General features: G+C 43.8%; 1 protein-coding gene across 3 annotated transcripts; it reads left to right on the top strand.

Annotated features, from left to right (window-relative positions):
* The first annotated feature begins 17002 nt into the window (after nt 1–17002).
* Nucleotides 17003–104474, top strand: LOC133967352 (neuropilin-2-like). 3 transcript variants are annotated; one of them, XM_062402762.1, is made up of 18 exons: nt 17003–18013; nt 30224–30404; nt 42501–42682; nt 52052–52279; nt 54685–54840; nt 54920–55089; nt 58160–58315; nt 66028–66172; nt 69838–70013; nt 70447–70620; nt 71875–72019; nt 82641–82715; nt 83528–83692; nt 88165–88433; nt 88551–88647; nt 90547–90579; nt 100090–100152; nt 101320–104474. In XM_062402762.1, exons 1-18 carry the CDS (start codon nt 17941–17943, stop codon nt 101646–101648), a joined length of 2817 nt encoding a protein of 938 aa, XP_062258746.1. In that variant the 5' UTR covers nt 17003–17940; the 3' UTR covers nt 101649–104474. The 3 variants fall into 3 exon arrangements, with proteins under 3 accessions (XP_062258746.1, XP_062258748.1, XP_062258747.1); XM_062402764.1 differs by lacking the exon at nt 90547–90579; XM_062402763.1 differs by lacking the exons at nt 100090–100152; nt 101320–104474 and adding an exon at nt 93510–94449.
* The last annotated feature ends 21952 nt before the right edge of the window (nt 104475–126426 follow it).

Here is a 126426-nt window from a genome sequence, read left to right as displayed (position 1 = left end):
AAACATTTAGATGGAGCTTTGATTAGTGTTTTACTATTCTGCTGCCATTGGTTTTCTCTCTGTTGGCACATTTATATGAATTTTTTTTATATATCTGTTTTTTTAAAGCCTTCCATCATCACTTATATTGTTTGATCCTTGTTTGCTCTGAGTTTTTATTTCAGTTGAAACCAAACTAACAGGTGTGAACAGTGCCTCAGACAACGGACCGGACCAATGGACCAAAATATGTATTCTCAGTCTGGATCAAACTGAACCAGCCTTTAGACCATTTGCAGTGTGAAGTCCCTTTTTTAGATGGTTCAGGAGTTTGCTTGTGATCTGTGCATCTGATGATATGTTTGAATGACGCTGACGTTCATTTCTGTTCACGAGGACCCAGTTATGTTGTTTTTAGATGTGTGTAGTGCGTTCATACCTGTAGGCTGTCCACCAGACAACTGGGTCTTTTGTTGTTGTGTATTTCCCAGAATGAGGAAACAGTGAAAGTGATCTCACAGAGCAGGAAGGGACAGAGCAGAGGATTAAGAGGCTGACACTCTGTGTGTGTGTCTCTCTCACCCTCTCCCAGATGTTGCATATTGAAACATCAGTTTGAAAATGAATGAGGCTTTGTGTGGAGAAGGTTTCATGGAGATGTAACCTGTGACGTCTGTGCAGAAGGTAACACTTGGAAGTGGTTATCTCTCTGTGCAGATTCAGATGCAGCTAAACAATGATGTGTTGTCATGGAAATTGCTCCTGTCTCCTGTGGTTGTGTGTGTGTGTGTGTGTGTGTGTGTGTGTGTGTGTGTGTTTGTTCATGGAAGCTAATTTTAGGTGAATCCGTTGCTTTGAATTCAGATGCGGACACTGAGAGAAAAGGTCGAACACAGAAAACCAAACCAGAGAGAAAATATGAGAATCACTGAAATCAAAAGCAAAGACAAAGACACAATGCTTTATTACAGTATTATTACTTCTCTTCATTACCTACGACAAGGATGCTATGTTTTCATCTCTGTTTGTTTGTTTATTTGTTTGTTTGTTTGTTTGCAGGATTATGCTAAAACTACTGGATGAATAATCAGGCATGTTTAGTGTTTTATATTCATGAGTCTGTGCAATTTGGTGAAAATCATAGTGTAATCATAGGTAACTAGTGAATTTAAATGTGGTTTCATGAGGGGACAGCTGGGGTTGGGCAGAGGTGGGTGTTCTATTAGTGCCATAGTGTCAATTGCTTTTGTCTAATTGTTAGTTAGCAGGATAACTAAGCTACTGGACTGATCACCACAGAACCTGGTGTCAGGATGTGATATAAATCAGGAAAGAACCCACTGAAATTAGGTGCAGATCCAATTAAGGAATTTTTTCTTCAACATTTTATTTGATTTCCCAGAGAATCATTCATAAATCAAGATGAAACAAAAATCTTACTGAATTTGGGGGCAAATATTTATGAGTGTATGAAATTTGGTGCATCTTACATTTAATGGGATTGCTGTAACATGGTGGGGGCATGTGCTCTGTACTAGCCATATTCTAGTTCTAATGGTTTTCTCATAATTGTTCTTGTTTGTTGAATTGGCTGACATCAGCATCGAGAGGGTCCTGGATCAGGCTTGATGTTTGCAGCTGCAACATTTTATCAAGAGACTTTATTATATCCAAACCTGTTGCATCATTCTGTTGTTGAGTAGCTGCAGATAGTGATCAACTCTTTCACTGAACACTGGTCAGTTTCATATTGAGATAAACCTGAACAAGTCTGATGTCCTACCACTTGTTTCATCCTCCTGTTTTTCTCTGTACTTTAGTTTTGTTTGTACTTTTTGTGTGTTTATTCAGTATCCTCTTTCTCTTTCTATCGTTAACTTTCTCTTTCTTTCCTTGCCAATTCCCCCCCGGGACAAAAGTTAGATAAATCCCTGAGTTCATGAGCAAAGATCTCAGCTGCCTTTTTTAATACATTCATTTATTGGGCTGTAAACTATCAGCGCCGCCCAGTCATCTCTCTCCTGCTGCCTGGATGCACGTGGACGTATGTGAAGCCGGATTCTCTGAGGGAGAGAACAGTGATCTTTGAAACTGAGCTAAAAACGTCTTGTTTTTTCTTGTGCTCTTTTGAACTGACTCTGATTGCTCCTGCTTTCCTTTCCGCTTCCTCCCCTCTGCCTCTGCTGCCTGTCTTTATACACACCACACACACACACACACACACACACACACACACACACACACACACACACATACACACTCATTTGTAAGAAGAGATAAGATAAACCTTTATTCGTCCCTCAACAGGGAAAATTGCAGTGTTACTGCAGCAAAGAGGAGAGAGATAATAGACACATCAGTAAAAAGTAATGAATAAGTAAATATGCAATATAAACACAAGGAAATAAAGTAATATATTCGATCTAAAGGCAATATGTATAGTGTAACTGGAATGCATATATATCTTTATATATAGAGATATATATGAAACTGAAATTGCACACATATATGATTGCACAGTGGAAATAGTTTTCTACCTGAGTAAGATATATAAGGTGCATGTGTTCTACTGGGAGAAGAGCTTGTTGCACAGTCTAAGCTGGAAGAAGGAACTACCTCTAGTCCCCAATGCTGTGATGGTTTCCTGCAGCGGGTGGGACTGGTTTTCCGTCAGAGGCACCAGCTTCGCTCTCATTCTCCTCTGTCCCACCACCTCCTCTGTTTAGATGTGGTTTTTGTGATCTGATCACAAGTGGACAGCTCTGAATGTGTTCGTTCACATCTGGCATTAAATAGTGGCCCTACTATTTAAATGATACAGATGTTATAAACTGACATCTGTATCATTTATTCAAATATTCTGCATGAACTTGCTTTAGGACGTGTAGACGGACAACTTCCAGATGAAATCAAACACGTGCCTCATTGTGCATCGTGCCATGAACACAAACTATCCAGAGTGTAATTTGTGTGTTTCAGATCACGTGTTTCTCTTAATGACTCACACACCCCCTCTCACACACACACATACACACAAGTACGTTCCACCACTGGTTTACTCAACTGCAGTTAATATCATATGGTCGCCCATGTTGCTGCAGCCCTGTAGTTGCCTGGCAATGCCCGAGCTGTGTTCCAGAAATAAACACAACGTTCAGAGAGTGGATGTGGAAAAATGTGTATTTGTTCTAATTCTCATCCATATACGGAACATGTTGAATTAATATTAAAACGTTAAGGATAGGAAATAATGGGAGGGATATTTAGGACTAAATCCAATTGGAAGTTTTTTACAGTGTAATACTGATAAATGTCTTTATGAACATTGACTTTTTGCTTATTTACTTACATTGTGTATATTATGGTCTGCATGGGGCTGTTTGTTTTGAGAGCACAGAAACAGAAAGACAAAGATCTATTCATAAACACATTCAAGTTGTATGTGACTGTTTTAATTGATGCGTTGTGTACATACAGCCTCTGCTCTGCCTGTTTGTGCGTCTGATTCAACACATCAAATCTTACCCATCTACATATGTGTGTGTGTGTGTGGCTGGTAAGTGGGTGTTAATTGATGCAGTCTCTCCTTTTGTCTGTTTAATGGAAAAGCACTTCTCATTAAACTGTCACTCACAAATCTGTGTTCATGTGTGTGTGTGTGCAACAAGAGAAAGAAAGAGAAGGATTGGAGCAGGTCATTATAAGACAGTGTGAAAGGAGGAGAGAGAGGTTGTTAAAGGAGAGCGAGAGAGAGAGAGAGAGAGAGAGAGAGAGAGAGAGAGAGCGAGCGAGAGAGAGAGAGAGAGAGAGAGAGAGAGAGAGAGAGAGCAGAGGTGCAGAGGAACAGGCCATTACAACAATTAGTGTGCCATTTGAAAAGCTTCCCTTCACAGCCGTTTGATATTGAAATGAAACAATGCGTCACCGCAGGAGGCTATTGTGGAAATTAGCCTAACAGTACATTAAATTACACACACACACACACACACACACACACACGGTCCTCATCACCTGTGTGTGTGTGTGGGGGGGGGGGGGGGCTTATTTCCCCCCCTCTCACCCGATTCAGTCATTTCATTGAAATGAATTCAAATTCGATTCAGATTGGGTTATGTTAAATACCTTTCTCCTCACCTCAGGTAAATGTGGTCTAGTCAGTGAAGACAACACTCCTGACAAAACACAAACACTTTCATTTTAGATTAAATCATTCAGCTTTAATTTGTGTGTATTGAAGTTTTCTTGAGGATGAGACTTTTCTTTTTGCCACCAACGCTGCCCAGTGGATCTTCTCTCCATGCACCGGATCTCCAGTATGATGTACTTGGAGATCCAGGACAGGTCTGAACACAGCAGGGGACAAAATATCTGGTGGTTGACAATCGAAGAAGACACAGACGAAGATATCATGATAGTTTCTGGAGATAAGAGCTGATGACGGTGTCGGGGGGGTGCTGTAAACAAAATCACATGATCACCACGGCAGAGTCAAAACCTCACTTCCTGTCTGAGGATTTGATGCTGATGTGAACGCGTCTGTGCAGAGAACCTCCCGCTGTGCTGTGCACGTGTGAAAGGGAACCTCTGGGTCAACTCTGCAGCCAATTCTCCGGATTTCAGCCGCAGGTCATGTCTGAAACTGGCTAAAGATTCTGAGACAGACAGATAGACTCAGTGTGTTAGTGTCTTCTCACCGTGATCGCATGCTTGTGTGTACTTAAGAGCCACAAGCCAATAGTGTTGATGCAGTGGGGCAGCAGCAGGGGGTCGCACCGATCGACCCATTAGCTTTAACAGTTGTGTAGTCATTGTTTTACAAGGAGAAGAGTGGCTCTTTGTGCGACTTCGTTGTGTTGTTAAAACTCCTCCATAGACCAGAAAGTTTGACAAGGTGTTTCTGAAGGTGCAGTGGTGTTTATCTGCACTCGACCTTCTACCCACAGTCACTGGACTGAGTTACGACACTGACTCTCTGGCCACCTGGTCCGGACACTGACTGTCTGCTCGTCCTATTGACTGACTAACTGACCAGCTGAATGACTAAGTGACTACTAAACACTCCTCACAAGGGCACTACTTCACTGACCATTTGTCTTTTGTGTGTTTTATTACGGCACCATAAAACTCCCGGGTGAGAGAGGAACCCTAAAAAGATGGAGCTGTAAATAGAGAAGCTTTCTGTGTGAGTGTGGGTGTGTCGGAGTGTGTGTGTGTGTGTGTGTGTGTGTGTGTGTGAGGGAGACGGGGAGATGCTTCATTAATTCCTTTGTATTTCACCCTGTGCCTTGTTCAGCACTATAAAGATGAGAGAGGCAGATGGAAAAGAAGGAAACATAAAAGACTGAGTTACAGTGGTCTGTTCCATTCTCATACTCTTCCATCTTCGCCTTCCCATCTCCAGCCTCCTTTTGTCTCGTCAATAAATCTGCAAAATGTACCCTTATCTCAGACAGGGGTAAAAAAGAGCTGAGGATTGAAAGTGGGAGAAAGAGGCTCAGAGAATTAACGACGAGTGCTAAGTTTGGTCTTACAATGAAACTGTGTGCACAGGAGTTCTGGTTAACTTCTCTCAAATAATGAATATGAGCCTCAGAACATTTCACACAGACCCAAAACAAGATGGCAGGATAACTCATAACAGGAATCAGAATGCAATATGTGAAGGAAACAAGTTGTCATGTTCAAACGTCGGGAAGGTTTAGGTGAAAGGTGGATCTGATTAGAGCGTGCAGGAGGTGGAATGGAAGGTACTGGTATTTGTTTTGTTTCACAGCACATTAACTACATTGTCGACCCGTGTCACCAGAAGTTCTCCCATCTCGCCGTCTTCCAGGTTTACACATCTTCATCTTCGTCTTCTACAGACTCCTCTTTTTCATCCTGAGATATATCGTTGTTCCTCACACATAAAACAAACATTCAGAAATGACAACATACGGCAAAAACAAAATTTGCATTCAAATATTATTTTCTATTTCCCCCTTTTTCAGCCTCTGGCCTCTGCTCCTTGGTTTTAAAAATATCCCAGATTTTCCACAACATTAGTGTTGATGTCACGTATGTTCTCATCGCTCGGTCACGCTCCCTCTGGCTCGCAGCAATATTCCATGATCCTTGAGTCTTTGACCCAGATCTCAGCTTGATGGATTGATGATCTGACAGGATCACTCATGTTCCCGGTTAGCAACGCAAAGGTGACCTGACACAGCACATGTTACACTCCCACGGTCCGCTATGTGTGTGTGTGTGTCTGTGTGTCTGTGTTAATTTGCACATGCGTGTTTTTCTTTTTCTATGCATTCACAGACAGCTCACGTGTCCTCCTTCATTTGCTCAGTCAAGCTTGTGTGAGAGTTTGTGTGTGTTGTGTGCGTACGTGCGTTTGTGTGTGTCTGTGTGTGTGTGTGTGTGTGTTAGATAGTGAGTGTTCTGGTTGTATATATCTACTTGCTTCCATGTCATCAAGCCATTTAGAGCCACATGACACCATTATATGCACTTTTATATTTGTGGGTGAGTTTGTGTGCATCCCTATATGCTTGTGTGTGTGTGTGTGCGTGTGGGGCCTGTTAGTGTTAACACACTTTGTAGGTCTGGGAAATGACACAGCTGTTGCCCCCCCCCCCCCCTTATCTCTCCCCCCATCTCAGACGCTGTCTATCAGCCAACGCTCCTCAATCAATTAGTGTCTACTAATATCTGTGTGTGTGTGTGTGTGTGTGTGTGTGTGTTTGTGTGTGTGTGTGTGTGTGTGTTGGGGGGGTGGATGTGGTCAACCAATTCATTGAAGCGGCAGCTCCAAATCAAATTTGTGGTCCAGAGTCGAAACTCCTGGCTTCCTGTTCTCATCTTTCCTTGCTCAGCATGCGTGAACACAAACACACACAAACACACACAAACACACACACACACACACACACACACACACACACACACACACACACACACACACACACACACACATACACACGGACATGGACACTGACACAAAAACACAGGAAACATGCTGGATGACGAAATAAATAGACATGTGCATGCACACTTGTGCACTGCAGATTCGCAAAGGTGCGCACACACGCACACACACAAACACACACAAGTGCTCCCTGCACACACACACACACACACACGCACACACACACACACACACACAGTCCCCAGAATCTGGTTATTTCCTCATGGTGGATTATTATGGTAATCTGACGACTCCAGGTGCTATACCTACCAGCTGCAGGAAATAGGATTTTACTGGAAGCAATTCCATCCCTCAATCCATCTGCTCATCCATCCATCCATCCATCCATCCATCCATCCATCCATCCATCCATCCATCCACTGAAAGTCTATTCATCCATCCATCCAGCATATGATTTCTGTTTCTGGATAAAAGTTGACTCTTGCTACACCTTCCATTCATTCACTTTATCGACATTCATCCCTTATTACTCCATCCATCCATCCCTCCTTACCCAGTCAATGATTTCTCTCTTCGGATATTATTTTACTTTTTCCATAACTCCTGCTTTCCACTCATTCCCTTTATCTGCATTCATCAATTATGAATCCATCCATCAATCCAACCTTTGCGTTGGACAGAAAATAGGATTTTCTCCAGAAAGCAGCTTTGTATTCCTTCCTTCCCCTGACTCCTCCTCCTCTCTCTCTGCCTGACTGCCAACGTAGAAGTAACTCCCTCCCTTGCCTCTGGTCCCCAATCCTTGCTTCCTATAAATTGATCTGTAACTATACATTTGTTCGTTGGTAAATTTTAATTCACATAATCTCTAATCCACAGCCATGTCATTTTTTAATTTAGCTTCTGTAGACCAAGCTTTTTAGTGCTTTACTCCTCTGCTTACTTCCCAATTCATTTCAGACCAAACTCACAACTTCCTTTATATTACTTGGACGTTCTCACTCAGAGCCCTTTTGAAAAAGTGCAGGTAAAGACACGTCCCTGGTGAATAACTTTGTTACTCATCATACTCTGCATTAGATTGTTTACCTTTCTGATTGTTGGCAAACTGAGTAAAATGACAGTGGTCCTGTTTTATAAAATGCTCATAATATAATAAACAATGCTGCAGGAGTCGGGTGTGAATGTCTCACTCAAACTCATCTTACCAGTTTGTCATCCATTTCCTGCTTGTAGCAACGTGCCACCACCACCACCACCACCACCACCACCAGCCCCTCCTGCATGGTGGACATGACACTGTCTCATCCTGCCTGCTTCACCCTTCTAAAAATGTCCGTGTTGAGAGGCGACGGCCGAGTCTTTTCTTCATCCCTCTGTTCCGCCGCCCTCCCAGCCCCTGTCTCACTCCTTCCCGCCGTCAATCCGTCCCTCCAATCCCCCCCAATCCAATAAGTATGGTTACATAAAGGTCAGAATATTTTCCATTTCAGTCCCCTATAGGAGACGGAAATGTCACCAGCGCTGTTCACGAGCTTTAGAAAAGCTTTGAAATGAACTGGTGCGAACAGCGCGGCCACAATGACAGAGTCCTGGGTGTGTGTGTGCATATGTGTGTGTGTGTGTGTGTGTGTGTGTAGCTGAATGTCCCACCCCCCTCTTGCTTTCTATCACATTGAGCTCACACATAATCTTTGCAACTAATAGACCCCAGGTAAATGAAACAGCCCTTAAAACTATTGGGATGAATTGTCTTTGTCAAGTTGTGTGTGTTTATGTGTGTGTGTTTTTCTAATTGAGTATTGTTTCCTTTAATTATGAGCAGAGAAACAGTGCGATCACCTCAAGATGTTTACAGTCAACATTAGCATACAGAGGGCGCTGAGGAGGGGGAAGGAAGGAAGGAAGGAAGAAACAAAGGACCAGGGTCTCAGAGGTCACTTTTCCTCCTGTGAGAAGATAGGCTGAGTTGGAAAGGAGGATTTCGAGGGAAAGAAAGCAAAGCGGGGATGAGTGGAGGAAGGAAGAAAAGAAGAAAGGGGAGCGAGGCCGCAAATGTTTTTGTAACACGACACACCCGCTCTGATACAATCCACGTAATCAGCCGTTAAGGGGTGAGAGGCCACGTTATCAGTGTTGGTTTCCTGACCCACCGTCTTATCACGATCGGGGGGGCGCTCCGTCTCTGCATGTGTGTGAGTTGTGTGTCGGTGTCGTCTGTGTTCATGATTAAGCCGTTACTGATAATCCTATCAGCTCGTGTCATCTAAGACAACAAGGGATTCTCCCCACTGCAAAGAAAACCCACTGTTCCTGTGCTCTTGTGCAGCCCCGAGGGATCCACTCCTGGAAGAGCACTCACTCACACTCCCCCCCCGAGGCTGTTGTTATTGATAATGTCATTAGATAGAGAAGGATGTGAAGATGCTCGGCCTCCTGTTGTTGAAATCACCCGTGCGGGGGGGATTCGAAGCTGCCTGTTCGGCCTGTGGTCCGTCAGAATTATTCCTCGTCCTATAGTTTGTGTGCTTGACGTTGTGTTCAAGCGTTTTTATAACTGAATTAACTTTATTACTGTGTGTGGCTTATATCTAGTTTTGAATGATTTACTTAACTGGTGATATTAATTTTTGCCGGCTATTTCCGAGTTGTGTTATCAACCGACACAATTTTCAAGTTTCTTAAAATGTTCCAAATTAAAGCTCTTTAATTCAACTCCATAGAAAGTATAACAGCAACAAAAAGAATGTTGTGCTTTTACTTTGAAGACAAATTGCTCAAGAGAAAGTGATTCTGTGAATGTTGTTGCCCTGATCAGCGCGAGGACCTCGAGGAAGACATGTTCAACTCGCTCTTCTACTGACTGCTACAGCTACAGTTTATTCAGTTTTTATATTTCCATTAAACATGTCAAGTGTCCAAATTGCACCAATCTTGGAAATGCACTTCCTCTGGCAGTTTACAATACAAACGCCAAGTGTGAAGCCGATTAGATGAAGGGACACATACAGATAGACAGATGTTTGTGAAATTAGTAGGTAGGGGTGTGTGTGTGTGTGTGTGTGTGTGTGTGTGTGTGTGTGAGTGAGTGTGTGGTGACCAGTCTGTATTCATAGTGTTACAGTTGAGTAACTTGGCTATAAACGGCTCGGTCTTTTGTTTTTCTTCAACAATACCACCACACATGTCTGTACTGTCTGTAATTGGAAGGTAGTGAATTGTGAAACTCTGTGTGCATGTGCATGTGTGTGTGTGTGTGTGCCGTGAAAGTACAGTTAGTTCCAGCTACTGATTTTCTATTGGCGGAGCCTTAAATAGAGTCGAATGGGGCGACCGATGAACTGATGTGGAGTTAGAATAATAAAAGGGTGAAAAGAAAACAATAGGGGCAGATGAAAGGGGGCAGAGGGCTGGATGGGTGTGTGAAAGGAGGGGTGGAGGGGGGGCACTGTGGCTGCCTCGCCCCACACTGACTGATTGATGGTGCTCAACGCGGTACCTCCGCTGTCCCACCCGAACCACGTCACTGTCAGATGTCAGCTTGAGACCAACGAGGAGGAATAAATCTTAGTGATCACACAGATGCCCGGGCTGACTTGTGTCTTGTACTCGTGTGTAGTATTTTTTTGCTCTGCTAGGATCATAAAACCCATAAATAATTAAAGCTGTGCCCAGTTCCTGAAAGCTCTGTGTTTGTTTGCTGCTCGCCATCTTACGCTAAGCACCCTCGGTTCAGTTAAGGAGGTCACACCCCGGAAATAAACTGCATCTCCCAGAGTGTGTTAAAAAAACAACAACAGCTGAATCAGTTCAGGTCAAGAAACCCTGGAGTGGTGAAGTGGAGAGAATCCATCTATCTGCGTTTGCACCGCAGCTTTTATCCAGAACTTGAATTTGACTCCCATCTCCTCCTTTTGAATGCTCCACATCTCGTCTGGCCACCGACACACGGAGGTGATGAGTGCGGCTCGGCAGTCGCTTCACAATCTTTTCATCGCTTTCACGCAAACTGAAACGATTGTGTCAATGAGGCCTGACATGGTCACAGATACTGAAAAAGATCTTTGTAGAAGGGAAGTGGCAAAACAACCTTAGTGACAGCTTTGCAAGAGTGATGTTCAAAAAGATAAAAACACAGTCATGTTCATTTGTAACTCAACATCTATCTTATCTTAAAGATAACTAACACTTGTAAATGATGAGCCCCGACTCCTTGCAGTCCATTTCCTCACATGGGCTCAGTGGGACATTCTCCAGAGTTTTTAACCAACAAAACAATCTCTGCAGATGTTCTGGCCCAGCTGACTCACACAGTTGCAGCCGCTCCAGATGATATCAGGAGAATATCCAGAGTTCAGTGCATGTCTGAAAGCAGCTTCCATCCTTTGACCTCTCTGCAGCCATGTGTCATTTCAACACAGAGCAACACAAAGCTGTGACTGCTGCAGCTTCTCGATCGTCCAGAGAGGACATCCTCATTTACAACCACAGGGAAGCAACAGAGGCAGGGAAAGGGAAGAATATAGAAGAGAGAGAGAGCAGGAAATGACAAAGTCAGACATAAGGGAGGTATGAAAATGATGAGCCGAGAGAGAGAGAGAGAGAGAGAACACAGGAGGGGAAGACACACAGAGTTAAAGATTTGGAAACGATAGCTAGAAAAGATGGTTCAAATCAATGGTGGAGAGAATAATCAAGTTATTAGAAAGCCAGCAGACAGTTTCTCACTGACTCCGCTCGGCTCTGACAACCCACTGTGATCCCTGCACACTGCCCCTGTGAGTGTGTGTGTGTGTGTGTGAGTGTGTGTGTCTGTGTTGTCAGTGACCGTCTGTGCTCGCGTGTGTGGGTGCAGTTGTGTATATATTTGTCTCCCTCTATCACCTCTGTGTCCTTGCTAATAGCTGAGTGGACTCCCTGCAGTCTCCACAGGCTGTACTGTGATTATCACCACTTAGCTGTGCGCCAACACAGACACACACACACACGCACACATGGACAACGCACTACGCAGACACCGAAACATGCACACATTTGTATACATGCGACGCACACAGGACGACACACATGCATTTCCCCACAGAGAAGCGTACATATGATATAGATAACCAGATAATCTGTGAATGTGAACACGCGTGTGCATGTTCAAACATCTTCAACTCCATGTGTGCATGTTCGCCTCTCTTTACACGTCCGTCTACGTGGGTGTGTGTCTGTGTAAGTGTCCATCTCTGCATGTGTGTAAATCTTCACATGTTCTCTCCATATCGGTACCCCACTATGTGTGTGTCTCTGTGTGTGTGTGTGTTAACTGTTGACACACTAATTTACTGTGGCTTCCCGTAAGACCTGCCCAGTAATATGGCTTATTGACGAGGCCACGGGGAGCGTGTACACGTACGTGCACTGTGTGTTGTTTGTGTTTGCACCACTGAGTGTTTTCTGTGCTGGAGATTACATATCTGCTGCATTACAGATAAATATGGTCGGGCCATGGATGATGTATGCACACATAAATGTTTGCTCTCTGTGAGTGAGAGAGAGTGTGTGTGTGTGTTTGTGAGACACTTTGATAGTTTTATGGGTCATTTTTGTTTGTGTCGAATCTGCATTTTTCTAATGATCAAACGTTTCTGCCTCTGCTGGCGCACAAGATTTATGTTTGCAGGAGAGGAGGAGAGGAGGAGAGGAGGAGAGAAGGAGAGGAGGAGAGGAGGAGAGGAGGAGAGGAGGAGAGGAGTAACGTGATCCATGAACTCGGACCGAGTGCCAACAGGAAATTTCATTTTGGATGGTGGTGAAAAACTGGACAAAATGCAGCCACTGCCGTGTCCCCGGAGTCCGAGGGGTGCCAACAGGTTGACACTACACACACTCACACACAGATTAAAAAAAAACACGACTCCTACACTGAAGAGAGTTTCCAACTATGCACTCAGAGCAACATCTTTTAGCTCTCTGACACACACACCCAACCACACACACACACACACACACACACACACACACACACACACACACCCAACCACACACACACACACACCCTACACACATATGCACAGAAGTGAGGAGAGGATGATGGACACGGAGCTTCTGGTCCCTCTGAGATCACCACATTCTCCATGTGCCATTAACCTCAAAGATGGATGGGGGGAGGGAGGAAAAATCAAGAGAAATCTCAGTGGGCCGGTAACATTTTGGGTTGATTACTCTGGATGTATTAATGTTACTGAGACTCACGACAGACTAAACCAAAACAGTACAAATCTTAAATATAACTGTTTTAAAAAGATAAAAGAGATAAAGCATCTTCACGTGTCAAAGCAACAAGGAAGTCTGTCATTTGCTTTTACACTCCAACATCTGCATCCCACTTTGATTCAGAGGAGAAGAAAAGGAGTAAAATAGAATGGAAATGTTTGCTTTGAAAAAGGGAAGAAACAGGATGAACAAAGAACACAAAAAAAGAAAGACCAATAAATCAAGTTGCACCAAATAGATATCACTTCCAATAATTTGTCTTGGTGAAAATCTCGAAAAATGCCAAATCATACAATCTTAAAGAAAGCGACAACAACATTTGAAATTGGGGTTGTTCCGTGACCCATAATGCATCCCTCCACCAAGTTTCAAGCAAATCCATTCAGTTAGTTTTGTGTAGTCTTGCCTCCTAACAAACAAAAACCTGACTGAAACACAACTTCCTTTGGAGGTGAACAAGGACAGAGATCTTCAAAAAAAGTGCAGGTGGCAAAAACGACACACAAACCAAGAAACAGCTCCAGAATCCCAAACTTAGAACGTGGTAAAATAAATACACTCATTAATAAATAATCAATCAAGTCAAACGGACGAGAACGAGGGGCGGTGGTGGACGTGTCGGCGAGGTGAGGACAGGACCAGTAGAGCTTGTCGACAGACCAGTAGACAAGTTCTTCCCCTGACGCAGAGCAAGGATCAGTTTACCCTCTGCTGGTTTCACAGCTCTGTTGCAACACACACACACACACACACACACACCAGATTTTTTTTTTAAATAAATTGCCTTGGTGTTTTTACTTAGTCTCCATACAGTGACTGAACTCAGTAGTATCAGGTTATTAAAATCCACTCTGGCACACACACACACACACACACACACACACACACACACACACACACACATAGCGGCTTCATGCACTACTTTCAGATTGCACTGTTTCCAAGGTAAATACAAAGGCTGCAAGAAGAGTAGCAACGACGAGGAGAGGGGGGGTGAGAGAGTATTACAGCAATGCAACAACTATATATGGTAAGTTCAAGGTAAACAGGTAATACTATAACTATTTGTTATAAGAACTGAACTGACCTGGACCTAGACTGGCTCTCAGAGCACAAACCTCCACCGAGGCCCAACAGTTTCAAAATCACATTTTAATTCAAAAGATTTATATTTGGATCTGACTCAAATCTTACACACTGATTCATATCAGTCCCATTTTCATCAAGATCCATGAATTATTCTCTAAGAAATAAACAAACGTGTTGAGAGACGCCCTGTCTTGCAATGCTAATGAAAGTGCCAAAGAAACCTGGTTCTGGATCCACAACCAGATTTTATTTCTTCTTCCCAGTGTCATGTCAAACCCCTCCACAGAATTTCATGGAATTTTTTTTTTTGCGTAGTCTGCTAACAAAAAAACAAACAAGAAGAAGAAGTTATGCCCCATCTCGCCATGTTCAAGAAAGTGAAAAGACAATCCTGAATCTGTCCACTTCCATCCAAACTGTATGGGCTCTTCCAGGGGTCCTTCTCCACCCCTCGAAAAAGATTTCAAAATTTTTTTAGTAGTTCTCCAACAAATGCCTATGAAAGTATATCCTTCCTGCATTCTGCATTGTATCTATGATATTATATCACAATGAAAAGTTTTGCTTTTTGACAAGACTGAAGCGGACGGTTGCGTTGATATAAGAACTCTTCAGTGTTTCCCAACCATTGGCCTAAAATGGTTTCTCTCTCCCTGTGATGTCGGCGCTGACTTCTGGGAAACCCGGTCCACTGCTTGGCAAGCAGAAAAGGTGTCATGATGGCATATCCTCATTTCACAACATACTGTGGAGACTTATACCAAAGAATGCGTGAAGGGAAAGTCCAGCCGGCTCGGGTCCATGTGGTGCGTTGGTGTGAGTCTAAAGGATTCATAGAGGTTAGTGCGTAATTTCCCCGTCCATAGTCCTCCTGCGGCCGCGTGCCAATAAAGATATAGGACACTTTTTTTGATCACACTCAGCAAACACTATCACCATGTGAAACAAAAAGTTGAACTAATGTTTAACACTACGTTTCAACTGAAGAAAAGGAAGAAGAAGAACGCAACTCCCTGCTGTGGAATGCAAAAAAAGAAATGTAGAAATTGTCATATTTGATCACAGCCGGGAGAGACACAAGTTGGAGTTAACAAGTTTTCCATCGCCTCTAATAGAAAAAAAACCTCCCAAAGCGTGGCTCTGTCAGCTCGGAGGGAACGTTAGAGCGATATTAGCATGTGATTGCTCGCTGCTCTCATCACCTGACAGATTCCAGTGGGTCGGGGCGGCTTCAGTTACAGCAGAGAGAGACACAGGATGAGGGAGGTGGGAGGGGAGAGAGAGCGACAGGTTACAGAGGTCGTACCACTAGAGGGACACACGGAATGAGAGGGGTGACAGTTAGTACCTCTCTCTCTCTCTCTCTCTTTGACACAAACACACACACACACACAGAAACACACACAAACCTGTCATGGAAAATTAACTTAATACCTTCAGACCTCCCGAGAAGTGAGGAAACGGAGTGTGATGGTGTGTATGTGCCACATGTCACCCGCCTGAACGCAGATCAGTGATTCACCTGTTTACCAGTAATGGAGTGGTTTAAATCCTGAAACCTGCCATGATTGGTGAAAATATGTAACACAATATCGCTGTGTATGTTTGCATCTTCTAAGAAATTCTCACGTCAGAATGCTATAAATATTCGTCACATGAAATAAAAGCCATCTGCCCCTGTGTGATTTTCTTCTCAACCATGAAAGCAATAGAGGTTTAAAGGGGTTTCAGTCCCCGCAAGATAACTGAGTTGTGTCATTATGGCCAGTTTGTGTGTGTATCTGTGTGTCAGCGTGCTCGGGGTGTGTCCTGGGAGGACGACATGAGAGCCAACATTTGGTTAGGTTTTCAGACCACGAGCTTTGGTGTCACTGCGGGGCCCTGAGACACACCTCCCACTGCAGGGAGGGAGTGGGCGGGCAAAAGGGAAAGTGAGTGGTTGTTTGTGTGTGTGCGTGTGTTTGTGTGCGTGTGTGTGTTTGTGTGTGTTTGTCTGTGAGTGTGTATCCACCCAGAAGCTCACTGCAATGATGGCTGCTCTGCATAACATGTAAATCTGTTATTTTAGCAAAAAATGGAGGTTCTAAAAACTTAATTTTCTAAGATTCTAATTGATTATTACTTATTATCATCCTTTCAGTTGAGATGAACACACAAACGCACACGTATTCACCTACACAAACTCAATTACATAAACACTCACACAAACACACACACACAGGGTTCCAGTAGTAAATCTGCACCAGGCCCCTTTTAAAGCTCCCAGCGTATCTCTCTCTCTCGCTCTCTCTCTCTCTCTCTCTTTCTCTCTCTCTCTCTCTCTCTCTCTCTCTCTCTCTCTCTCTCTCTCTCTCTCTCTCACCTCCCTCTGTTCTCTCCACTATCAGAGAGGGGAAAGGATAAATGCAGGAATAAAAGGAGAGAGAGTTGGTAAGGGAATAAATGAGGGAGGGAGAGCCAAGCAGGGAGACATTTGGTAAAAAATCAAAGAAAGGGAGTGAGTGGGGAAAGAGATGTAGATGTGGTAGGAGAGGGTGAGGCAAATAAAGAGAGAGAGAGAGAGAGAGAGAGAGAGAGAGAGAGAAACTAGGGTTAGTGAAACCGCTCTCTAATCAGTGAGGGGCTATATGGAGGCGGGCAGAGGTGCCTACTGTAATCCGATACACGTGCGCGCGCGGCGTGCATGCGCTCCGAGACAGGGGACTGAGTGAGCGGTCCAATACTCTGCCACTAACCAGCGGAGATCGGAGAGGAAGGAGCGGGGAGCGCACTGCCGGAGCTGCTGGTAGAGAGGGGGAGTGAGGGCGAGAGAGAGAGAGGGGAGAGAGACATTCGTTCAGCACAGAGAGAGAAAGAGAGAGAGAGAGAGAAGGAGGGGGGGAGACATAGACGCGTGTTGGAGCAGAGGAGAGCTCAGTTTGGATGAGGAGCAGAGCGGAGAGGCTGCACATTCATTTTCTCCCGATCAGCTTTTACGCACGCACACCGGTGCTGCTGCCGCCTCCTCCGGGACACCTCCGCCTGCGTCCCTGGCGCAAGAGACGGACATTATCCCCACAGGGCAGTCGATGGGACGACATTTTGCGTTTATTTTAATCACAGGTGCTTTTACCAAGTAGACGCGGAATTTGGAGATTGAGCCACAGGAGAAGATCTGGGAATATCGAAACAAACAGGGAAAGAGGCGTGGGACATTTTCTTTCCTCCTTTATTTGCCAAAACTTAGTTTTTCTTCTGATGGTTCCCGGTGACTCCAACAAGTAATTTTTTTTTTTACTTTGTTTGAATTTTGTCATTTCCCTCTCAGCCGTGTCAGGTCTGTGTCCCCACGCGCGTCTTGCCTGAGACACGGACCCGGTGCTGTCGGCTGTGAGCACCGACATGGATTTCGCGACTTTAAAAACGTGTTTACCGGACGAGCTGCGCTGACCTCAGGCCAGTTTCCTCGACAGAAGACGCGGTGCCAAACACACGGACACAGCCTAAACGAGCATTACAGTTTCATCCACTTTGATATTGTTGGAGAGGAGAATCCACGCATTCGTGGAGGAGTTTGGGCACCGGTTGTGTTGCGCACTAGAGAAATAGAAAACTGTGGGAAAGGGAGACTGTTGGTTCACAAACTTCTCACATATTAAAACCATAGAAGAAGATACGAAGTGACTTTTTCTTTCCCACACGTCAGAGGAGAGAAGATGGATTTACTCATATGGCTCTGTGGATGTTTACTGGCTTTTCTTTCGCCTTCAGTCAGAGCAGAAGAAGGAGGTAGGTTTTGACACTTTCCCCGCATGCCCGCCTTAATCCGTGTGACTTGTAGGTGCTAAACGGGAGTTAAACCCGCTCCTTTCCCCAAAAGACAGACACCTCTCACACTCACAGCACCACTTCCAGCCTGGAAGACTCAGCAGAGACGTTTGTTTCCTAGAAGATAATCTAGTTCCCCCTCCAACCAAAATGCATAATGAGCGTAAAAATGACATCCTTGAGAAATAACCATTACAAATGTTCTTATTACATCCGCTACTCTAACATATATTTCCCTTTTAAATTATACAATGTTAAATAATGAACGTAGGGACACTATTATTGTAGCTCCAGGAGAATCTGGAGGGACACCTCATCTCGCTCGATTGGCGTTAACACCAGAGGTGACGAAGTAAAAATAGAAAAAAGTAATAAACTTCTAATGATCGAACTAAATCCTTTAATTGTCCCACCACAGCGAGATTTAATGTATTTGGTGTCACATGTTTCTTTACGATCAAACTTTCTAACAGTGCGATATTTAAGAATCAAGTGTCAGTGTCCCACCCTGCTGCTGCTGGCGTCAGGAAACATCTTTATCATAATCTGTGGATTTTAATCTGCAGCTTGATCAACGACTGATCTCCGGAGAGCTGTTCAATAATGAGAAATCACTATAATGCTCCTGTTATATTCCTACCGAGGGACTAACTACCGCTGTCAGCTGGTGCGTAAGGTTCAGACTCGGGAGTTCGTATCTGACCTCATCGCGCTTGTTTAATCTCAATATGTGTCACTTTATGATTAACTCCCATTCCAGAGTTTTTATTGAAAAGCCTGGCAGCTACTCGTATTTGGTCATGAGGGGCTTGTGGGTCAGTGCGCAGAGCTGGCGGCGGGGAATCGGACCGAGTCCCCGGCTACCGGAGGCTGCAGCGGCTCTCCAGCCTCACCGAGGTCCGATTCCAGCGGCTGCTTGCGGAGGTCTGTCACTCCGCGAGTCCGCGTGAGCGATGCGGGGCAGGCTGTCCGGTGCATTACCACCTATCAGCGGTCCACCTCCGCGCACATGATGTGAGAAACGATCCGCGCTTTGCACTCTATTAACAGTGGCACGACAAAAACGGCAAACGCTCGTCGCTCACCGGATCCAATGCGTCTCCGTGCGTATCCAAACAATCTTTACGCGCAAGGAGGACACTGCTCGAGCTTCATCCGCGCAGCACAGACGCGTTTTTAGTTCGTTCTGTTAAACACTCATGTCTGTGGGCATCCTTACTTCAATTCACTGTTCTGTTACAGGTGGGTATTTATAGGGAACTTTTCACAACCAATCCGATCTGAGAACGTGGACTAGTTTTAACCAAATTGTTAATAAATGACTAATTTTACAGTGGAAATCCCTTTTGGATGAACTTGGGTGACATCCGGATTCATTATAAGTAGTAATAATCTACTCAATCTCACTGCTACTGTTAGTTTTATCATAGAAAAGAGACTGAAGATTTGGCTAAACCCTTTTTTATTACTCCTCAAGGGCCACATTCTGCTCTGAGATACATGTGTGTGTGTGTAAAGGTGCAAAAGGAGGCGACTTGAAAAAGTGCATGTGTGTGGAGAAGCAGTTTTTTTTTGTATTGATGTAAGGCTTATTCTGGAGGTGAGCCGTGGGGCTTTTTGCAGATCTCATGACTTGGATTGAGTGGCCCGTCTGCCAAATGTTGTTTTGAGAGAGAGAGCGAGAGAGAGAGAGAGAGAGAGAGAGAGCGAGAGAAGGAGGGCAGAGTGGAGGCATACACTCTCTGCATCACATTTCACCTTGAATGTGAGAAGATATGAATCCATGGAGCAGATTGGTCTGTGTGGATATTTCCATGTCAACCCGAGACCTGGAAGTCAGAGCAGGCCCGTGTGAACAAAACCCTGTGGAGCCAGATACCACCTGTGAATGTGGAGGTTCTGATAACTGCTGCCTCTGTATATATCATGTATAGAGCCACTACTGAGCCTGGTAGCTTGTCATCTAATCAACAATGTAAAATGAGATTCTTACAATGCAGTGAAATTCACATTGGAAACAGTTTTGCGTGGTGAAACGACAAAGTGTTTAAATGTGGTTTCTGTTCCGTCTCCATTAGTCACCATTGTTTCTCGAGAACAATCTTAATTTAACCTCGAAAAGTATTTCCTCTTCTTATCGTGACATCACCAGTTCCATACAATAATCAAGTAAAGCTATTAGAAATGGGTTACGGTTCGACAACCTGTTGCAATGTTTTTTTTTACTTGACAAAACCAAAAAGATTAACCTTAACTTTACCAGTGGGGTGGGGGGGCCTCGATCAAGCTCTGGTCGACATCTCTCCCTGGTACACTGAGATCTACTGGAACACACACACACACACATGCAGACACACACGTGCTCAGCAGCAGGCTACACACAGGATTGAAGCTTCCTCAGCAGTAAACTTTTAGCAGATGCCTCCGCTTGGGTTGTCTCCGGAGAGACGAGCAAGGAAAGCATCGTCAGACGTAAAAAAAAGGAGGTGTATATATATATATAGCTAGAGACAGGAGGGAGGGATGGAAGCACAGTGGGGAGGAAGTGGAGGGGACAGGCGGAGGGAGAGCTGCAAAGAAGAAGAAGAAGAAGTGAAGCAAACGGAAGAGCGATTTCTCAGCCTCGCTGCTTGATCCTGTTTCTCCATTCTGTTTGATCACAGCTGTGCCTGGAAGGGAGATAAACGGACGTAATTGGCCACTCAAGACCAGCTGTCTGCCTCCATAGTGTCTCCTCTGAAATATGCAGCTTGATGAAAACAGGCTCACGATGCTCGCTGCAGTAGGAAGCCGGCAGTTGGATAAATTGCCCCACAGGTATACACCAAGGGCTGCTTCGAGAGACTGGTTTTTTATTCATGGCTCCCACCAGCCTGGTTTAGAAAGTCTGAAAGTGAAGGGAGGGAATTTCTATTTTGTATTTTGGGTTGAGAAAGTCACCGCCCACTCGTGACACAGGTTTCATCCACTCTGAACGTGCACTTCAGTTATTTGTGCTCCAGGTCATTGTCGTGCATTTAAAGACCTTTTTTTACAAACTTACAAGTGTGAGCGTGATTGGGTTTCTAATGAATTCGTTATTTTTCTGGCCTCAAGCTATTATAGGTACTGGGATGCCCCATGGGGGGGGGGTCAGCGCCTTGTAATAATTAAATGTTGCATTGGACCAGGTCATGATGGCATCAATAAAGCAAACCATCCATGTCCTTTGTTCACAAAAAGAAGAATATTGCCTCACCTCACTACATAATAAACCCACTCTAAAACAAATTGCACAACGTAATCACTTTGTGTCGGGAAAAGAAAAATCAATTATGAGCGTGAAATATTACAGACATTAAATCCTATAAAACATGCATTTAGCTGCGTTTCTTTCTGTCACTGTAATTTGGTGTTTCCATGTGTAATTGCTCAGTGCATATGGAGAAAGAGAAAGAGGGTAAAAATACAGCAGTAAATTAAAAGTCAAACAAACTGTAAAAAAGAGTGAGTGAGTGAATGTTCAATATTAGCAGCAGAGTATATGAGCGGCCTATAAAAAGAAAGGACAATTAGTGAGTCTGGAATCAGCTCAGTCTTGTATGTTTTTCTCTGCATTTCCCCATCATTTCATTCTAAGTTGTTTCAATTCCCATTTGCCCTCCTCTCTCTGATAATCGAGATAGGAAATGATAATCTAAAGTCTGTTTGTGATGCTTCCACGCGACCTGTGAACTCCCGTCCCGGCAGCCGGAGCACCGCGAGAAGCAACAAAAGCAATAAACAGAAGGAAAAATGGAGCAGAGGCGGAGGGCGAGAGGAGAAGAAACAATAAAAGATGGAGGGAGCAAAGAATCTTAAATGAGTTTTGGAGCCCAGAAGAAAGAAAGAGAGGAATGAAACAGAGAGAGAAGGAGGGAGGGCAAGGGTGGAGTAAGAGGAGAGCAGCAGAGTGTGAATGAGCAGTTGAGTGGAGCCACCTGCAGTAGAGCAACCCAGTCGTGTTGCTCTGCTCTATCAGGCTCTGGAGGTCCTCTGGATCAAGTGTAGTTTATTATCAACACACACACACTGGTTTTATACGTCACCATTTTGGAAACATGGTGCAGTTCTCCACAAAGTGTCCCTCAAAATATAAACTCTCCATCTCAAATGAAAACAGTCTTCTCTTACTGTCCCTGATTAGACGGAGATCTCTGTGCAGGAGACAGACGAGTGAGTGTGAGTCTGACAGGCGACACGCCGCCGCCGCCGCAGACTTTCCACACAACTGATTTCTTTTTAATCATCTCGCAGGCAGCAGGTGTTTTCCGGCAGGTTTCTCATGATTGAGGCTCGTTCTCTTTTTTTTTTTTATCTTGTGATTCAGACGGCTGACATCTTCTTCTCTTTACCTTTTTCTTAAAGCACATCTGAATAGAGGGATAATCCAGGAAAATCCAGATTTGATTAGCTATGCAACCTTAAAAAAACAAGGGAATAAATAAATAAATAAATTTGTGCATCAAATGAGAGGACATTGTTTGTTTTTTCAATTAGAACAGTAATGGTGGCCTAACAGCGGGGCCGGTCCACTGATATCAACAACCTACATTAGACAATTAACTCTCTCTCTCTCTCTCTCTCTCTCTCTCTCTCTCTCTCTCTCTCTCTCTCTCTCTCTCTCTCTCTCTCTCTCTCTCTCTCTCTCTCCCCCTCCCCTTCCTTCTCTCGATGTCTCTTACTCGTCTGGTAAAAGGACAATTAGTGGGTCCAGCAGGATGTTCTAATTACAGTTATCATGTCATTAGTAAACTGCTAGTATTCTAGTGTCTTCACTGCCCATTGGTAATGACTGGAGTAATTAGGGAGGATGGGGAGATGTGAGGTGTGTGTGTATGTGTGTGTGTGTGTGTGTGTGTGTGAGAGAGAGAGAGCGAGCAGAACAAACGTCCTCAGAGGAAAGGGGAGATCGTGGAAATCCTTTGAATGAGACTATTTGCCTGTCCACACTTCTCTTAAAACCTGTGTGTGTGTGTGTGTGTGTGTGTGTGTGTGTGTGTGTCTGTACCAGCTAAGCCTTCTGTGTCCTCTGTGGTCCCTCCAGAGCAGTGCCGTGCGAGGCCACACGTTGTTTTCCCTTTTCTCTCTCTCTCTCCCTTCACGCCGAATCACCCTGTTGTTCCTCTCTCTTCATGGCGCCTCACCTCTCCTTTATTGGCGCACTCTGTCTCTTTCTCCACACCTCCCCGTGTCAGTGTTTTCCCTCGCTCCGATTAAGAAACCCCGCTCACCTTCTTCTTGGTCTCACTTTCGCGGCGGTGGGAAATCTCCTTTACTGTTTCACTGCCCTTGTTGTTGTTGTTGTGTTTTCTCGCCCCCGACTCTGTCAATCTATGTTTCCCTCAATCCTGGCTTTCCCAGGCTGACAGAGAATAAAGCTCAATTTATGGAAGTCTAGACAAAAAGACGAATAACTTGCTTTGTGTCTTTAGAACCTTTCTTTCTTTAGAATTGATTGTGACAGTTTTATCCCTGCTTTACAATTATTGCATTCAACATCAATTTTTTTTAGGGGTTCAGTATCTTGCCTAAGAAGACTTTGACATGCAGATGGGGAAGAATGGGATTTGAACCGCCAACTTTCATGTTGGAGGATGACCACTCTACCCTTAGGCCACACTGCTTCTAGGGCATCACATTAGAACTCCTACATATGTTGTTCCAGAGAGAATGGACACACCAGATATTATGATGTTATACTTTTGAAGACTTGTTGAATGTGACAGAGAAACAAACTTGACTTTGAGGCTGTTGGTTGAGAGGATATTGTTTTAATGTACTTTGTAAGAAATCTTTATGGGTCTGATATTAATGAGCACGTTCATTTGGTGCAGATCCAGAATTACAATCTGGATCTAGTGAATTTAAAAGTGGTTTCCTAAGGGAACCGCTGGCGGAGGTATTGGAAGAGCTGAGTTCCACTTTAACCTGAGACTCTTTCTCTCTAGTCATTTCCGAACATCATTCTTTACCTCCTTTCCTTTACACTCTGTTGCTCGTCCTCTCTCTCACACACACACACACACTGTTCTGCTTCAGTTATCTTTTCAGTTGATCCACTGCCGCTCTCTCTGTCAAGGATCTTTCCTTTCTCTCTCCACCTTCCTGCACTCCGTCCCATTATCTCTCTCTCCTTTCTAAATCTCCGCAGGTCACCTCGGGTCTCTGCTCTGGAGCGGAGCAGCTTGCTCTCTTGTCAGTTCTTTTTTCTGTATCACACACTCATCCTTTATTTCAGTCCTCATCTCTCTGCTCTCCAGTTTCCCATCTTTCTTTGTGTTTCTCCGAGCCTTTGTAGTCCTCCGCCATCCCTCTTTTCTCTCTTTTAACGCACACTCCAACAAACACACACCGTTCTCTCTGTAATTTTCCACTGTGGCTTAATGCAGGTCACCTGGAGAAAAGCACAACCCCACCTGTTTGTGTGTGTGCGTGTCTCTCTGTGTGTGTGTGTGAGTTGTATTTTTTGTCCAGTGAGCTGTTCTGAGCTGCTGACTTTCTCTTTTCAGATGATGAGAGACAGATGTTCTGGCGTTGCTCGCTCCCCTTTCGCCCCGCTCTGCCTCCTTCTCCCTTTCTCTCTCTCCCTCTTTCTGTCCATTCCTGAGGGTTGTCGGGTCTCGGTGACTAAAGCGCTCCTTGGTTCTGATCCAAAGAGGACATCTCGGGCTGTTATTTTCAGTGTTTTCTCGGAGTCAAACAAAAGCATTTTAAACTCTAGATGTGTGTGTATTTCCTCCGTTTAAGGTGACGGTGCCTGAAGCTTCTTGTGAGTGCTTCGAGATGCCGGAGCCAAAAAACCATCCTCCTGCAAAACCACCGCAAATTGTAAATATGCGGTGGAGAATTAGCATTAATTTCCCCCTCGGGCTTTGATGCAGATGTTCAGAGTCTATTGATTGGACTGTTGGATTCGGGGACCTGTTTCCTACGAGGTCAAAATGATGTGACTCACTCTGCCGTTTTGAGTATTGAGACCAGTGTTGGTGGATAATGAGCTCTCTGGTTAGCTGGTCAGCTTCCTCACTCTCACACAGGAGCACTAAACGCACCAATGCTCTTCTTACTGGCCCACGCCGATTGAAATGAGCAAGGGTTATGCAAAGTTCCCCCGGATGAGGAAATCGATCAGGATTTAAGAGACAAGTCAGAGTCGGATGGAAAATGAATATGTAAGATAGCTTAGACACAAGGTCAGAGAATTTGCATCTGGGTCTAACAAACAAGGATAGTTCCATTTTGCAAAGCAGCTCCATGCGGAAGAGGTGTAACACTTGTACACGTTTTGATTTCCACCGTATGGGTTGGTTTTGTGTGTGTCTGTGTTGAGGTATGTGCATGTGGGGGGGGGGAAAGTTGCTGAATAGGTGTTATCAGAAGGCAACACCGAACGTGGCGGAGAGACATAAATAATGCAGCGACCGGTCTCATATCCCTGCTTGACTGCTTAGCATCGTTTACTGCTGCTTATCCTGGGTGTGTGTCTCTATGTGGGCATGTGTGTGTGTGTGTGTGTGTGGTCTGAACCCATTGATGCCTCAGCCAGAGGGGGTAAGCGCTGTTCAGCAGTTTGTGTTTGTGCATTTTGTTGTGAATATGTGGTCTAAATACAACCTCTCCCTGAAGATCACACACGCTGATGTGGTTGAGGGAGAAGCTGCGTTGTGTGAAGTCCGGGGTCAAGAGCAGGGAAGGGTTGTCGTCACTGAGCGACACACAAACAGAGACGCAGTAAAGACAATTGTGGTGTTTTAGATGTGTTGTTCTTTTGTTTCATCTCGTGAAAAGTACAAGCTCACTGATTTAAACACAGTCTGTGGTGGAGGGAAGAAAGAACCTCAGCTGAGCCTGGGTATTGTGATTCGGAACTTGAGTCATTCCATGTTATGTTGTTCATACCTATCTTTTATCAAAAGCACCTTTCTTATGCTTTTGAGATACTTTTGGACACTTTGGCTTTTACTGATAGGACAGAATGTAGGTTTACATTTACTACATTTACAACTAAAAGTTCTACTACTGTAGAAGTTATAGTTGTAAGTGTACTTTAACATTGTAGTGCTTCTGCTTTAACTTGAGTACGTGGTCTGAATAATTAAGGTAGGCGGCCACCTACCTATGCAGCTGCTTGAAGCAGGGAATCGTACAACTAGACTAAAGTTAACTCCTCAGATCATATTTTTATAGCTTTTGTCATAATGTAAAGCAGTTGTGAGGACATTTTACTCAAAGTTGATAACTTTAATGCAACATTGCTAAAAAGAATAAGATCAAATGGGGTAAATTATCCTTAAAGGCTTGAGGCAACTGCTACACCTTTATTCTCTCCTTCCTCCTCTTCTCTCAACCCTGCAGTCATCTTCTTTCAGGCCGCTTCAGTTCAGCTTCTTTCCCTCTCTGTCTCTCTTAAGTTTACCTGTTTGATAATTCTTGACATGAATTCAGGCATTTTCCCAACTCAGCATCTCCACTGTTCTCCAACTCGCCCCCTGCTCTTTCTACGCAGCGTTCAGGTCAGGCAGCCGGAGAGTGGAATACAAATGAGCAGCTATAGATTCACTTTTGGATGGATGTTACGTTCAGACAGTTTCTTGGTTTCAGATATAAAGATAGCAGTTAGCTCTTCTACCCAAAAGAAAAACGTTTGGTTTAGTTATTTAAAATAACTAATAATCTGCACCTCAGCATCATATTATTGTGTGTATACATCTATAATTGTGTGTATGTGCACCGATTGAACAAACAATGTCACAATGATGAGTCTAGAGATTAATGAACCCTTGAAGCTGAATAGACACAATACTCCCCCCCCCCCCCCCCACACACACACACAGCATCTGCCTCTCTGTCACACCGACCATATTCATTTGACGCTTGGAGGTGCTGTTGTCATCGGCTGCACGCCAGAGGTGAGAGGAGAGGAGGAGGAGGAAGAGAAGAAGAAGATGAGGGGGAGTCTGCAAAAATAAGAAAAGGGGAAGAAAAGACAAGAGTGATACCTACCCAGACCTACTCATGTATAAAGTTGAAGAGCGATAATAGATAAATGGACAATCATGTTGAATGTAGTCTCAAAAAGAGAGTTGTATCTTGTTTGTTATAATCCAGCCACTGTATATCTGCCAGTTGGCTGTTTGAGTCAGATATAGGCAGAAGTAAAGGAAAGAGTTAAGTAGATAAAGAAAAACCAACCTCCACAGCCTATACCAGAGTCCTGTGCAGGGACTGAATCTTATAAAATCATGTTTTGGCTCTTATGGTTCTCATCCCACCCCGATAACAACCAAGCTGCAGAGCATTGAGTTATTAGTTAGTTCGATCTATCGAACGATCTCTCGTTTCTCCCCCCTTTACGCCTCCTCTCTGCATATCCCAGATTTCTCCGTCGGATACAGTTTGCAAAGCGCTGTGCTAAAAGTGGTGTTTGGCTGATGCTGCTGTGAGATTCCAGAGTGGTTAAGCACTAATCCAGGTGGTGCTGAGATGAAATGCGTCTGGCCGGGTTACATAGGCCCTGTAACTCTATTCCTGTATGACTGAATGTCACCAAGGAGATTGGAAACAGATAGGAGGAGGACTAGTTGGCTCACAGCATGGGGGGGTGGAGACAGATGGAGATAGAGAGATAGAGATATAGAGAGAGATAAATAGAGAGATATAGAGGGGTGATCACTAATTGTTTGCAGACGGGTTGAGGTAGATAACAAGTAAAGCTGACCCGGTGTCTGACTGACCCACACTCCCCTCTTCTCCAGCCGACTCTGGAGTGCATGAGTATCAATCAGTCCACGTGCACGCGTACAGTAGCTGCAGCCACGACGCAACACAATGTGATCGTCAGCGTTTCCTTGTGTATTTGTTTGTCTATTTGAATTTATTGCGAACACTGCGTCTGGTAAAGTGTTTATGCCGTGCGTGCATGAGTGTGTGTGTGTTAATGTTGAATGTGTACAGTGACTCCTTTAGGAGGATAGGTTTACAGTAGCCGCTCTATTAATAACATTCAAACATGTTGTATTCTGCTGAGTAGTTTGACTTGGCTATGTCACCCCACTCAGCACAGTGGCAATAAATAATAAATACGCTGGTGTTTTTTTTGATCAGGTCGGTGTTTGTAGAGGCGCACTGAGTCTGAACTGACACAGGAATGATTGTTCGAATGCAGAACAAATGAAACAAAACGCTGTGAATTGAGTGACAACAGGCAGGAGAGGTCACTGAAAGGTCTGACGAGATGAATCATGGCCTTCCCAGTCACCATACCTCAAACCAGTTCAACGTTAAAGTGAGATCTGGGCGGATACCAGTTGGACAGCTCTTTCCTCCACCACCAACGTTTGGTTTTGATCTCTCCAGTAGATTTTCAGAGAATTGTAGAATCAATACCGAGGTGAACTGAAACTGGTTTTGGCAGCTCACTGGGACCCGGCTCCTCACAGAGATGTCTTCTTACCTTGTTGTGTGTTTCATCCTCTTTCTCTGCTTCCCCAGCGAGCAGCAGACAAACATGCTGCTTTTATTAGAGTGACCATCATGTCCGCCTGCGTGACTCTATATAAAGATGGACGACATGACTGCTCCTTAAAGGTGAAGCCAAAGTGTCTCTTGATGCCCCCTGACGTCTGAAGTAGAAGTCATTAACCCCTTGGGGTTGGATGGGACATTGACATCCCATCTGTCATGTTGGGTATTTCTTATCATAATGATGTTGGTTCTAGTGCTCTTTTGGAAAGTTTGGTTTCAATTAGTGATTTGATGTTTTAAAAACAGGGTGAGATGTCATGATTGACCCATGATTGGTCAAACAGTGGACACTGGTACCAGAGGTTCCTCCCCCACTGCTGTGCACACTGCCTGCTTTCCTATCTTGGATATTTTGGTGCCAGATGTACTGATGTAATCACTGTACCATGCAGACATATCCCCCTGGATATTGTAGTTCTTTCAAAAGTACATTTCAAATAAGTAATTTGTCTACAAGTGCTGAAGGACCAGACATTATATCTTCCAACGTGTTATTTTGTTGATGTTAAATGAGCAAAGTGAAAACCAGTCTCCTCCAGCAGATAGAGGCTGGTGCCTTTATGTTAGAAGTGCTTGGCCTTAACAAAGACGGATGTCATCATATATCCACCAGTGTGGTTTAGGTTAAGGTTTTTTTCCCCCAGATCTTAAACAATGACAGAAGTTCAGCTCATGAAATCGGCTGGATAGTCAATCAAACCGAGCAGACAGCGTGGGGCACAATGGATGCCATAGATGTAATACAGTGGGGTTGTGTGTGTTGTGTCGGGGGGTGTCACAGATACATGTGAGTTACCCGTCCATGTGGGGCTACATCTGCAGCACTGAATGAGTGGCATTGTTGATGACACCACACAGATGTATGAGCTCTGACAAGTGGATCCGCTTGCAGACAGTAACGGTGGCATCTGGTCAGTGCTGTGTGTGTGTGTGTGTGTGTACGTGTGTGTGTGTGTGTGCGTCAGTCTCGGGTCAGAATGGAGTCATTGTACTTCATGATGTTACACTGACCTTGACTCCAAATGCACAGAGACATCTACACACTCACATCTTTGTTTCTCACTTCCTGTCTCTGCAAACACAACTCTTATCTGCATTTTATCTGCCCCCCCCCCCCGTGTCAAATCATGAATAATGAACACATATGTATTAGATTTGATTTTTAATGACTTCATAGAGCGCGTTGACGTCCACCTGGTCAGTCTCGATAAGAAAACAAACGTTGACCCCGTGGATGCTCACGACTTTTATCTGCTGCTGTGAGGGAAGTTATTATAGCTCCATGTTGATATTGGGGGCTTATCTGATTGGTCCTCCTTTTTTTCTGAGTTTTATTCTGCCGGAAAGTTTTCTCTTTGAATGGTCACTTCTTGCCCTTTAGACCCCCCCCCCCCCGCCTGATGTTCTCAACGTCTCCTGTCTCAGTTGTTCCTCATCACATTTTTTAAACACTAATCAATGACCTTATTCAGTTTGTGCATTTTATCACTTTACCCCTATTATGAAGATTTCCATATTTTACCCGAGGTGATGTCGTGGACAAAAGCAAAACAAAAACATGTTTGTGCGTCTGCTGAACTTTCTCAATCATCTAATAACCTCCTCCTTCTCTTTCCCCTCACGCAGCGTCTGAGCCGTGCGGCGGCTTCCTGGACGCCAGCGATGCCGGATACATCACCACACCTGGCTACCCGCTGGAGTACCCCCCCCACCAGAACTGCCGCTGGGTCATCACGGCCCCCGAGCCTTCGCAACGCATTGTCCTCAACTTCAACCCGCACTTTGAGATCGAGAAGCTGGACTGCAGGTAAGGAGACATGTGCTGGAATGCTATGGATCGATTTGAGATGGAAAGACAAGAGATGAATGGAAACAACACAGAAAAATAAAGTATGGATTAAAAGATGTGAAGTTGCTCGGAGGCTGGGTCGAGGAAGTGTTCTTTCACTTCGGTCTCTGCGGAGTTTCTGTCTCCACCAGCTTGTCTCTGCGTGTGTGAGAGTTGTTGGGTGCGTTTGGTGAACTTCAGCCCACTCTCCTCCTGTTTTTCTGGCTTCTGCTATCCCATAATAATCACTCTGGGACCTCCCTCGGTCCCTCGCCTCTAATTATCAACGTCTAATTACAACACACTTAATGTTGCGGGTTGGTTTTCACACTTCAAAACGAATTAAACACAGATTAGAGGATTTGTTGTCCAGCATTGTTTTTGGGTTGTTTGGCTTTTGTTGCATGGTGAGACTGAGAGAGCGGCAGGCGAGGAGGCAGACAGAACAAACACACAGCCACACTTAGGGAAGGTCACACAGGCAACAAGCTGTCAGAAAGTTTAGAACAACACACATCTTAATGATGCACAGCACCATTGAAAACATGGCGATATGATAAGAGAGGGATTTAAAGGAATATCAAAACAACACAAACTATTTAAAAAGAAAAGGATTAAATGCTAACAAATATATGATTAGAGGGATTATGGCGCATGTGCAATGGTTCCTGGCCCAGCTCACATAATCCCCTTTAAACCCAGACTCACAGGTTATGGGCTCAACGTTTAATAACAATAAGTCTGCTTTGATTTTCATTAGCTGCCAGACAGGAATCAAATTGTTGTAACCATGAAACACAGTTATTAGCCACCAGGATGCTTGAATTTGTCCTGTATACAGAGATTTGAAAAACCATATCCTGAATATGACCAATACCAGGATGAGCATCATAACTGGGATACTAGTGAACACTCAAACACACACTCACACAGACACACAAACACACACACACACGTGCAGACTTGTATCTCCCGAAACGTCCCTGTTCCGGTGCTTTCCCATCAAGTTATTAACATTTCAGGCGTATCAATTATAGATCGTCAAATTCCCCCACTCAGATGTACCAATATCAATTCGGACATTTCTTTGTTGGAATCTAAGCATCAATATTTCACGGGTTGGCTGTTTGTTGAAAGGCTGAACCGCTGGAAAGGCCCACTGTGCTTTGCTCTGTTTTCCTTTACATCTGCACTGCATGAGAGGGGGGGGACCTTCTGTCTCCATGTCCTTGTCATGTACACTTTACAGTTCTAATGCATGAATCTGTTTGATGCATTAGATCTCTCTCTCTCTCTCTCTCTCTCTCTCTCTCTCTCTCTCTCTCTCTCTCTCTCTCTCTCTCTCTCTGGCTGCATCCTTCTCCCTCACTCCTCCATGTTTTCTTGTTACATCTATTTAAAGTCCGGTAGGTTCCCAGGGGCACAGAATCTGGTGGAACCTCCAGAAACAACAGGCTCTGATTTATGAATTATGCACATTCAGTATTTGAGCCTTTACACTTATGGTCTCTAACTTTTTCTTAGCTGTTATTCCCGTAAATGACGAGTCACATTTTTTTTAGAGAAGCGATTCTTCAAACTTGTGTGTGTGAGAGTGAGATATTCTCAGTGTTGGTGGCAACATCTCCAGCCTAATAGACTGTTAATTACAAGTTGCCCACAGCACTGAGCTATTTAGGTCTACAGGCGCCCAACGCTCCGAGTGTGTGTGTCTGTGTGTGTGTGTGTGTGTGTGTGTGTGTGTGTGTGTGTGCGAGGGGTATGCTGAAATTGAGCTGTTTGGTTTCAGAGGGCAGAGAGGCCAAAGAGAAGACGCTGACTGAGTGTGTGTGTGTGTGTGTGTGTGTGTGTGTGTTGGGGACGTGGGCGGATGGGGGGGCAGACATACATACAGTATGTGGTCACCCAGTGATTGTCAGCAACAACCCTGACACACATGGTGGTAGGAACGCACACACGTAGACACCAGCGTCTCAGTCTCCGTCTCCTGCTGTCAAATATCGTCTTTCTCTTTTCTGTCTCTAATTGTTGACCCATTCATATTTGGCCCCTGCTAAAATATTAGCAGCTACAGGGTCTATATGAATAGTCATGTCAACCATCTAGAAAATTAACACCTGTGAGATTTTTGCAGAGGTATAAGTATCAGTATATGAAGATGGAACACAAAATGACATGTCCGCTTCAGAGATTCTACATTTTAAAGTGAATATCTATGAAATAATGCAGTTGTAGCTCAAAAACCTCTTTTGTAATCTGTCGCACAACATGTGACTATTATCTGGGCCACTACAGAGGTTTCAATCAACAATCATTTAGAATCATCAAATCGATGTGAAGTGGTCATTAGTTCACGCGCTCATTTTTCAAGCTCCACCCGGGCACACACTCATCTTATTGGGACGAATGATTCATCCATACAATGACTTCTTCTGCTTCCTCTGTGTCTCCGTTCATCTCATCACACAACAGTTTAACACAACAATCATATCAACGCATCAGCTCACACACACACTCTTGCACTCGCACAAACACTGCACCGCCCCTCGGACAAGAGTTGTTTTATTACCGCAGGTCGCTATAGTTGAGGCCATCTAATCTCCTACGGCCCTGATTGGAATTTAAAATGGCAATCTGTAATCTATAATGCATCACATTTTGTCAGGCGCTCCTCTGGCTCTGTGGGCGAAATCGATGGAGAGGTGGTCACACACAGAGAGAGAGAGAGAGAGAGAGAGAGAGAGAGAGGGATGTTTTCATTAAGATTCATATACAGGAGCCATTAAAGTGCAGGGGGACAGCTGAGGGAGGGGGGGGGGGGCGAGGCGGAGGGCGTGTTGATGCCCCCCCGCTAAAATGAGCATCTCTCCACGGCTCATCATTAGTCACCATGACTTCCCTTCGCCCGTCACATGTCACGGCTCCACATCCGTCCATCACTGGAGAGAGAGCTCACTTATCAGCCGTGTCTCCTGGTTTTGTGTGTCTCAAAACCAAGTGATGGACGGACACGGAGATAGAGAGACATCTGTATGGCTATGGTCAAACTGTGTATGAGTGTGTGCTTGGCCTTATGGGACAGATGAAAGGAAGATGTGGGCATATGATATTGTCGTTCATTATTATTGGACTGTGGCTTTGAAGAGATCATTATTGTGTATTAGTATTAGTATTAGTACATTACAGAGCAATGGGCCACAAGATGTTGTCATCATCCTTCCTAATACTGGATCGAGGTGATACTGTGTCTGTCATAATGGTTGTTTACAACGATTAATGCTGATTACGATTCTAAATTGATATTGAGACTTGAACTAGAGTGTAAAGGGTGCAAGCTATTTTAAGGAGCTGTCACAGGAACAGTCACTGATATGAAAAAACAAAAGACAGTGGAGTGACAAAACACAGAGACCGAGACTGATCACAGGAAACAGACTTCAAAGACGACTGACAAGTAAAAAGACGCATTTATTTTGAAGGGCCCAATTTCTCGATTTTTAAAAAATGCTTGTGAATTATCAGCTGCCAATTTAAGTTTGTAAAGTTACATTTTGCCGTTTGGCTTGTCGTATATCCTGTGTACTTTCATTTGTGGTTATTACAGTCTATGTCCCTTTCTCTCCTCACCGAAACTGGAGTAGATAGTAACTTAACCACAGGTTGGTTAGAAAGTTGTTTACCCATTGGCCCACACATCTTTTTTGGTGCAGGACTGTGACACCCAGTCGATGGGAACAGAACTCTAACCATGCAAATGACAAATCTAAGTCCTAAACTCTGCACAGTTCAGTTCTTTGACAGTATCTTTACAGTGCTTTTTGTTGTGTATTTGTATTCACAGAAAAGCAGTGAAGCAATGCTCTTCTCTGATTCAAATCTCTTTTATGCAGAGTCATCTAAAAGAAAGTGATTCTCCATGTGGTGAAATTCTAACATGGTTAAGATCAGAGAACTATGACAGAGTGTGAAGCCTTTAAAGGCTGTGGTTGGTTGTCTACTTCACATTTTCCTCTTAGCTCACTGCCCTGCTCTGTCTCCGAGAGCAAGATCTCTATTTGGACCGTCTGGAAAGAACGTTTGTGTGTGTGTGTCACACACTCACATACACACTCACACACACACTCACACACACACACACACACACACACACACACACACACACACACACACACACACACACACACACACACGGCGGCTCAGGGAAAAGTGCAGCGTCAGGGTCCGTTGAGGGCCGGCTCAAATCATCCTGACAGCTACCTCCTCTCTCTCTCTCTCCTCTCCTCTTTCCTCCTGGCTCTCTCCCACTCCTCACCCTCTCTCGCCTTTACTCCTCTCTTCCAATCCTCACCCCTCCCGCCCCCCCCCCCCCCCACCACCACCACTCCCCAGCGGGCCCCATCTATCATCTTTCATCTGCTCTTGCGGCCTTCCCCCTGTCCCACCCTCTGTTCCCTCCTCCTCCCTTATTCATCACCTCAGCTCTCCCTCCGTCCGTCCTCTTCCTCTCTCTGCTTCTCTCCTTCCCGTCCCTCCTCGCCCTCTTAGCTCCGCAGTGGGCCAATCTCTGACAGCCCAGGCTAAATCATTATTCAGCATTGCATATGAGAATTCACCGGCAGCCAGCCGAATGCCACGCTCTCCTCCCCGTTTGCCCTGTCCCTCTTTAAAATGCACCTATTCTTCTCTCTTTACCATTTATAGACGTTTTCCTCCGCCTCCATCCATCTTCATCTTCTTTTATCCCCAAGTCCGTGTACATCCATCACTTAAATTCCTTTTCTATATGTCTATCACTTTTTCTCATCCCCTCTTCGTTCTCCCTCCTCTCCAGTTCAGGTCAAGTCAGATGCTTTCTGTAACAGCGATGTGAGAAGTCGATCTGAAACGTAAGCTTGCTCAAACAGGTGTAGAAATGCACACACAGGTGCCAGCGTCTCTCTGACCTCTAAAATAAACTGGTATACCGTGGCCATGTGACTGGGGAGGCGGTTTCACGCTGATGTGGCTCACACAATAAGTGGAGTAGAGCAGTGAGTTAAGAAGTGATTTATATGACAGAGAAGCTGCAGTCAACGATAATGGTTTCACTAATGATTTAGACCTTGTCTTTGTATTCTGCCTCAATCAATCACTTAACTTCACGCTATAATCTTCTCTCCTCTCCTCTCCTATCGTCTTCTCTTCTCTTCTATTTTCTCTCCTCTCTTTTCCTCCCCATCACACCTGACTAGCAGGTGAGTGTCCTGTGAGGAGACGACCAAGCGAAGGGCAGCTGGGAAAAGTGATGTGATGTGACACTGGCCCGAGGGCAGGAGGGAGAAAATAAAAGATGGAGGTAGAGATGAGGAGGCTGTATGACAGAGGGCCGAGCAGCATGTGGAGTGACAGTGGATGTTCAGTTACCGGCTGTGGGCATTTAGCAGCTGCTGCATGTTTGAATTAGCATCATAGTGAGTGTAGCGGCAGGGGAGTCATACGTCCAGACAAGCATTTCCTCATTCAAGCCTTCAGCTGAATAAATGTATTGTATAGTAAAAAACATACACCTGAATAAAGCTTATGTTCCCCCATCTGTTCATTTGAAAGTAATACCTCATTTACCAAAATAAGAAGGTATACCCAGTTGTTTAAAACATATTTAGTACTTGCTGAAAATGTGATGGAGTCCTTTCTCATATAAAGTAGTGGAGTTTGACTTCCCCCCCCCCGACGCGTCATGTTCGACCTCACGCACTGACCCTGGTGACACGTTCCCATCACTGCTGATCAGAGCAGGAGCCGAAAAAAACCACTGTCTACTGCAGAGTCATTTGACCCTGGAGTGAATGCAGATTGAATGTGGACAAAAGCCAGGTGTTGGTGGGTGTCAGTGGGTTTTTGACCCGGGGAAGGGGGGGGGGGGGGGGGGGGGTTATGTCAATAGCTGTTGACTGAAAGAAGTTAAGAAGTATTGTCAGAGTTGCTTTTTTTTTTCAACTCGGGGTGTGGATTGTTCTGTTATCCTCAGCTGATTAAAAGATCTGAGTTCACAAGAAATACGAAATTTAGAAAATTGTTTAATGGCCAGGGAGTTTAAGAGCCCCCCCCCCCTCCCTGCTCTCTCTCTTGCTTTTTCTCACACACAGACACACTCATGTTATAATGATAATATCAGTGCTCTGATTTACTGACGCTCCCTGAGGCCCCGAACGTCCGTCTGATCAATGTTTGTAACTGTAATGACAGTAGTCCGTGTGTGTGTGTGTGTGTGTGTGTGTGTGTGTGTGGCCGGGTGGGATGGTTGGCTGTGTTTGTCTGTGAAGGACTGACCCTGATCAATGTGTGTTAAAGCCGTAATGAGGAATCGATTGGTTGTCCTGGAGACTGCTGCTGCACACACACACACACACACTCATACACACACACACACACACACACACACACACACACACACACACACACACACACACCGTCCGGCAGTAATAGGCCTATTACTTGATAACAGTTAAGTCAGTCATCCTCCTCTCTACACTCTTTATTAACTATTCAGTGACAGACTGGCCGTGGCTGATCGGTGTGAATGTTGGTATTTTATCCGATATTAATGTTCTCCTGTATTAATTTAATACAAATGTGAAAGAGGCATTGATAGCAGAGAAATGTGCTTTAGTGAGTACCATTCTACTTTTAAAGTCCTTTATCTCCAGGGACATGTACAGGAAAGGAGAATAAGAAGTAGGAGTAAGTGAGAAAAGACTAGAAACAATCCCTGGTGTGCAGCCTGTCGTGTCTTCAGGGAATTATCAGTGCTGCTGGAAGCATCTTAGTCAGAGGGCTTGGCTGAATCCACCACCTCTATAATTGTTCTTGTCCTGACAGACCAACTTCACTTCCCTGGAAACCACCATAAATACCTTTTATGGGAATTTAGCTTGAATGGCGTTGTGTCATTAGTTGACTGGAGCAGGAGAGTTGGTGCATGTGAAATTTCTTGTAAACGGTTTCAGTTCCTATAAAAATGTTTGTGTGGAGCCACCCAGGATTTCACTTCCCTCACAGCGAGATGTACACGAGATGATGGCATGCTGGGGAAAAGAAAAGCAATTAAACACAGGGAATGGGTTGGAAGTTTAGTATAGATTAAATTCAGTTCAGTTGAAATTATGATTAGTCTTTCCCTGCTCAAGCTACACAAACTTGATCATTGAGAAAGACGACATAACACATCCAAGGAATTCAAATTTGGATGAATTAACAACTTTTGTCCTTTATGTTTAAAGAGACTCTAATCCTCTCTCTCTGTTTTTCACATTGTGCGACATTTTCACACATTACTGTGAGCCTGGCCTGCTGTCAGCTTTCTTTAGTGTGTGTTTGTGTTTCCCTTTGTGTGTGTGTTTGTGTGTCTACACTGCAGACGCTCTGTCTGCGGATCAGGGCACCCCTGATGTTTGAGAGAAATGTGCAGGTGTCAGAAGACAACTCCTCTCTGACCTAAAGTGAGAGAGAACGTGTGAAAGGCAATTAAGAGCCAGGCAGAGAGGAGGAGGAGGAGTGAGTCCGTATCTCAGCCTCTCGCTTGGTTCCCATCAGGAAACTCTTTGGAGAGCCAACAACCCCCAAAGCACACAAACATAAATCTCAAATCATGTCAGTTCTTTGACTTCCACATGTCTGCTAGTCCACAGTTCCACTTTCACAACGCAACACAAACCGTGAATGCTCAATCCTTCTGTACGTCCTCAACCTCCCGGGTTGCAGGCTTTGGAACAACTATTTTATTTTTTCATCATTTCCCCTTCAGGCGAGCGAGGAAAAATAAAAACCCAGTACACAGCTTGTTAACAAGCGTATTTCGGGGAAAAGTGTGGGAGAAACAGGTTCAGGGTTTGTGTACCTCCCTGTGGCAAGCCTCGGCAAATCCCTGATTGGCTGCAGTGAAATGAATTGGGGGAGCGGAGAGAGGGAGACAGATGATGGGATTAAACAGTTTGTTAGGAGCTGTGTTCCTCCTACACAGCGACAGATTGGGAGCCTCCAACCCTCCTATAGATCCATCTGAGTCCATGGCCGCAGGCTCAGTGTAGTTTACGCGAGAGACGGATTGTGTGTGTGTGTTTGTGTTTGTTTGTGCAGGTGTCCTGTGTGTGTGAGTTTGTGCTGACTTAGAACCCGCTGCGGGGCTGTGGGGAGCGATGGAGGGACACCTGTCTCTGTCTGTCTGCGGGGAGGTGTTGGCAGAGCGGGTGCAGTGTCATGTTCTCTCTGTGACGGCATCAACCCTGTGATCGTTGTTGGCCTCGTTTTGTCTTCACCTGACGAACGAGTGCTTTTCTCTCCAAAGTGGATGAAAGCCGCCAGGTCGGGGGTTTTAACAGAGGACGTGTCAGGCTGCACTGACACTGACTCACGAGCCGCGTAACTGTGTAAAGTGCAGCAGCCAAATTTCCTTTTGGCTCTAACCTGCTCTAGGATCAGTCACTTTTAATGCTAACAAGGCCGATCACACTGCCCAGCTGCTGCTGCTAGCCCGTCTCTATGTTTTTTTGTGTTTGCTGATTTGTGATCATAAAATATTAATATGATTGATGTCAGCTTCAGCCCCACTACTATGCTTTAGTTTAAAAATAGCCTTGTGTCCACTCCAGAGTTTTGGCTCCGTACAAGTTTAATTCCTCCTACATACTAACAACTGTGTACTGGTGTAGAGTCATGTGCGTCCTGCTGGACACGGGAACTGTGGCCAATTTCTCAAATAACATCTCATCTCCGACACACGCAGGATGTTTTAATATTGTAAAATAGAGAATTTAACCGCACATTAGCTGTTGGCAAACACAACAGGGTCAGCAACACTTATAATTTGTTGCTTCCTTATGTGACAGGAGCCTGATGAGTAAAACAATCTCTGTGGCTGACTGTCCAAACTAAAACAGAGAGTTTTCAAACTAAAACAGGTCCAGCAGCGTTCCCCAATGAAGAGGTAATAGAATGGATGTAACCTGACTGCCTGCCTGGTTAACAGGTAGCGCTGGGAGCTCTGATCAAATCACAAAATGAAATACAGCAAACACTATGATTAGAGCTGGAAGTGTTTTCAAATTGTTTTAGAATGGATCTGTCTCTCTGTAGCCTGTCTGTCTCTCCTTCTCCCATCAGCACTGCTAATACAACACAGTTTTTAAACCCAAATATTCTCAAATTCAAAAATCCTCTCTCCCCCCAATCTCCTCCTCTGTGTCTCCCACTCACTGGCTCCTGGCCACTGGTTCTGTTCCCGACAGCACATCAGAGAGAGAGAGGGAGAGAGAGAGAGATCGCTAGGAAAAAAAAAGGGAAAAGTGATGAGAAGTGAAACGCTGAGAAATAATTATAGGAGGAGTGAGCCAGGAGGAGGAAGATCTTGTCCGGATACCAAAAAGCTGTTAAACAAAGTTGTCATTTCGCGAAAGGAGGAGGAGGAGGAATCTGTCGCTGGGACGAGGCAGCGTTCTCATGGGAAAATATGACAAGAACTGTGACACGCACACACACACACACACACACACACAGTTGCACGCACACGCTCGCGGTACTGTGACAACGTGGGTCATAATTGTAGTGATAGTTTCCACGCAGAGCCGACAGAAAACACGATGGGAGAGCTGGTGTCGTACAACCCTCATTATGTCGGGAGCGTGCTCACCTGTCAGAGTAAAACACACTGGCTGTTATGAAGACACTAACACACTCATCTGTGAACTTGGCAGCAGTTTGTGAAGCTAGTACTGGGCTCAGTAGTCGTCCAGTACACTCCTGTTTGTCTGCGTTTAACATCGCACAAGACAAGAGGTATCGGATCTGGGCCAAACGTAATTTAATCCCTAACAATCCGATCCTATAGTTATACCAACACTGCAAATAAGATATGTAACACCTGAGGATGGTGGTTGTGTAGAACTTCTTCTTGGCATTGCAAATAAAACACATTTTTCATAAATAATAAAATAATTTCACAATCTCTTAGCTTGTGGTGAGTCTACCATGGATGGTTGGGATCATCATGGCTGATAATCAAAGTGTCTATTCAGAAGATGGATGAGATTTTCACTTGTGTAACCTCACTGTTGAGCTCTATACACTAAAACAAATAGCTGTTCCCCACTTGTCAAACCACTAACTCCAGGGTTCTGACTGGTTTTGTTTGTCTCCCTGACATGAACACAAGCCAATGTGATTTCCTTGTAAGTGAAAAAAAAAACCTGTGTATCATGTGTGTGTGTATTTTGGCTTCTGGGTTCCACATAACTCAGCACGCGTGCGAACAAATAGTGAAAAGATTAACACCCCTTTTATATGTTCATGTATCCTTAATGTGAGTAATACCCCGGGCTTCACTTTTATCACCTCGCGGTACATGATACCTTCATCTGTTGACGCAGCGGGAGGTCTTCTGTCACTCGCTTATTATATATGACGCGTTTTTAGAGACAGAATTAATGTTGCTCTCGAAGCACATTTCTGAATGGAAGAGACACAATCCTCTTGAGTTGTTTTTGCATAATTATTGAATTACTTTAGAGAAATGTAGAAAGCTAAGTATCAGAGCAATTCACAGTTCTGTGACCGGAAGGGATCGATTCAGAGTCCTTCCATAGTTTGATCATTTGCTCCCGAGTTGAAATTGAACTCATTTAACTTGGAATCAAACGTCAGGTCCTCCTTGCTGCTCGAGGAATTTATTCCTAGAAGGCTATTTCAGAGGCAGGCAGGTGGGTCTTTGGTATCCAGACACAGAGGCAACACTCCTGCTGTGGCTCTGGAGATAGGTCCAAACATTTGGGGTCAGAAAACATGAAAGAAACAGGAATAAAAATAGACTGAAGTCTGTTCCTTCCTTTGAAAGAACAAATCAGTCACTGGTTGACTTTTTGTTACTGAGGTTTGATGTTCAGCAATAGTAATACATGTTTAATGACACATATATAGGTAATTAATTTGTATTGTGCATATATATGGACAAGCTACATATATGATCATTTAGATTTGGACTTGCTGAGGTCTATTCCTTCACTGAATGATCATGTTTATCATGAATTAAGGATTATGGATCAACACAGCTTGTTTCTAGGGAACATGGAACCAGGAAATGGCAGAACCATGTTAAATCCATTTTAAAATGTGTGAAGATGTGAATCCCAGGCTGAGTTTCAAACATTGTCGATATAGACTAGAGCAAACATGAAAACTCGAATAATTTGTTCCACATCACAAGTTTGAGGGTTCACACGTAGTTCAAACAGCTCCATTAGATATGGTTCTATTGACTTTGACCCTCTAGTAGAAGAAGTACTCGATTGTCTCGTTTCTACATCTATTTTCTTGCCCAAGTCTTGTCAAGCTGATCTTCATTCAAAGCGATTCACTCTGTTGCTTTACAGATATGATCCATAACTTGTGATTTACTATCAGAATAAAAGGTAGATGATAAGACGTCGTAGTTATGTGTGAGATTGTGAATCGTTTTTCTTCGGCTCTTTTACACTGCTGCACATGTGACACCACTCTTTTCTCATGCAAGCTGAAAGGGAGCATGTCATCTCCCATTCGCAGCAGTGTAATCCATAAACTGGTGTTCTGTGGGCCGTGAAAGCTTATTGCAGCTCGAGTGTATAATCACTCAATTACAGTGCACTTACAGAACTTTACAAAAGAGGGTTTCACTTTCTATGCTGCCTTCTGCAGGTGGTTCCTGTCCTCCTACGCCATCTGTACACTGTCGATGATGATGCTGCCGCAACTCATTTGAATTGTAATGACACCCGTGCCTCTGCTGATAGGAACTCTGCTTTCAGAAGTCCCTGGAGACACTGATAGATGCAAACAATTTGCTCATCGCTTTCCTTTTTGTTGCCAAATCCAGTGCAATGTCTGCCAGATGGAAAAGAAAAGGACTAAAGAAAAAGACGAATCACATCTGAATCAAAACAGCTGGAGAGGATCTAACAATTTTAGATCCTCTCCAGCTGGTGTTGAATTTCAGTCTGATCTATTCGATCGTTCTCGATATGTAGCTTGGAAAGACGTCATTCTTAAACGTTTGTTTTTCTTCTGCAGGTATGACTACGTAGAGATCCACGATGGAAACTCAGAGTCCGCTGACCTACTGGGGAAGCACTGCAGCAACATCGCCCCCGCACCAATCATATCGTCCGGCCCCTCGCTCCACATCAAGTTCGTATCGGACTACGCCCACCAGGGGGCAGGCTTCTCGCTGCGCTACGAAATCTTCAAAACAGGTAAAACGGATGCTACTTGTGCTGTTCTTCATGTTTTCCCTTTATCTTTGAAAATTGTATCATAGTTGAGATACTTGCTGCACAGGTTAACACTGTTAAACAAACATAAGAATATCACATTTCATCTAGTTTCATCTATAAAAGGATTGTAAAGGACCACAAGCAGGATTTTAATCAATGAAGACGGACATTTTGGATTTGAATTTGAATATTTCACAACAAGAGAGGCACTCAAACACAATAGTTCTATTTTCAACCCTCTTCCTTGTTGCTTGTTTATTTGTTTGAAAGTTTTTTAAGCAATATTTCACAAAAACCTTAAACATTCACTGATTTCTAGGGAATATTTGTTGATCCTTGATGAACTAATATCAATGAGTTTAGAAATTTCATGCAACCATTTTTCAGGAATTGAAGAGTGATTTTGCCTTCTTGCAGTGGAGAGTCAGACAGAAACAGGGGGGGGGGGACAAAATGCGACAAAGGTGTACCATCAGAATCGATCCGTGCACGTTGCAGTGATGTAGCACACACTGTAAGCATTCAGCCGCCAGTGGGCTCTGTGCCATTGTTTTCACTCGATGTGATACTCCACTACAGGGTCTGTCTTTTCCACGACTCTCAAGAGGCACATTACCTCCGTAAATGACTCCTACACGTGGACAGATTTTCAAATATGAACGGGGGCTTGATTTTAGCAGTTTCACCTTTCACAAATGGGTTATTAGGAACTGTATTACAAGCTACTCATAGACAAGTCAGCATGCTTCATTAGGTGACCAAGCCCCATTTATCTCCCTGGTGTCACGGGAGACGCCGAGAGAGCGACACGAGACACAGCTGAGGACCCTCGAGAGCCCCTTAGACTGTCCAGGCGAGACATCTCTCCCCTTCATGGCACTTTGTGTGCGTGTAGTTGTGTGTGTGTGTGGCTGACATGGCTCCCCTTCACGCCGCCATGGGTCAGCCAAAGCGAGACCAATTGAGATCAAGGGCGAGGGAGACAGAGGGGCGCACAGTGTTGGCCCCACAGCCATCTTGTCCCGTTCCCCCTGAAAGCATTCCACACATGCCTGCTTAATTGAGTCCTGAGCCCTGTTCCCCAGTGTGAGACACACACACACACACACATAGACACACACACAGGGCTGAGGTTACTAACACAACACGTGCGCTTGTCAGTGTTTCTCACTTGCTGGCACAGGCCTTTTGGGATTTTGTGTGTGTGTGTGTGTGTCCGTCGTTTGCGCTTAACACCCGCTGGACCCTAAAACAACAACAGTGTCAGGCGTTCACATCCTGGTAGTCTGGGATAGAGAGAGGACAGGGAGAGAGTTTTGCTAAATTGATGAATTGATTTTTGTATTTGTGATATTTGAAAACCCACCAAACATCAAATATGAAACTCTGTGAGTCACTTGATATGAAGCATTTCAGTGTGTTTTGTTTCTATAGCTCCCTGTGTTTACACAAACTGAAAGACCTCTGGAATAAAGATGGAACAAATATCCATATTGGAGCAGAATCTCAACCCGTCTATTTTTCTGCTAACATTCTTAAAAAACCTAAATAAGGACTCTATGTGATATTGGTGTATTTCAGTCAGCTTCAGTGTCCAGTGGTTCTGGTGTTTTCATATTTGATGATGCTTTTTCTTTTCTTGTCTCGGCTCCTTTTTTCCCCTTGACTGAATATTTTGGGGGCGGTCCCTGACCCATTCCCGCCTGGGGAATCCCGTTACTTGGGTCTGTGTTTTCGTGAGAAGAGGGATGGTTTCCGTGTGTGTGTGTGTGTTAGCATGCTGGAGGAGACTGCCCCCCACTCACTGGGTGTCCTAATTACTCGACCCCTCAAAGATTAACAGTCTAATCAGTCTGGAAACAAGCGCATATGCAGATAAAAGAAACAATTATTTACCATATATACAATCCTAAAACACAGCAGCATGGATATATATAAACTCCTATATATTTTACGAACATGTATAGATTATAATTAAAAAAAGAATATCAAATACAAATATAAGTATGTATATAATAAATATAGTAAATATAGAATATACTTTGATCCGCCCACACATGAACAAAAACCCATGTGTATGTATAACACCCATCATTATTTGTGGGTTGACCACACAGACAAACAAACAAACAAACAAAAACTAGGCGCTTCACACGCGAAGCACTTGATTCTGTTTACAGCTCTTTTACTATGGATACTGTATTAATATCTCAGCCAATACGAACTCAGCCGCAAGAATATAACGGCCAATCGCATTTGACTGTCTGGGCAGTGAGCCCCCAGCTGTTATTGTGACCCAGAACTCACCAGACACTTGCATGTACGCACACACACACACACACATACACACACATACACACACACACACATAAATGCACTGATGCATGCTGATTGGTTACTCATAATACAGGGGAGCTGGCATGTCTGCACGGAAACATTAACTCACACGCACACATGCATACTTGTCACTTGCGTTTAATTATTTCCCTGGAGACTTTTCTGACTTCTCCTTACCTAAACCTTAAAATAAAAATCTTTACCTCAACTTTGAAGTTTTTCTTACCCTGTGAGGACCGATGGGTAGTGAGTCCCAAAGTGAAAGTGTGTGAACAGATTTGTATTGAGTAACACAGACACACACACACTCCTCAGGCGGTGTAATGTGGAAGTGATTGTGACAATTCTTCTAATAACTGATGTTGTTTACATTCTGCCCAGCGCCTGCAGGCATTTCCTCTCTGCCTCTGTTCCACTGCACATCAAGTCAGTTTATTACACAAGTCCGACCAATCACAGCGCTCGCTCCTCCCTCCTCTGGCTTTCATTGAGCTAAGAGGATCCAGATCTGGCCCTGGCGATGAGTGGAAGGTGCTCAGTGGGAAGACGTGAAGTCACAGATGCTGGATATGATGGACAAATGCACAGTAAACCTGAGCGGGCAGCAGACATGTAATGGACTTCTGCAGAAACATCGTCATTCAAATAGTGCTTTGTTTACATTGTGGTTTATAGGACATTATTTTTCACTCTGCCACCTACTGATGGAGATTTTATGAAAGGCGTTTGTGATTAGTGTACTTCTTTTCCTTCTTGCGTTGAGTTGTTTTCTATACATGTCACTCAAGATGACAGTGTTTTGAGTTATGACAAGCTGAAAATGTTCCAAGGTTTACATTTTATTCAGATGTCAAAGTCAGGGGAGAAATTTGAAAACACAAGTTGATTAAATATTTACATTTTTGTATTTATAAAAAAAGGTAAAAAAAAAAAAAACAGGGCACAGCTGAAGGTCTTCAGATGATTCTCACTCCCTGGAGAGTTCCAATCACTTAATCCTCAGTCGTACTTGGACCCTTCCTCCTTATCCTCTTCCTCTTTTTGCCCTGTACACAAAGACAAACATGTCAGACTGTGATATCAGCTGCAGGGACCATGTTGCATCATTCAGTGTAAAATGATATGAACATATATGAGTTGTATGTGAGCATAGTGCATAGTACATACGTAATTTTCACGGGTTGTCCACTCAGGGAAAAGCTGAAGATGAATCTGTTTCTCCCTCCTTGCATATTCATAGTATCTTTCCTGCTCCTCTTTGGACATTGACTTCCACTGTGGACACACAACAACACAAACACAAGCTTAAGTGCACACAGAATTAAAGTTAGAGGAACAATCAACATTTTATAAGTGTTGTCTTTGACAGTGCTCAACGGCAGAAAGCTTTAATTCTTATATTAAACTCTGGTGAAGTTTGTTTGACACCACGAGTTCCAAACATACGGAGCAAAGACACCTACCCTCTTTCCAATGACTTTGTTAACAGTCGCACATTCAGAGCTTTGGATCTCTGCCACAACGAGTGGCCTCTGTTCCATGCGGAATATCATGAAGGCGTTTGGGGGCATCTTGACATACGGCTGGCTCTCGTCGTGCAGCTTTGTGTAACACCTTTTCTTTCTATGGGGAAACAGCAAAACAGGGAGAGCGTGAATTTCAGCTTTGAGGAAAGAAACAAGGATACTGGTTCATAGATAGATAATATATATAAGACACATGAGGGGATGGTGATTACATTTTGAGTCAGGCTTTGTTGTGGTCAGCCACAGATGATGAATCAGTCAGGTGGACTTACTTTGGCACGTTAATTGCAACGACATCTGAAGCGACAGGAGGAGCTGAACAGTTCGCAGCCCCATAACAGATCTCTCCATTTCTATAAAGACACAATCAGGCAGACTCATTAGATGACAGAAGAAGAGGCTTTGAAGATACAAACAGAGGCTCACAGGTGTGTGTTCGTTTGCATTTATGTGTGAGATACATACATGTATCCTATAGGAGTCAGGTCCGTTCCCTGAGGGAGACTCACAACTGGGACGTTGTTGAACTGGAGACACAAACACAAAGTTTCAGAAACTGCTTGAATGAGCTGCCGTGGACTAAAAACACAGCCTGTACACACTTATACTCAAATCAGGCTTAATAACCCCTGTCATGATGCTAACATTGTCAACCCAACAATGACGATTGATAATCTGTCATAGTTGCTCTGTGGTGTATCCCAGAACTCAGTCCGGATCACTACTCTACATGAACTGGTTCTATATGTAAATAAGAAGTATCGTTCTTATGAATCAATCTTTAAAATGTTAATACCTTACCTGGCTGTGGTTAAAAGAAGCTCCCTGGTAGTGCATGTGGTTTGGCTGCATGAGAGTTGGTGGCTGGTACATGGGAGGAGCCTGTTCAGGGGCAGGCATGACTGGGTTCTGCAGACTGAATGGTGCTGCTCCCACAGGCATGTAGCCGTCTGTCTGAGGCTGCTGGGGGCCAAACATTTCCTCAGCTGGGGCATAATAAGGAGGAAGAGGAGGTAAGCCGGTCTGTGCAGCTTGAAATTCAATGGCAGACACATCTTGCTCCTGGAGGGTGAACGTTGCGCCTCCCAGAGGCAGGTACCACTCGGCCTGAGGTTGCTGGGGGCCGAACCCTCCCTCAGCAGGTGCATCATAGAGAGGAAGAAGAGGAAAGTCGGTCTGTGCAGCATGAAATCCAGGCTCAGGCAGGACTAGCTGCTCCAGGCTGAGCCAGTCTCCTGCAAGAGGCATGTAGCACTCTGTCTCAAGCCGCTGGGGGCCCAAGTCCTCAGCAGGGTTATCATTCGGAGGAAGAGAAGAGTCGATAATGTCAAACGGCAAGGTGTCCATTAGCAAGTCTAAGTCAAAAGGACTGTAGATCATGGCCTCCATCTCCTCTAGGGTCATTGGATTTTGATCCATTTTGAAGATAAAATCGAAAATACAAAATAAAGTAAAAATGTCTAGGTCTGCTCTGCTGGTTTCTCCCTCAGGTGTTCAAGGTAAGGAAGTGAGCAAATATCTACATTTTGTGCAAAATATACATGGTTGAAAATTCTAAAAAGCCTTTGATGTAGATCGAAGTTGCTACATTGTCACAAGATCAAAGCCAAGTGTACAGACTTTAGTGACATCTAGTGGTAGAGTTGCATATTGCAGCTGAATGCCCCTCAACTTTTTATTCCCATTTACATGATTGTATTTTCATATGCATACAATCACAAATGACATGATTTCGTAAAATACATCTATATTTAAACAGATAGAGAACACATATCAGCCTTTATGAGGGATTCAAAATGATAACTGTGTGGTTGATGTAAAGAAAGACAAGAAAACAATGACAGTTATCAGCGATCAAATAATCCTTATTGAGCTACGGTGGCCCTCATGTGTCAAAACGCAGGACGACCTCACCGAGCTGTCTTCTCTCCAGTGATGAGGACTCTATAGAATTAAATATTTACTAATGCTACCTATGTGTTTCATATGTAAACTGTAGTTGATAGATTTCATGTAGAAATATGTGACTGCGCTGTGGTGGTGCTTTATGCTAATGCTGGCTAATGTTAGCAAACACTTCTCTGCCCACTTACTATTGAAGTGTAGTTGTTGCTCCATGAGATCAGTATCCGCGGTCCCATATGTTAAATGAAAATAAAGGAATCATCTAATTGATCTGATGATGATTTTTGCCCCGAGGTTTGACCCAGTTACCCTTGGAAGAAGGTTTGACTGGGTCGGTGGACTGACAGTTGCAACCCACTGAACCCCCCCAACACCGCTCTCACACACACAGACCACTGATTGCTCGTTTATTAAATTTGTATTAATATTGAACATATTGTGTGTCCAAATCGCACTGCACTTCCCATGACCACTAGGAACACGGATTCAGTGTGAATTCGATAAATTGTTGAGTGGGTAGATTTCCCTCATGTACACAGTTGTGTAAGCTTTTAGCAAATTGCAGTTGGGTAGCTAAAGGGCCGATTGTCTTGTGACAACTTAATTTCATGTGTCAGCAGTAATTTGGCTGAATGGGGACTTTATCATTAAGGGAAATCCCTGCTGTGTTTCTGTTGCAAGGGCTGAAAATGTGGCTTCAAACTCCTACAACACTGAGGTGGAATCGGAGGTTTGTAAAGTGTGTGTGTGTTACAGATCGGTGGAGGGAGGTAGGGGAATAATTCTGGATTTGATTCGACAAATTGCCCATTGGCATGAATGACAGGTCTAAGGGAAGAAGACGTTTGCATGCCAGCTCACCAGACACACACCGATACACTCACATGCACACATACATATTCATACGGGAAATACTCACAAGCAAGATGAATGAAAGCGTTTGCATGCAAGCTCATGCCATCGAAATACACACACACACACACACACACAGTCTACCCCCCACCTACAGTGAAACACGTGTTTCTTTCACCCCCGCCAAATTCAAACAGATGGGAAGTGAGCAGAAAAGAAAAGGAAATGAGAAATTGGGATGGGAAAGGGAATGATGGAGTCGTGAAATATGATAAGATGCATGAGAGGTTGGTAAAGAAAGAACAGCTGGAGAGGGAGAGGAGCAAGATATGAAGTGAAGTCGGGGGGTTTACACACAACTTTGAAAAGGAGGGAGAAATGGCTGGAGAGTAATGGTGAGGCACAAAAGAGAAATCAATAAACTGTGTGTACGTGGAACACATCGCAAGCAGTCCGGAATATTTCCAGAAAATTTCAGAAAATGATTTTTGTTTTTGGAAAACATATCAGGAGGGGGTTGAGATGGGCTTTGCTCGGAGGGAGGAGCCACCGGAGACGGGGCGGAGGAGCCGAAAGGAGGGCACGAGTGTTTTTGTGATGTTCATGAACATGAAGTAATGAGAAGGGAATAGAAACGCTGCCGGCGACAGAACTGGTCAGGCATTCCCTCCACACAGACAAACACACACACACACACACACACACACATGCTCATAGTCACACACAACCACGCTATCTAGCAACACACTCCGCAGGGGGGCCAGACGCGAGGGGAACCCCCATGAGAGACAATGTGTGTGAGTGTGTGCGTGTCTACGTCGGAGGTCATGACAGTGAGGGAGAAGGTTATGATAACAAGTAAATCAGATTAGAAAGTGGGACATAAAAACAGACAGGGAGTTACAAGAAAGAGAGATAACCTCTATAATGTCAAACATAGATGTTGTCGGGGAAAAATGGTGTAAAAACTACAATTCAATAGAATCAGGGTGTAGCTGCTAATGCAGGGTGGGTTTACTGAAATTCCAGAAGTAAGAGAAAAGGAAGGGGTGGTGACAGGAAAAGATAAAAATCACTTTCTTCAGATTCCCCTGAAGAAGTTTATTAAATGTATCAGACACTTAGAAGCAGCACAGGTACAAACAACCTGTATTTAATAGTGTGTGAGAGCAGGACTTATTTTTAACGCTTTCACTCAAAACCCTGTGCTCCCTAGGAGAAGAGCTGATGTTGGAGGGCAGGAAATCTGTCCCAGAAGCGATCTCACAGTTTGAGAACAAACTAAACAAATATAACCACAAGCAGGGGTTGATACAAAATCTGAACTAGAAATCAATAAGTCCTGATTTCAAACTGAAACACCACTGGAAAAAAGATTAAAAAGAAAAACATGCCTTTTATGTATCAAGCTACTCTCCATTGAAAACGCCTACTGAAAGTAAGTGTAGGCTGCGGAGTTACCAATGGATGATATCAACTGTATTGATTGAAACTGATGTGTGTCTGTTCCGTCAGTTGCACACACTGAAAAACGCAGCTGAAAGATGTGGACAGGTTGTGTCATGGACGCAAACGCACACATTCTTACTTTGTCTTCATTTACTCATGCAAGCACGCAAGCACAATAGCAGACACCCAAACAGACTGTGGAGAAATGGGTTCTCGTAAGAGGCTCACACTGTGTGCGTGCGTGTGCGTGTGTGTGTGTCTGCTGTGTGGTCATACATGGCTCGCTGGACTGGAATAATGGCACAGTTGGTGCGACCACATTCACTACATAACGTGTGTGAGTATTAGTGAAGAGGGTATTACAGTAATTTAGAAATGAAGATCCCCAGATTACCCCCAGATCACTGTGTGCACATATGTGTGTGCACTAGAGTGTGTGTGTATGTGTACACGTGCGTTTGCATGTATGATATCTAAAGCTCATCATAACAGCCAGACAGCAATCTGTCAACAGTCTGCATCTGTCCTTCTCCATCCAATTTTTTGTGTTTCTCTTACACCATCTATTCTCACCTCTGTCTGTGAATTTATATTAAAGTTTAGAGTTAGGGAGTGAGGCCTTGATTATTGTTATGTTGGGTTACAGCCTCTTGCTCTAAGTATAAAAGCATATGCGCATGGAAACTCAAACTTGGTCTTTCTCTCTCTGTGTTCTTTATTTTTTTTATTTTACTTGCTGTCTCATATTTTTCTGTATCTTTGACTTTACACATTGTGAATTATAAATCACAATAGTTGTTTTATATCAGATATTCTTATTTCCAATCTTTTGTATTGCACACACCAAAGATAAAGTACAACTACCTCTTCATGTCTCAACTTTTCATATTAACTGCATTTAAAGATATAACAAATCTTCATTAAAATGTCTAGGAACAACCTGACCTAGTTGTGTATTGCATTTTTGAAATACACAGTGTGGAGTCAGTTAATCTCTCCTACCCATTGAGCAAAGAAAACTGACATAACATCACATAGTGAGTTTGGAATTCATTTCAAAGCAACCTCCTCTGAAAACCGCCCATCTAAACGTCCAGGATAAAACCATTAGTTTGAGTTATAATGATAGTCGGAGGCGTCTAAGTTATTTTCTACACAAACTGTGTGCTTAGAGTTTTCATTTTTAAGAGTCAAGGTCACAACCCCAAGCTTTTAATTTACATCCTCTATTTGACGTATGTTGTGTTAAATGTGTTGTGTTTCTGCGTTTTCCTCCCAGGTTCAGACTGTTCCCGTAACTTCACCAGCCCCTCGGGTCTCATCGAGTCTCCGGGCTTCCCCGACAAATACCCGCACAACCTGGAGTGCTCCTTCATCATTGTTGTCCCTCCCAGCATGGACGTCACCCTCAGCTTCCTCACCTTTGACCTGGAGAACGACCCCCTGCCGGGCGGAGAGGGGGACTGCAAATACGACTGGCTTGAGGTCTGGGACGGGCTCCCTGGAGGTGAGATGCAGATCTAAAGAGTTGGTGGGAAAATGTGGGTTTTCGTGATGTGAACCTCGATAAAACTGGTGATAGTAAAGATCTTTGTGTGGAAGTTAAACAACAATTCAGCCGTTGCATGAGTCAATACACAGAGCCAAGTGAAAACGGTGCCCCGCCTACATCATTATTGACTGAGGTGGTGCGGCAACTATTTTAGTAGCTGTGCGTTGGTAGATGAAAGCAGAGCTCACGGGCGGGATGTTGGCACCTACTCTGGAGAAACAGCAGAACTTTTCAAGGGGAAAATAGCTGAGAGCAGGGAGAAGAGAGGGGGGGCGAGAGGAGGAATGGTAGAGGGCTCGGGATATTTCTGGTCTCGCTGCTTGGGAGGACTGCATGAGTTTAGATGGACACATCTGAAGGCACAAAGAGCTTGGATCCAGTTTCAAGAAATGGAAGAGGTAGAGAGAAAGAGAAGAGCGTTTGGAAAGGGCAGTGAGAAAGTCCTCCAGTGCTGGGAACACTGGAACAAAGAGAGACGATGCTGAGATGAATAAGTGAAGGCCAGGAGAGTTCTGATCTGCCTCCGAGAAGAGGACTGGAAAAAAGAGAGCGATGGGAAGGTGGTGCTGGAGAAGAGTAAAGAAACAGTCTTGGTCTTCATCATTGTATTTGTTGCATGAGAACAAAAACGCAAGGAAAAGAAAGCCATGGTGCTTTTTCTCTCTATGAATAACTTTACAGTAAATATGTCTTAAGCCTGAGGGGTTTAGAAAGGTCAGGAAAGTGGTTAAAGGACAATGTGAAATAAAGAAGAATAGAGAAAAGCCCTTGTATAAGTTAAAAGCTCAAAATGAAGACGAGGAGAAAGAGAGGATGAAGGGTCCCCTGCTCTGAGTGATGAGAGACAAGGATGGCCGGATGGAAGCAGAGGAAGGAAAGTGAAACGAAGTGGGAGGAGGGTTGAAAGGTGAGGAAATGTACAGACTGAGATGCAGAGGTGAAGGACTTGCGTTGGGGGGGGGGGGGGATGCAGGAAGGGAAACAGGAAGAGAAGACAAGGAGGAAGGAAAGCAGGAAAGAGAAGCAGCGGGTGTGTATCTCGTAGGGTTAAAGGTGTGGGAGGAAGGGTGGAGATGTTGAGAGGAGGGCTGACCTCAAGATCTATTTATTCAAAGGAGAAGGGGAGAAGAGGACCAGACGATAAATGGTGGGAGACGTCAGTTTTGAGTTGATTAGAGAGAGAAACACACAACAAGGAGAGATGGTGGTTGTCTTGTATGAGCCCGTGGTTTAGCCTTCACCTCTTTGTTTGCACACGAGTATGTTTCTGATGTGGCCCGGCTTAAATTGTTGTAATTGAGGGAGTGTAGAGATTCTCAGAGGGCTCCTGGAGAGAGATTACAGATACTGTTGGAACAGAGGAGACATTCTGTAGGAAACCACCCGGATAAAAAACTGTTATATTTTAGGTTCTTTTTTTTTCCTGGTGGAGATATAGATATGGTTTTGGTTAGGCTGTCCACAATGAATGGAAGTTATTAAATGAATGTGAGAGTTAGTGCCTGCACACAGTAAAACCAATTTTAGCTGTAAGGTAAAGATGCTAAATCATAAATCCAAGAAAGTATTACCAACAGCTGTAAATACTTATTAGAAACATTTCTGTGGATTCTTCTCTTCTCTTCTCTTCTCTTCTCTTCTCTTCTCTTCTCTTCTCTTCTCTTCTCTTCTCTTCTCTTCTCAAATATCCACCCATTCAAAATGGGAGGGAACACAAATCAATAACTCTGATAGATTGTCAGCTGCTTGCTTGTCTCCTCCCTGCTCCTCCCTCTCCTCATGTGTGTATGTGGGTGTCAAAGGGGAGTTAGAGAGCTGCAGGATGGATCTATTGTGCTCCCACCCTCACACACACACACACACACACACACACACACAAACACACACACACACACACACACACACACAGCACACACCCTACGGCTCCAAAGCACACTCATCGGTTTGTGGTGACATGTACAAGTTGTGGTATTAGAGATGAAGACAGTATACAGGAATCACTTAAATCCTTGGATTTGCACCCAGACATACACAAGCGCGCACACACACACACACACAGATACACACTGTAAAACATGTCCAGTGCTGAGATAGAGTTGATAGATGGTGATGATAGGGAAGAGAGGTGCTGACATCAGGAGGCGGAGCGATGAGCAAATGTCAGTGGCTCGAAGGAGTGACAGAGCTAATGGAGGAGAACGTAAGTAACACATGATATAGACAGAGGAGAGGATTTAGACATGAAGGGATTGATAGAGTATTGAAATCCCTTCATCCTTATATATGACATGTGCTGTGGAAGTTGCTGGCAGAGTTTGCACAGACTGGAGATAAACAAACCCTTCTTGTTTGCTCGGCAGTGGGCCCTCTGATTGGCCGTTACTGTGGGACCAGGGTGCCTCCCGAGATCCAATCATCTACCGGGATTCTCTCGCTGGCCTTCCACACTGACATGGCCGTGGCCAAAGACGGCTTCTCGGCCCGATACAACATGACGCACAAGGAAGTCAGTGAGAGTAAGTATGAGACTCGACACACTTTGTGTTGTTTTAAAACGTAAAGAGGTAGAATCATTAGAATCCCTTCTCCCTTCAGATTTCCACTGTAGCAACGCCTTCGGTATGGAGTCGGGAAAGATAACAGACGACCAGATCACGGCCTCGTCCAGTTTCTATGATGAGCACTGGCTGCCGCGACAGGCCCGACTCAACTACCACGACAACGGATGGACGCCCAACGAGGACAGCAACAAGGAATACGTTCAGGTAGGTTTTAATACCCAGCTGTACTTTGAAACACGAAGTTGCTGATCAGTGGGAACCAGTTTGACCTTTTACTTTAGTCTTGAACCACCATTAGGCACTGGTATTAACTCAGATGCTCTATGGCCTCATTTTAAACTCTACATTAAAAGATAAAGGCTGAGGAGATCTGTTCACCTTCATTCACCTTACAAGACAAAATTAATTTGAATATCTTTAGGATTAATAAAAGGGGAAAGTAGTTTTTAGTTTCCTAAGATGGAGCAATAGGAAAAAAATATCTGAGATTTCAAAAATAAGTCATGATGTTGCGAGAATAAAGTAGTGATGAAACAATTAACGTTTTGAGAATATTTTCCCTAATTTTACTGATAATTTATATTGTTATAGTATGACTTTATTCTTATAAATGTACAACTTTTTTCTCTATATCTAAGATATTCTTTTCCTAACATCCTGTTGTAGTTTTCTACTTTCCTATCCCGTTAATCTCCTGCTAATCTCCCACATGTAGACTGCTTCCCCTCAGTGGGACGGTCCACGGTCCAAGCTATTAGTAGCTCACTGGCTGGTCTGGCTCTCAGCTGCAGGACTTCAGCCACACTGCAGAAAAAGAACCCGGCCAGATTCAGGTTTTCTTAGCAGGGCCGAGGTCTTCATCCCCTTTGAGGGCTCATACGACACCTGTAAGATATTTGTAGAAATGTTTGGTTAACGGAGAATGAGCCACGAGGGAAACAGTGTTTTACTCACAGAGAACATTGTGTTTGTTGCTTGGCTCCAGGGATGAAAACAGAATTCTGGTTGGAGGCAGCTTCTCTCATTTTGATTCGTGCACGGACAGCCCCTCCTCTGTCACGATCACAGTTAGCTATAGATGTCAAATAAAAGCAATCGTACTGGTTGTCAGAAGACCACTGTACCCAGTATCTGGGCCAGAATAATAAAGACCGGGACTGTGGCCAAGAGGCAGCACCAGGCCAACGAAAGGTCCATCAGTCTCGCACCTCCCTCCTGTCTAACTTCCACTGAGGCCGAAGTAAGACTGTCTCTCTCCAGCACGCCCCAAATCCTGTGAGGAACTTGTAAAACATTAATCATTTATAGGAAGAATTATTTTTTCATGAATGTTATTTTTTCCCGACATTGGGATGGCCCATATAATCATGTGGTGCCAAGGAACAGCCACTGATTCAGATTTGTATTGCTCATGACACGTAAGGACTTTGCATGAAATTGGTTTGACAGTTCTCCGGACATGCAGCTTCTGCCTCTCCTGTCCGACTCTGTGGTCACCGGTGTTGTGGTCTGGTCTCTGCGTTCCACAGAGGCCCTCAGCTGTTCCGCTGCGTTAACACGTAGCAGAGACCAAAGCCCCTGTGTGTTTGTGTGTGTGTGTCTGTGTGTGTGTGTGTGTGTGTGTGCAGCAGCTCCTGTCTTGACAAGCAGCTGTCATAAATGCCAATGTGCCTCACCTTCTTGCATCTTTCACCCAATGGTCTGCCTGTGTGTTTGTGTGTTTATGTGTGTGTGTGTGTGTGTGTGTGTGTGTGTGTGTGTGTGTGTGTGTGTGCATGCCCATGAAGCTTTGGCATGCATGTGTTTCCATGATTGTTGGCTCAGGAGCCACGTGTGGGTTTAACATTTTCTCTCCACGCCACTTTCTCTGTTGTAACTTCTGTTTTTGATCTATTCCATCCTTTTCTATTCGGGCCTGGTCCAGTGAGGTGTGCAGCAGATTGATGGTGTGAGCACTCGTGGCTCCATTATTCTAACAGCTCTGTGATTGATGAGGAACCTTTCCTGGGAAGCCTCACTTTGCATATCTCTCTCTCTCTCTCTCTCTCAATCTCTCTCTCTCTCTCTCTCTCTCCCTCCCTCATTTGTTCTTCAGCTCCTCTTCTTCTTCTTTCTATTCCTCCCTTTCTCACTTACTCCTCTCCCCTCCTTCTCTACTCATCCGTTTCTCTCCTTGGTTCCGGACTATCGATTAGTTGTCTTGGTGGATCTCTGTCTGACCCTAAGCATGTGGCCCTGTGTGTGTGTGTGTGTGTGTGTGTGTGTGTGTGTGTGTGTGTGTGTGTGTGTGTGTGTGTGTGTGTGTGTGTGTTGGATGTAATCTAAAACACCTGTCTCTCTGACAGATAACAAACGCAGCATTTTACCTCCCCTAGTGTTTTGTACTACACCCCATTGGGACACAAACACACACAAACACACACACAAACACCGTGCACACAGACAACAGGCTCTGATTAATCTACAGGTTTCAACAGCCACAACGGAGGAGAATAAATGTTTTAACCCGGAGAAGAACCTTCCTCATTCTCTGCTCTTTATTTGTCTGCAGCATGGATCTGTCTTAAAACCTTGTTTTGTTAAGTGCATGCAATGATCTCCAGTCACAGGGCCAACATGCTAATAATATATCATTCATTTGAGGACTAAAACACATGAAAAGCAAATGCAGTTTAACTTTAAGTTTATTTTAGACTGCAGGTTTTAATGTCATTTCAATCATTAATAGGATCAAATAATATTCCTACGGATGCAAACAAGCTTGAGTTCTCTACAATCATTTATTTACTGTGCACGTTTATTACAACACAGCGACCAGCATGCAAGACACGTAGCATGGCTTCCACAAACTGGATGGGGAGGTGATTATTGCTATTGTATAGGAGGAACTTAAAATGAGCCCCGGGTCATTACTATCGATCTGTGAGGAGAAAGACACAGAGGAGGAGAGAAAGAGGGAGATGAGGAGGAGGAGCGGAAAAAAGGGGTGAAGGTGAGAGGTGGAGGCTGATAGGTCCAGGTGTTTATTTTAGTCTGATTTAACCTTTTGAATGTTTGGTTCATCCTGGGGTTGTGCGACTTAAATCAGAAAGGAAAGGGAATTCTTCTGTGTTTCCCCGATTAATATTCTATTATTGGGATTTCACAGGCTTTTATTTTGAAATGCAATACACAAGTGGACCGATCAGTTTTCACCCTGTTTCTGTTCTTTACTGTTTTCTTTTATGATTTATAAAAAATTGATTAAAACACACTCGCTCTTCTTGGTCTGCAGGTGGATCTCCACACTCTGAAGGTGCTGACCGGCATCGCCACGCAGGGCGCCATTTCGAAGGAAACTGAAAAGGCGTACCACGTCACCACCTTTAAGCTGGAGGTCAGCACCAACGGGGAGGACTGGATGGTCTACAGACATGGCAAGAATCACAAGGTACGTTCAGTGCACATACACGTACGCACATTGCCTTTCCGGGGGCTTGAGGAAGAAGTCAGGCCAATTAAAGAGGGTCTGGAGGCTCTTAGGTGACACGCATGCCTCAACATGTACCCGCATGGAAGTGGCCCAGCGAAATGTGAGATGGAATATATGCAGCAACAGTTGACCACACGCCCGAAATTCAACCGGTGTCTGCAATTACAGCCTTTCCACCGCTCCTCAGCTGGCTTCATTTAATGCTTTACGACCCAGCCAGAGTCGGCACACGTCTCAGAGTGATTCCTTACATCATTGTACACAACTGCATCTCCACCGCAGCCTGCTTTTCACATCCCATCTGGTTTCTGTTACCGGCGCTGGTCAGAGCTCTGCCGAACGCTGACCCGGTTGGACGAGGGTTTCCGAGGCTGTTTGTCCCGGAGGTGTTCAGGCATGATGTGTCATCGCTGCAGTCCAGAGGGTGCAGGCTAGAAAAGAAGCAGACGGTTCTGAGAGTCTTTTAAAATGGTTGCAACTCCAATTAAAGTAAAGGAGCATTCCAGTGGCTGAGGTTGAGGTTTTTTAATTTTTTTCATCCCAGACGTTCTCCCCCTGCTGCAGCGGTCGCATATGTTTGTCCTGCGGTCTAATGCCACGTCTGGCTACGTGCTGTAAACTCTTATTCCTTCGTGCACACGCTCGCAGATGCACATTCTAATACGCCTGTTGCTGCAAGAGGGAAACAGGAGATGCAGGCGAACCATCTGGGGTTCCTCTGTGGACTGCAGATCCCATAAGGCTTATAACCGAGGCCGACTCCCACAGAAATGATTGATGAAACATTGGGAACTGTGGAATGAAGTAGGGAGGATAATTCAGTAGAGGTATGATAGATTTTTTTTTTAATTACGATGGTTAAATTCAATTCGATAGGTGCAGTGTGGAGTGAAGTAGCATTTGTGAGGGTTTCTGACCTGTCTTGTAAATGCATACATACACACATGCACACATGCACACATGCACACACAACCTCGAGCCAATGGCAACTGAAGCCATTTGGCCTCGGGTTACAATAATACGAATGGTTCAGCTCGGGGTTATCAGTTGTTTCTCTTCATCCACGACAGTCTAGTTGGTATATGACGGATTTTAAATCAGATATGTGTTCATAGTCTATATAGGCTTGCAAATGGATCTTTGTGTTAAGGTGCTTCCTCTGCTCTTTGAGTGAAGGATTAAAGAGGAGGAAGAGAGGAGCTAAAAGAAAGACACAAAGAGAAAAACAATGGTGTCACTTCTCAGCTGACACATCTCCGCCAGGCCAGTACGCAGCAACCTTGCCACCTTGGCTCTCTCTATCAGCTGTTGGGGGTTGTGTGCGTGTGTATGTGTGTGTGTTTTATGTTAGAAGGACTCACAAATCACTCAGCGGCTCCAGCCAAGAGGATCTATTGGCAGTGTTTTATAGGTCAGGGGTCTGAAATGCTGTGTCAGCATTCACAAGATAATTCACAGAAATAGTTTTTATAATTGGGAGCAGATGGTGGATCACCAGCAGGGATATGCACGACAGCCTTATATTAAAAGCATATATAATGTATTATATAAATGGTAAATGGACTGTATTTATATAACACTTTTCCAGTCTATTCCACCACTCAAAGAGATCCTCTGAACAATCCACATTTACCCAAATACACACACATTCATACAGCGCTACTATATAACTGCCCTACTATAAACTATAAACTTAATATACTACACCTGCAGAGCCGATTGAGGCAATTTTGGGTTCAGTATCTTGCCCGAGGACACTTCAGCATGCGGACTGGAGAAGCCAGGGATCGAACCACCGACCTTCTGTCTGGTGGACAAACCACCTGTGTAACCACACATGCAGTAGCTCCACTCCACGTGTTGAACCTGCTCTGAACTCTGCATCTATCCGTTCCTCTCTTTTTCCTTTTTCATCCACTCAACCTTTTGCATCCTCCGCTCGTGAACTCTCTCCACATCTTCATTCATCTGACTCTTCATGTCTTTGCTCTCCTGTCCATCTCTCCTGTCAATCACTCATTCTCCCTCCTCCCACACATGGCTAAGAAAGTCATCAGGAAATAGGCAGGTCAAATTTAAACTGTTTAAACAAATAATTTATTTTTGTTGGCGTGTGTGTGCGTGCGTGTGTTATTTATGTGCTTGTCAGTGTAGAAAAATTGCTGAAATATTATTTTATGACCAAGAGGAATTAAAGTAGGAAAAAAGACTTAATGGGATCCATATGGACTGACTGAAAAGACGTAGAAGTATGAGCACAGCATATACGTACCTACCCGTGCTCATACAAACTCACAACATAGTTCTGCGTGTACACATCAATAACACATACTAGACAAATGTTTAAATGTTTGTCACGGATGAGTAGGTCTTAATAAAGCAGCCACACAAACACACACACACACACAGTGGTTTTTAACATCTGGCAGCGAGCCCACGTCCTCCTGATTTGTGTGATCTGTAATGTATTTGATAATGTCATTAAAGGCCTGTGGTGAACCCAGATGGGACATATGGAATACATGTTAACGTGCAGGATTTTTTCAGAGCATGAGAAAGTTATATTCACTGACAGGCTTCACAAATGACACTGTCTCGAGACACATGCACCAGAGTAAGTGGTTGAGTCTTCGCCAACTTTTACTTTCTTTCTCTAACAACTTCTTATCCATGAATAATTCTGCCTTTCTTTATCAGCCTCTCTGCTTTCTTTTATTGTACAGCAGCCGTTTCATACATCCTCTGTTGGCGATCGGGTCATGTCGGATCCATTTCACTGCAAATGTTTTAAAAGAACGAAAAAAATAAATAAAAAGATAATGGCACTATCTGTATTACTCGCGCAGTCTTTTGGCTCAGTGAGTGAAATTGGCTGCGGGCCGGGTTCGGGGAGGTTGCCCACAAGACAAGCAAAAAATGAGCGATTTTCAGTGACCTGAGCCCCCGGGTGGAGAAATGATGTTGTCTCAGTTTGAGCCGCTGTCAGGAGGAGTTTGAGACCTTCTGCTAGTTGTGGTGCATTTAAGCTTGATGTGCCATAAATGTAATTAGGCAGCCCTCCTGAATTGCTGCAGGCGGAACTGTCTGCGGCCATTACAAACCCTGGACCTCAGCCAAGACCAAAACCTCCTATTCCCACCTTAATCTGTGGGAGGGAGGACGGATGGATGGAGAGAGAGAGGAGGATGGCGGAGGGAGGAGGGAGGCGTGGGTGGAAGAAGAGGGCGGCAGATCGCGATGAGACGAAAGTTTAGGAAAGTTTTGGGAAAAAAAACTGTAAAGAAAGAAAGGCAGAAAAACAAAAGCAAAAAGTCAAGCAGTCAAGCATTGAGCTGATGGAGAGAGGAGGAAGTGAGCGGTGCAAAGGGCGGACAAGAGGTGGGAACCGGAGGGAGAGAAGGGAGGTTCATAGGGGAAGAAGTGAGTGAAGGAAGGAGGCAAGAGTAGGGGGGGAAGAAGTGTTCACAGGGGAACCGCCGAGTGAGAGAAAGGGATGGACGGATGAACGAAGTGGAGGAGGAGAGGGAGAATAATGAGAAAAGCAGACAAGGGTGTTGACCAGAAGTCCCTGTGGATAGATCAGAGGTCTCGGCAACGCAGCCTGAAGAGGATGTCAGGAGAGGGGGATAGAAAAGAAAATGACAGAGGAGAGGGAGGGAGGCTGGGAGGTGAAGGGAAGGCAGGAGGCAGGGGGAGGTCAGAGGAGAGGGGGAGGAAAAGAGAGTTTGTGACAAACGAAGAAAGAAAAACTGGGAGTGAAAGAGAGGAAAGGGACAAAGGGGGATATAACTTGGGTGCCATGTGCCGCTTGGTTTGTGAGTCTTGTTCACTACTGTCACACACACACACACACACACACACACACACAGACACACAAACACACACACAGACACACAGATTTAGCTGTCAGAGACACATTACTTGAAATGATGAAATGAAAGGAGATGGCTCTTGTTTTACTATTTTATAACTCTGTCTACACACACACACACACACACACAGACACACACACAACACGCAGCACGGCCATTTGAATAATTTAGCAAGTCTGTGCTGGTCCTTGCTGGCTGACTGACTGTGGCCCTGCAGGCTAACAGCACGACCACACACAGACACACACACAGACACACACACACACACACACACACACACAGACACACACACACCTCACACACCTGTTCTTTCTTTTCCCTTGGGGTGAACATCTCTCTCGCCGTGCTCCTCTTTTCGGTCCTGTAGTTACACGCTAGACCTGGTTAGTCGCTTCCTGTCCACTGCACACTTGTTATTCACTACAGTCTTGTCTAAGCTTGTGTAAACAAAGGAGAAAACATCACTTTCCTTCATGTCTGTGACCTTTGAACTTGAAGAACCTATAATTTGAATAATAAATATTCTTCCTGTGTGAATGAGAATGATAGAGAGAGAGAGAGAGAGAGAGAGAGAGAGAGAGAGAGTGAGAGAGAGAGAGACGAAGGGGGCGACAGCAGATGAGATGTAGCGTCTGTTCACCCTGGTGCCATCTTCCCGTGTCTCTTAACACAGGTGGAACCATCCTGGACAGAACAACACACACACGCACAGACACACACAGACACACATACACTTTAACATGAGCTGGGCTGCAGGTGAAGTCCAGATTGTTGCTGAAGCCTTTAAGACTGACACAGATCAGGTTAAGACCTCAGGGAGGCCACGTATCATCTGTCACCTGCTCACTGTGGATACTCACTGCACAGACACAACATGGGGGGGGGGGGGGGGGCGTTTGTTTGATCTGTTGTAACAGAAGGAAAAATAGTTTTGTTGACACATGCACAAGGAGGCTGCATATTTCTCTCTGACCCGAGGTTAGAGGAGTAGTAAACCCAGCCCGACTCGTTCTAGTACTGGTCCGACTGCAACGCTGAGGTCAGGCAGTTCCCATGCATACATCTGTTGTGTAGATCTATTTTCATTGTATATGTATGTGTGTCGAGATTATACAAATCATTATTATTTCAGCATAACAGAGCAGCAATGTCTTGGATGTGACTGCTGATTAATGAGTAAACTCAATGGGCTGTGGGCTCAGTCAGGTAACGCAGCTTTGGTCTGAAAGAAGCAGAAACAAATGAGAAACAGCTTGACTTTGATGAGGGAACTGCTTGTGTTAAAACATTGTTCATGTGAGCACAGAGAGTAGGAGAGAAGCAAAGAGATTAGGGACATGAACCAGGCAAAATGCATTAAATCCAAACCGAGCGCAAACGTCACTTCCTCACTTTAGAAAAAAGCCTAAGATTATTTGTTTAATTATGATAAGTGGGGGTTTAAGAAGCAGTCATCACTGAGTTAAACAACTCAATCAACTGCTCACAATGATCCACATCTTCCTCCACCTTTCACTGCATGAGGAAACAAACGATGGGTTGAAAAGTCCTGTGACAGGAAGGTGGAGTCTCCGGCTAAAGTCCCACCTCAGAGTAAATGATGCCCCCATGTGCTGTGTAGGAAATAAGCATATTTACATTTTGACAGTGAAGTTAACTCATAGCATTGAGACAGAATATTAAACAGAGTATTTCTTTCGCCCCGTGCTTATGAAGATACTGTTCGTGTGTGGCCGTGTGGGACCACGGAGCAGCAGCTTTAACAGTGAGAGTGTAACAGTACATCAAGCAGCAGCTGAAACAGAGTCTGTTTGGTGACACTAAACAAAGCAGAGGACGGCAGATTTATGTCCATAGAGAATATGTAAACAGTTCTCAGGCGTCCCAGCTACACACACACATACACACAACACAACACTTTGGTGACACTAAACAAAACAGAGGACGGCAGATTTATGTCCATAGAGAATATGTAAACAGTTCTCAGGCTTCCCAGCTACACACACACACACACAACACAACACACACACACACACATATCTATACACGTACACAAATAGAAACAGAACACTGCAATTTAAAAAACGCGTAAAACGGCAGAAACAACATTAGACTTTCACACACTCTTATATAGGCGGCACATACAGTGCTTAAAATATGTGTGTGTGTGTGTGTGTGTTAGTGTGTGTGCGTGAGTGTGTGTGTGCGCATACGTGTGCTCAAGGAATGTCACAGTGTGCACCAAGGGAAATCAGAAAACACCCGCCAGCTCCCAAATCCAGAGAGTGAGACTGCATAATTACACTTTTACCCACAGACACACACACATGCTCACACACACTTGTAATTACACTCCGATACCACAATCCCATTAAGTCTTTCGGGGCCTTTGGGCATTTTCCCATCATTTAACTGGTCACAGTTTCTGGTATTAAGGCTGGTGCGAGGGCACGAGTTCACTGGTTTCTGACTTTGTGTCGACACCCTGGGGGTCACAGGGGTTCGATTCCCCCCTGGCCCAGTGGCCTTCTTGCTTCTGCAAGTCGGAAAACCCCCCTCACCAGTCGCCCCTGACGAGTCCTGTGGTTTAATGGATCGAGAACAAGAGGAAAGTAGTGAACTTACACGCACAGACACACGTACACACCAAAACAAAGCTAACATCTATAAACGAGTACCCAAGCAAGTAATTGCACGGCCTTTTGGCTCCGCTGAACGAGGTCTACTGCTCCCTGTGATAGACACACTGTGTGGGGTGCTCAGCACTGATGTAACATAATAGAAAGAGTGTTAGAGGCACGGAGGGAAAACAGCCTTTGAGGTCCTGTAATGGATTTTTTCCCCCTTAAATTTATAGCAGTATATCATCGTGGCAGGGAGAGAGAGAAGGAGAGAGAGAGAAGGAGTGAGAGAGAGGAAGAGAGAGATGTCGAAGAGAGAGACAGAGCGGAGGGAAGGAAGTGAAATAAATAACAGGGGAAAGAGCAAGAAGCTCCAGCTGCGTTCTCCTGCGGTGAGCCTGACGGAGATGACACTGGTGCTGATAGAGAGAGATATGAAGTCCTGTTGTCAGGAGACAAAAACACTTCTTCTGGCCGTGTGTGCGCTCGCATTCAATTTCCCTTTCATCTGGATTTGTGTGTGTTTTTTTGTGTAGGAAATCATTGTGTGCGAGCGTGTGACTGCACACACAGTGGGGTGAAGCTTGCAGGGCTCTGTGTAAGGTGGTGAAAGGTAGATTGTGGGTCACTGTGTGCGTCTGCGCATGCATATGTATGTGTGTGTGTGTGTGTGCATAAATAAACCTAAACACTCCTAACTGCTGTTGTGCTCAGGCACAGTGTTTACAGTGTGTGTGCACTTGAAGTCCCCTGGCCTCTTGGACTTGTGTTAAATTATTATGCTGTCTGAACTTTCTAAACTGTTGTTAGAGCTCTTCATGTTAATCCTCTTAAATCCCTCCTGTTGTTTTTACATCTCTGTGTAAACGAGGGTTAAATAAACAAGACACCCCGGTTGAGTGAGTCGGCTCCAGAGACGAGAGCCTGGTGGCCGCTCCCCCCCCCCCCCGACACGTCACGTCTGTGGACTCAACACAATCTGACTCCAGCTCCGTATTTAACCTGCAGACATGAGGCTGATAGACTACAGAAACAAAATGATAATGATGTAGGACCCGGTGGTATCGGGGGCGGCTCCTTTGTCGTATCGAGGACGTGTGTTCAATCTCCCTCTGCTCAGGAAAACAGTGAAGTTAATGTCCTCCTCTCCTCTCCTCTCCTGTCTCTCTCTTCATAGGTTTTCCATGCCAACGTGGATGCCACAGAGGTGGTCCTCAATCGGATCCCTCAGCCGGTCCTGGCCCGCTTCGTGCGAGTCCGACCTCAGACCTGGAAGAACGGCATCGCGCTGCGCTTCGAGCTGTACGGCTGTCAGATCACCGGTGAGGAAGATGAAATATCTTTTTTTTTTTACCCTCCTGCCTCCTCGTGGGACTCGTTTCTGTGAAAACACACATGTATTCGTCTTGCCAAGTTTTATACCGGTGATATACTGGCTTCTACAGCAGGTCAGGAGGTCGGTCAGAGCAGAAATAACCTTTCCTGGAGAAGAGGAACACTTGAAAGGGTCTTTTCCACCGTCTTTATTCAAATCATCTAAGTTTGAATAATTCAGTCATTTGTCCACCTATTAATCCATCCAATGCTCCTATTCACACTGCAATTTACTTTCTCCAAACGGTTTCTCTCCCTTCACACACACACACACACACACACACACACACACATACACACGTAAAACACATCACAAGTGCACTCACACTCTTGCCCTCGCTCTTTCATGTACATATCCTCCCTCTATGTCTCCCACTCGCACAACGCACGCTAAAACACATACACACACACACACGCACGCACACACACAAAAAGAAACACTCACAGTCCTAATAGAATAATACTAGAGTGTGATGTGTGGGTGATAACATCAGAGAGTAACAGGCTCTCAGCTTTCATCTGCAGCCCTGGCAAACAAACACGATTTCAACCGGCATAATCAGCTCAATACTATAAATAGATGAAACTTAATTAGACTGTCTCTGTGTGTGTGTGTGTGTGTGTGTGTTTGTGTGTGTGCCTACTTGTACTTGTATCTTTGTGAGGACAACATTAAGAGTGGGAACGTTTTGTCTCCAAAACTTCAAACGGCGGTTCAAGGGTCAGAGGTCGAGGTAACGTTCGGGGTCGGGGTTGAGATTAGGCATTCAGTTGTAATGGGAAATAGGCAATATGTGTCCTCTCAAAGATAGAAGTTTCTATGTGTGTGTTTTGTGTGTTTTTGTGAGTGTGTGTGTCCCAGCTCCTCTGTATCATTATTGAGTTAGAGCCTCTCTCTGCTGCCATCGTGGTGGCCATTGAGAGGGACAGATATGCTCTTATCTAGGAGGGCTATTTCAGCACCCACACAAATCACAATCACACCATAACAATATGATACCGTGTGTGTGTGTGTGTGTGTGTGTGTGTGTGTTTGCGTAAGAGAGGCAGAGTGATATAGCAGGTAAAGTAGACGGACGTGGCATATATCAGGTACCCTAACCTGTGTTCTTTTCCACAAATTGCCCCTTTTTTTTTTTTTTTTTTTTTACCCCATTTTAACACCTGAAATTGCATTATACATCACCCTAGTTCCCTCACTCCTCTCAGCCCGGAGAAGCCATTCAACACATCTTTTTGGCCAACTCCCTTCCCCGGGATATTGCCCATTTCTGCCACCGCGTAATGTCAGCAATCCATCACGAGCCCCGAGGAAAACACTGACTTCCTATGCAAAAACTCCTGACACCTTCCGACTGGTGTGTCCTCTGTTGAAGGGGGGGATAGGCTGAGTCAGTTACTTCAGAGCAAAACAAACACTTTCCCTGAAATATGTTTATTACCTGCAGAGAGAACCTCATGAGGAAAAACATATCTGCTATTAGCCGTGCCGTGTCTTTTCCTTTTCTCCGGGCCCCTGCACTCAGACGTATGGGCGAGCACACACAGTCGCACACTGCCGGTGGGGGGGGGGGGGGGGGGTAATGCCCCACACAGGCCTATAAAGGAGGTCATAAAGCAGTCAGTCGGTGACATGTCATTAACTTAAATCACACTTTTATGTCCCTCGCTCGACTTTTTCCTCACTTCCTGCCGATCCCTCTTCACTGTCGCTCTGGTTTTTCTTCCTCCTCGTTCTGCCTTTTTCCTCCGTCCTTCCATCACCTTTGTGGAAAACCTCCTTTCCCGACCCCCCCCCCCCCCCCCCCCCCTTCCTCAATCGATCCCACCCTTAAATTCTCCCTCTCCCTGCCTCGTTCAGCTCCGCCTCGCCTCCATCCTTTCTTCTCTCCCACTGTAATCTGTTTTTATTCGGCCCTGCGGCACCTATCATTCTTTTATTTTTAGCTCGTTTGTGTGTTTTTTTTCTCACTGGGCTCATGTAGTGTGAACATTTGTATCAAGATCAATGTATAGCGGCCGTATAGAGGCATCGGTGAGTTCTATGTCGGGTCTTTAGTGAGACCCTGTCATCTGGAAAAAGCACATTGTGTGTGTCTGTGTGTGTGAACATGCGTGGGCTGGACATCAGAGTGTGAGTGAGAGAAAGTGTGTTTCAACCTGTGAGAGAGACCTCGACTCTCCAACCACTACGAGCTGGTGGATGCATTGCTTTGTGTAGTTGTGTGTGTCTATGTGTGTGCGTGTGCGTGAGCTTTAAGGGCTCTCCTGCTGTCGTGTCATATCTGGCTATTTCTGTTCCTGCGATCTCCAGAGATGATATTCTCCCACTATCAACTCCCACTGCACTCCTGTGAATAAAACGCCTGCTGGTTTCCAGTAGCCGCTGAAACAACCAACAGATGTGTGTGTGTGTGGGGGGGGGGGGGGAGAACAGTTGAATAAACAAAACAATAACATCATTTTCTTTTGGGCTAATCAGTTCTGAAGCTTGCGTTGGCTCATCTTGCCCTGGCCAATGCTACTGCTGCTGTCGTTGTTGTTGTTGTTGTTGTTGTTGTTTATTCTTCATCCATTATTCACCAAAGTGAGGCCCAGTGCAAACGTCACAACATTAAACTTTCATCTCCTGGAAGACCCGTAGAATGTCACCATCAATCACCGTCACCCTTCACTGTCAGGCCGCTCTCCTCCCCCTCCTCCTCCTCCTCCTCCTCCTCCTCCTCCTCCTCCTCTCTTTATCTTTCACACCCCTTCCTCTCCACGCGCTCTCTTTTCAGTCCGTCTCTGCTTGACCTTTTGCCTCTCTCTTTATCTCCCCCTTGTCCTTAAACTCCTCATCCTCACCATCTATCTCGCTGCTTTATTCCTCCTTCTGTTTCCTTCCCTCACATCCTCATCCCTTCATCTCTCTTCCAGTGCCATACTGTTTGAGTCCTCTCCATTTTTAAATGGGATTGGTCACTCTGTTTGGTTCCCTTTGTGTTTCTTTTTCCCGTCTGGCTTTTTTCATGGCAACACCATATTTGAATTCTTGTTAGACTAAAGCACATTAAACAGTATCACTTTGATCTGCAGCTTGCTTTCATTTAGTTCCTCTGTTTTCAGGCTCAATTCCCTGTGAAGAATCCCCTTCGGTAGCTCAGTTAAAGTTATGCAGCCAGTTTGCAGCGGGAAGGAAAGATAATGAAATGGGTTGATAGAGAGCAGCTCAGAGGGGCTGTGGGGCACAACACAACCCGTGGTGGTTGTTTTTGTCACAACCGCATGTACCAAGATGATATCAAACGGAAATAGCAAATTATTCTTGACCTTAAAGTCAATACCAATCAGGAAGATCTATTTAGAAAACAAAATTTCATTAAACCAGGGTGTAGCTAAATCCAACAGTCAGTAAAGAATAATGATAATAGTAGGTAACAGCCTTCGAATTACCTTAAATCATCTCTATAACCACTTTTAATTCTAATTTCCTGTCAGCTTCTAATTTATATTGACATTTCATTTGACAAACCTCTGATGTAGAATTTATTAAAGAGGATCTTAGAGAAGGAAATGCCCAGTTGAGATGTAAAAATAAACCTATTCTATGTTTCTCTGTGTGCTGTGCTAGATGCTCCCTGCTCAGAGCTACAGGGCATGTTGTCTGGGCTGCTGCCAGACTCCCAGATCTCGGCCTCCTCCATGAGGGACATCCACGGCTCCATGGGTGCAGCCCGACTGGTGGCCAGTCGGTCCGGCTGGTTCCCCAACCCGACACAGCCTATCGCTGGAGAAGAGTGGCTCCAGGTGAGTGATCTTTATCACAGCACGACATGTTAAGATGTTCAATAAGGATCTAAAATATCTTTTGAGAAATTTAAGATGAAGCAATATAAAATGTTTAAAAATGAAAACTATAGATGTTACGCTAAGTAATCACTTAGAACTTAAGATAATTAAATATCCCTAAAGAAGGTTTACAAATAATTATAAAGTTTAATTTTATGTTGATATAAAAGAGCTTAAAAGTTTGAAAATATAATCCAAATATTAAAAAGGAGAGCTTATAGTTTCAAAAGGGAAATAAAGAGTTTCAAAATCAAATTGTGAATAAAATAATATTTGGTTTATTTCTAATTCTTAATGGAAAAGCATAAGACTATATGGGATCTGGTAATTGATCGGCTTCTATTTTGTAAAAAGGCAGCTAACATTAATAACTGTTCTCTCTGTGATGTAGGTGGACCTGGGTGTGCCCAAGATGGTGCGAGGCATTATTACCCAGGGTGCAAGAGGGCTGGAGGGCAGCACCAGTGCCGAGAACAGGGCATTCGTCAGGAAGTACAAACTGGCGCACAGCTTGAACGGCAAAGACTGGACATCCATCACTGACAGCAAGACTGGGTTCGCCAAGGTAAGCACACACACACACACAGACACACACACACACACACACACACACACATACTCTCATCTCTCCGATTGTCACTGTCACTTCTTCCTCATTTGTAGTTTATTTATAGCTGTCTTTCAAAGAAATCCCTCTTCACCCTCTTTCTCTCTCTCTCTCTCTCCCTCTTGTCTCTTTCTCTAACTCAGCCTCGTCATTTTCAATAAAAAAAAGAAAGAAAGAAATCCATTTTATTGCAGCCAAAGCTCTGATAATAATTCAATTTAATTACCTCACTCTTCATTCTCCCTGCCTCTTCCTTTGTGTCCCTCTAACTCCTCTGTACTCTCCCTCTCCGCTTCTTCTCCCTCTCTCCATCCTCTCGTTCGCTCACCCTCTATTTGTCTCTCATGGGTGTTAATTAAAAAATGTCTTTCCTGCATCACCACCCAACACTGCCGGCAGTCTTAACACACAGTGAGACAGGCCACTTTAAACTCTGTTCTCCTTTCTGAGACTCAGTCTTAAAACCCTTTAATAGCACTACTGAGTGCTCTTTCTCCTGCTGCTTAGAATCCCTGCGTCCTCTCATCTGCCGGGCATCCTGGGAAATCCATCATATGTTTTTATATATATATTCCTAGAATGGGGGGAGAGACAGAAGATCCAATTCAATTAATGAAACCAGTATTATAACTTTCACCACCCCAGTTAAATGTGTGGTGCAGTCTAGTCAATTCTCAGCTTGTAATAAATCTTTTTTTGCCAGAGGCTGTTTGCAGGCTGCCTCGAAAAAACTGATTTGGAAATCAAAAGGAAACACGCTCTCTGTTGTTATTTATATGGCACATGTCACACTGCGTCGGGAAACAAAGCTGATTAGTGCCGGTCGGTGACAAGCCTATCATTTTCCTATTGTCTCACAATGAGACTTAAACAGTGGAGAAATGAAATAACTCATCTGTATTGATTTCCTCCGGGTTTCTCTACTGCCTCAGAGAACTCTGCTTGTCTCTGTCACATCCTGACACGGTTCACACAGGTCAACGCTTGTCACTCACAGTTTTGTGTCTCACCCTTTGAAGCTCCCACCTCGCAGGCATCAGTCATTTGCCTTTAGACCGATTTTCCTTGCGGGTTCACGACCTGAGCTCACGTATGTGAAACCTGGAACGAAAACATGCTTCACACTGGAGCAAAGGAATGTTTGACTCTCTACTCTTTCTCTGAAGACTTGTACCATCCACTCTCCTCATGTCTTTAATTCCCTCCTCTTAGATTTTCGAAGGCAACGGCCACTACGACACTCCGGAGGTGCGGAGGTTCGAGGAGATAGTGGCCCAGTTCATCAGAGTGTTTCCGGAGAGGTGGTCGCCCGCTGGGATCGGCATGAGGATGGAGGTCCTCGGCTGTGAACTGCCAGGTAAGGAGCACTCTCTTGCTTATGTGAGATAACAGGAGGTTATACACGTCTCAAATCACTGTGCACACAGATGGACTCACAACTTTGAGCTCGTACAGACAAAGAAACTCACACAGATAAACAGACTAATACACGTAAAACAAATGCTCTATTAAATCACATTACCAACCTACTGTGATCAATATCAATCTTTTCCAAATCAGTATATCAGCATAATTACTGTGATATGTTTACATATGTATATATGAATTGTCACAAACCAAACATTAGTAATTGCAATGTACATTGTAAATCATGCAATTAATCCTCGTCATCTGCCATGAGTGCATGTTTGGTTGTGTGCTTGTGACCACACAATATGTGTGTGTTTTTTATTCTTCATACTTCACTGTGTATCTGTGCACAAATATATGTAGAGTATTTAAATGTGTCTATATGCATATGTGTATATAAAGTACTCACTCTCGTGCATACCACAAAGCAATGGGTTAAGTAATCATGTTGCTCTATAGGAGATTTGGTATGTCTGGACAGGGATTAACATGTCTAGGTCATGGGACTTTTACTAATAGTGCCCAGCTGTGTAGTGGTTCTATATGTTGCTCACAGCCTATTGTGTTAATAACATGTTGTCTAGCTTGTGTTTAGTGAACAGTGATGTGCATGATGGGCTTTGAGTTTGGTTTCTATCATCAATCATGATTCTGTTAGAGAAAATATCATTTTTGTTTTTTCCACTGACACCAGCCGACGTGAAGCAGGCTGGTCTTGTGTGAATTAGGGCCACTTACAGGAAAACAAGATATAATATCATTTTTAGAATAAAGACATCATAATAATAACAAATAAATAAATGAGTAGGATTACAAGAATAATGTAAATAGTCACATATTTAATTTTTATTCTCATTAAATTAAGACTTTATTCAGAATTAGTTTTTCTTCCAAGTGGCCCTAATACTCTCTCTTATATTTAGATTGTATAGAAACATAATTTTCAGAAGAAGAGGTTTCTTATCAAGATGATATTCTTCCTTATTTTAATTTTTGGGTTTTATGTGCGTGTCAGAGCAGAGAATCTAAACTATCAACTCATCGGCGTGAAGCCCTGCTGGCACAACAAAGTAACAGTGAAACATTGACCTTGTTGGTCGAACTCGACGATTGAAGCCAAATCATTTCCCTTTAATGGAGATACATTTTTCATCATATGGCCCATCATGCTGACAGTAACCTCTGTGACTCTGTTATTGAACAGAACAACATCGTTCACATCGTATCTGCAGCCAATCGCAGCGCTGATCAACCTCTCGGCTCTCGGGCTTTGTGATTGTCTGCCGGTCGGCCTCGTCTGTGTCTGTGTGCCAGATGTTCGCCCTCTGGATGTAATCCGTGCATTAGACATGTTCACAGTTCACTCCCGCTTCACATGATCACTGCAGCGACTGCCCCGGCCACCACCCTTAACACCATCGCCGCACACACAGCCACACACGGAGATAATGCTGCATCCCAGTGGCTTAGAGCGGTTTGATTTTGTTCAATTTCACTGTGTCTGGTTTTTAATTGTCTCCACACAAGGGGAAGTGAGGATAACAGTGAAAAACGCATGATCTCACTGGATGTGCAGTCACAATCCGTCTGCTCGAGCTATAACGGCAAACAATAAAAACAGGAGAGCACATTAAACAACTACTGAGCGTGCTGTGCGTAATGTTTGTGTGTAGGTGGGTGTGTGTGTGTGTAGGTGTTGTGTTGAGTTGCAACGGAAGATAAAATATTCAACAGAGTGCATCAGCTTCAGTCCACTGAACAAAGCTGTTTGCACATAAGTCACATGCACACAAAAAACAGGCGGACACGTTTAAATCCTTTAACTACAACATTTACACCAACACACACCCACACACACACACACACACACAGACAATAGATACAAAGTCATTCAGGAAGCAAAACAAATCTCTACACATGAAATCCTACCAGCTTGTTTTTCCCTCCATCTAAAAACTTTCCATTCGTCTCAACAGGCAGTTGCGCCCTGATTATTATTATTTAACTTTTTTTTACCAAGCAGGATATGAGGCTACCCCACATTTACCACGCACCCTTGATCCTCTATAAAACCCTGGAAGTTCCCCTTTTCTCCCCCCCCCCCCATGCGCCTCTAGCTACATCCCCACCTGTCTCAGCACCGCCCACAAACTGAAGGAGGGAATGAATGAAGTGATGAATAAATGAGAAGAGACACTGTGAGGCGATCACATGTTCACCGAAACACACACACACACACAGTGCAGTGGATGAAGCAATCAGAGTGGCTCCCTCTATTATTCAGTGGTTTGTTTCTCTACCTATTTTTCTCGAGACCCAGAGAGAACACGGACGCCTGCTGGTGACCAGAGTCCAGAGACCCTCTTTTCTTTTTATGAATAATAAAAATCAGATGAGACTGTGGAAGAAAATTTTATTTCTCAACAAAAGAAATCTTGATCACAAAGGGTTTATGGATTTTTAGAGCCATAGACGGAAATTATGCTCAAACTACATACCTGGTCCACTACAGGTGGTTGACATGTGGTTAATGACAGGGCTGCACATGTCGGTAGATACCCCGTGGTTTTTGTAATGTGTGATAATATTGGATGGCTTTCAGATTTTTTCCGTCATTGTTAAAAGGGGCACTGAGTAGAGAACCTCTACCAAGAGCCAGCAGTCCACTTGAACTCACTCAGGCTGCAGCACATTGCACACACTTAAAGAAATCAGTCCTATTCGTGTTTCTTATAGTTTACATCCAGATCCAGTTATTATTCCCTGAGAAATTGGTGAAAACTAGAACTGTCAAAAGAAAGTTATAACATTTGTCTGGATCGTCCCCGAAACCGAGTGGCTTCTGTCTTGGCCCATGAGCCGTCCTTCCATCAAGTTTCAATAAAACCAGGTCTGTAGTTTATGTGTAATCCTGCAAAGAGACAGACACACAGCAATGAAAGTGTTTCCTCCTTGTCAGAAGTAATGAAAATATTCTGTTGACTCTTCCCCTGCCGGTGACAGCCATGCTTGTGTTGCATTTTATCAATCCTGTGACTTTAAATTTTGCATTCTGAGAAAAATGCTTGAACCCAAGTTGGCTTCCTGTCAGCTGTTCCCATAAATAACAGACCTGCATCATCTGAAACGACTGGTCGACAGTAATACAGTAGTAACTGGGATAAGAAAACAAGCTTCATCTGGTTTTCTTTCATGTTTGCAAACCAGTGCTGCTGTATTTAGATTTAAGCAGCATTTAGTGTTGCTTAGGCACAATTTATTCATCACTCAAAAGTATATAGAGACAAAAAAAATATGATTCGAAGTCAGTCGGAAAAAAACTTGTATCCCTTCAACACCAGCTTTTACAAACTCGCAGGAAACATTGCTTTTCCATTACCGCTGCTGTATTGTTTTCATATTTCACAATGAAGCGCACTGACCTGGCCTTGGGGCTGTAAAACAATTTCCCCACATGGGAGAGACAATCTCTGCACCCAATTACAATGAAGAAATCACAAAATTACGGATACGGGGGTTCTCAGAGGGGGCACACAATAATATAGTTTAGCATCTCATTACGGCGCCAAACCCTCGGTGCGAAAACAGACACAAATCCAGGGTATTATTGCGGGACTCGTTCTAATCGTTCATGCCAGCTACGGAGGCAACGTGTAATTTGGGTCTCGACTTTTGGATGTGAGCAGAGAGCTGCCGGGCGGCCAGATCGGTTCATGTTTTAAATGACTGAGCTATCAGAACATCTGCTATGCACTCATCTCCCTCGCTCAACACCTAGTGGTTAGCAGGCAGACACACACACAGTATCGACACACACACACACACAAACGCACACACTAGGGCTGCAACTAAGAAATCTTTTTGAGAATCGATTAAACTGTCTATTCTTTTTTATGATTAATTCATTAATTAGATAAAAGGCCAAAAACACATCTTTCGTTTGCGTTAATTCCTTAAGGGGGGGGGGGGGGGGGGGGGGGCAGCAGCATCATGTGAGCTACACAAGACACAGGATTGGCTGGTTTACTGACCCCACCTCAGTGTGTGCCTTGTATTATTACAGACCCGACTAATCGATGAGTAAATTAGTTGCGACCTGTTTGCCATAAAGACAAGGGTCTGTTATCAGTTGTATGTCAGAACACACTTAGTTCCTCGACTCCATTGAAACCTATAGCCACTGATTTCCAACAAAACCACAGTGATTAACCCAGTAGGGGTGCTATGGTTTGAGCACCATATCATGGCTGATGGCTTGTTCCTGATGCCTTTCAATAAAAGATTTGATGTTAGAAGTTGGGGATTCATAAACGAAAAGAAACCTGCGCAGACCAGTTGAGTCAAAGGTCAAAGGTTAGCCTCAACTGGTGTGTGGACATTTCTTCTTTCTTTCTCCGTCTTTTGGTTTTTCTCTCTTCTGTCCTTATCAAGTTTGGAGGTTCGTGCTTTTGTATACTTTTCTATAATTAGACATTGGCCGGTAACTGGGTGAGTGTCCGATCTCCTGAACAACCTGTGGAGATACCAGCTACTGTCAAGGAATCTTTTAGTAGAAAACAAAGGAGGCCTCTTCTGAGAAAAGACAAAGTTGCAAGTGAGAAAGTGAAGAATTCTCTGAATGTGAAGCAGTTTGTTGTTGGGAAATCATCCAGGGTCAAATTTCATGCAGGAAGCAACAAGGAAGTTAATGAGGTTCCATTAATCACATGTCGATGAAGCTGGACACAGAAAAACATCCACACATACACAACTCAAAAACACCTCCATAGTTACAGCGACTCCCTGCAGGGAATATTGTTGTTTAGAGGTCTTGTTCCAGAGGTGTTCTGCTGTTCTAGGTTTCCAGCCAATTGTGTGTGTGTGTGTGTGTGTGTGTGTGTGTGTGGGGGAGTGTGTCCAACATTGCTGATCGCTTTCACGTGTTTGCCGTGGCTCCTGTCCAGGCGCTTCCATGTGATTGGTATCATGTGTCTCTCTTTCTCTCTCTCTCTCTCTCTCTCTCTCTCTCTCTCTCTCTCTCTCTCTCTCTCTCTCCTGCGTAGAGATCAATGTGATTATATAAACACAACATTCACCAACAGTGACAGCAACCAGATTGCAGGATTGTTTTTTTTATTCAATGAATGCATAATACAAATTCATCCTGACAAGTAGTTATAGAGAAAGCCATGAGTGGACAAACAACATTATTAAATCATTATTGTTAATTGGTTAACTTTTGATCAATGCTGCAGCCAAAGCCAGACTAATAGAACCTATAACAAACAGCTGGGTCGCAATAGAGTAGATTGCTGCAAGAAACAAAAAGTTCCCTGCAGCTGCTTCTGTTCTTTAATTTAACAAAGTTACAGATCTGACCCTGAACTTTTATACCAACGGGTACAAACCCATTAGCAGGAACAGAAAACAACGTGAGACAGGGTGGGTGGTGCTGGTGGCTACTGGTCTCTGCCCATTTGACTCAGCTCCCATCGGAGGAATGTAATCACTCCCCTCCGTTTCACATCTCAATAAACACAATAGGCCTGAACATCAAGCACGAGTCATTCTAAACCATATACAATCATGTTGGTTTCACTTCAGAAGGACAGTTCAGTTTATCTTTTCCTTCTGCTTCTCCCTGAGTTATCTCACATTGAAACACTTAGGACTGGGCGAAGGTTCAGTGCTGGTGCCGGAGTGTTTATATGTGTCTGTGTTCAAAAGCGCTTGGGTTTAAATATTTGGGTTTGACTCGCCTTGTCTCTGTCGACGTGCCTGCCCCTTTTTTTCTCTCCTTTATCGGTCATCCATCCATCCATCCATCCATCTTTCCATTATCTCAAGGCACTTTAAATAGTCAGGTCGAGACCGTACAATATTATAGATAAACCCAAAAGTTCCCACAATGAGCAACACTCAAGAAAAGGTCAACTGCACAGTCGTAGATCCACTTTGGTTTTTATTCTACCAGCCATAACTCAACCTGCTGCCCTCCACCCTGGCTTGGACTGCCACACCCTCCTCCCACCACTGAACATTTGAACATTTGAACATTTGCACTACACTGCTACCTTTTTTCTACTGTGTTATCCCGCCTTTAGTATATTCATATTTATATATTTTTATATATTTATCTTGCTCATAGTTCTTATATCATACAATACCTGTTAATACTGTACTATTCCATATATATTTCTTACTGTACATATCTATTTATTCACATTCCACTTTAAATACGCACAATACTCTGCCGTTTTTTGCACTTCTGGTTAGATGCTAAACTGCATTTCGTTGTATAAGTACTTGTACTGTGCAATAAAAATAAAGTTGAATCTAAATCTAAATCTAAATCTAAATACTAAAGATGATTCTTATTTGTTTTAAGTAAATTAACATTCTACAATAATTCATATTATTTGTGTTTTCGTGCTCACGTCTCCTGCTGTTCATTAACGTGGCAAACCACTGGGTTAAGAGACTTTTACATCTTTTCAGTGATGCTCAGAGAAAAATAAGACTTGTGAATTTTTAATACATGACCCAAAATGCAATATCCCTACAGTTAAATATTGCCAAAAAACTACTGATTGGACCCTGGAAGCAGCTAAAAGAAAAATATATCCTTGTTCACATGGCTTTGTGATCCAGAAATTTGTTCCTCTCTTCTCCAGAGAATTTAATGGCCCACTTGCTTAATGGCTCGTGCTTCACTCCAGCGCGTGTCCTTTGTAGATGACTGCGGTTCAATGCCAGCAGCCTCTTTTTTATCATCTGGGTTGTTGTCGTACTCAGTTTGACACTTAAGGCTGTAATTACAATCGCGTACCTTGCAGAGCTTTCTTGCACACTGGACTAATGAGCAATTCACTGTCAGTAGTTTTCCAGACACACAGAGAAAGACTTTGCCTCTTCTGTCTCAGCTGGTGAGCTCGTGGCTCGGCCTTGTAGCTACGCTCTGTAATCGGACGGCCCTTCTAAACCACAGTCATGCGCTTTAGTCATCTGCCTCCAATAGATTATTGCCAGGTTCCATAAACTGGCCTTCCAACGTCTACTGGGCATTAAAACCTGTGGTCCAGTTGCTGCACTTAACCATAAAACCAGATATTAGCTGGTTGTACAATGGGCTAATTAGGCATTTAGTCTGGAATGGGTTTCCTGCTGTAAAGAACTCCTTCTCCCTCCCACTCATCTTCAGAAGAGAGAGCCATAATTAGTCGAAGCACTTTAAGCGACATACAAATCAATCCAGCACTTTGGGTTTTTAGGTACAGTTTGTCTGATTTCCCAGTTTAGGTCCGTGGCAGGATTTCAATCCCAAAGCACTCGTGTTTTCCGCCAGTTCTTCTCATTTGATGTCATAGTTAACATTTTACTTCATGATCTCAGCTTTTTAACGCTAGTATCCAAGTTTCCTTTCACTGGGAACTCGGTCTCTCTCATCCAGCTTTGAGATGCACTGCAGACAGAGAGCGATGCACAAACATGTACTTGTAAAAAGTTTTAGTTAGGAAGATACGATGTGTTTTCAACAGGAATTCTACTTACAGTAAATAAATACCTGCAGTGAAGTGCTTAGCCAGTGGTAACACAGCTAGTCACACTCATTAAATATCAGTGGAGTCCTTGGTACAGTGCACAGTAAAGAGGAGGGAGTCTCCTATATGCACAGTCTGCCACTCGGTCTACCAGTCAATCACATAGTCATTAGGTAAAAGACCCCCCATCACACACACACACACACACACACACACACACAGACCCACCATGTCACCAATAATTTGAGTAGTGATGACGTTCTCTCTCTCTCTCTCTCTCTCTCTCTCTCTCTCTCTCTCTCTCCCTCTCCCCCCCCCCCCCCCCCCACACACACACTCACACTCTCACACACTTTGTCAGTAGTCGTTATTTAGGCTGACAGAGGTAGATTTACAACCAGAGCTCTTTCCATAATTGAACAGTTTTTCGTCTCTCTGTTTCCGCCTCACCCTGCTCAGTCAGCAGATTTACAATAGGTGTGTATGTGCACACGCACTTCTGCACGTGTGTGTGTGTGTGTGTTTGTGTGTTTGACTAAACTAAACACCTCCTGTTTCTCCATTTGAGGTGTATGAGTGTGTGTGTATGTGTGTGTGTGTGTGTGTGTCTGTTGCTGTAACTCAGTGGCGACCCACTGCAGTAAACAGATGTAATGATTATTATATGATTCACGTTCCAGTGTAAATCCCCCCCCCCCCCGCCCGTTCTGAGCAGGCAAATGATATTAAACAATCCTTATAAGGCAATTTGTTGAAATTATTATTACTGACCTTTACCTGCTACAGAGATCCTCCTCGTGGATGGAAAGAGAAGTGGAATGGAGGAGGTGGTGAGGAGGATGAGGAAGAGGGGAGGACAGGCAGAAAGCGAAACTGGATTAGCTAAGTGTAGAGGAGGTGGAGATCGACACTGGAGGCTGACAGGAGCTGTGTGTGGTCACTAATTAGGAAAACGGTGGTGAGAGGTGGAAGGGGTTGGGTCCCCCCCCCCCCATATAGGGGGCTAATTACAGTGGTAAAGGGCACCAAATTAAAACAGCTTAATGTCAGCAGCTGGGAGCTACTTATCCAATGTTAATATCTAAATCTGTGTGTGTCTGTGTGTGTGTGTTTGTGTGTGTGTGTGTGTGTGTGTGTGTGTGTTGAGACAGCAATATGAAGCCACTCTGTTTGGGTTTATATAATAATCCTGCATACCTTCACTGTAAACAGACTGTGTAAACAACTCAATAAAGTTATGGACACACACATACGACACACATTAGAGGAATGGATGAACCAAGACACTTGCAATGAACTCAACGCCATTAGTGAAGGTGAAGAGTTCACGCTAAACACATGACACACGCACACACACAAATACACAGAAGGAGAGAGGGAGGGATAGAGAGAGAGAGAGAAAGAGAGAGGGAGAACGATCAGCGAGTGAGTCATGGAAACATCTTGAACAACCAAACAAGAAGTAAATCCACAATGGTGGTCTCACGTTCACTGAGCGTGGTGGTTAGGACAGATACGAAATGACACCAGACAAGGGGAGAGCGAACGGCTGCATGAAAAGAGAGAAAGAAAGACACACACTCACAACAAAGAGAGAGAGAGAGAGAAAGAAAGAGCTGCGGGCGTACAAAAGCGAGGGACGGGTGGAAATCAAAACACGCCTCTGGGGGAGATGACAGAAAGAGAACGAGAGAAAGAGTTATGGATATGAAAATTGCGGTTGTGGTGAAAAGAGAAACAACACTAGATAGGGTTTCACTTCTATGCCGGAGAGGCATAAGTGTGTGTGTGTGTGTGTGTGTGTGTGTGTGTGTGTGTGTGTGTGTGTGTGTGTGTGTGTGTGTGGAAAGAGTTGGGAGCTCTGTGGTAGCAATGGTGGTTTTGCAGAACAGAACCTGGACAGATTTATTGTGACAAATGCAGGGAGCAGATAGAACGACGGAGGGGATTTACAGAGCAGAGGGCTGGAAGAGAAAAGAGACAGAGAGACCTAAAAGTGAGTGGCAGAGAATCAGAGAGAGGACCAAGTGGCTTCTGGGAATCATTTGGGGAGAGGTCTGTGGTGTCAGGCTTGTGCCACGCAACCCATTCTACTGTTCCCCTCACGTCAATATATACACACTGCGCGTGCCTACACCACTGTATGTGTGTGTTTATGTGTATCAGTGTTTGTGCAAGTGTTTGTGTGTGAGCGTGTGTGTGTGTGTGTGTGTGTGTGTGTGTGTGTGCTGCTTAAGCAGTCAGGGACATTCAAGGAATCTTAACTAACTGTAGAAAACTGCTTATTAAGAGCAGAAGGTCTTGGGGTTACACTGACATATCCCTCTGCTGACGTAGGCGCGTGTGTGTGTGTGTATATGTGTGTGTGAGAGTGTGTGTGTGTGTGCACACCTCTGATTTATCTATCATACACTGGTTGCTGCTGTGCACCAAGGTCAGTTTGAGTGCAGCATCTATCATCGTAGCGTTGAGTTTGTGTGTGCGTGTGTGCGTGTGCCTGTGCCTGTGCGTGTGCGTGTGTGTGTGTGTGCGTGTGTGCGTGTGTGTGTGTGTGTGCGCGTGGGTGTGTGTGTGCACGCCTGTGTACGAGCCTGCCAACCTGCAGTGGATACACTGAGTGGCGAGGCGCAGTGTTGAGCCGAGTGCCAGCTCCCTGCCTCGGCTCACTCTGTCACTGTCTGGCTCGTGACAAACTTCAGCTCTAAACCAGCGTCTGTACAAACATCATTAGTTACTGTGAAATATCTCAATCTCCCTTTGCTCAGAAGTCACGGCTGCTCCGTTAAGATATTACCACATTCAGGCGATAGAAGAAACTGTGAAAGTTGTAAAAGCTGAGTTTAGATCGGATTAGTCTAAGTCCAGTAATGTCTTTGCTTCTACAGTCTATGGTCTGCTTACCAGACCGTGTTGGAATAAGATGAGTTCATGCTAATTGTACTAAATATAGAGGGATGATGATATTTGATCACTATGCTCCATCTTGCCTTGTCATCTCATTCTATTCTATTGTGTTCTAACCCTGATTCTAACCTCTTCTGTCAACAGAGTCCACCACTGTACCTGACACAATGACCCCCACTGTGCCCAGAGTGGAAATGACCACTGCTGCAATGAGATCTGGTAAACACAAGCACACACACACACACACACACACACACACACACACACTCATATCTCCATGACTTCATAAGTCATTACATTGAAAAGCTAAACTTAAAACATGTCTTCACCTTAACATGTGATGATTTATGTTTTGATGTGTGATGCTTCTGTGTCCCCATGAGGAAGAACAAGCCATAATGTCAAAATGCAAACAACTTTAGAAGAGTAATACCTGGACCACACATACAGACTAACACATTTCTTGGAAGTGCACATTCGGATACATTTTCTTCTCATCCACACACACTTACACACACTTACACACACTCTCGAGGTCAAACTCATGATGTCATCGTGCACCTCTGGGCCTCTGGACTTTGAAGTCTGTTGGATTCAAGAGTCCCACAGGAGTCTGTGTTTGAGTGAAAATCAGCTCTCACAGTCAGAGGAGTTTGCCTCCTCACACACACACACATACACACACATACACACACACACACACACACACACATGCTGGGAACATAATTCCACAGCTATAGGTCAGCTCCTGTCAGACAAGCAGCCTCACTGCTGGACAGTAGTTTAAAGGGGCTGTATGTTAGTTTCAAATTTCATTTCTGTAATTGTGAGGAGCTGTCAGTGGAAAGCAACACACAAAGAACCACCAGAGAAACCACACAAACACAGCAGCCTCTTTAATGATCACTGATGTCTTTAACTGGCTGAGGTGCTAAAGGACTTAAAACAAAACAGGCAACTTAAAGTCAAAACCCCTAAACTGTCAAATGTCTTTATTCACAATCTGAGCTTGTCGTTTTCTCGTCCCACAGCCACCACTCCATCGCTGTCGGCCGTCTGTGACTTTGAGCAGAGCTTGTGCGGCTGGTCGGCTGATCCCCAGTCAGGTGTGAGCTGGTCCCTGCACACAGCCGGCAGCAGCTCAACAGGACACGACACACACGAGACCCGGCAGGATCTGGCACTGGGATCAGACAGTGAGTACTGATTGAAGTATTTATATGTGTATATCATACAGTACATCCAGCATCCACATATCGCATTTCCAAATTGCACGATATTCAACACTGCACTTCCATGGTCCCTGAGCAATACACATGCCGATAAGATGAATGAGTCCAAGATATCCCAGGTCAGTTTCTAACAGCATCAAGCAGTGTGATGCACCAACTCAATGGTCCTTACCCACACACAGTGACTGCTTAACTCCCCGACAAGTGTGTTATTATTAACACAACTGTAGCAGTGGGGTCCTAAAGGGCTGCTTGGGAATGGAGTCTGTGACCAGAGCCTGGATCGAGCTAATTAAGAGCCGAGCAGATCCCAGTGCTGCGAGGAACCACTGACAGCAACTATGATGCAAGGATTTCACTCTAATCTGCTCACAGGGTGCACAGCGACTTAATTGGAGTTTTATTTTATTTTTTTATATTAGCTTTAACAGTTTCCCTTCCCCCAACCTAGTTTGTTACTTTATTATCTCCTCCTTTTACTCTTGTCCGGTCTTTTCTCCTTCTTTCTTATTTTTATTCTCAACTTTTCGTCTGTTCTTGGAGTTTTACCTCTCCTCACTTCACTTCACTGTTGTTTCTTCATTCCTGTACTTTGATCACTTTTACTTCATTCCCCTTGTTTGCTGCTTTTCTTTCTTCTTCCTCCTCTATTCTATTCCACATTGTGTTTGCCTCTAATGCCCTGCAGTCGTCTCTCTACTGTCAGTCTTCATCTTCTCATCTCTCCTTGTTCAGAAAGTTCGTACTTTAACAGGTTTTAACATCCTGTCTTTCCCACATCAGTAAATTCTGTATTTTCACGTCCTTGTCCTCCTCCGTCCTCTCTCCCCGTCACCGTGATCGACTCTCTCCCTCCTCATTGACCTCTTGTTTCCTCGGGAGTCGCCTTTTCCACATCTGTCCATCTTTAATAAGACAGCGGAAGGCTGTTTTATCCATTACACACACCTTCCTTTGCACTATGCTCTCTCTCTCTCTCTCTCTCTCTCTCTCTCTCACACACACACACACACACTCTCTTACTGCATTCAACTTACACACCCATAAGGCACACACACGTAGCCCAGAGCGGTCAGATATGTCAGATGATGGCTTTGACAGAAGTGCTGCCTTAGCTCTTAAGCTCTCCCCGAGGCTCCAGACACACACACACACACCTACGCACATCCCTCAAGGTGGGACTGTCCGTGTATTAAACACACATACACACCCACACACACACACACACACACATTTGACCTTGCCCTCCACCAAGGTTTTCTCTGTATCTCTTGATGCCTTCCAGTTTATGGATGACTGAGCAGCTCCTTCATAAACTGTGACATGAGGCGAGGCTCTACTTCTACTGCACCGAGTGTGTGCTGTGTGTGTGTGTGTGTGTGTGTGTGTGTGTACGCGTGGTTGTGTGCATGCCTGCAAACACATTCATACATGCAAGTGCGTGTGTGAGTGTGTGTAATTGACTTAGCAGCGTTCCTGTCTGAGCGTCAGACAGCAACATGACGTTAAGTCTTGTTCTACAGCAACATTAGTGCGGCACCCTGTCAGCTGTCTCCAAATGCAAATCAAATCCCCAGCCCTCATTACTGAAAGCCCCCCCCCCCCCTGTTTCCAGAAGAGAAAATAAAACCCAAACACAGCTCGTAAGTTATTCTTTTGATCTCGGGGAGGGCAGGACTGAGACTCTTTACCCTGTGGAGATTTCCATCGAAGGAAACTCCAGTCTAGTCTGCTTACCAGTTGTTGTTGGGGTTAGTTTAACATTTAAAAGTTAACATTGAATCATGTGAAGCTGGATCAACAGTGTGGTGGTGAATGCTGTCGTCCACCGTGTTGAAGCGTCTCAGAAAGCTTCGTCTCTTTCACCGACTTTCAAGTCAACTTTTAGATGTGAATCCAAATTTGTCACGACACAATCACACAGTCAATATTTGATTTTAAGCAATTTATGTCATGTTTTCTCTGTCTGTGTTCTGATTGTGGGAAGTGACACTTAGCATCTGCATATCATTATCTCCATGGTCATGTGCTAACCATGCCAACATGCATGTGAGTGTATTGTTATCTCTAGCAGTAGCCTGGAGATTTATGATAAATATCCACCTCTGTCTCTTATAGACATTATACTGTATATATATGCAAAAATCTATGCATCCATCCATTATTTATTCTGCTTATACTTTGAGGGTAGCAGGGGGAGCTAAAGTCAATCCCAGCAGCCATTGGACGAGGAATGGGGTAGATCCTGGACAGGTCACCAGCCAATCACAGGGCCAACACACAGATATATACAATACAATATAATGTGTTTATAGCAGCCTAAACACAACCACTCACATAGTCTTGTGCAGTGAACGTAAACAGTCAGACAGGAATTGGTTTTCCATAAATTGTACTTAGGAGAAATGTCACAGCTTTTATCTTATGGACGCATTATTAAGATGTAATTGAAATGAATGCAACATAAAGGCAGCTCAGTTCAACGTGGCTTATTTTTGAAAATTACGGGACCCCGTTTGTTTTGTTTGTGTAGAAGTTAGGAATGAAGACTTTCAGGAATCAGTGTGACACATGCTAAACAAAGACTTTGTTGATTGCATAAAGACACGGTGTTTACCGCTTTAATCAAAATTGGGGAAAATGCACACAAAGAAATGAGGAAAGCGCACATGAATAAAAAACAACAAAAAAGTGAGTTTGTACACGCACACAAACAAACTCTCACAGAATGACTGACAGATAAACCCAGACACTCATGCGGATATAGACATAAACAAAGATGCCTACAAACGAATTAACGCTCACGCAAACAGACTGTAACACACACACACACACACTCGCACACATACACAGACGTACACACACATTCCCTCCCTCCCTCAGAGCCAATTCTACATCCCTGCCTTTCCCTCCCATGGAGAGTTGTTAATTAATTCCCTCCCTTTGTACATTCGCCGAGATCAAACGCGGAGAGACAGAAAAACACTGCAACTTTCTCTAACTGTACTTAATGAGCAACGGTAATTTAGGTCCCAGTTCGCATCGCCTCCCAGTGAAGAACCAGAGCTACCTCAACCCAAATCCATTATTCATCAAGTAGGATGCTCTGCAGAATCTATCCAAGGGTTTCTCTCTCTTCTAGTGCAGGGAGGATAGAAAAATGGATAGATAGATAGATGATAGATAGATAGATGGAAAGACAGATGGAAAGACAGATAGATAGATAGATAGATAGATAGATGATAGATAGATAGATAGATAGATAGATAGATAGATAGATAGATAGATAGATAGATAGATAGGTAGATAGATAGATAGATAGATAGATAGATAGATAGATAGATAGATAGATAGATAGATAGATAGATAGATAGATGGATGGATGGATGGATGGATGGATGGATGGATGGATAGATAGAAAGATAGATAGATTATTCGATTTTTATGCATCTGTTTTGTTTTCTTCCGTTGTTTTCAGTCTCAACCCTTTCTCCATATTTGCTATTTCATCTCGTTTTCCTCTTCTCTTCTCCTCTTCCCTCCATCCCTCCTCTTTTTTCCGCCCTCTCCCCTTATGAGGTGTCACACACAGTGTCTGTCCGTCGATAAAAAGACTATTTGCAGCTCCAGCGAAGCTTTTACTCTCGGGCCTAATAGACAAACTAGACAAACAGCCAAACACAGCAGCAAGCTAATGATTATGGGCCTGTTTGGGGGGTGGGGGGGGGGGGGGGGGGGGTGGGGGGAGACATTATAGTGCTGCCCTTCGTTCTCCCTCAACTCTCTCGCTCTCTCTTTCTCTTTTAAGTTATGATCGCCCACTTTTTTCTCTCACTTCTCTGTACCTCCTTTGCTCTCTGTCCATCTTTCCATCCCTTCTTTAATGTGAGGGTAAGACTTGTTTGCACAAACACACACAGATACACAATACTTGCACAAGCACTGCAACTATATCTCTAATGATGGCTGTGCTGACTAAACAGGGAGAGAGGTGTCAGACATTCAGACTGGTTCTGGGCTTAAGGGGGTTATATGTTTGTGTGAATATACTTCTGATCATTTGTATCCGCGGCCATTAGCGGCCATGATGAAATGGCAGTCGTGTTTGTGGTTGAGCTTCAAACAACAGAGCGATGGTGCTAATGCCCGAAACTCCCAAGAACCACATCCTGCCTTACTACATCATCTTGTTTATCACAGGAGTCGAACTTTTCATCACACAAAACACAAATTGTGATACTTTCTGTATGTGTTTTGGGTCCAGACAAGATATTTGGGTCCCAAACTCTTTATATTCACATATAGAAGGTGTTTAAAGAGATTAAAAGGCCGTTAATTCATGTCTTACAACTGATAACATTGAAATATATTGACGATCTTACAGTAGAAATGCAATAACATGACACTTCCTCTCCGTCTCTTCTTCTCTGTTCCAGATTTTTCAGGGAACTACCTCCACATGGACGCCGGCGCCCACACCCAGCGCAAGCGAGCGCGGCTGCTGAGCCCCGAGGTGGGCCCCGAGCGAGGCCCGCTCTGCCTCCTCTTCTACTACCAACTCCAGGGGGAGGCGCAGGGGAGCCTGAGGGTCCTGCTGAGGGACAACGACCAGGAGGAGACGCTGCTGTGGGCGCTCAAGGGAGACCAGGGGCCACACTGGAGGGAGGGCCGCACCATCCTGCCCCAGAGCCCCAAAGAGTATCAAGTAAGTGTTTTCATGCACTGACTGTAGTGAAAAATGTCTAAAGTATGTATTTTAAATATGAAACGGTGTTCAGAAGCTAAGTTAATATGTCCATGTGTCTCTCCCTCTCTCGTCAAGGTGGTGTTTGAAGGTTTTTTCGATCACTCGACCCGAGGCCACATCAGAATAGACAACATCCACATGAGCAGCAGCATGGAGCTGGAGCAGTGCACACGTAAGTCCCACAGCCCTCCTGTTTACCTGTCCGACGGTTTATTGATACGTCAGCCAGTCTCCCTCCCTCCCTCCATCCCTCCTCCTCCTCCTCTCTGATCCTCTCACTCCTTAACACCAGGCTATTTATGCCCTGTTTTTCACCAGAGACCGGATGAGAGAGAGAGAAGGAGTGGGGGGGAAACTGCCTCTCGTTTACACACTACAAAAAAAAAAGGAAGAAAAAATATATTAAAAAAGAAAGTAGGCCACAAACGGCCTTCGGGCATGGATTCTAATCTATCTTTCATTATATCGGCGTCTCTCTATCTCCTTCAGCCTGTTTTCCCCGACACTTACCCCCCCACACCCTGCAGTTACTTGGTTCCCTGCGTTTTGTCTCTATGTCTCTCTCTCATTCTCTCTCACTTACCTCTCAGTCCTCTCTGGATGATCGAGCAGAGGGAAAAAGGTGTCGTTCTGTGATTAGTTGCTTGACAGACTCTCTCTCTCTCTCTCTCTCTCGCTCTCTCTCTCTCTCTCTCTCTCTCTCTCTCTCTCTCTCTCTCTCTCTCTCTGTTGCACTCACACACACACACGAAATAAGCTGACCACAGAAGAAGAAACCACTGGGTTTCCACTTGTAACCATCATGGTTGTTATTTTGAATTAACGTAAAATTGCAGTTTTAAATCTTTTACATTTCCTTGTCTGAACATCTTTCCGATTCTGTTTCAGTAGCCTAGATATGTAGCGTTAGTGAAAGGGACATGGAGCCAAAATCAATTCTTCCTTAAAGATAGTTTAAATCATTCTAGGTAGTTTCTTATCACGCTGATATCTGATGGAGGGTTTAATTGTTTTGGTAAGTTAGGTTTTAATTAAGCCGACGGGTCAAACCCCATGATTGACAGCTCAAACTGTTTCTGAGTCCTCGCCACCACCTCCATCTTTTCTCAACCGACTCACTGCTACTTTTTATTTCTTGTGCTGCCATCCTCTCTCTTTCTTTAATCTCTTTTTTTTAATCTCCTCGCACTTCATAATAGATGTCACCTCCTCCGGCACATAATAAAACAGCAGTAGATTCCAGCTCCTGCTCCCACGACCCCTTCAACCTAACTCCAGCTTTACTTTCTATTCAGTCTACCTCTCTTCACCCTGCTCCTCACTCTTCTGTCAGCCCATCTTTCATCAGCCCCCCCGTCCTAAAGTTACCTGAGGTGACGACAGAGAGACAATAAGACAGAGAGTCATCACAGGAAAGAAAGGATGATAAGTAACAGACAGAATGAGAGAGAGAGAGAGAGAGAGAGTCATGAACAACACTCCTCTGCCTCTCTTCAAAAACCTGCCAGCCTCCTCTTTTGTCTTCCCAATAACTGTCACCCAGGAAGATTTATGCACCATCAGACTCAACATCCCAGAACTCGACAAATCTTTATCGACACTCTCGACTTACCTTTGAAAAAAAAGTGCACTGTGCTGCAATTTTGGAAATTCATCAGTATTCCAACGCGGTTCAGTTTACACTCGTTACAAATAAACGTTTTACCGCAACGCTTTAATTATAGAATCGTGTCACAGTACACAGAGATTGAGCAAATCCCAGTGATTATATATATTTTACCCTTTAGTTTACATTAACAAATACTCTACTAAGGCCTGGTGCTCAGATCTGATCCTCGTGGTTTAGTAGAGGTCCATTTGAAACTCGTTATTTTACACTGATTCATCTGAACATCTATCACAGCACGAGTCAATATCATAATGGTTCTTTATCGGCTTATGTGCCCTTTACAATCCTTCTCCAAACACAAACTACCTTTGCAGTTCCAGCTGATAATTCGTCCCTTGACCATATCTACCAGTTACTAGCCATCATCAATAACACTCCTTCTTTTTCCTTTCTGTTTTCCAGAGCCTTTCCCTGCCTTAACTCCTGGAATAAACAGTAAGTTCCACTTCTTGCTCCACTTCCTGTTCCACTTGTGTCTTTTCAATGTCTGTGCTTCCTGCCTGTTGCTCAGCTCAGCTCGCAGCACTGCACCAGCCTTGAGTTTCTCTTGTTAGTACATAACACGTTTTCCTCCAATCCTAAATACTACAAACAGCTACAACTATATCTATTCTACTCTTGATATGGTTTCTTATTTATATATATACCCATAAACACATGTAAGCAGGGTGTATACTTTAAAAACAAGAAGAAAACTACAGTGACAACAAAGCAACATGATGGAATGAGTCCTCTGCATTGTTCCAGCATGAGTCCCTGCATGCTGGGCTTGGTTATACACAGTTTGATCTTGTATGGTGTACTGTGCCTAGTCTTTATTTCAACATAAGGCGACGTAGGTGACGTCATCACATGTCGTGACAAAGGAATGAAGGGGAAACCTGTGAGGTCGGGGGTTGAACAGCTCGGAGTGAACCAGGTCCTAGTGTCTGCTCCGATGGTTAAATAACAGGAATGGTCATGAGCGTCTCAGAGTAGAGAGCAGGACACTTACTTCATCTGATTTGTTGTCAGCATGTGGTGTAAACTCTCCCTCTCCGTCACCATATAAGGAGCTTCTCCTCTTCTGTCTCTTTACTGTTTCCTATTCCTTTTTCCTTTCTCTATTTATCTCTATTTTGCAGAACAGGATAGGTTATTGGAGTAGTGAATCTGATTTTATTAAATTTTCCGTTGCTTTTTTGTTTTGGAATATCTTTTATTTTGTCATTTGTGCCCATTTCGATGTCAATAATATTTAATGGTTGTTTAAGGTTGAAATTGAAGCTCAGTTTTTTGACCTTTTAGCTGCATTAATATGGTTACTGCACTTTTTGTATATGGGTGCGGCATATAAAGTTTGCTAAGGTGTGCTTAAAATAGTTTGAAAGTGTATTTGTGTGTATGTGTGTGTCGATGTGTTCCTTTTGTGTAAATGGATGAAAGACACTCAGAGCAGCACTTGGTTTTGTTCACCACACTTCTATTCAATAAGTTTGCTCAATAAGGAGGCTTTGTCTATGAAAGGAAGGTTGAACCTGTTGGGTTTTTGTATCTATAGCATCTACGTATGTATTTGCTTTTGGTGGAAATAAGTGGCTGCAGAAAGATTGTTCATAACACACAGACACACAGAAAAGAGATCAATTTGGCATCAATTTATCTATAGAGAAAATTCACACTTTTATTCTTTGTTAAAAGAAAGACTGATTTCCGAAGTGTGAGAGAGAGAATGGGGAAAGAAAAGTATATTAGTCTAATTCAGTGATTCAAAAAGTCAGACTTTCTTCAAAGCCACACTTTGTTTCTTAAATCTCATTTTAGGAATGGCGGTCTTCCTCCACTTCCCTCCTCTCCTCTCCAGAAAAGCAAAGTGCTTTCTGCAGCCCTGACTATCCTCTGTTTTAATCCACTGGAAGTCTCTCTGTACTCCGAGTGCAGCTTTACAATCAAAGCTCATTTTAAACCCGGACAGAGTTCATCTTTACTTAAAAAAAAGAAAAGACAGACCAAATTAAGCTCCCTGCTTTTCTTTGAGGTCTATATCTCTCTCCCTTCACCTCTCCATCCTCTGTTCTTTCATTCTTCTCCTCTTTCAGTCTCCTTTTCCTCTTTCTTTCTTCCTCACATTCCCTCCCTTCTTTCTCCCTGTCTCCGCGTCCTCCGCAACCTGTCTCTCATCGGGTTTCTTTCACAGTGAGTTGACGGAGTATTGAAGTTTCAGACAAACCCTTTAATGCGGGATTAAAGATATCATGGCAGGATTAGCTCTCTCCCTCCACTCCCCCTCCTACCCGCCCTCTCCCCTCTCTCTTTCCACCACTGCTCTCTGTTTCGCCCCAGTCTCTCTTGCAATAATGCCGCCTCTCTTATCCCTCTGTCTACCCCTGTAATTTTCCCTCCTCTCTTTCTCTCTCCCTCCATCTCTTTTTCCTCGCCACTCGAGTCCCTTCAATGCGATCGCCCCCTGATAAAGCATAGCTGCGTCCCGCTGAATACAACCACTTAACACTCCCCACCCTCTGGTCGGAATCAGCCAGTCACTCCATAATCAAGGCTTTTTGCATTTCCCTGGTCGAATGTGGACGCATGGCATGAGCCTCTGCGTGTCGGTGTGCAGCTACTGCTTGTGACTTTTGCATCAATCAAGAATACTGTGAGTGAAAAGTGCAGTAGAACATGTTTAAAGACAGTAACGTAAATATGGAAGCAGTTTTTTTTCGCTTACTGTTGATACAAGATGTTATTTTAGTTAATGACTCTGATCGGAGCGAGGAGATGAGTTTATTTCACTGCTCCAGTAAGTGATTGCTCTGTAGTTACTGCTGCTAAGCCTGTCAAGCTTTTCAATTCTCGCACATCATTATGTTTTTATAACGAAAGTCAGATTTACCACACAATTTGTATTTTTTATAAGTTTCTCCCTGATTTTAGACAGATTTGCAGGCAGATCTTTTAATTAGGTAAAGGTTAGCCAGCAACAATATGTTTAAAAAATAATTATTTATAAATATATATATATATACACTGCTTACTACTGTATAGGTGCTCAGCTTGTTAGCCAGACATGCTAACTGTTACCATCAAACAGGTAAATACACAGTTGGCTTTAGTGTATTTCTTACATGTTGTTTTGTTTACAAAAGGCAAAGAGATTAAACTCTACCCTCCACACTCAGTGTCACCACAGACCCACACATAATTTACCATGTGCAGAAATGTGAAGCTTGACAGACCCGCTGTGCCTAGTTCTGGTCATGATGTGACAACAGCCGCCCGAGGGAAGGCTTTAGTGACAGTTACACAGTCGACAGCTCTGCTGTGGTCTGCATGCCTGCCTCGCTCGTCCACCTAGCCAACCAGTAATGTGTCCTCCTGCCCTCCAGGGGGTGCCATGTCTGGGATGGAGCCCACAGTAGACTCGGTGGTGGCGCAGCCCGTCCCTGCCTACTGGTACTATGTGCTGGCGGGAGTCGGTGCCATCCTGCTGCTGGTCACTGTGACCGTGGTGGTGATTCTGTGCTGCCACCGGTACCACTGGGCCACCAAGAAGACCAGCAGCAGCGGTCATCACCATTCTGTGATGTACCAGAGCGGCCAACACTCGAATCAGCAAGCTCAACAAAACTGCTACCAGAACCAGAACCTCAGCTATAATCTGATCCACTGCCCCGACCAAAGCCAGCTGTACCCGGGCCCCGGGCCGGGTCCGGACCCCATGCTCACCATCCGACTGGAGAAGGATGACAGCTATGGTTCCCGGTGTTGAGACGACTGGACAGTGGGAATGATTCAGATTTATCGGAGCGCTTTCCTCTAACAAAGTGATGAAAGGGTGTGACCCCTCCCTGAAACGACAATCATCAGCAGTAATCAGTTAATGGCCGCTCTTCGTTGACTTGAAGCTTCACTGAGGAGACACTGGTTCCTGTTGCGTATGACTGGTCTGACTGACGGACCAGGATGTTGCTGAACCTCCTCGTTGGCTGGAACTGGTAGAATAAGAAAAGTGCAACTTCTGATGCTGAACTTTGTGCGTATGGCTCCTTGGGGAGAATGGAGGAACCGACTCTGATGAACAACACAGCGCCAACATTTCTTTTTGCTTCTTCAGCTGCACCACCACCTGAAAAATGAGCTGGACTACGAGCAGAGCAACACAGTGACACTCAGACAGACACACACACACACACAGACTGTGGACAAGACACAGTGTTCACTGTCAAATCCGTAACAGCTTATTTTTCCTCCTCTGCACCGCTCGGGTCTGCAGCTCGGACACTTGCCTGCCTCCAAATACCTTGTCTGACAGTGAAGGGATTTACACACAGGTACAGGGAGAGGGAGAGAGAGAGAGAGAGAGAGAGAGAGAGAGAGAGAGAGAGAGAGGAGGTGGTGTGCGCTGCATCAAAAGAGAAGGCTATTTCTTTGGGACTGAATGAAGCTGCAGTTTATTTGTTCGCTGGCCCTTTGAGGGACTGCGAGTGACACAGATTAAGGGGAGAAAAGGGAGACGGAGAATTAGTGGCGTCTGTCCAGCTGTGACTGATAGACAGCTGCACACATCCAGCGTGTGTGTGTGTGTGTGTGTGTTTGTGTGAGCGGCTTCTTTGGTGTGTGAGCGAGGAGTCGGCCTGCGTTAACGCAAAGAGAAAGATAGGATGAGACAGACACTTACACACTGCATCAAAAACATGCAACACAAACACACATGCAGTACACCTCTATACTCCCCAAGTCCCATGTGTCATCCTGAGTGTGTTTGTCATTACATCCTGATATGCCTTTTCTTTTTTTAAACGTGCTTTAAAAAACGATTTACCTCCTCACCTCCAGAGCGAGGTCGTGCCTCGGGGGCAGATTAAGACGGTGAACGGACTTCACACAGTTTGTTGGATAATCTGATGCCTGTGTGTGTAAATGATCAAATCAAACATCTTAGTATGTCCTGCATACGCTAGACAAACAATAACACAATGATAGATGATGTTGAGTATCTGAAGGCACGAGTTTGTTTTCTATAAAAAGTATTTCAAGTTTCTTTTTGGGCCTGTTGTGGTTTTCCATGTCTCTGCACGTGAGAAAAAGATTTGATTATTGTGCTTGTTCATAACATCTTGAGTGTTATTCTGACAGATCCATACTTTTGAGCCGATTGGTCTGGTAATGCAAAAAAACAACAACTGGTTACCAAATTACCAGTTTTGCTTCTATTCAACAGATCAGACCAAACAGGCTGTGACAAAAGAGAATCTTACTTATGAAGCTTTGATCAGTTAATAACTCGTTCACAGCTCGGTTCTATTATCAATCCCTTTATTCACCACAGTCTGTTAATGAGACCTGGTTCCATTATCAGACAACTCAAGACTTTTCTGATGTGTTTTTATTATTTGGAATCCCGTGTCCTTCAGATGTTTATATGTTGGCATGAGCCATTGAAAGATTTCACTCCAGTGTAACCTGATGCACTTCTGTCACGTTGTTTTACACATGATTTTTGCAATGTTGAGATTAACATTAGCACTTTTCTTCTTAATGTTCATGTATTGAAGGTTGATTGGTTGACTTGATTCTTACGTCATTGAGTATTGTACCAGTGGTGTGAGTTGAACGCCACTGCTTTTTCTTTCTTATCTCAATCACAGTAGATCTACGTGTATTTTTGGATGTGTAATAGTTCAACTATGTTTATTTTTATATTTAATGACAATTGTTGTAAGGCTACAGTTTTGTAGATTGTGCTCACTGAGATGATCTTAACAGGTTTTTTGACTTTTACGTTCGGGGGTCAGATCCTCCAGTTGAAGCCATTTAGCAACAGCAAATGTGTGTTTATCATTTAAAGCATCGTGTTGAATCCATATAGGGCCAGAAAGCAAATCAATATGTAAATGAAAAAAATTATTTATAACCTTTTGTTTTGGATTGAGATGACCTGAAACTTTTATTCCGATCCACGCCTGTGAAATAGTCGGGTTTTTTTTATTTTCCTGACTTCTCAAATCACCATCCTGTGTTTTATGCCACTATCATTTTTCTTCATGCCCCAATCCCACAGCCTTATTTTTTTTTTTTGCTTTTCATATTGTTCAATCCAAACCCATTGTTTCTATCTTCTCAAACCCTCCGTCGCAAATCTCTGTAGTAAAAAACACACGAGAGAGAAAAGGAGAAAGCTAAATCCCTCTGAGGAAAAAAGGGCCCATTAAGCAAGCCCCCTTTTCCCTCCAAACAATGCGTCCAGAGATGGAGGGAGATGAAAGAAGAAGGAGGAAAGAAATGCTTTCTACATACTTTCTAAAGATAGATTTTTTCCCTTTTACTGGGAAGACAAACAGGGAGGCAGGTTGCGAGGGTTGGAGTGATGGAGGGAGAGAATGGAAGGAGGAGGGCAGGTTGTTTCAAACACAAAGGCAGATGAAAGAGGTCTTTTGGCAGAACAGACTGGGTAATGGAGACACACATAACATGCACTGCACACTTATTTTCTACACACACACACACACGTCTAAGTAACAGAAACATGTGTAAGCAGAGAATCTAGATTTCCACTGCTTTGCTCACTGTACAGATTCTCCACATTCACTTACTTCTATTATATTGTGTCTCATTCAATACTCAGCTTTGTACTTTAGTCAACAGGCACTTTACTTCTTTTTGTGCTTGCATATCCATTTCCCCTCCTCCCTGGCACCCCCTCCCTTCCATTTCAATCGACTTGCTTATGATTTACACATTATGTGACTCATTCCAGCAGCCCTCTGCTGTAGCCCAATCAATGTGGGTCTGAAATTTCAAATACACGAATGATATATGACAGTATTTATGTTGTGCTGCCCGTGCACTTTTTCTTTTCCATCCACCCTCTCTCTCGCTCTCTCTCTCTCTCTCTCTCTCTCTCTCTCTGTCTCTCTATCAAACTTTTTGCAAGATTTGGAAAATGTGCTGGCATCTCCTCATGCGGCACTTTTAAATCAAGCCTTGCCTCCCTCCCCTCTTCCTTCCCCATCATAGAATACTTTGAAGCCTTTTAATATTTCTAATTAGTTAATGGAGCTGATTGCCTTCATAAAACCCTGCAGTAAGCATTTCTAGCCCACAGGCCATCGCTCCTTTTTCTCCTTCCTCCTCCTCCTCCTCCTCCTCCTGTTTCCTTGAGAAATATTACATGTGAAAGCACTAACAGGTCCTTGGGCCCCGACTGGCGCTGCATATGGTGCCAAAGAGCCGTCCGTGTCTTTGCCCGAATAAAAGAGCCCCCTTTTTATACTCTCCTCTTTACTAATTGGAGAGTGGAGATGAAATGGGGCTACAGGGAGTTTTAATCTCCTCTCAGATCCACATGATGATTCTTCTCAGGATCCTCGCCTGAGGGCTTCAAGTCGGGATCATTAGAAAGTGGTCGAGCGTCTCTCTTTCTCACTTCGTTTAAAAAATGCTGCTTCTTTCTGCTACCTCTCCGCCTGTGATTGAATGTCTAGTCGAGACCTGCAGTGATTTTCTGTTGACTGTGTATAAGGAGAATTCAGAGGGTCTGCAGTGGGACTGCATGGAGGACGGATGTGTTGCCTTCAGGTTTTACATGTTAAGTATATGACCTCTATACAGTGAGACTCCAGGGATCAGCTCTATGTTGTGGTTCAGCAGGTTTTTAATTAGCTACAGGAGAATCTGCCTGAACAGTAAATTCAGAATAACATTTTTTTGTCTCACTACACAAAACAAGACAAGATCTATTCTTGCAGTAAAACTGTTCATATAACACAACTTGGTTTAATAACATGGTCGTGATCTGCAGGCCGCTCTGGAGTTCTCCTGTTGCATGCTTTGATATGCCTGTCTGTCAGTCAGTCTGTCAGTCTGTTTGTCCTTTTGATCGTCCACGCTGGTAGAGTTGGTACAGAAGTGCGCTGGGTTCGAATCCCATCCAAATTTGTAATTGTCTGTACGTGTGATTGTGAGGGTGAATGGTTGTTTGTCTCTGCATGTCGCGACCTGTGACCTGTCCAGCCTGAACCCCGCCTCTCAGCCCCTGGCGTCCCTCACTAATATAGAGACTTGGTACAGATGAGTGAATGTGTTTGTTCTCGTCTCTCACTGAAATCACGGATCTTATAACTTCGTCCTGAAATGTTTTTTTTTGGGGGGGGGATCTACCTTGATGATGTCATTTTTTTAAATCAATTGAATGAGCTGTTTTGCTGTTTTTTCTTTGATTTCTTGTTCTTATAATGAAGTTTTTTTTTTTTTTTAATTAATCAGAACGATTATTTCTTGTTATAAATGTGTTAAAAGCAAGAAAAGACTGATCATTCTGGAATGTGGCCTCGGCGAGGGATGAGCTTGAGTCTGATTTAATTTAAACTCTATTTTAGTCTCACTCAAAGTAAATAAAACCTGCGTTGAGTTGTTTATCTGCTCAAGCCTCATCCCTGGCCTCAGCCACGTCACTGATAAGTTTAATCTTGTGCACTTTCTCTGCCTGTGTGAAGGAGACGCCTCGACTTAATGATTGTCTTTTTGACTTGCGCTGGATTACACTACTATGCACTTAAAGTAGAAAATAAACAAGTGGAGAGAAACTCTATCAATGGAGGAAATCCTACACACACAATAAAATAAAAAAATAATTCAATAAAAGGAAAATGTGCAACAACCACTTATTGAAAACAAGGGATTGTTGCTTTTTCTTATTGAAATAAAAAAATAGTCAGTTTGTTTTGTTGATCCTATGAAATCATCTTCATTGATTTCAAGGAAATTACCTCATTTTAATCAACGTGCAAATATTTTTAATTTCACATGCAGCAGGCGTCATTTGAAGGTATTAATCTGTTGTGTTATTTACAGTCTGAAGAGTACTGGAAGTCTGTGAAGGCTCTTTAAACACACGGCATAATGCGGTGCTGTTAAAATTGTCTCATAGAAAAATGACCCCACCGCACCGAGGAAATGAGTCCCTTTATCTTTCTTTCATATCTACCAAATTAGTTTCTCACCTCTTATCTTTTGAATATGGTCTCACTTTATAATGTGTTCTGGGTTCCGTTGCCCCTGCTATATAAATGGTTACCAGCTGCCCAGATATTGCTCGGTTCTTTTTTATTTAATTTTTTTACTGGGGGACTGTAATAGCAATTTCCTTGAATAAAACTGAATTGAAGCAGAATTGAGCCTCGCGACCCCTCAAAGCCTTGCACCGCGGCCTCAGAGATATTAAGAGGTGATTTAGCTTTTTGAATTCCATTGACTTGGAATAAAAAAGAAAATGTGTTGTGTGTGTGTGTGTGGGGGGGGGGGAATGTGAAGGTAATAAAGGTGATATTTTTCTATGAAAACAGTTTTCTGTGTGGTCTTGCTTTTCTCTGTGGCGCAGGAGGTGGAGTTGGTTGTTCACTAATCGGATTGCTGATTCCTCCGGTCCATGTGTTGAACCCCCCGAAATTGCCCCCAATATACCATCTGTGTTTGAGTGTGTGTGTGTGTGTGTGTGTGATAGATCAGTGCCGTGTGAATGTGTGTGTAAAGCACTTAAAGTGGTGAAAAGCTCTATACAAACGCAGCTATTCTCTCTCCTTCCCTCTCGCAGCTCATTCTCTTGACTCTTTTCATTTCTAAGCAAATGAAAAAAAGAGCGTTGATGCTTATCACATAATGAAACCTGCCGGCTTTCTGCAGGTGTAGTGTGGCTGAAATGTTTGGTTATTTTCCCCTTGATAGACTGAGCACAGAACAAAATGGCTTATAGGAAATCTTTGGGCCTGATCTCTTTTTATTCGAAAGCTTCAACCAGATCACTCGCTCTTTGAGCCGTTTGTGCAGTTTGATTTCCATCTACAAATGTAGCCTGTGTGCTGACAACAGAAGAGATGGAGAGATGCTATCAGGCGCGTGGACTCGGGGAAAGCTCTGGATTGACTGGATGGTTGAGATTAATCCTGTTGCTCTCTGTCTTTTCAACAGACCCCAGACCCATGGATTTCGGAAAAGATCCTGTTTACAACGGCAAGCACCCAATCAATGGCGGTGAGCTCCTCCTTCTCTTCTCCTCTCCTCTCCTCTAGACTCCTCCCCACCTGAAGCTATACTGGCTGTTGTACAAGTCTCACTCCGAGTGCAGTGAAAATTGCTCTTTAAGCTGAGGCATGCCTATGGCGCTTCGTTTCACTTGTGATTTTGCAGGGAAAAGGCCTGTGGCAACAGTGACAATCTCTGGTGTGTGTGTGTGTATGTGTGTGTGTCTGTGTCTGTGAGCAGAGAGGAGTGACGACTGTGTTATAGAGCATTCAAAAGTGTGGGTCTGTGTGTGTGTGTGTGTGTGTGTTTGTGCATGTGGGCATGATAGTGTGTGCCTCCTCTCCTCCTCTTTCATGTTCCCTGGCAGACAAAGTGAGACAGACAGCTTCCTCCTGGGCACCTAGAAAAACATCTGTCTGTAACAATCACAGTGTACTTCCTGTGTGTGTGTGTATCTGTGTGTAAACTTATGTGTGTGTTTGTGTGTGAGTGTGTGAGTGTGTGTGTGTGTGCCCGCAAGCGCGTGTTACTATCCCTTGTTTCTCCCTACACCCTGACAGGTACAAGAAAAGTACTCAGCCTTTACCTCACTAAACAAGACTGTTAACCGTCTGTTTACTGCTTTCCTGTGTGTGTGTCTGTGTGTGTGTGTGTGTGTGTGTGTGTGTGTGTGTGTGTGTGTGTTTGTGTGTGTGTTCTCCCATAAAGCAGTCTGAAATGCACTACTCAATTGTTGATTGCTTTGTTCATGTGAATACATTCATTAAGTGGATTAACACAACTGCTTACACCGAGAAGATGCACACTCATAACACACGCCAGCGAGGACCTTTGCAGTAATTAATTTGATTAGGCCTTTCAAATTTAATGAAGTCAGGAGCAGTCACAGAGTTAACTGTTCCTGAACACAGCCGCCATGTCACACACATTTTCCCTCTAATACAGCGGAGAGGGAGAAAATGTGACTTTTGTAATAAGACCAAATTCTTATTATTGTGTTTGAAATATTACATAAGAGCAAGAAAACACACACATACTCACTTAAAGGGATTGTTCACCTAAAAATGTTGTTAGCCTAAATCTTAGTTGACTAAATTAGCTTACTATACATGAGCTTGAATGAACATTTCTCATGTATAAACCTGTTTTCTAAAGTTTCCTGTCTTCTCTCTCCAGAATACCTCTTCCCCGGGTGGCCATCCTCCTTCTCCACCCCCTCCTCCTCTGACATGGACCACCCCTCCGTCACCCTGGTGTCGGAGAAGGATAAGGACAACGCCTGGCTGTACACGCTGGACCCCATCCTCCTCACCATCATCGTGATGAGCTCCCTGGGCGTCCTGCTGGGGGCCGTGTGCGCCGGCCTGCTCCTCTACTGCACGTGCTCCTACAGCGGGCTCTCCTCGCGCTCCTCCACCACGCTGGAGAACTACAACTTCGAGCTGTACGACGGCATCAAGCATAAAGTCAAGATCAACCAGCAGAGGTGCTGCTCAGAGGCGTGAAGAGAGGGAGGAGAACTCTGGAGAAAGACGGGGGAAGGACGTGTTCCATGATCCCTGTTTAGTTTGCGGTTCGGACTAAGAAAACACAAAAAAGAAGCACTACCTGCTATTTCAATCCCCAGAGTCCCCTCTCTTGTTACCTCCACTCTCTGATGTCTAAAGGGGTGAGGTTCATCCCCCACCTCCTTGTGTGCCAGGGGGAAACTTGTGATCTTGATTTCCCCTACCCACTAGGAGGCCTCGACCAGGGGAACATCTGACCCCAGTCCTCCTCTACTTACAGCACCATATCTCCTACGCCTGCAGGAGAGAGCCTGCTCGATTCTAAAAAGCCTGTGAATGAATGAAGGAATGAATAAATGAATATGAATGAATATAACCCGCAAGCCACTGGAATCAAGCTGCGAACGGAGAAGGACCAGAGCACCCCGGGACAATCTGGACATTTGACAGATGACAGCAGATTCGGGGGTGAAAGTATTGATGATTTTTACCCCTCGGCCGGAGGGCAACTCAAATTGTGAGCTTCTGAATGTGTCCAATTAAGACTCAATCAAAAAAACGTTGGCAAAGACTTCAGCAGCAGTGGACCGTTTAACATGGGTACTTTGACTGAAATCAACACATATCAAGTGAATGCCTAACCCCCCCATGCCCCCGCCCCCCCCCCCCCTACCTAAAGAAGTATAAAAAGATATCAAAAAACACACAACTCTAATGAATCTAGATTTCTAAAGGTGAAGAAGGAAACGAGGATGAAAAAGGACATTTTCATTTTGTTTTTCATTTTGTTTTCCCCAGAAGTTTTTCTATATATATATATATACATATATATATATATATATGAGTTCTGTCCATTAGCCTGCCGTGCGGCACACGCTCGCTCCGTCGTCTGCCCTCGGCCTGCGCTTCGTGAAACCAGTGGCATAGAAGAGTAACGGTGACTGTTTTGTTTTAGACTTGTGTTTGTTTCGGGAGAAAAAAGGTTAAAGGAAAAAGTCAGCTTCAGTTCGTAGCCGCCCTGTAGAGCTCTTATGTCATTTTTTAGACTTGCTTTATCGTTGTGTTGGACTACATGGTCTTAACTGTTACTTCAGCCCTTTTTCTATTTTGGCACATTTTCCACGACAGATTATGAGTCTTTAAGAAAAGAGAAAAGGTCAAATGAGAAGGAGGACAGTGAATTAGAGGTTTATCTAAATCTAACATGCTGTTTATGGAGTCGTGCTTTAGATTCAGTATTCTAGAGTTTGTCTTTGGTATATATCTATATTTTTTGCTTTCCAGACTGTATGATGCCCAGATGATGGACAGACACTGTGCGAACAAAATGTCAGTGATTGTTTAACTGCAACCTATGGATTGCCAAAGAGCTGTGTACGTGCACAGGGGTCTGAACAAGTGTTAGAAAGAGGCCGGGTGGAAAAACGGACTGATCAATCACCCTGCCTTTTATCCACCTCTCTTAATGTCGCCCCGTGAATGAAGGACGCCCAAAAATGGAAGGAAGGAAGGAAGGAAGGACACAGTGACTAAAGGAGGAGAGTGGAAATTGTACCGTCGACTTTCTTGGACACACAATTGAGCCTTAAGCTAATTACAGTATACGCTGTATCGGAGGACAGCCATTGAGGAGGGCCAGTGCTGCTGGAGAGACTGATGAACAGCAGGAGATCACACACAAACACACACACACACACACACACACACACACACATAAATAAAGACAGTCAGAAAGAAAGAGAGAGAGAGAAAGGAAAATGGGTACATCCAGGATTCATTATCGTTTATACAGTTGCCTGCTGAGGAGAGAGGACCTAAGGAAATATTGAGAGTAAAATATGTTCATAAGTTTCCTTGCAACGTTCTTGTTGTGGCAAATGAAGCAGACTTTTCATAGTCGTGTTTAGTCAACTAAAACTTATTTGTAAAGTTCTCGAAAGATCATGTTTCTAATTAAAAAAGAAAAGTCGATAAGGCCGACTGATTTAAAGTGAAAACTTCTGGCATTATACGTGATTGCTTTGTGCATTGGGCCAGCCGCCCTGATCTGTAGAGTATTTATGTCACATTATCTGTGGCTAGTTGAATTAATGGGAGACTTTTGCATTATGAGCCCTAATGGTCAACACAAAACATGGAGACAAAGAAAAGCAGTATAGGAAAACATGTCCCACTTGTTGTATCTTTGCCTGGAGCCCCACTCTTTCTTTTTATCTTTCTCTCATCTTTCCTCTGTCAAGGGTATGTATGGATACAACCAGGAGGCCTATTGAGATATTGAGAGGAATTTGAAAGGTGGTCAGAGGAGAGATGGAGGGATGGAAACAGGAGAGAGAGAGGGAGAGAGAGAGAGAGAGACAGAAGGTTTTCATGTCCATCTAACTGTGTTTTCATTGGACTTTTTTCCAAGTGCCTTGGAGCTCTCTTATTGTCTCTCTCCATCGCTCTCTCTCTCTCTCACCAGTTGTCTCTCGACTCAACTCTTTTTTAACAGTAAAGGCAGATCAGAGAATACATTATGAGACACACAATCATCTACACAAAGAACACTGCATATATGCACAGCTCCTCTCTCTCTTTCTTTCTCTCTCTCTCTCTCTCTCTCTCTCTCTCGATTTTAACTTAGTATTACCTCTTCTCTCTCGATGGATTCTCACACACTCATACACACACACACACACACACACACACACACACACACTCTACATTAAGACATAATTACGGCACTGGCCAGAAAACTCAAACTGTTGTTTGTAGACTTTGTACAGAAGAATTTCTTTTTTAATGTTATTATTATTATTTAATAAAGGCTAAATAACAAATCATTCGTTTGGTTGTTGGTGTTCATTTCATTTTAAAATTCAAATGTTGTTTAATTTCACCTCATACTGTTAGAGTAGATATTGTCTGAGATGAGAGGTCAAAGTTCATGATTCATGTGCTCACACTGTCTGAAACCACCTGACTGCTCACAGTGCACGTGGGGTCCTACAGTTTAGCTCTGGTCCATTCATTTTGTCTGAGAAGAATAAGTGGACGTTTCTTTGCTAACAAGGCTAACAAGGGCTGCCTTGTTATGTGCCTGACCACAAACTTTCTTTTGGACTTTTCCTCCTTTCTTCCATCTCTCTTCTTTCACCCCCACTTAGCGTCTCACATACAGAACAGTGCTGCAACTTACTCTCTCCGTGTCTCAGAGCTTTTCCACTGCTCGTACGCATTAGAGGACAAAGCACGAAGGATCAAAGATCGTCTTCACTTAATGGAGCCGTGAACACCAGCTTCTAATGAACTCGCACACATGAAAACACACAAACCAAAGTGTCCAGAACCTGCTGGAGATTAATTGGCAGATGGAAGCTGTTGCCTGTTAAATTAATTAATCTTAAATGTGCGACGGTAATGATGGTTCAAAAATGGTAACTTGCTTATTTTGTGTGTATGTGTGTGTGTGTGTGTGTGTGTGTAAACAGTATGACAGCAGCTAATGTGAAATCACAGTAAAAGTGGATTAAGTCATTTTTATTCCAAGACCCAAATAACTGCAGTACAGACGACACCACTTGCCTTAACCTCTGCTCCACTTTACAGTGAGTCCTAATTGGCTGCAACAGTAAAAAGTAAAATGCTAAAGTTTGGTTCTAGCCCTCTAATTAGCTTAGAGTCAGTGATCTCTCAGCATCAGCATTTCTTCACCTCTTTCTTCTTCGTGTTTCTCATCTCTCCTGCCCTCGTTTATTCTCTGCTTCCTCGTCTCAACGTTACACCTCTCCTCAGGAGACTGACCCGGTTCTCACGCTTCCTTTGACACAACAACACCCAGTTATACATGATGGGCGTGCACGCAAGTACAGAGGCATCATTTCTGCACAAGCACGCACACAAACACACACTCACACACATACACACACAAGGCGAAACACACACACATGCACTTCAAGCAGGTCTCTTGTGGTTGGCCTTTGCTGAGACTGTAACCTACTAACACAGATTTTATCTGCTTAGTAGCATAAATCACTGATCATAGAAATACACACACACACACTCACACACACACACACACACAGGGGTGAAGTCATTAATGAAGCACAGATGAGAAACGTTTAGAGTTCCTGATTGCTTCCTGTCTGGTTGACTCTCACTGACTCTCTAATGTTAAGAAAACACAACCAATGTTTAGTAAAGTTATGTTTTCTCAATATCTTGAGTTTATTTATTTAGATTTTATGAGAAACATGAATTAACCATGTTAAGACTTTTGATGAAATGTATGCAGAGTGGGCACTTTGGTATAAGGTTGGTTCTAAAGGAAGAACAAAGATTTGTTAAAATGAGAGGGTGAAGGTCACATTATGGTGGAAATATGAAAGAAAAAGTGGTTATAAGTCACTTACTCAAAAATCTTGAGTGTGACAGCTTTGATCTAATATGTTACTGGTAAAGGTTCAATTCTGAGGTTCAGAATTCTTTGATGACAGATCAGGAAAAGACAATTCCTTAATGAAAATACATTTTTTTCATTTTCTCTTTTCAACTTTTGAATGTTAGATATGGTTGGTGATCATATTCATTTTCTCAGTGTTTACGCAAATGAAGCATTTATTCAATTCAACATTTTAAATTGTTATAAAACATCCAGCAGTCGCACTGGCTCTCTTTCTGACACACACAGACACACACACACAAACACACATACATATACAGGTTTGTGTAGTTATTCCTTTTAGTCCTTTGCATTCACATTCATTAATTGTGGAGAACTTAACCAAACCCCTTTGCCTCATTATGACCGGGCTTTGGACCCCAGGATGTCTACTGGTCCTGACAGAGTCTGTGCTTATACTGGAATCCACACACACACACACACACAAACACAGGCATATGTGGACTCACACACTCACATGGACACACATTCTTTCTTTTCTGAATAACACAGACCCTTCTCGTAGTCAGGAATTAACATTTTTTATTTCATTTAAATTTTGATGAGGTTCAAGTAGCCTGATATCTGTGGAGGCTTTGCAGTCGTTCCCCAGCTGTTCCATCCCTCCTCTCCCAGCCTCCCCTCCAATTATGGCTTTTCCATTCCTGCCTCTATGTCTTCTGGAAAACACACAACCCAAACACACACAGCTTCCACATAAACAGGCAGCCCATTGTAAATGTGGTCAGTCTGGTATTTACTGGAAGGCAGTAATACCCAGCAGCAGTGTCGACAGGGAGGTGAACAAAAACTCTGCTGCACAAAGCTCTTCCAGCTTTACAGGCTTGTCGTTTGTGTATTTGTGTGTCTGTTTGTGTGTGTGTTTGTCCACAATAAACAATTTGCTTTAAATATTTCCATCATTTGGACTAATTGTTCTCTAATTAATAAAAACAACCTAAGGGGACATTGCTGCAAGAAGCTTATTACAACTCGCTGTTACATTTTATTGTTAAGCGACCACTGGGAGTCATGTTACACAGCATCAGTCGTTTCAAGTACACAACATGATCACATTCAAGCGATGAAGCCACAGTTATTATGAGAGGAGGAAAGGAGGATGAGTGTTCACATTCATATGGGTGTATGCTCATTTGTGTCTGAACCCACTGAAGAACGTGTGGTTGTGTCATGTTCCAGCCAAGGAGGAGCCGAATGGAGGCAAACAGAAGCAGTTGAAGACCAAAACTAAACTCAAGAATCAAATCAGAGGTGGAAGTTTGAAATGTGGCCGGTGCAAACATGACTGAACTGAACCAAACTGAACAAGTGACCTGACAAGGAAACAAGGGAAACACACAGACATGAATTACCAACCCCAGCTTTTTGAAGCCCATTTGGAAACATCAAATTTATGCTTCTACTATCAGCTCTGACTGGAACCCTATGTTAAAATTCTCCTCCTCCCCTTAACAATATGGCAGCATTCTTACTTTTAAGAGCTCATGGTGTCATATCACCCAATTGGAGCACTGCTCTACTTGTCATGGATACGTCTCTAAAAGTAAGCCAGAGCTTTCAGCTATCAAGCTCCTCTCCTGTGGAACCATCTCCCAACTTCAGAGGCAAACACCTTCTCTACGTCTTTCTGATAAAAGTTAGTTAAAGCTGGGTCAGGTCTGTCTTGGACCTGCTCCTGCTGCTATAGCTCTAGAATTGTTTGGAGACCCATGACACATGAAGCTTCTCCTTCCTCTTCTCCTTCTTTATCACATTAAAGTCTCATCAGTACATGTAACTGCCTTTACTTCTTCCCCAGAGTCCCTGTGATTTATCATTTGCAGATCCAGGATCAGTGCTGCAGCCACAACAGGGTTAAGGATACAGGATGTCACATCTTGTTAAGCCCTTTGACACAGATAGTCATTTGTGATTATGGGCTTTACAAATAAAATGTGATTGATTGATTTATGATGCATATTGAACTAGTTCCTATTTTCCCCTTCAGTAATTCTTCCACCTCCAGCCCTGCAAATTATTATTTCTGTTCTGAGCAATTTGTTCAATTAGTTGTTGGCCCCTGTTTCCCTTTTATGTTTTTGCTTTCCAGCTAATTCCATCAAATTGATATATTTAAATCATCTGAATATCAGAGAGGACGGGTCTGGAAAGCACTTTCAAAATAAAGAGAAACAAATTTAATTTGCACGCTACGCAGTCTCTTACTGATTCTTATTTTCCCGTTTGTAAAAAAAAGAAAAAGAAAAACATAAAGTAAGCTAAGTGCAAAATGTCTCCTCCTTTACAGACTGTGTAAAATCCATTATGGGTTGTTTTGTTTTTTATCTCCCCCTACTTGGGTGGGCACCAGGGAGAGGGAGTATATAGGGTCTTGGTGGCTTCCAGCACCCGGCTCTCCTTAGGTCCCAAACTCACTGGCTGCATGCTGGTAAATCAAATTACATTTCATCAGACCAAAGCATTTTTTCTCACTGAACCAGTACAAATAAGATTGGTGTAAATCTAATCCCAGTGTAAAGTTGTATTGCTTTATGGTTTCTGAGTTCTATCGGTTTGGCTTTTTGCCAGTTGCTACAAAAACTTTGCCTGAATATTTTGCCAAATTGAAAAGTTACACTAAATCTGAGAAACAACTCAACACCAGTCTGTTTCGTGGAACCTGTTTTTCTTTCCTCCATGACTCCCAGTTCAACTGGTCCCTGCGTCTCCTTTCTTTCCCCTCTCTTCCTTTATGAAACATTTTTATCATCAGTGACTTCTCTGACTGCTTCTTTATTCTTTCACTTTTCATCCCTCTTGATTCATTCGTTAAACTTGTCCTCCGTCGCAGCCGGGACATTCTGTTATGATGAGATCAGTCTTCTCTGTGCAGTAGCCTCTGGCTTATCTTTAATGGCTGCTCAGCCACAAACACTTGTGCTTTTAGAGGTGGTTGTTGACATTAAGACTCTTAAACTATCCGAGGCTGCGGTTTTCCCCTTCAGTGACTGTGAGGAGTGTGTGTGTGTGTGAGTGTGAGTGTGTGTGTGTGTGTGTGTGTGTGTGTGTGTAAGATATGAAGATCCAGCCACAGTTTTAATGTTAGACACTTTATAATAAATGTACAAGAACACATCACACACACTCTCTTCATATGTGGAAACACTTGTAATGCACACACACACACACACACACACACATGCAGACACACACCATACTGTACAGTACACACTGGCATTCCTCCTGCTGACTCCTTGTCCCATAAATAGCAACAATAGTCCTCGACAGGGCCCCAAAGGGAACCACAGAGTCGTCTGCCACGGAGCCAATGCTTTCATCTGTGTAGGTGGCACAGACTGTGTGTAGACGTGTGAGTGTGTGTTTGTGTGCGTGCGTGTGTATTGTAAGTTCTGGCTCTTGCCGTCACCAGAGTGCCCCCAGTGGAAATAACGCCTTCTTTCTCTCTCTTCAAGTAGTAAAGCATTAGTACGTTTGAAACTTAAGACGTTCCTATGACGTGTCTACCGAACAATGCTTCCTTAAAAACCAACAAACTTTGCTTTTGCAAATGCAAAGACAAATTGAATGTGTTATGCACGTTCAAATCATGTCTGCTGGGAATGGGCTGCTGGATTAACCTGTGGTGATGCTGGTTGCAGCTTTCTCTCTGAAACTGTAGAAGTAGTCTCCCCTTACAGACCAGCTCGGTCATCGGATCAATAAATGTGCACCACGACTAATAATGAATTAATTGAGGTTCTTTCAGTCGGCATGATGCTGAGAATCAAGTCACGAGAAACAGTAACCAACTGGGGTCAATCTGCATGGACGCTCACTGGTCCTGGACTGACTGTACTGGTCGTTTTTGTTCTCTTTGCTGCACCATTACAACATTCTCCAGAATAGCAAACTGCCTTCTGGCCCTCTGTGATATGTTGTAGTGAAAAAATGTCGAATAATGAAACCAAAGGAAAAAATAAGTAATGATGCGAGTCAGTTCCTTCATCATGAGGTTTCTAATAATGCCTCGCTTTTCCTCTGTATGTGTGAGTGTGTGTGTGTGTGTGTGTGTGTGTGTGCCCTCTTTACCTCTCCAAGGGATGAAAGTCCACAATCATTAATTTTCTAATAATGTCCCCATGGTTTCACATATGAACAGAGCTCCAATACATCAATCACAGTTTGGAGTCTGTGTATGTGTGTATGTGTGCGTGTGTGTTATTTATTTGTGTAGCTTTCTTGTGTGAATCTGAGGGTATTTTCTGTTTGTGCGTGTGTGTTTCTCCATGTTGTGCGTTCAACCAGCGGCTCAGGGCAGTGTGTGCTTATTGGACTGGTGACAGACTGGTGTATTATTCATCAGCTGATGGAGAGTGACAGATGACTCCCTCTGCAGCTGCATGCGTGTGTATCGACGTGTTTATACTCTAACAAGTAGTAAAGAGAATGTTCTCATGTACCTTTTTGTGTTTGATGTGTTGCAACAAGGGAAACATTTGTATAAATTCAATCAAATCATCAAATCGTCAACATTGTAAGTCGTGATTTGACGGATTCTACCCAGCGTGGATCCACCTGACTACATCCTCCAAGTCCCAGACACATTTATAACACAAGTCCCTCTCTGCAGGTCGCACTCTGCACAACGCTGGTCTGAACCACTCAATCTGCCACAATGGCACAAGAGAGGCATACAAGGGGAAGGTCATCCATTTCCTGCTGAGTTAAGAGGAGGTTGCCAGACCCCGAACACCTTTTGCACAGCGGGATGTGTGTCTGTGTGTGTGTTTGTCAGACACACGGTGCATTCTGTGCGCCTTCAAGTGTGTGTTTTTATGTGTGTTCTCCTGTGTTCTGCTTTAATCTCCTCTCAGCATGAAGCTGAGAGTGGCAGCTGGTGATTTTGAGCAACAACTGTTCCGACCTGAGGAGGCCGACTGTGCAGCTGTAAATAAAAGCTCCTTCTGATTTAAACAGTGGCTCCCAACCAATCTGGCCCAGGTACCCTGTGCCTCGCCTCCTCCGTGGGCAGATGTTTGCAGTAAGAAAGCTTTGATAAACCCACTGCTCACTCCCTGCAGTGAGAGGTCGGTGAACATGCTGGAACATTTAGCAGCTAAACAGCAAAACCATGTCTTTCACGAGCTGGTGGAGAGCAAAGCCGACTTTTGATTCATCACATGAACGACATGATAGATGATATGGTAAATACACTGTGTTTATGAAGCGCTTTCCTGCATAAACTTGCCCTTTCCCTTCTGAAAAAGAGGAGAGGACGACTACTGGCTGATCAGTGATGACAACTGGTGTGTAGTTGAAATACAGGTACTGCTGAGAAGCCGGTGCTGTCCTCAGGTGGGTCCAGAAGGCAACCTGGAGGGGCATGACCTCGAGGGATTTCACAGTCAGGAGCTGCATCTGACCAGTGGCCAGTGTGATGACCTGTTATCTGGGGTCAGTGACAGGACCTGTCACCTGTTGCATGTTGAATGTTGCATGTTGAATGTTGCAAGTCACATCTTTCTAATATTTTCCTCAAATTCAAATATTGGAACTTTGGGTTCAGCGTCTCGCCCAAGGACACTTCGGCTCGGGTCTTCTTCCCAAGCCACAGCTGCCATGATGCTCAGTGTCCACTATGTGTGCAGAGTAAATATTCAACTGTCTGTTCAATTAATTCAGCTTTAAAATGTTGTGTAAGATCGTATGTGACCTGAGGTTTGTGGGTGTTTTGTTCCCGAATTTCATAAAAACTCTTTTGAGAGTTTGAGATAATCGCAGCGATAAGAAACAAATGTAAAGTTATCTTCCACCTACAAGGAAGCAGATATGTCTTCAGTGAACAATTCCTCCTGAAACAGCTCAAGCTTATTGTCGAGCTCTCAACTGTTCACTAAGAGCCGGTGACGCCGGCAGGTCAATGAGAGTATGACAGCACATCAACCCTCTCCGACTCAATCTATCCTCCTGATGTCATGACATAAGACTTTTTGTAGAAAACAGCAGTAGCTTGTTGTCTCTCCCCCCGTGTGCAGCCTTGCTTTGTTTGCAAAGACACACACAGCTGGAGCTCGACACTGTGTTCCTCTGCCCCCCCCTGCTGCTCCTCTGTTCTGTCACACAGCCAACACGTTTTACCAGTCTCAGCAGCCATTAGGCCCCCCCCCCCCCCCGGGCGGCCGCTGCTTGGGCCCGACGTCCTGCGGAAGCTCCTGTGCTCTGCCCTCAAGATAATCTTTTAAGTTACAGGCTTACTCAACAAAATAGAAACACACAAATACAGAAGTACGTCCACAAGTAAGTGATTCCATGTTTAAAATATTCCAAACCCATTGCTCAACTGGGTGGACTTATTCTAAAGCAAGGGCTGGGGACCAACTCAGAAACATAAACAGAATCTCAGAATCTCACAAAAGTAATATGATATTGTTTGTCACAAAAGAAAATAATATAAAACGGTCAACAGAAGCTCATCATTAAATACACAACCAACAAACCAACACTGCCTATAGTCATTTGTGTGCGTTGTATCACTGAGTGTGAGAGGAGAGAGGACTTACTGTCTGACAGAAGTTAGTGTGATATATGTGTCCAATGATTTACTACGGCCCACGCAGGATGTTATCAAAACTCAAAAGGCCCTTGTTGGAGATTCCCCTCCTCTGGTTTAAAGAAATGCTATTGATACTTTATGAAAACACAAATACACACACAGTGTAATAACAATGTGGAGGCTGCAGTCCGAACATGCAGCAGTGGACCAGGAGAGTTGTCGGCTGATTGTGTTGCACCTGACTACAATTAGAGTGAGTGCATCCAACACATGTACCACCTGAGACACACACAGACACACACACACACACACACAGCATTTGGATGGCAGCAATCGTCTGTATGTGTGTTTGTGTGATTATCCCTTAACAAGAACCACAGGTGGGTCTGTGTGTGTGTGTGTTTGTGTGTGTGTGTGTGTGTGTTGGGGGGGGGGGACATACAAACAAAACCTCTTCCCACAGATTATTTTAGTTCTCTTCTTTGCCCGTGAATTCATAAAATATATTATTATTAAATCTAGTTTATATATTTTAACCCATTACACAACTTGTCATGGGGTCAGCCTTCAACATAAAAAATTGAAAAATCTATTTCCAATCAACATTTGAATTGTTTTTCATTTTGTAGACTTCTTACATCCACAATAGTGTGCAGAAACTATTTAAAACAACATATTCATCATATTAACTTATTGCTTTTCTAACCTTATGTTGAAAACCATAGACCTTACTGTATATGCATAGGTAATGTTGTTTTTATTTTGTGGTAGAGTTCATTTATTTTTTACTTCTTTTCCTCTCTTTCGTCAGCATTGCTTTTCCTCTTCCTCCAGCTCTAAATGAATTCTGTATTTCTCGTCTCTCCCTCATTTCCACTCTTCCTTCCCTTTTGCTCTCACACTTTTCGGTCGTTCTCTCCCTACAGGCTCCGGAGGCCCCCCCCTTTTTTTTATGAGAACCCTAGATCTCAGTCGCAACTTTACAGTGGCTCGATATTATATCATCTATCACTCTGCATAGAGCTGCAGGCAGCATCAGCCTCAGCGGACGGGGGAAACTAGATTTACAGGCGGAGGACGACGCCCTGCGTGTGTGGCGGGGGGGAGAGATGGAGAGAGACCGAGATGCAGTTGGACCGAAATGAAGACTGAAATGTGGCAAATAGAGAAAGACACACACACAGAGAGAGAGACTGAAGGAGGGAACAAGAAAAGTTGTTTTTTGGCAAGAGATCGTGTAAAGAAGAGATGGAGGCACGAGGAAATGAAGGAAGGAGGAAGAGAAATAGGCGAAGAAAGATAGATGGAGGGAAAGAGGGATAATGAGCTTGAATGATTGAGTCACAGGATAATGTGTGTGTGTATATGATAGACATAGTGCTTAAAGGGCAATGCCTGGCTGTGTGTCCATTAGGTGTTTAGTAATGACTGACGTGTGTGTGTGTGTGTGTGTGTGTGTGTGTGTGTGTTCCCTCAGTAATCATCTGTGTCAGTGTGATTGATGACTGACCGCAGTCGCAGATTAAACATTTAAAATCTCTCAGGACTGATGAGCGTGAGGGGCGAGTGATGTAGAGACGGTGTGAAAAAGAAAGATGGAGCGACTCCTAATGATCTAATGTAATCTTACAGAAACAGAAATGATTCCTCTGTTAGCGTTAGCACCCGTGATGTGAGACAGGTAACACACAAGAGCATTAGCAGAAAACACGAAAGCAAAAAACACAATCACAACAAAACCCTTTCAAGACCGTCGATGCCTGTCTATTTGAGGTATTACGGTACAGGTGAGTTTTTCCTTTTCGGGTTCTCAAAGCACCTCTACCGTAAAACCTCTAATAGATCAAGATATTCAGAATAAAGAGAAGTAAACAAACTGCTTTGGGCATGTGACCGTTTTTGTTCATTATATTTATTAGATTATTTTTCTTAATGATAAACATTTGATTCATTAGAAGGAACTAGTAATCCACTCTTGAGGAGCAACATCAATTCCATGATCCTGTTGGGCCTAAGAAATAAAACATTGGCTGTAATATCCTGTGAAGCTTAAATTTAGGTTCATAGAGTTTCAGTTCAGAATCAGTTTTCCCATCAAACATTGAAATAGGGAAATTAAATTAAACGACTGTTGCGTTTGTATCTGTACAATGTTTAAACTATCCGGGGCAGAAATAGCACATAAACCAAATACATGGATTTATGGTAATTATTGAAACAGAGGTTATTTCTTCAATATTTCATAAACGGCCTCTCTTGCCACGTCAGTTTTATTTATACATCCTTAAATCGCACAACGCAGGAGGGATCGCTCTTCCAGCACAAACACACCTGCGATAGAAGTCATGTTCACCGTTAAACTTCCAATATGGAGAATCCAGGTGTTGCCGGTGGCTCCTGACTGCTGCAGCAGGACAGAGTCAAACTGTTCAAACACACAAGAGGCTCAATCTTCTGCAGCCCGAAGGGGATTTGCAGGTAAATGAGGCCGTGGAGCTCAAAGGGGCGATTCACCTATAAAGACAAATTCTGTAATAACTTCAACTCCAGCCACACGTTGGAGTTTGGCCGTGAGATGTCTGTCTCTGACATGTTCACTGCCAACACAATAAAGGTGGACTTTTGTTTCAAATATTGAATTCTCTACAGTTTTTATTGGGACTTCTTGCTCTTTCGGGTGCAATAACTTGCTCTACAGCAGAACACAGGGAGTGTTATTTATTTATTTATCTATTTTTTATATAGGATTGGATCGCCTTTCGGACACGAGACACTCAAATCTGTGTTTTACGCACAGAGAGGGAGGTGTAGCGGTCGCTGCAGGAGAAACCTGAGCATTCGCTGTTTAGCCAATACTGGAAAAACCAAAAAGAAGAAGCAGAGAGCACACAGGTGTGAGCCATGGAGGTGGACTGTGGGTGGAGCACAGGGAGAAAAGGAAAAGTCACGTTTAAAGAAAGAATAAAGGAGGTGGAAGTTGCCGTGGATGACAGATGGGGGTTAAAAGAAATAAGTGTTTTCAAGGGAAAAAGGCATGAAGGACAGAGGCGTGGAGAAGGGGGGGGGGACGGAAAGAGGGAAAGGGGACAGACAAGCAGATTGTGTGAGTCTGTGTGTGTGTGTGTGTGTGTGTGTGTTTGAGTGTGTGTAGCCAGCCTCCAGACAGACAGTGACTCCACTCCAACAGTCTGGATGCTTGAGTGTTCTCAGGCTTTCCAATATAATTCAGCCGTTCCGCCATGTCAAGTTCTCCATCACGGGCCCGGAGGCTCCGCCACGCCTCCCTTTCTCCTCGCTTCCCATATATGGGCGTCCTGTCCCCCAGCGGCGCTCAGAGGGATTATTATGTTTATGCCCGCGCTGCTCCACCGACCCGGTGACAGAGAAGAAGAAAGATCGTTCGTGCTATTTTCACCCTGAGCTCGGCGACGGCAAACGACTCCTCGACTTCACTGTCAGACAGAAATGTGATTGTGAGAGTGTGTGTGTGGGCGAGAGTGTGTGTGTGTGTATGGTTGTGTTTGTGTGGGTAGATGAGGGGATAATGGAAAGATTAAAACATCAAATACACACAAACACAAGCTTCATTCTTAGAAATATGTTCGGTCTCTTTCTTGATGAGTTCAGTTTTTGCACACGAGGCCCGCACCTTCAAAGTCTTTTAAAGTCATTAACAAATAATAATCATGCCCACGAGTTCGATAATGTTTCATTATTCTATGCGTTCTGACAATTTGGTAAATGGAGTCGAGCAGTGAGGCTGATTTGGGGATCATCTCACACTTCTTGAATAAAGATAAAGAAAACTCTGGGTCCGTCCAATCCTGAAGCAAAGGGCAGTCCAAAATAAAAAAGAAATAATAAGTTAAATTCAATATTACATTATTTTTGAAAATATGAAAACATATAAATGGAATACAAACTATTACGACTGCCATTTTATTTAATTATATATATTTAATAGTTATACTATATTAAATATAAACAGGTTTTTTTATTCCCAGAGAGATCATTTACATTTTTATTTAAAAAGATGAACAGCTCAGTGTTTTTTTGAGATGTGCAGTCAGGCCAGTGTTGTGAACTGAATCAACACAGAACAAGAAACTGGGAAAGAGAGAGAGAGAGAGAGAGAGAGAGAGAGAGAGAGAGAGAGAGAGAGAGAGAGAGAGTGAGAGAGAGAGAGAGAGAGAGAGAGAGAGAGAGAGAGTGATGAAAGAGGAAACTCGGAGAAGAAAAAAGAGAAAGTGGAGAAGACTGGGAAAAGCAAAAAGCCAAAAGAAACCAAACGGGTCTTTAAATGAGTAGAAAGCGTCCCTGGCGGTGGAGCAGACACGCCCCATCACACAACAGTCGAGACATTAACTTCTCCACTCTCTCTGTTCTCCCCCCCACCCCCCGCCATCACTCTTCCTCTCCCTCCCTCTTTCCCTTCTCTCCATCTGCTCTGCCGCTGCACCTGGCCTCTTCACATTCTCTCACTCCATTTCCCTCTTTTGCTTTTTTCACTCACATGATTTCTTCCTTTCTCTCACGTCTCACCCTCTTCGTTCCCTTGTCTTCCTCAATCTGTTTCTCCTCTTCATCCGTTGGCATCTCCGTTTCTTTTATAGCTCCCATTCTGACCCTCACTCTTCGTTTCCTTGTCTCTTCCAATGTTCAAATTTCTTTTTTCTTTCAGCCACTCCATTCCCACCCTCCTCCCCCCCTCTCCCAGTGTCTCTCTCTCTCCGCCTTGGCCCAGTATGAGTGGGCCTCGTTTGGCCACAGTAAGTCAGGACCGCTGGGCGACTCTACAGAACCATCCTGCAGGGCTCTGACACAGCGAGCATAAGGCAACGCATTGAGCGAGGAGCTCCACACACACACACACACACACACACACTCAGCCAGGGAGACACAACACAGAGCTCGACAGACGCCCAGTGTGAAGGAATGGATTGTGTCCCCTGTGGCCGGTGGGCATGTCCACCACTCATTAGTTTTCCCCGTGGAGAATCGGCATTATTCACAAAGCTCCCCGGCTCGCCTCAGATCCCCTCTCTGACCTGAATAGGTGGATGACAAGTGCATGTGGGCTGGGGGCGTGCACGGGAAGAGTCAAGTGGAGGATTCAGTGAACCGTTGCTAAGTCGATGTTTTGAAGGTCTCAGAAAAACACAAAGTCTTTATACGTCCACACACAATCCAGTCCCGACAGTGAGAATGAACAACGAGCCTGGATCGTCTGAAATGCGTCTCGTGCTCATGGGAAATACTGATGTATCACTTCCAGACAAAGATGGATGATTGTGTGTCAATTGTGAAAGTGTAAAGTTGTGTTTTTTTGTATTGGGTTGAATGGAATGTGCGGATTGGTATTAATATTATTAAATATATCAAGAGTTAAGAGAAAGACTTTGTAGAAATCTGCACTTTGGGAGGTGTTTGTAGAAATCTCATTTTTAAAACTTTGAAAAAACGTTTGTGTGTGGACGAGGAGCCCAAGAGGAAAAGGTTTATATGGGACAGGGATAAAGAATCTAGAGCCGTGCTAGCATCTCAGCAGGGTTTAGTTTCAGCAGTGTTTTGGAATCGAACCATAAACCACGATGTTTCCATTCCGGTTTTCTGCAGGTTACAATGGTTTGTTTGCTAAAATGAGTGGATTAGCACTAGAGTCACAGAACAGCTGAGGGTTGCAAACAAAACTGTCATTCGTTCTACAGGTTGTAGTTCATGAACCAAATTATGATTTTGTCCCGATGACAGAAAGTCAGAGGATCATTAGACGTCATTAGGATTCGAACACTGGGGACCAGAGGTGTCAGCAAAGAGTTTACACTCATCCATCTCACAGCTGAGGCTGGAGGAAATGTTAGTAGCTCTTGAATTTACTTTGTTAAAATGTTCATATCTTAATACAGGCAAAAGAAACATAAACAGTTGTTGTTGTTTATGATTCATTTAAAAATGTTACTTGTTAGTTTTATAATCTCAGGACAGATAAAGGATCAAATGGGGCGAGAGAAGGAGGGATTCAGCAAATCACTAGGTTGGAATCAAAGGTCACCAGTGTGCTCCCAGTATCTGGGTAAAAAATCTGGTTAGTAATGGCCTCATTTGTGTGTGTGTGTTTGTGTGTGTGTGTGAGTGTGTAAATGTAATAGCTTTGAATGTCAGAGGAGTGTTAATCATTGTGGTGTAGTAAGGAGTACTTACACTGGCTTTATTTTCTAATAAGAAAATCATTTCTATTCTTGTCACTGACTCTCCATTCCCAGTGAGTTCCTCGCCATTACACACACACGGACTAAATTAAAAAGATTACTCACTTCTGACATGTTCCCTGTTCCTCCTCCCAGCCGCCGCGTCACACTTCATCTCAACGACAATCTGCATCCAACTCACAACTTGGTTTTTCTGGCTCTTGTTTATTTTTTCTTTCATTTGTTTATCTTTAATTGAAACTGACAGGTAACTCGTCCCATTGATAAAACACACTTCACAACACATTACACTCATGTGTCCTCAGTGACATCATCACACTCTGGAGTTCCACTGGGTTTGACCCTTGTAAATCTTCAGTACATTTACTGAGCTACTGTTTGTTTCACTCAAACACAATATTTTCTTTTCTAGGGCTACTTTCTACATTGCAGTACGGTTTTAATGTAATTAACATCAATTTCACCAATAACTCAACAATGTGAGATAAGCATCCGGCCACCAGGTGGCGATAAAGAGACTTTGGCTTCAATTTAGCGGAGCTGTCATGTCGTCCATCTTTAGAAACAGTCTGGAGTCGACAGCAAACAAAGTGATAAATTATGATATGATTTTTTTTTACATTATGAGGCACCTTTTCAAATGAAGGCAGCCTGACACTGGATGTGTGTTTCACCATGATATCCGGACTGGGACCAGTATGTGCAGTGTCATTGTCCGTAAGAAAACTTTTTTTTTTTGTGCGTCAGTGGTAGATTTCTGCACCATCTGCGTTTCCTTCAGTGACTGAAGTAACTCCGTGAGTAACTGTGTAAGAGAGCATCATTTGCATATGTAATATGTGTGTGTGCACGAGTGTTAGTTGTGTGTGGGCTCGTACTGGTTTGAGGAACAAAGCGCTGAGTTCTAACTGGGGCATCGAACACAGAAACAAACACACGACAAGCACAACAACACTGTCTTCAAAAAAACAAGCAAACGCCAAAACTTCCACTTCCTCTTTTGTGCTGAGCCATCAAAGCACAACGCCTCTATTTCCTGCGAGTGGACACACACAAACACACACACAGTCACACACAGACACACACACACGATGACACAACAATCAACCAAACTTCACACTGACTCATTCTGTGTGTTCCCCTTTATGGTTCTGATGATTAATATCCTTTGCTCCTCTTTTCCGTCCTCTATGAAAATCTCTCAGGCTTTTTATCGTCTCTCACAAAAGAACATTTGTCCGCCACTTCAACTTACCTCGCTTTCACACTAATGATCTGTTGCCCTTCAAAAGTATTCGTATGTATACTTAGAAACTTCTTGCAATATCCTGCATAGTCTGAAGTTTTCGGTTTGTGATGTTCCAGACGCTCACATACAGTTTATCAATTGTCCCTTATTAACAGGTGCAGGGAAACTTCCCATATTTTGTACATTTACAAGTTTATGGTTTTAGTTTGGGAGCTTTCCTAGAATATGTTTACAGTTACAGTAAATGTATTTTAATGAGCTCTTACTGCACGTTGAACCCTTTACAACATGTTTCAGTATCACTATAGAGTAAACATCTACTTTTTTTTTAAATCCTTTCAGATCAAACTGAGTAAAAATATAAAGAATCCATTTCTCTGTCGTGTCGGCAGATGGTGTCTCTATGGCACCGCCACTGAGAAGCAGAGACCCTTCTGCATCGAGGCCGGCAGACTGACAGAATTACACTTCACTAATTAACTTGAATGAGGCAGCTCGACAATCTGTGTGTGTGTGTGTGTGTGTGTGTTTACTTGTATTGCCCATGTTGTGGGGACCCATCTTCTGTTTGGTGCATTGATACATTTGAGGGTGAAGACTTGGTTTAAGGTTAATGGAAAGTTAGGTGTACGTTCTGGTCACGATAGGTTTTCAGTAAATGAGAGTCCACTGAAAGAAAAATAATAAGTAATATAAATACTTTGCAGACGGCAGTTTCCAGTATGGTTAATGGTTGTTATGGGAACGCTGTGCGCTGCGACAGATGCACAACTGGTGATCTGCGTACGACAAACCACAAAGGACACTCATGGATCCGGAGGAAGCGCCGGCAAATAGAAAAGATGAGCAACAACAAAAGAATAAAAACACAATAAAAAAAGAGCACAGTGGATGAGCACATTCAGTGAGGAGAAGAGATGCTAAATGCCAACAGACTGGAACCAACATCTCAGTCCATGTCCTTCCACCTGATTACAGCTAGACACCTCATCAACTGCAAGAGACTGAATCCTCCACATGAATATGTAAATATAAAGATTTATCAGCTGCTCTATTAGGGACATACAGCCATAAAGACATTCATTGTGTTTTACTGACTGACATTAAACTTTATGTGAAATCATGGAGTTGAACAGAGGGAATATAAAGCACTCGATTATTACTCTGAGAGGCGAAATGGATTCATAGATGTTAAAGTCTTAATGCTGTCACCAACGAGTCCACAGAGCTGAGTGACCTGGAGAAACTGGACCATGTGAAACACCAGAGACTCGAACCCGGCCTCTCTGCAGACTGACCAAGGGACAGTGATCATGTACATGAGGTGATGTCTGCAGTACTGACCGGATGTTTCATACTGAACAGTTTCCAGCAACAAACACAACAACTACAGAAGGTCCAGAGGGAAAACCTGACTCTGTACCACCTGTGCTGCTTCAAGCTGAGTGTACAGTGTGTACCAAGGTGGACTGGATTCATATTGAACTCACGATACAGGAATGAAATCACCTGATCATGAAGACACATGAAACTAGTGGTCGCACACTATATTTACAGTTAGTTTGATCGTCTAATAAAAGTACGAGCTTGAAACCAGAGAAGTTAGAAGGTAATTTATTGTATTCACACAAACAAATCAGCAGTTGTGTTACAATAAATAGTCAATAAGTCGTATGTGTTGAGGTAACATCACTTGAATGCATTTGTTCTTATGGTCACATTATGTTTTTAAATAGAAACACAGGCTTAACATATACACACACACTCTGCTGGTTTGTGTTGTTGTACAAGCTATGTTGTACTATCATTCTGTCTTTTTGTAATGAAAAATCTGTGATAGAAATTTGTATTAATTAATAACACAAAGTCAATCAGCCGACTTGTCATCTGGCAGAAAAAACTAAATCAAAAATCTGTTTGGAAAATGAAGAGAACATGAGAGATGTGTCTTTTCCACTTTTCCAGATGTGCAGCTCCTCTCTGGTTTATTTCCCTGTGGACTGAACATCTCCGGACTGGAGAACCTGCAGTGGAACAAACATCACCTCGGGCTGTGTCCACCACGACTTGCTGTAGCAGTGGATGTACACAGTCGCTGTTTGTGTCCCTCTGGCAGAGCTCCTCTCCTCTGGAGCTTCACATCCTCCTTGTTAGTTTTCACTAACGACTCTGCGACGTCAGCGCGGCTCTGAAAACAATCACACACTGGAACGCTCCAGCCTAACAAGGTACAACGCAACAATCTGGACCTGATAATGTGATTGTGTGCGACATCAGTCCAATACTTTCATCAGGTGCTAATGATCACAGAGCGGCAGAGAGAGCTCTTATTGGTCGGTGCCTGAGGTAGAGCTGAGTATTATAGAGGAGAAGACGAGATGATGAGAGTGAGGCTGCAGCATAATCTATTGTGTGTGTGTATTCAAGTGTGTGCCCACAGGCCAGGTGTTTTTGTGTTTGTGTGTGTGTGTGTGTGTGTGGGATGTGCAGTCCCGTCGGCATGTGGGATGATTGGCAGCGCCTGTTTGGGCTTTGTTGATAACACACAGGAGGGCAACTGCCACAGATGAGCTCTGTCAAACTGTCTGCCTGTCAGACACCCACACACACACTGTCCTCTCGCTCTCACATCAGCGCGCACACACACACACACCACACTCACACTACACACACACACACACACACACACAGACACACACGTGCACGCACACTAACCTCCAACTTCATTTATTTCCCGTTCACTCTTGCACTGGCTCTTGTTTGTGTTAAACACACATAATGGCTCCATCCACTCTTAAACACACACACACACACACACACTCACTCACTCACTCACTCACTCACTCACTCACTCACTCACTCACTCACTCACTCACTCCCACACACACACACACACACACACACACACACACACACACACACACACACTCCCACACACACACACACACACACACACACACACACACACACACACACACACACACACACACACACACACACACACACACACACACACACACACACACACACACACACACACACACACACACACACACACACACACACACAAACACACACCCTGTCCGTGGCCAGCCATTGAACCTGGTATCCTGATAAGAGCAACAACAGTCCTCTCCTCTGCAGGGAGACACTGTCTCATTCATATGCATTTCACTTCTTGATGTGTTGGGGAATCTCTGTCTCTTGTTTGTCACGGTGGACGTCTTGAAAAGACCGGCTGACATTTGAAGGAGACACATTTCAATACGCCCGGTTGGAAATGGCAGAGGAGAGCGCGGCTGTATTTGTATTGTCTGAGGCCTGAGGCTGGAGCTTCACTTGAAAGAGGAAGAATGACCTCAGGGAGACTCCCCCACTTTGTCACTGACGTCTTTTGTCCTCACCTGAAACACAACAGAGACAGGAGCTCTGGATATTTATGATATGTGTATAATAAATCAGGTTTCTTTTGCAGAGTCAATTCCCACGCCACCGAATGATGGAATTGAAAAACGTTGATGAAGTGAAGTGGCTATTTGCTCACTCGGGTGTGGTTTCTAAATAACTAGTAAAACATGGGTACCAGGGGTGGATCCAGAGGTGGGGCCAGGGGGGCACCGGCCCCACCTCTGGATCCACCCCTGTATCTGATCTGCCCCTGCGCTGTCAGTAGAAAGAACGTGTTAACAACACAAACACTAACTATCACAATTTGTTCAGAACTTTTATTGAGGCTTTTTTGGAAATCGTCACTGATGTGTGACTTTGAATCGAAGCTATAGAGCTAACAGTAAACAAGATATGACTTCAATGTGCACCAAACTGAACCAGGAACTGTGCATGGATCTAATTGGCCCTCAGCGTAAAGTTGTGGCCCCTTATGGCCCCTGATTTAGAAAAATCCTAGATCCACCAGTGAATATATACAGGGTAGAAAAACCTTGTTTAATTAGGATGATGGAGCAAAAATATATAGTTAGTGTGGAACCAACCACCTCCAGATCTGTGTGTGGTTGCTTCAGTCCAGCTGACTGCTGCGTAACAGACAACACACAATACTGAGTACATGACACATTAATAATTTGCTTTTCATACAGAGAGACACTCTGCTGACATGGAAACTGCCAATTAAGCACCGTGGTCTGCATGGTGTGTGTGTGTGTGTGCGTGTGTGTGCCAGTGACGGAGAGAGAGGGCATTGCAGTTGTGTGTATGTGTGTATGAGTTCTTGAATGAATAATGAGGCTTTTTACTGAATCTGGCATCTCTCTCTCTCTCTCTCTCACACACACACACACACACACACACACACACACACAACCACACCTACAGTACACACTTACTCAGAGCCCTTTAGGGATCAATTACCATTCACTCATGTCTTTATCATCTCAAAGCTTCAGCCTCCTTTACGCAGCCTGTTGAAAGTGTTTCACCTCTATGCTGCTGTTCTTGTTGTTGTTGTTGTTGTTGTTGTTGTTGTTGTTCCACCTTCAGGCCCAACTGCACAGGTGTGTTTTCTAAAATCAGGGGCAGCGATATCTGTCGGGATGTGTTGCATTTTCATATCCAAATGCTCGACCATTAGTTTGTCTTTTCTGGGATGAAACTTTTCATCGAGGTCAGATTATTGTGGAGAAACAGGAAACTTCTGTGTGATCTGACACGACAGAGATAGTGATGGAGACAGATGCGAGGGCAGGAGGAGAGAACGTTTCATCAGCTTCTGGATTTCACTCAGACTGAGAACCTGTTTTAATTAGGAAACAAAAATAACAACAACTCTACAAGATACAGATTTTTATTTGTTTCCTAACTCAGATTCAACACATGAAATAATAATTTGATCGTAGGTGCAGGAAATCATGTGATGCAGTAAGTGCTGGGAAAAACAACTTGATGAATTTTTTTTAAAACGGTGTGTGAATTTGGAAGTGAAAGAGATTCAGATATAAATACGTATAATACGTTTTTAAAAAGTAAATTCCATGAAATATGGCATTTAAAAAAAAATACCACAAGTCACAACTGGGCGACTGAAAAAGCTTTTTAGAGAATTTGTTGTGAATTCATGAATAACATTAGAGTCTTGTTAATGGCCTCTCATGGCCTCCATACAAAGGCCCCACGTGAAGGCACCTGTCTTATGTAAATAACACACAAACCACTGGTGAGTTATTACTGCACAACAGATGCACTTAGGTTGGAAATAGAAATTTTTCCTTTTTCTTTTTCAGATTTCATGACGACTGAGCTGTAAAAACCTTCACTTCTGATTATTCTTTTCTTCTTCACATCCTCCTCTGATCTTTGAGGGGTTAATACTGTGAAATCAGGCAACTGGTCATCAAGTCTTAAATCAAGGGTGAAGGTTTAACCAGAAAATACTGATGTAGCAGTTCTGTTATCCAGCTTCAAAGAATATGATAAAGTGCAAAGGGATATGTAATATTTTCTTTTCGATGGATCTGAGTTGGTGACATCAGGACACCGGTCCCGGCGCCAGATCCCCGTGAATCCACCCGGGGCTTTTGAGCATGCTTAAGCAATCATGACCTGGCATAAGGTCTGTGTGCGTAATCAATTATTGGTTTGGAAGGTGGAGGGAGAGACCATCTGCTGAGGGGAGCAGTCTTGGCCGAGTTATTGAGCTGTGGGCCGTTCTCCCGTTTTAATAATGGCCCAAGTAAGTATTGCTCTGTAACGTGAACCAGTCACTTTCATTTTCAATTTCTCATGATGATTCAGAAAGGCCAGTGGAGTCTTTGCTTTTCACTGAGGTGCTGAGTGAAGGTTGTGTACTGAGACGTGTCCACGAGGGATCTGACCGAATCAGGTCCGGTGCTTCTGAGACAAGAACAACAGGTCTGAGGTCCTGGTCAGGGTTGGAAGTAAGATGTGAATTGTGGTTAGGCTAAGGTTGAGGTTTTGACTTGGCCGGACAAATGTGTGTGTTTGTGTGTGTTTGTGAGTGTGTGTTTGTGAGTAATCCCTATCCTCCAGCTTCCTCTGAAGACATGAGCTCCACCCGACATGAGGAGCAACACAAACAAGCTTCCACATCATGACAGAATCAGAGGATTATTGGACTTCCTGGTATAGAGGTGCAAAAATATCATTATTGATAATAAGACATAAATAAATGCATGGTTGTCTTAATTTCAGATCAACGAGTACTGCTAGTGTCAGCTAGTTCCTTGTTAATGTCGATGAATGGTTGTTAAAGGTCAAGTGTGTAAGATCTATTGGCAGAAGTTGACTATAAAATAAACCGTGATTTTTTCATTAGTGTATTTCATCTAAATTGTACAAATTGGTGTTTTCTTTACCTGAGAATGGGT

The sequence above is a fragment of the Platichthys flesus genome, chromosome 13 (genome assembly GCF_949316205.1).
Source record: "Platichthys flesus chromosome 13, fPlaFle2.1, whole genome shotgun sequence".
Classification (NCBI taxonomy): domain Eukaryota; kingdom Metazoa; phylum Chordata; class Actinopteri; order Pleuronectiformes; family Pleuronectidae; genus Platichthys; species Platichthys flesus.
The sequence above is the reverse complement of the archived record's forward strand: the minus strand, read 5'-3'. Positions and strand labels throughout refer to the sequence as shown.

Coding starts and splice junctions, on each gene's coding strand:
- LOC133967352 (XM_062402762.1), top strand. CDS start 17,941: ATGGATTTACTCATATGGCTCTGTGGATGTTTACTGGCTTTTCTTTCG. Junction 58,316..66,027: donor GACATGGCAAGAATCACAAG/GTACGTTCAGTG, acceptor CTCTCTTCATAG/GTTTTCCATGCCAACGTGGA. Junction 72,020..82,640: donor CCTCGGCTGTGAACTGCCAG/GTAAGGAGCACT, acceptor TTCTGTCAACAG/AGTCCACCACTGTACCTGAC.